Raw genomic sequence first — 144,179 nt, forward strand, 5'->3', positions numbered from 1 at the left:
AAAAATGAATTGCAAATTTCAAGCAACAGTCAGATGTTTGGAAAAGCTCCTCTTGGATATGGGAATTCTGAAAAAAATTTCATTAAAATTTTTTTTGCAAATATTTTTTAACTTCATATTCTCAGATGGAATTTTGTAGAACTCTGTTCCCTGTGATGAAAAACACTGAGAGAACAGAGTTTTATTTATATTACTAATTCTTTCAACACTGTTCTTTAGGGAAGAGTACCAGTTGAGTTGACCTACCTGAGTGACTAGCAGCCGTTTAAAATATAGAGGGCTGAATGAAGGTTGTAGAGGCCTGATTCAGATCACGTCCACTGAGCAGGGAACTACATATAGTGCAAAAACTCTGAGAACCCCTGGACCCTGCATAGGGGTTCTCCGTGGTGGCGGGTGGGGGCTTTCCCCAAATGTTGACTGCTCCCTGCAGCCGGACTGACTTGCTCAGTTCCAACTTGGCCCCAGGACCTTGGCAGAAAACCTGATCTTCCCTGACATGTGGTTGGTACCAAGCCTCAGCCAAGAATGTGCTCTGCTGGGAAGGGCATTCATCACTTGTACTGTTCAACACGAAATTCGAAGACCTTCTGTGCCAGGAGGAAGAAGATGAGAGATAAACCCCTCATATGTACCAATCTAAGCCCAAGTTATGAGAGTGAAGAGCAGCTTAAGAACTGAATGAATTTGCTTGAAACAGTCAGATGAGTTGAAAATTGACAAGATCCCAGTCCCCAACAAGCCTACAGTGGCCGGTGAATTGCAGGGCACCCATTCATTCAAGATGCCAAGGAAAATAACGAAGCCCCAAAGGCCTTTCAGAGAAGCAATTAAATGACATCTGATGCAAAAATACATTTCTAGCCCTGCTCTTTAGGTGAGAAATCGCTCATGTTAAGGGTTTTTCCCCCCTTCTCCTATAGCTTCAGAAAGAGAGATTACTTAAACATATTTTGTATATTCCATACTGCTTTACTTGGAATGATGCCAAACATTTTATTTTTCATCACAACTACATATTTTTTGATGTTATTAGAGGGCCACAAATATATGCCCTCCTTTTTCTCTTCAACCTCCCCCCCTTTTTCTGTCTCCTTCTAGCCCTTCCTTTGAATAATCGTAGAAAATTCAAAACAGTGACCTGGCCTGAGCTTACTCCCTAGGTCTCTGTTTCTGATTTTCTTCCATTCCTGCTCCCCCATATGTAAGAATTACAACAGAAATTCTATGCCTGCCGGCTAATGGGATGACCGATAAATCCGGGCAAATTGATTATGTAAATACATATATATTTAAATCCTCTGCTTCTTTGTTTTACTAGGAGATGAATGACAGGAGTTTAGGGAGTCTGTCTTTCAAGTTGTTTGTGAAGAACAAAAATAAGTTTCATAAGGAATGTCAACGTTTCCATTTAAGCACTTCCAGGCAACTCTTTCAAGAGCACATCATATTTATCTACTGTGTTTAGAGACTGGTTCCCTTTTGGCTTTATCCTATCTTATTGTGTATAATTTTATACATATATATATAATATATATATATATATATAATATATATCTATATATAATAATTGGAGGTACTAGAGATTGAACCCAGGACCTCGTGCATGCTAAGCATGAACTCTACCACTAAGCTGAACCCTCCCCTCTTGTTTAGTTTTTATCAGCACAGCTTCTTTCTCTCTTCAGTCTCACCTCACAGTTATCTCCTCTTATCCACCTTCCTCTGTGAAGAGAATCTGGCTTTTGATAAAACCAACTGATATCCACAATCACAAAGATTTGCTAATTTCTGCATCCCATTGCAGTTCCTAGAGACCGGTTCCCAAAGAGAGTATCATTATTTTAGAGTCTCTCAGCTTTCTTTCTTTTTTTTTAAATTGAGTTATAGTCATTTTACAATGTTGTGTCAAACTCCAGTGTAGAGTACAATTTTTCAGTTATACATGAACATACATATATTCATTGTTACATTTTTTTTCGCTGTGAGCTACCATAATAGAGTCTCTCAGCTTTCAATAGCTTTCTTCTCAAATGAAGATAAAACTGAAAAAACCAGAACATATCAATCATATACTTCTTGATATTTCTTAATTTTAGGTGATTTTTCATCTTATGAAAAATTCCATTCCCTCAAGGTATAGTGATGCCTGCACCGTGTCACATAAACACAGTTTGCTTTTGAGGATTATCATGCCCAGCACAGGGTGAATATTTACAGCTATGTCCCTTTCAAAGTCACCCATTCGAAGCTGGTAACTAATTTTAGCCTTGAGTCTCCTAAGAGGTTTCTTTCGAAGCTGTCAGTTTACAGGTATGGGGCATTAAAATACTTTTGCAAAGAGAGGCAAAGTGGTTATAGAGGCATACTTCTGGATTTTCTATGTTCTTTCTCGGATTTGGACAAAATCCAATTTAAAAAAAAATGCCCACGTTACAAAGTGTGCTTTGCCAACATGAATGATTCTTGACAATCTGAAAAAACAGAGTTCATGGTATGTCTTTTTTCTGTGGATTTTTAATGGTCTTCCCCTATTTTCTTTTTACTACCGCAGTCAAAATACAAAGAGAGAAAATTGTGTGTGTGTGTGTGTGTGTGAGAGAGAGAGAGAGAGAAAGGTGGGGTGACAAGGAGGGGAGGGCACCCCTGGGGGAAGAGGGTGGATCCTGCCTTGCTGTGGCTTCTGCTTTTCTCAGAGAACTTCAGAGAGCGATGACTATAATATACCAGCTCTAAATGAACAACATATGACTCTTATTTTTGCCTCCCGTCCCCTCCCCCCTCCAACGGGTTTCCTATGTGTAGTTCAAGTGTCTGATAGACCCTTGCTAGGAGAACTGCCTTAATCGCTTTAACAAGCAGTGAGATTTTGCTTTTCTAAGAGGCGAGCACCTGAACCTGAGGTCCTGCATGGGCTCTGCCAAATGCTGCTGTCTCCGAGCCATCGTGACAGCTCGTCTGGGTTTCATCAGCTCCCTGGGGCTGCATTTCACCAGGCCCCTTTGCCAAGGCCTCCCCGGCAGCGTCAACAAGTGTTGTACCTCCTGCAGAAACAGCCCTCAAGTTTCATCACGGTGATGCTAAAAAATATTCTCCAGCTTCAGCAATGACCTAGTTCATGCAAGGGCAGGGGAAAAAAAAATGCCCTTCTTCCAGAACTTCCCCAGGCACGGAATTTTCCCTCTTAGGAAGATAGGAACTTTGCTGGAAACAGACCCAGCTGTGCTTTGAAAAACTTTGGAAAAGACCCTGAACCCTGTAACTCCTCTGAATCCCCAGTTCCGGGACCAGGGACACCCCACCAATGCCTCACACACTGCCTGGGGAGCCCACAGCCGAGCCAGCCCTCCTATCACGTTTCCTGGACAAAAAGTGTTGAAAAGTAAGTATCGAGACTTTGGTTATTACATATGGAATGGCTGTGCTTTAAAGATGTAGTGGTTTACATTTTCTGCAATAGGGAACAAAGCAGATTGTTTCCTTGTGAACTAGAAGAAAGAAACAAGTCGGGTCTCTAGAGTGCATTTGTGTGGAAAGGGTTTTAAAGTGTCCAAATTCTCCTTTTTTAATTTAGGTCCATTCTGAGCCCTTTAGAGAAACTATTATTGTTGGTTTTTTTTTTAATGTCAGTTTGTTTATTTTGGCTTGACAATAATTTTAAAAGAGTCCCTCAAATCATGGCTATCTCAATAATTAGGAAAAAAACTAAACATACAGGATGACTCAGAGTGGATTTGTGAGGGTTTTTCAAAGTAAAGTCACAAGAAAACCTAAGGTAACGACCCAGGTAACTCAGGCCCAGGTGCTTTTGCTTGAAATATTTGAGCATTTTAGTCAAAAGTTATTCCTTTTACTTGGATTATCTGGATGATCGAAAATCTCCACTTTCCGAGCGGACACAGCAGGATCTTTTCTGACAACAGGAATGAAAGTTGCTAAAAAGCTATCTGGCATTTCAAGATGGCTGATGCATTCACTGAGCCGTTAAAAGGGATTTTCTTTCCTTTTTTAAAACTGTAGTCAGAACACTTAACCTGAGCTCTACTGTGTTAATACATTTTTAAGCATATAGTACAGTATTGCTAACTATAGGTATGACATTGTACTTGAGTAGTTAGATGTTAAAAAAAAATTTAAGGCAAAAAGTCAACCCCCAAGAGATTGATAAAATAGCACCACCCTCACGTTACATTTTGATGGACGCATCCAGACTTTGAAACGACTGATTAAGGGTGTCAGTTACAGACATCTGGCAATCATTTAAAAATAGATGAAAGCAAGAGGAGCATTTAGAGCTGCTTCTCTCTGATTATTTCCCTTCCACAATCGTTCCTTAAGTAAAGGTAGCCTTCATTTTTGAAGATGAGTTAACTGGGAATGGTAAGGGATGTTTTATAGCAGCATGCCAACTAAGAGTAAATCGAATGAGCTTCTGTGCTGTGAGGCTTCTGAACTGAAACCCACGATGTTGTGAGCTACCGTCTGAATGGACAAATTGACAGATCTTGTATTCAAAGGCACTGATGGTCAAGAAGCATGATCAGTTCTTGTAAATCCTGATGTAAAACAAACCAAATGTATTTTACCTCCCAAACTGCATCATCCCTTGAAGTTTTTGCAAAACGTTCAATCACAGTTTGGGGAAGATTTTTAGGTAGGGTAGAATTCCTATTTTCATCACCTGCAAAGACATCCCCCTGCCCAGTTTAATTCATTTTTAATCACCCCCCTGCACACTTACGTGTCGATATCAGTCTCTGCAAGGAGGATGGTCAGGTGTCCTAATCCGGGCAGAGGTGGGGGGAGCAGGGTGGAGTCCAGGAGTAAGAACCAGGCTCTGGAGGCAGATTTGGACCCAGGTCCTGACTCTAGCACAGTTTCTAGCCAGTCTGAACTCCAGTGTCCTCACCTGCAAAATGAAGATCAGAACATCCACTTTGACAGGATTGATGGGGAAATTAGATGAGTAAACATGCCTAAAAGTATCAGTCGCATGGTAGTTTCTCTACAAAAGCCAGTTCCTCCTCTTGGTTAATTAAAAAGCTTCTCTCTCGCTCTCTCTCTTTTTTTTTCCCTCTAAAATTTCAGATGCTTTCATAACAAACTACTAAAGTAAAGGGGAGAGTAATAGCCCAATGGTAGAAAGCGTGCTTTGCATGCACAAGGTCCTAGGTTCTATCCCCAGTACCCCCGTTAAAAAAAGAGAAAGTAATACAGACTACACACTTTTGACACAGTGCAATGATTAAACAAAATTTACAGAAAATCAGATATTTTGAAGCAAATTCTATGTTTGAAAATGTTTGAGAGCCAAAGAAAAAAGATTATTATATTTTAGAATGCATCTGCAGTAAATAAGAAAAACTGTTTTTGCCTGAAAATGGTTGATGGTGAATTTATTATCTAAAAAGCAAAGTAGAGATCTATCAACATCATCTAAGGATGCTTTTTAGTACATATCAGTACCATATTTAAATAGTTTTCGTGAATCTATGGGAATGGAAGGTAAAGGTTAATCTATGCATACAAGATGATATCTATGATTGTTATGAAAATTTAGGCACAGACTCCTCTTTCCTTAAAGATTATAGTTGAGTCTTGCATTAATTCCCTTTGTGCTTAGACAATAGGCATTGTAAGTTGAGGGGGCTCTGAGTGGGGGCGAGAATGCTCAAAAATGAGCTCACCATATGGGTGGCTGAGCAGAGATGATACCTGGGTGGGTCATTTTAGGAGCCACGGCTGAAATTTCAAAGTCATTGATGAAGGTTAGTAACAAACAGGGTACTCGCCTGTTTTGAGGTGAGGATGCCACAGGCATGGAGGGATAGGGCGGACAAGAATCACAAGCAGGGCTCATGGGACAGTTCCAAAGACCTGTATCAACATCTTTATTATTGCCCCTAACGTCTTTATTGAGATACCCTACAACTTCTGTCCAGGGACCTCAGAGTATCTGGATAAAGTCTCTGAGTTACTGACAGGTTTGCAAGGAGCCTTGTTAGTCTGGGCTTAATTCTGCCAAAAAGGACATCTGGAAATTCAGAAATGTAAAGAAACTTGGGAGAAAGTGATCATGTCATCTTAGGGTTGGCAAAGATGAAAAAACAAACGCCAACACTACATGAGAGAAAACACATGAAAAGGTTTGGAGCCCTCACTGAGGTTTCTGCCAATGCACACCCACCTGGCACACCCTCCTGTCCACAAGGAGACTCTGGACATCAGGTCAAAGAGATGGACACAGGTTGAAGAGATGTCAGTTTTGGATAGTTCACTTCTGAATACATAGCACCTACCCCTCCCAGGGCCATCTCCTCCATGATTGCTCCCAGCACGCTTGGGGCTCCCCAGCTCACCTTGACCTTCACTTGGTTTTCAATCTTGCTCTTAGAAAGCCAAGCCTATTCGCTCTTCAGTAGTTTAAGACCTTCCCCTAGTCCAGTGGTTCTCAGACTTCAAAGTGCAACAGAATCTAGAGAGCTTATTAAAACACAGGTTCCTGGGTCCTACCCTCAGAGTTTCTGATTCTGAAGGTCCCAAGAATTTGCATTTCTGACAAGTTCCCAGGTGATGCTGATGGTGTGGTCCAGGGACCAGCACGCTGAGAACCAACGCTTTAGCCATTTCGTTAGCCTGTAATTTCCGAAGAAAACCTATTTGCACTTGTTCCTTTCAAAACAAAACTTGCCTACTTCTCAAGAGATGCAGAAGGCCCAGCCACAATATGCAACGGCTGTGGAGAACACAAATGATAAAGCCGCCAGGAGTTTTAGCCTGCAGAGGAGCCTGCTTGGGATACTGAGTGTGGGGAGGCCACACCGAGGTGAGCGGTCCGTTATTTGGGAAGGGGCTGCCTTTCCAGCTAAGGCTATCAGGGGAGGCTTTAAGGACAAGTTAGCACTGGAACTGGGGTTTGAAACTGGTGGGATTTGAACACAGAGAGATGGAAGGTGGTCTTTCCCTGTAAAGGAAACAACAACAAAAACAAAACATGGAAGGCAGAAAGAGACAGGATGACAATGGAAATCATACATTCGTTTGGCTAGGTTAGGTTTGCTACAGTTGTCTCCAGAACTTTCTCAGAGAAGCATTCTTTGATTAAGCCATCTAATCTTCAAGCCTTTACTTTTGTCTGTAACTTGTTGAAGGCACGTCCGACATAGAGATGCGGAACGGAGGACTAATGGGAGGAAGTTCAGACACCATGGAGGGGAAGGTATGCTTCCTAGAAGTAACAATCAAAAATCAACTCAAAGTAGCTTAAACAATAGTGGAGACTTCTTGCTCCCGCAACTAAAAAAGTGGGTCCCAAAGTTTGATCAGGACCCCAGCTCTGGTCTCTACATTTCTGGAGACCCTGCTTCTTTTGTGTGCTTTGGTTTCAACTTCACGCAGGCTTTCTCAGTCTCAAATGGTATCACCCTCTCCCAGGGTCCGCGCTTTCTTTTTCCAGGTTAGAGGACTGGGTGAAAGAATTAAGCTTTGCACTGATTGGATCACCACTGAACTACTTTCTGCAGAAAGCCGAGTGCTGATTGGCTTAGACCTTGGTGACTGAACCAATCACCGAGCAAGAGTACTTGATCAGTTTAGACCAATCAGAGCCTACAGAGCAGGAAGGGCACGGTCCAGCCCTCCCATCACCAGATTTGAGTGATAGCAGAGGCATGGGATGGAGGTAAGAAGATAAGCAAAATCGCCACTTTGGAAGGTTTTGGATATTTTGGAGAAAGACATGGTATGTCTCTTCCCTCAGTCATAAGTTGAGCAATGGACAGTATTCATACTCGGGTATTTAGGATGGGCTTGCTTTAAACTTCAGTCCAGACAAGTTAAAATATTCTTCCACAGAGTAGTCCTGCCTTTGAATGGAATGAACCATGGGGTATGATGCTTCTTAACTCTAAGGCACGCCTTATTTAAAAAAAAATAGATAAAGAAATAGATTTTAAAAAGTTTTTCAGAAAACAAAGCAAGTGGAGGCAAAAATTAAGTTTTCTCCTAAGACTCTCTGACTGACTGGGTTGAAGGATGTTGGTAGGAGGTGGCTGAGGTGAGAACAACACACCACAGCGCCGTGTGCCCCGTCCCCACATGGCTGGCTTTCTTTGAGAGGTTCACTGAGAGGTGGTTGGTTCGTAATAAATCCAGGCTCAGTTCATTACACCCAGGGCAGTGTTATTCTCGCCTATTACAGGGCAGGGAGTGGGACAGAAGAGAAACTAATATTTCCCGGGTCCTCCCCTACCCTGGCAGATGCCTGAAGTTCCACAGGGTGTCACCTCTATGTCAATTAAAAGTAAACAGTCTCCAAAGAGAGATAACTCGGAGTTGCTCTGGGGTTTCTGTTGCAGGGAAGGTGAGCCTGAGGACACAGCAGGGAGCCTGAGAGGATGTGGAGGATGAACCAGAGAGAGGGTTCCTTCACCATGCGTGTTCTTGGTGATGACCTTGATGATAATATACCTAGACTGGCCACAACAGTCAGTTCACCCATTCAGCTCCAAACCAAAGTGATTTTAACCAATTAATGCACCGAGGTTGGTCTCATCACAACATTGTCATGCTCTATGTGTTTACAGCATCATAATCTTCCCTCTCTTCCCTGTCTTGACTGTGAGGGAGGAGGACAAGGAGAAGAAAGGCAGAGGAATGTATCCATTCACCATAATAAGTTGAAAATCAGAATCAAGAAACCTGGTAGGCAACATATATAAATTTTAAATATCTAAAAGGCTATGCAGAGATAATCAGTGTTCTCAAATAGCATCCCCTCCAGATTACCAGTGTTTTGGGTATTTCTAGAATTATTATGTGTGCAAATAAGCATACTACAATACATAATCTTTCTTTTTTGTTTATGTAAGTGATAGCATACTCTACACTGTCTTCTATACTTAATATCATTCAACAGTCTATCTTAGATTATTCTATATCAGTGCATATAGAACTGCCTTATTCTTTTATAACATTCATTGCCGTTAAAAATTAAAAATTCCATTGTGTAGATATACTGTAACCATGTACTATTAATAGACATTTAGGTTGCTTTCAATCTTTTGCTCTCACAAGCAACATTGCAATGAATACTAGGTGCTTATTCGTTTGTTTCCTTCTTCTATGTTAAAAATTAAGTGTAATGAGGCATATTTTGCATATTGTATAATGGTCAATGACGTTTTTAGTTAAATTTATCAAGTTGCACAACCATTGCCATAGATCAGTTTTAAAACATTTTTCTCCTCTGCCAAAGATCCCTCATGTACATTTATCGTATTCTCCCCACTGCCTGCAACTCAGCAACCACAAACTGACTTTTGGTCACTATAGCTTCCTTTGGACATTTTATATAAATAGAATCATACATGGTCTCTTGTTTATGATCCATAGTATTCTATCATATGACTATATCTCATTTTGTCTATATTCACTAGTTGTATGTTTAGGTTGTTTCCAATGGACACTTAGGTTATTTCCAATTTTTGATTATTATGAGTAATCCTGCTAAGAGTATGTGCAAGTCTTTGTGTGGACATATGTTTTCGTTTCTCTTAAGCAGATACCTAGGAATGGAATTTCTGGGTCTTTTGGTAAATTTATGTTTAACTTTTTAAGAAACTGCCAAGCTGTTTCCAAAGCATCTGTACCATTTTACATTCCCATCAGCCACGTTTGAGGGTTGTTTTTTTCCATATCCTCGCCCACATTTGACTCTCTGTTTTATAATAGCCATCCTAGTGGGTGTGAAATGCTATCTCATTGTGGTTTTAATTTGCATTTCCCTAATGACTAGTGATGTTGAGCATCTTTTCATGGGCTTTTTTTTTTTTTTTGCCTCGATTTCTCACATACAACCCTAAAATCATCCCCAAGAAAGAGCACAACCCTTAAGCTCCAAAAAATCTGGACTCAAATCCCACCCCTGCCACTTGCAGGCAGTGAGGAATTAGGTTTGTTACACCAGCTCTTTAAAGTCACCTTAAGCTTCCAAGTCATTATCTTCCAAGTGATAGTTTGACTGTGAGGATTACATAAGATGATGTTTTTGAAGTGCCCAGCCTGGGGACTGACACGTAGCAGGCACCCCAAACATGTTCATTGTTTCTCCCTGCTCCCCCACCCCAATTTCCAGGACCTATCTTGGAGAAAGGAGCTTTTCCCTAACATGGGACTGGGTATTAAGTGACAGTGGGTGTGGCACCCAAATCTGGAGTGACTGATGGCAAATTCAGGAACCCAACTGCCATTGGATCAGGCTGGATAATCAGGACTAATTCCTCCTGTCCCCGGTGAGAAGGCACTGACAGCTGGCTTCCCTGTCAGCTCCAGGGAGCGCCAGTTACCCGTTATCTGTCTGTGGGCTCAGAGCTCTTCCCTGACCCCTTCAGCTGACAGCAGCTTTCCTGCCGACAGCAGCCACGCCACCGGCTTATCTGTGTGGTGCAGATTAGCCAAAGTCAAACTTGGCATCAGTCGAGGGCTTTAAATCTTCAAAGAATTCTCCCATTACCTCTTACTTATTCTCCACTAATTTGAGAGGAAGGTATTTTTGTAATTTTGCTGATGTTAAACCGAAAGCTCTAGATAGCAGCTCACACTTATGGAGTGCTTGCTATGCTATTCCAGAGAGCTTTGTCTGTACTTAGTTTTCCTAGCAACCAGATGAAGTAGATACGGCTCTTCTCTGTTTTACAGATAAAAAAATACTGAGGCAGAGAGAAGTTAAGCTAGTACTTGGCAGAGCTGAGATTCTGAACGCAGGAATCCAGGTCTTTCATCACCGCATCCTTCTCCTGGTCTGTTAAGGGTCCTGCCCATCTTGGAGTATCTATCAAAATGAAGTATGTAAATGTTCTTAGCCAACAATTCCATTTTTTGGTATTCAGCCTAGAGAACCACTTACGTGCCCAAGGAAGAATGTACTAGTATGTTTTTTGAGGAACATTTGTAAGTCTGAAAAATTCCAGCCATGCAATTCATCATCAATACAGGAATAGCCAGATTAAACACGGTATTGCCATTTTATGGGATCCTGATATCATCAAGCATTTAAAAAAAATAATATGGTCCATTATGAGTTGGATTGACATAGTAAGACTGCCAAAACTTGATAAGTAAGGTAAGCCAACTGCATGGCAAGTATGTACAATTTAATGATGTACATACAACAAAATTATATATATCTATTTAGAGGACTATATGCATAAAATGCCAGGAAGGATAGCAAACCCTTCCTCTTGGGAAAGTACTGAGATGGAGGGATAGTGTGCGGGAAAGACTTCATCTTTCTGTATATTTTAAAGAATACCAATGTATGCATTTGAGACTCTGTATGATTAAAGGTAGACAAAATTTTTAAAAAGAAAGCAACTTGGCCTGGACCACACAGCTAAAAAAGAGAACAGAAACGAAAACATGCAAAACTTGTGTTCATTCCAGCTGACAGGTTGTTGCTCCAAAGCTGTCCATGAACCTCACTGTGGCCCCTCTGCTGATTTCAGGAATTCACTGGTTATCCATCTCTAGCAGAGAATGATAAATCTGTCTTCAAGGGTTCTCACCTTTGGAGAAGCGATGAAACATGAACCACAGCCTGACTTAACTGTCCTTTCCCTTATAGTCAGTGCCCTGTGGCTGGGATATGTGATGACTGAACAGACTGCATGAGTCAAATAATGTGTTTGTCAGTGTTGTAACCTGTGGGACTTTGCTGTCAGGGAGCTGTCACCTGGGGAGGAGTCAGAGATGGCACATAAGTTCTTGATATCACCCCCAACTCTTGACAGCTTGATTTGTCCTTTCTTCCTTCTCCAGCCACAGCAGTGGCCCCTGGGAACAGGAATGGGAGGAGTCATGTCTTGTGAAATACAGGGAGAAATTTTTAGACATTAATTGGTGTATCACTTAAAAAAAAATCATTGTGGTAACCCACAGCAGAAAAGGAAATTGATGACACAAACAAAGTCTTTCCTTAAAGTCTACCGATTACCATCTTGAAAACCAATTTTGTCACAGATCCTTGCGAGGCCATTTACATAACATTATTCTCATTCTTAGAACATTATCATTCTCTTCCTTTACTGATGAGGAAACATGCTCAATGCCTCAACCAGGTAAATGGCAGGACGTAGATTTGTCCCTGGCAGGTAACAAGTCCTGGATTTAGTCTTCAGTAGGGGTTACCTCCTGGTGAGGAGAGTTTTCCAGCCATGAGATCCTCTCCCTTGCCCTCTTGTACCTCCCACCTCCTCACCGCCTTATTCTGGGTATGTCTCCTAGGTATGTGGACAGCTAAGGTAGTACCCCTCTGCACCAACAGCTGCTCCTAAGAAGGGTTGCAGATGGACCATAAAAAGGACTAAAGTACACATGTTACTATATGGATGAACCTTGTAAAATTATCTGAGTGAAAGAAGCCAGTCCCAAAGGACCACAGATCATTTGACTGTACTTATAAGAAATGTCCAGAATAGGCAAATCCATAGAGACAGAAAGTAGATTAGTCGTTGACAAGGGTTATGTGTGTAGGGGTGTGTGCGCGCACGTGCGTGTGTTGGGGGCAGGGGGATGGGAAGATGAGGAGGTAAAAGATAAGGAGTGTGGGATTCTTGGTGGGTAATGAGAATGTTCTTAAATTCATTGTAGTGATGGCTGCCTAACTTGGATTATGTTGAAAGCCATCAAACGGTAGACCTTAAATAGATGAATTGTGTGCTCTGTGAATTAGATCTCATTAAAGCTGTTGAATCAAAAGTGTTACAGATACATCTGCATCCCTGCTGGTGAATGAGTCAGCTGAGCTAGTGTTTCCAACTTGAAGCTATACTTAAGAAAAAATTAGTGCTAACATTTACTGAACACTTAACTTGTGTTCTGAGGATTGTACTAAGTGGTTTACAGGCAATAACTCATTTAATCTGTGTACACAACTATTATGCCTCCATTTTACAGATAAGGAAACAGGCACAGAGAGGTTGTGACCTACTTGTTGAGCTAGTGAGGGTTAGAGCCAGAATTTGAACACAGAGTACCTGGCTCTAGAGCTGTCAGCCACTGATTCTATGTTGCCTCTCAAAAGTGACAAAGGGAAAGGTTAGGACGAGAATTTCTGACTCCCAGTCCACTGCTTCTCGTGGATGACTCTAGCTACATGCCACGTCCAAATCAATATACTAATTGGAGATACAAAATATGTTAAGTTGCACAGTCCTCATCTTTGAGAAATTTACCACTCCAGAAATAAATACACAAAATATATTTCCGTGGAGGATGATTCTAAATGGAAGAATTTAGATCTCTCTCTAAATTTCTACTGCTTGGACAGAGTGAGATGTTATTTCCAAGCTTGGAGCTTCTCCAGGGAGAGGTTTGGCAGCGTGGTGCTGGTGCTTGTATGCCATGGACAGAGTGGAGAGGGTCCTCTGGGCTCAGACAGACCTGTGGTCTTAGGGCTGCCACAAGGTGTGCGTGGAGAGGCTCTGGGGCTGCCTTGCACACTAAAGGTGTCAGCCTGTGCGGCCACAATGGGGCCCCCAAGGCAGTGACCCCTGGAGCTGTGTGATCTTGAACGTGGCTGGACCTCTCTGAGTCTCAGCTGCCTTGTCTGTAAGATGTAGATGGTCTTACTGACCTTTTCGGTCATTGAAGGAGATGAAGTGAAATAACATACCTGGTGACTCACCAAGTGTTCGTGCCTACTTGTACTCATGAATATGTGCTTGCTCAAAGATGCCAGCTCACTCACTGGCCTCCCGGGGCACCTGCCTGGTGCTCGGAAGGAGTGTCATTTCCCAGTTTCACCTGGAGAAATACCTCCCATCCGGTGATTCCTTTGCGTTTAATTAACTCCTTTGTGGGGAGGCACATGTGCACATGCTTTTTGAGTCCATTCGGAAAAGACTGTGAAGAGAGAAGAAAGAGAAAGGAGGTGGCACTTGCATCCTGCAGTTTTCCCTTTCAGCCTGGGCTCTAGCTGCCCTGCCGTCCACTAGGACTAGTGGTTCAAACTGGGGCTGCCCTCCCTGGGGGCCCTGGCATCATCTGCAGAGTTCAGATTAACACCCCTTGAGGGAGGGGTGCTACTGACATCTAGTGAGTCGAAGCCAGGGGTGCTGATAAACACCCTTCAACGCCCAGGACAGCACCCACCCCCGCCAACACAACAGACTTTCCTGCCCGAAAGTCATCTGCGGCCGCAGGACTTCCAACCCGCCCGCCAGCCCGAGTGCCCACACCCAGCCTCCTGCAGGCCTGGGGAGCAGCACCAGCTCCTTCTGTCCCTAAGGGCCACTCGTGGGGTGGTGGGGTTTCTCGAATTCCTCAGAGAAGTCCCAGGAACAAATGGTGATGTCAGGGATTTTTATTTTTCAGGTTCCTGTGGCATGAAAGGATGACAGACTCAGGAGGGCCCCGGGGGCGCACACTTTGCTTTTTATCTACGCTGCTTTCCCAGAAAGTTCCCGAGAAGTCAGACGCCGTGCTTCGCTGCATGATATCGGGTAACCATCACTAGCTCATCCCTCTCTGAAATTCCCCTGCAGACCAGGTGTTTTGGCTCACAAAGGCATTGTTAAACATCATCTGGGAAAATTACCTGGGAAGTTAGTTCTGAGTAACGGACTAAGCAACAAAATCCTCTATGATTTTATTCCTGGAAGAGTCTTTGAGTAACTTCCTAGACACGTATTTTAGTGATCTTCACGTCACATTGTGATTCTTGGTTAGGAAACTCCGACACTGGTTCTTTTCCCAGATAATTCACTCTTAGTTTCCTGTGGCGCACGGGAATGGCGCGAATAACTTCACTTCAGGCCGTTTGCTGAACTCCTCTCCATCCCTGTGGACTGCCATCTCCAGCCTGGCTCAGTTCGCCTCCCCACGGCTTCCCTTCCTCAGCTATGCTAGTCAGCAGTGAAACGGTTAAAACCAAGACAAACACATCCAGTGGAGGGAAAGCAGGAGGCTGGAATTTCCCCTGACTGGAGAATAAGTTAACCCAGAGCTCATCCAGAGCTGGTACCCAGTGTGACAAAAAGGATTTATTATTAAAAGGAAATAGAAGCAAAGGAATTGGGTGGGGAAATGGTATCTTGTACCTTGTGGGTTCTTTTCTTTCTTGAATTATGCCTATCCTTGGAAACAGGGAGGCACTGGTGGTCTTTCCTGAGGGCAGACGGAAAACTCCTTCCTCCCAGATCCCCTTTTCTAAGTCCAGAGAGGAGAAGAGTCAGCATCTGAAACGGCTGCATTTCCTCAGCAGGAGTCACAGTAAAATCTCGGCTTCGGTCTGGATGCTGGGCGGGTAGGACTGTGCACCCAGCCTCTCCAAGCCCAGAGCAGAGCACCCCCTCTTTCTCAGTGTTTGTCCAGAGCTGTCCAGATAGAGGGACAGGCTCAAGTCTACTCCTGAGACTTCCCAGAGTAGCCCCATGTCTCCCTAGGAGGCCCCGATGTAAACGTGGCCACGGGTCCCCACACACATTAGCCAGATACTTGTGAAACGTTCTGGAGGTGGCTCTCAACATGCGACCTGCAGGTAGGCTTGAAAAACAAGGCTGGGATTTTCGGGTCAGGTTTCCAGCAAGTAGAGGGAGAAAAGAGAGCCACCCACAAGGTGCAAGATACCACTTCCCTGTGCAAGCCTCGTTTGGGGCTGATTATTCAGCTCTGTACCGCACTAAGGGAAAAAACCAGTCAGCCATTGAGAAACCAGCGGATTCAGTCAGCCCTGATCAGTCTGAAGTGAAGAAATTGGAGCCCGAGCTCAGAATGAGTTCCCCAGCCCCAGCCCTTGCTGTGATCGCTTCAATGAAAATCAAGAACGCACCAAAAAGGAGCAGTTAAAAGCTTCCTGAGAGGGAATCTGATAAAACTGACCGAAAGGGGAACACGAGTCTGCTAAGAACAGACAGAAATGAAATGTGATCAGCGGCTTCCTTGGTTTTTCAGGGAAGCTCATTTTTGGTGGTTTAGTCATTTGTCTGAAAGAGACTCAGCCGAGCGGCTGCTGCCAGAGATGGGTCCCTGCACGCAGGTCTGTCTGCTTCTGGTGCCAGGGACTGACCCTGCGGGTGCCTACCTGGAGGAGGAAAGAGGTAGCCCAGCTGGGAGACCCAAAATTAGATGAGACATAGGGAGGAAGGGAGAGGGGCTCTAAGCATCCTCGGGTCCTGTCTGTGGTACAGGTCTTACTGACTTTTTCTTGTTACCTCCCCGACTTTTCTATTTTTTTTTTTTAGCTTTCCCCCTTCTAACTAGCCTTAGAAGAACCTGGAATTTTTCCTCTGATTGGTCTCTGGGGTTGCTCAACAAAAACCTTACGATAAGACAGAAACGTAAGAATGTTCCTGAGATGGATTCAGGATTATGTATTGCTTCCAAATACTGGATTTTCCTCCTGTATAGATGGCAAATTTTGATAAATTGTCTATGACATGGAAGTCAGGGAGAAAGCTCACTGGCACACACTGGAAACTGCCCTGCCCTGCCTGTCCCTAGGGGAAAAAGTCCCAAGGAGCGAGTGGAATTCCTGGGGGTTTTACCAGATTAGCCCATTGACATTACATCCGGTTAACCATCAATCACCAGGGGAGGGTGAACCCCTTCTGAGGGAGAAAGCGAAGGTCAGTTTCTGTGACGACACCAGTCACATGTGCACAGTACCAGCCTGAGAAAGCTCCATTCTAGATCTTTGATCCTCAGGAAGATGATGGCTTTTAGCTCATCTATTTCATTCCTCCCTCTTTTGTATCATAACATACACTCAACTCTGAGCACCGTTAAAGTGCAATTCTCAAAAACGTAAAGTGACTCCCATACAAATATGAAAATGAACATTTCAAAGATTATATTCAATTCTTTGAGTAAAGAGAGAGCCAGAAAGTATTAAGACATGGTCAAAGAACATTTGAGGAACTGGGTGTTTATAGGCAACTGAATAAAGAATGTTAGGATAATATTGCTGAGTTAGGTAGAACATTGGTTAATGTCCTTTAGGGCAATAAACTATGATTTATGGCGTTACCTTGTCTGCTAGACAGAGATGATTTGTATCTCTAGTGAATAAAAATCTCCAAGTTTACATGTAACTTCACTAAGTCTGGGAATTTTAATCAGTAGTGATCACTGATGAAACAAAGTCCATTCCCTTAGAAAACTCTTAGGTGGACCTTTGCCCCCATGTGACACTGGAAGAAGACACCATCCACATTTTTGCCCTATTTATAACTTCCAGATAATTTTTCTTAACAGCTTCTTGAGATGAGGAACAGCATTTTTCATTTTGTGTGCCCCCCACCCACCGCATCACAGCAGCATCTTAGGCACATAATAGGCTTACTGAGTGATGCATTTTTATCAATGAGAGTAAGTTTTTTCAGTTCTCCAGCTGACATATCCATGATGTTTATCCCTATTGTTTATCACCCATTCCTATTCATAGCTTTATGGGTTTTTTTTCTAAAAGTACTTCACGTAACACGAACATTCGTATTTATTTGTCATCAGGTCAGCCCGAGCCAGAGGTAACTTGGTATAAGAATGGTCAAACCATAGATGAGTGTGGCATTGCTTCCAGTCATGAATTCGCCAAGAATCAATACACTCATGTATTACATCTCTCTTGGTAAGTGGATGTGCCTTTGTGGACTGTTTCCTGAGACCCCTATGTCCTGTCCTATGCTGGTTCCCATGAGGTCAGGCCACAAGATTGGCTCACGTTTGCTTTTGGAGTCTTAACATTAGGTGCTGTTGGCAGTCGTCAGCCCAGGCATCCAGCAGTGACTCTGCTGAGCTCTGCCTGGTAACTTACCAGACTCCTCATTTGCTGCCATGGATGGAATTACAACTCTATCTAGAATTTTACTCAAGGTGGCCCAGCCACTCTCATTCATTAAGTGAGCTTTTTATTTAATCACGTTCTCTCTGGCAAGTTAAGAAGGATGATAGGGAACATCTGTCGGGTTCCCACATTCCTTGTGTAGGAACGGAGGACAGAAGTGATTGACCCTGATCCACAGCAAACGTGATGGTGTTAATGCCGGAAACCATACCTTCTGGCTTTATTTGAGGAAGCGGACAGTCCAGGACAACGCTTTCTCATTCTCTTCCGTTCCCCTAAGAACTGTGTGTTTGGATGAAATCAGGATGCTCTGTACGTGAAGCAGAGGAAATGAGAACTACTGTGGTTGAAGCGGGGTGGTGGGGTGGGGAGTCTGTGCTCTTGGTCCCCAACACTGCTAAATTGGCCTGCATGTCCCTTACAGTGGCTCTGAGGAGACTGGAGTCTGCAGAGCATGGTGTGAAAATGACTGGTAGGCATGGGTGCCTGTCGATAGCCTTGGATCCGAGAATAAATTAAGATTTCTATTTGAATTTTAGCTCTGCCATTTTCTGACTCTGTGACCTTGGCTGGTTATTTTACCTCTCCAAACTAGATTTCTTCATCTGTAAAAGGGAGGCTGAGTGAATTAAATGATTTAATGCTTGTAAAAGGCTTGTTACATACAGTAGTTGCTCAATAAAAGCTTTCTTATCTCCTCCTCTATGCTCTTGTTTCAATGAAAGACCAGAGGTCATGGTACCATGATGAAATGCTTAACCCAACTGGCTTACAGCGAGTCTAACCTGATACTCAAGACATCTGTTTATTCATTCATTGCTTAATTTTTAAATGATGCTCATCAAGCAGCTACTATATGGCAGGCATGTTGCTTAATGCCAGGGGCAGAGTGAACAACACAAACATTGTCTACACCCTTATAAAACCCCAAGTCCAACGAGGAAGATAAGTGGTGAAGAAATCACTCCATTCCTCCCCTCGCACTCCAGTATACTGGGAGGCAACCCAACTGCTGTGGCTGCCCCTCAGCCAAGGGTTGGACTTCCTGCCTCTTCAATCTAGTTTTGCCCAGGCCTGCCCCACTCTCCTCTTTACCCCATTCAGCTTCGAAACTACCTTGACGGCTCACAGGCAATGCTAGTTGCCCATGGATCTGTCCAGCCTCAAACATTCTCATCTCCTTTGCATAGGCATGCCTTTGGGTGCTTATTTACTGCTCAGGATTGATGACTGTTCAGTAGACTGTGGGCCTCCTAGAGGCAGGAACCCTCTCTGTTATCACATTAATCCATGCATCTACTTATGTATGTATGTATGTATGTATATATCTATCTGTCTCTCTATACCATATGTATATTTCTTGTTGTGGTTCTTAGTTTGCTCAGATCAGCATTGGCAAACTTTTTCTATAAAGGCCACATAGTAAATGTTTTAGGCTTTAAAGTCCTCGGTCACAACTACTCAACTCTGCCATCATTGTGCAAAAGCCGTCGTAGACCCCATCCCCCTCCAAAAAAGGATAGTTATGTCCCAATAAAACAAACTTTGTTTATAGAAACAGCTGGGGGCCAGATTTGGCCTGTGGACTGTATTTTGCCAACCCCTGGTCCAGATGTTAAGATCCTTGAGGATCTACACCCTATTTCTTTGTATGTTTTCCACTCTTACCTTTGTCCCTCTAAGCACTCCATACATATTTCTGTTTAAATTTTTTATTGAAGTATAGTTGATTTACAATGTTGTGATAGTTTCAGGTGTACAGCATAGTGATTCAGTTGTACATATATGTAGATATATGTATTCTTTTTCATATTCTTTTTCATTACAGGTTATTATAAGATATTGAATATAGTTCCCTGTGCTATACAGTAGGACTTTGTTGTTTATCTGTTTTATGTATAGTAGTTTGTATCTGTTCATCCCAAACTCCTAATTTATTCCCTTCCCCTTTCCCCTTTGATAACCATGTTTGCTTTCTATGTCTGTGAGTATGTTTCTGTTTTGTAAATAAGTTTACTTGTATCATTTTTTTAGATTCCACATGTAAATAATATCATGATAATCGTCTTTTTCTGACATACTTCAAGGAGTATGATAATCTCTAGTTCCACCCATGTTGCTGCAAATGGTATTATTTTATTCTTCTTTTCATAACTGAGTAATATTCCATTGTATACATATACCACATCTTTTTTGTCCAGTCATCTATCAGTGGACACTTAGGTTGCTTCATGTCTTGGCTATTGTAAATAGTGCTGCAGTAAACACTGGGGTGCACGTATCTTTTCAAATTAGAGTTTTCTCTGGATATATACCCAGGAGTGGGATTGGTGGATCCTCTGGTAACTCTTTTGTTAGTTTTAAAGGAATCTCCTTATTGTTTTCCATAGTGGCTGCACCAGATTACATTCCCACCAACAGTCAATACGTATTTCTTGATTGATTAATTTGGGTCTCACACTAAGCTAAAATATTATACTCACTTTTAAGCCAGAAGAGAAGCTTAATGTGTATTCTTTTACTTTTGGAATACCATTTAGGAACTGAGTTTGCTAGTGTTATTTGTTGTGTATACAGGACCAGGGATATAGGCAACACCGACATTTGTAGGGAGTTAAGGGAAGGCCATGATGAAGCCCCAGGGGCAGGCGGGCAGGTTAGAACAGGAGAGGCACAACACAGGGAAGGGAAACTTAGGAAGGGACCTAGTGCTGTGAAAGGAGCAGAGGGTCCTCCTTCTCTGCTCTGAAGTCCAGCTGGGCAGTGGTTTACTGTAAAAATGAAAGATTTAATGTGTCAGAATGCACTCTTTCCAAGTTCCTGGCCTGTCATTTTGAGAAGTAGCCCATCTACTGGCAAAAGCATTCAGTCCTAACTCAAGGAGTAGTGGTAGGGCAATATAATAGTAGGTGTGGCTGCATTCTTCCCTGCTACATCGGGTATTAATAGTCCTTAAAAGTTCTGACTTTCTACACTGGTGGTTCTGAGCTGTCGCGGCCCATTAGCATTACCTGCGGAGCTTTTAGAACCCACTCACATTTGTCCTTCCCCTGTGACAAATTCAGTCTGAAGCCCAGGTGATTCCCAAGTGTTGTCCAAGATGAAAGATGCTTTATGTTCTAGATCATTCATCTGCAAAGTAGTTTGACTTCTGCCTGTATATTAAGTGCTAGTTAGGAACATAAATGGTATTTTGTGCAAATGTCTTTCTAAGATTAAATGTTAGTTGTCAGCTACTATATCAGTGTTGAATTTTCTGGCCATCATCAATGCACCAAAACTATTAGCTCATAGTTCCCCAAAGAAAAGTATTTTACTTTACCTGCCTGAATTGAGTCTTTCAGCCATTAAATCTGAGTTCTTAGATATTTGAAATCTCCTGATTCTGTGTTTCCCAAGGGCTTTCCCTGGCTCAGGAAATCTGATTTCAGGTGTGCTTTGAGGCCAAGAGCCCTGCCGCCATGTTAATCAACCTCCTGATCCTCCCTCTTTCCTCCACCCGGGAGCGCCTCTTCCCCCATCCTTCCTGCCTTCTCCTCCTCATACCACTCTTATCTTGTGAAACTCCGCCTTTTGGGCAGACAAGGCTGCTTGGAGAGATTGATGGGTGCTCTTGTGACCTTTACCTTACCACAGGTCAGGTGTGCTTGGCAGACAAAAGACACGGGGAAAGCCAAGAACGCGCTCTGACGGAGGGAGACAGCAGTAGTAACAGTCTGGTTTGCACTGTAGCGTGAGAACAATTTTTTTTTTCCCCCAAAAGACGTAGGGGTTAGGGGGTGGGGAATGCAAATCAATGTTTTCTACCTCATAGTGAAAACAAGTTTCCAGGACGTGTATACAAACAGGGACCTGTGGTCTCTTTTGAACACAATTTAAAGACAGGCAGCAAAGTAACAGGTAAAAATCTGTCCGGAAACCCACCCCTAGAGAGAGACACTCCTCTCCACAGCAAGGAGGCCTCTTTTGAAGGTCACAGTCATGTCCAGTGGTACTGAGAGTGAGCCCCAGATTACAAGTGAGGCAGGAGTGGGGGGAGGGTGGACAGGGCAGGAGCACCTGGGTGAGAGGGAGGGGAAGCCGCCCCGCCTGCTCTCTGGTCCACTCACCTGGGTGTGGGCTGGGCTGGAAGCAGACCCTGCAGAGGGCCTGATGGGGACCATGGCCAGGGAGCTCCACAGTCACTACAAGCCACGTGTGTACAAGTTGAGTAGGGCCCCCCAAATTCCTGTTCACCTGGCACCTCAGAATATGACCTTCTTTGGAAATAGTGTCTTTGCAGGTGTAATTATTTAAGATGAGATCAAACTAGACTAATAGGGGCCCTGAGTGGTGTCCTGATACATAGAGGAAACAGAGACGCAGACACCACTCCCCCCTCATTCTCTGGGTCAAAGCAAGTCCCAGGGCCAGACCAGATTCAAGAGGCAGGAAGACAGGTGCCACCTCTTGAAGAGTGGACTAGGAATGTCACTCTGCAACAGGGTGGATGTAACTGGATGAGAGGAGTTAGTGGCCACGTTCTGTAGTCCACTGTCCCCTTCATCATTTCAAATAAGCGTTGCTTCTTGTTAGCTGTGTGGCCTTGAGCAAGGCAATTGACTTCACTGAGCTTCAGTTTCTTTATACAAATGTTGGGGATGATGTGGTGAGATGATTCATGCAAAATGAGCAGCAAAAGTGTGCAGGTAAGTGCCCAGATATTACCAGTCCCTGAAAGCACTGTGTTCCCAGAATTACTCTGAATGAATAACTCCATCCTAGCTTATAATACCGGGGGTATTTAGCGCCCGGGAATTTTATATGAAGAATTTGAAAAGTGTTAGTGGAGAATTTTCAAAGACAAGAAGAAAATGGATATTTAACAGGAGAGCTGTACCCAGACACAGGGTTGAAGCCATTTTTGTCATATTTGCTTATACTCAAAACCCAATTCACAGACACAGAAAACAAATTTATGGTTACCAAGGGGCGGTGGGGGAAGAGGGGAGGGAAGAACAAATTGGGAGTTTGGAATTGACTGACACAAACTACCATGTACAGGATAGATAGACCACAGGGTCCTCCTGTATAGCGCAAGAAGTTATATTCAATGGCTTTTAGTAACCTGTAATGAAAAAGAATATGTATGTAGATGTACAACTGAATCACTATGCTGTACACCAGAAACAAATACAACATTGTAAATGAAGTATACTTCAATTTTAAAAAATGGGGAGAAAAAGAAACCCTGTTTGCATGGTTTGTAGAAGGTGGGATCTGTGACTTTAGTGAAGTCTCACACTTCTCAATTATTCCTCCCATCTAGATGGACAGACAGACCCCCAGGAGCCGTGAGACACTGTTATATTCCCGAAGCCACTCTGCTTTGTAGTGGGCAGGGTGTTGTTCGTAAGTGCTTGTTGTCTGAGCCAGAGGGACCCTCAGCCTTTGTCCATACCCAGGGGAATCCATATTCTTTCCAAATATCTAAAGAAAACATGAGTTCTTGGTCATGAATGAGGCTGGGCAAATGAGTATAAGTGAATCACTTAAAAATATAAATACCTCAAGGCACACATCCTGCTAAAGGTGGAAGTATCACCACCAACTTCACTTACAAAGGACAAGGGATTATATCCACCATTGAAAGCAAGGAGTTGAAACCAGGTTGTCTGGATTTAAATCCCAGATCTACCTCGTACAAGCTGTATCATCTTGGGCAAGTTACTTAACCTCTCTGGGCCTTAGTTTCCTCATCTGCAAAATGAGGATAAAGACAGTACCTGCTTTATAGGGTTGATGGAGGGACTAAATCAACAAGTGCAAAAATTTAGAAGACTCTATAAATAACAGTCACTTTGTGCAGTTTGCACATGTTCCCTGTGCTGAACTATAATTTTGAAACTGATTAAAAAGAAGACAGTTTAGAGGTAAGAATGGTAGCTTCGTTTGGCAGCATTTTTCTTCTCTGTTGTTTCCTTCTTGGAGGATAAAATATAATTAACGTGTTTGATCAAGGAATCATGGGGTAGAAATAAAGATGACTGAGTCTTGTCTTGGCTGAGAGAGAAAAGTCACTTCATCCAAGGTTGGAAAGCATTTTGTGAGCTTCACGTTCCTGTGAGCTTAAGTAGGTGTCACAAGTCTTCAGGATGACTGGTAGACCTTCCCGGCACCAGACAGGCCTCTGCGTTCCCAGCTGGGCGGGCCCCTGCGGCATTCTTCTTGAATGAATTCAGCAGGGGTGCATCGTGGCCATTCCTTAGACCACGCCTGGAACATTTCTTGAATGAGTCCCAAGGGTCTGTTGAGAGACACCCATTTGGTCCCCGGGGTGATGCCCTGTGCACGCCGATAATTTTCTGTCCGTCGTCACTTTCCGATTTTGACTTTGGTAGGTGAGTGTCTCAGTGGAGTGAGTGGTGACGGGCGGGGCATGGGATGCTCAGCTTTTCCTGTGTGCTCACTCATCCTTTCCTGGGAGTCGGACTTGGGCTGTTGTGCCCACCACAGTGCTGACTCTCAGCGCAAATCCATGCTAGTCTGGGGGCAGGTGACAGGTCAGTCCTAGAGCCCTGCCCCCCACCCCAGTGGTGGGACAGCCAGAGAAAGGTGCACTGGCCACTGGAAATTGGACAGGTGCTGAATGTCCCTGGAAAGGCCATTCTTACAGCGGACCAGTGACAGGGAAGTTCTTGGGCCACCTGGGGTTCAGTCTTACTTTGTCATCACAGAATCACAGAAATGGGCTGATGCTTCTGAGGATTGAAAAATGGCGACTCTGGCTGATGTAGAAATCCCAGCCTCCACGCAAGTGATCACCTGACTGACTCCCTCATTAGAGGCAAACGTCATAGAGAAGTCACTTGACAAAGGCGGGTGCCTAGTTAGGGAGCTGGAACTGAATCAGGCCTTGTGAGGCCTGTGAGGGGTTTTCCTCCAGCCCCGAGGGGAGGTGCTGGGGGGACGGAACTGAGAACAAGGTTCGGTTGGGAACGTGTGTCTGTCCTGACAAGCCCTGTTTTCCCCCAACCGAAGGCCTCCAGTGAAATTTACCTCCACCTTTGCCCCATCAGGCCTGGAAACCTCCCTGCCCACCTCCCTCCACCCCTACTCTGTCTGAGAGTCAGAGAGCTGGAAGCCACTCCAAGACCGTGTCACTGAAAATGGATTTTGGACTAGGGGCGGCCCCCGTGGCCCCCGGGAGCTTGTCAGAGTGTGGGAATCCCAGCCCCAACCCTGGCTTGGCAATCAGATTCTGCATTTTAACGCGATCTCTGTGATCCGTGTGCACGTTAATGCAGGAGGAGCCCTGCTCTAAGAATTATCCTGCTCTGGGCTCTGTATTACGCCTGGGGAACTCTTGAAAAATACGGATGCTCAGGTCCCCCTCCCAAGAAATGCTGATTTAATTGGTCAAGTGCCGTTGATCTAATCCAATTCCTTTACTTAAGAGATCACCCAAGACCCAGAATGATCATGGGACCCATCCGAGTGTCTAACAGCTGGTTAGGAGCAAAGCTAGGATCACCCGAGATCATACCCCCAGGGCCCCCGGCTCCCCTTATGTCACTCACCGCAGCTCCTTTTGCTGGGGCCGTCCTCCAAAACCAAGTCACGAACACACATGCTGGAGTATAACTCAAAGAGGTGAGCGTGAGGGCTTCCTTGAAAAATCACAATTCATGGAAGGCCTCCTCTATGCCAGGGGCTGTTCAAGACCCTGTTGTTTGTTTTGGGTTGTTTTTTCATTTTCCAAAAGGACTAGTTTTATTTAAACAGAGTTGTAATCGCTTCAGTGGCAGGAGGAGTAAGAGAGGTTCCTTTTTCAGTCCCAGGGCCCCCATAATGCTGGTCTGTTGTTACCAGACACACTGGCAAGTAGCATCCTTTGGTAAGTTCACGGCAGTGGTTAGTCTCTCCCTGCTGGAGTAACAAGGTTTAGCGTCAATCTCTGCTTTTCTAAGAATCTTGAATTTAGGATTTCCAACTGTAACTACTCCAACTTCTATTTCTGAAGGTTTGAAATCAACTGATAGAGCAGTAGACAGGCATGTAATCGCAGTTTCCACTGTCTATTCAAATGTCCGGTCAAATTGCTTCTTTGTGGTTTTTTTTCCCCTAGGAAGCCAGTTGACTCTGTTTAACTCCTGCTGCAGTGGCTTTAAACCCAAAGTAGCAGCAGCCCAGTCAAGTCCTCGATCTTGTGGACGAGGGGTGAGAGGTGGAGTCACACGTTAGACCCACAAACCAGTACAGGGCCTGGTGGCAAAGAGGGGAAGGAGGGCAGGGCTCTCTGATGCGGTGCTGGCAGCAGGGGTGAGATGGGGAGGAGTGGGAGAGGGAAGGGATTGGCACCTGGGGAAGAGCTTTCTCATCGGACGGAGTAGCCAGGGCAGAAGGGAGCCCTGAGGTGGGAGCATGCGAGGGCCCTGGGGCTGGAGAGGGTCGAGGGAGGGCGCTGTCGTGGAAGATGAATCCCAGAGACAAGACTGTTGGGTCTTGGAGGCCACAAGCTGTGAGTCCTTTGGATCCTACTTTGAAGGAGATGCAGGCATGCAGGAGGGTTTCTAAACAGAGCGATGATTTTTTTCTGGCGTGGTTTTAAAAGGATGCTGCTGGCTGCTGGGTTGTGAATGTTATGCCTATAGAGGAGACAGGGCACAGTGGAGGTAATTCAGACAAGAGATGAAGGGTCCCAGTCCACGGTGCTTCTGGAAGGTGGCAGGAAGCCGTCAGGTTCTGGATCCGTCTGACAGTCCTGGGTATATTGCTCTTGGACTGGATGCTGGAGGGGCGTGGAGGATGGACTCCAAGATGTGTGGCCTGAGCAGTTGGTAGAATGGATTTGCAGTTTGTTTTGAGACGAGAAGCAGGTTTGGATGGGAAAATCAAGGTTTGTTTTGGAGCATGCTCGGTGTTTAAATAAATGAACAGTATTAGTCCTTCAGGATTCTAAGCTAACTTGTTTCTATGAAAGAGCTCAGGGTCCCCTGAGCCAGCATCCAGCAGTGCCTTGTTCTCTGCCTGCTCTCAAGATGCCATGTCTTTCATAGATGGATTTACAGTTTAATCTACGAGTCTTTCTAGTGTCACAATGTCCCTTGAGGTTTCTGGAGACATTCTGGGACACTTGGTGGCCTCTTGGGTGGGGCGGGTAAGGATTCCTTCCAGCCACCCCTGAGTTTTCCTTTGATAAGCGAGGGGGTCAGGCGTCTGTACACTAAGCCTGTTGGCAGTAAGGCAGTAAGGCCATGGGATGTTTTCCTTTCTGAAATCAATTTGCTCATTTCTTGTGCAGAGAACGTCTGGTTGGTCTGCATTTGGTCCCAGAGGCTCAAAACGCTGTCAAAAGCAGCACTTTTCTGCCAAACGAGAGCCAGGAAATCACTCCGGGTACGTGCCCAGGTGCCCAGGCCGAGAGCCCTCCTCCACCATCCACTCGGTACAGGAGCTGATGCTCTTTTATCTCAGCACTTTCTGAGTGCTAACTTCCCATTGCAATCACCTGGGAGCCTTAAAAAACACCAGTGGCAAAGCCCTTCGCCCTGAGATGCGGTTTAATTGTTCTGTTTTGTTTTGGTTTTGGTGGGGCCCTGGTACTGATAGCTTCCCCCTCTTTTAAAGAGACTTTATTTTTTAGAGCAGTGTTAAGTTCACAGCGAAATGGAGCAGAAAGCAGTTTCTATATATAACCGCCTCCTGACCCTAACACAGACTCTCCCACTATCTACATACCCCGCCAGAAATGGTTGGGACATGTGTTACAACCAATGAGCCTCCACTGACATGTCATTACCCCTCGAAGTCCATGGTTTACATCAGGGCTCACTCTCAGCGTTGTATGTCCTGTGGGTTTGGAGAAACATATAATGAGATCTATCCATCAATACAGTATTATACTGAATTGTTTCACTGCCCTAAAAATCTTCTGGCTCTGATTTACCGCAGCACGGATGGACCTAGAGATTGTCATACCAAGTGAAGTAAGTCAGAGACAAATACCATATGTCACTTGTATGTAGAACCTTAAAAAAATGACATAAATGAACTTATTTACAAAACAGAAATGGATTCACAGACATAGAAAACAAACTTACGGTTACTGGACGGGGGGAAATGTCGGGCAGGAGGGGTAAATTAGGAGTTTGGGATTTGTAGATACTAACTCCTATACATAAACTAGATCAACAGCAAGGTCCTGCTTACAGCACAGGGAACTATACCCAATACCTTGTAATAACCTATAATGATAAAGAACATGAAAAAGAATATATATATGTATAACTGAATCACTATGCTGTACACCAGAGACACACATAACATTGTAAATCAACTGCACTTTAATAAAAAATAAATCTTCTGGCAGTGTGGTATTTCTAAAAAGTACTCCAAGTGATTCTACGGTCCAGCTGGGGCTAAGAACTCTGAGTGCTCAGTGTGTGTCAGGTGCTGCTTTAAGCACTTGATGGAATTAACTCCCAGAGTCCTCCTGTCACACTCTGGTGTAGGTACAGGTGTTGTCCTGAGCCATTCACTGGCCTGTCCGATATCACACAGTGGATGGATGGGCAGTGGGTGAACCCAGGCAGGCTCGCCGCCAAGTCTGTCCCTTGACCACTGCATGCTGTGCTGGCTTTGTAATCTGCCTCTCTGATCTGCTCAGAAGTGGAAAAGGATTGAAGAGGAAAAGTCAGATTTCCTGGGCAGTTCACCCCCACGCCGTGCTCCTGAGCAGAAGTCTGTGCTCATTTCTTTGCTGTCCCTTACATACAACCTGCTCATTCCAGCTCTGAGACATCTGCCCGGAATGCCCTCCCCTGCTCCCTATCCAGCCAAAGTAATCCTTCCCTCTAGTCTCCGGTTCCGTGCTCCTGGCTCCATTCCCTGAAGATCCAGGCCACCTTGACTTGACCTCTCCTCTCCTATCTCCATCCACCAGATGTGCTCACTGCCTCAACGGTGCCTTTTGGAATACGATGACAGTAGAGTTTGCAGATTGCACACCGCTCCCTATTTAATCCCTGAAAGTCTTATCTCTTGGTCGCTCCCCCAGGGAAGGAAATAAATCTTATACCGGCAATTTTTTGGGTCTCCTTTTTCAAGTCCCACGCAGTGTGCAGGTATGTATAGGTCCAACAGGACGTGTGGGAGAATGGGGTGCTTCTACTTAACCAGAGGCCTCAGGAGAGCGGGAACCCCGCGTCTCACCCTAGTGCTCTGTGCAGATGTGGTGAGGAGCTTCCAGAATGATTTCTGCTCCTCCCTCAATGACTGCTCTGATCTGCTTCCATGAATTGGAGCCTGAGGTCCAAACTCTTCAGTCGGGGATGGAAAATCTTTCTCGATCTGGGCCCTGCCCGCCTCCTGGTGGGTGACTGTTCCTCACCCCCACCCCGTGGCCTGGGTCAGCCTCACTTTCTGCCTGTGGTTTGGTGTAATAGTAATCGCATCCCTCCCCACTCTCTCAAGCATCCTGTTTCAACAGTGAGTCGTGCTGTTGCCTCACCTCTCAGCCCACCACTCCCCCAGGTTCCAAAGAAACCTGGTTTACTGTTTTCTGTGAGGGCCTGAGCTTTCCTGCCTCTTCTCCCCACCGGCTTTTCCTTCTGCTGGGAGTGACCAGCCCCTTCCCCAACCTCAGGCATGTACCATCTTTCCTGCCCAAATCCTACCATGTATTTCCCAGGCCTGCTTCAGGTTTTAAGTTCCCAGGAAACCTGCCCTCATTATCTTGCACCCCTCACCCCGCCTGCCCCTCAATCTGTATAATTGGTCAGACTTTTAATGGCGCTTAGCCCGTCCTGTCCTTCATCGGAGCTGCTTGTATGGACACCTCGTTTCCCTCACTGGCTGGGGAGCTCCCGAGGGAGGGACTGGGAATTTAACATCTTTATCTTCTACACAGCAGCTCACACATTGCCATACATTTATCATTTTTTTTCAGCTGTCTAACTTAAGACGGTCGCACCTTATTTGGACCTCAGTTCCAATGTCTGTGAAATAAACCATCTCTGCACCAGTCAGGGTCTAACTGGGAAGACAGAAACCGTTTACAAGCTTTCAGTGCAGGGTTGCACAGGTGACTGAGCCAAATGGGGCACACTGAGGTCACCCAGAGATTAGCATCCGCAGGAAGCCACCATCTCCCACGCTGCAGAGACCAAGGCAGGAAGCAGGACCATTAGTCCCGGGTAGACCTGACCTGTGGGACCTGGAGCCACAGGGGAGGTGGAGGCTGCTGGAAATGCCACCTGAGGCTGGCTTCTTCTGTCTTCCCAGCCCTCTTTTGGTCAAATGCAGCAGGAAGCCGGTGGTCCTGGGAGTCAGGGAGACTCAGCCTCCAGCGGCCAGCCCTGGGATAGAGGGCAGACCAGGGGGAGGGGGCAGAGTAAGGGAGGGCAGTTGGGCCCCCCGAGCAGCACAGCCCGAAGGCCCCTTTCAGCTCTCCAGACGTGTGGTTCGATGTCTCTGTTGGATAAATAACTGAATGAACTGGTACATGTAAGGAATCTCTTCTTCAGTTTTGAAATGTGTCTAGCTGCTTGTGGAAAAATATCAAGAAAGTCTGTACTTCTCTAGTATTAGAATTCTTCCATCTCTGAAACAAACATAGCTTTGGGGCATGAGAAAGCCCCAGCCTTATGCCTTTGGTTATTCTGAATAATTCAATGAATAAAATTGACAGCAACAGCAGCTAGGCAAGTCATAAAATACAGACACTTAGTGTCAGGACATAGTATGACCTTCACCTGGTGCTAGGATTGTGGAAGGGACAGGCATGTCATCACACAAGTATTTACTGAACGGAGTCTCTCCCCCGCCTGCTGCATGGGCAGGCGAGGCTCAGGGAGGGAGAGGGAGACACTACAGTGTGTTCCCAGGTCTTGTTCTCTTCTCACGAACATGGAATACATATTAGAGAAATGTTGGGAATCCAGAGAGGATTCCAGATCTTACCTGTAGCCAATAATTTCAGCTTCTTCTCCTTTAAAAGTATATCCGTTTTGATAGGTCTATTGCACTGGTGGCTAAAGAAAAAAAAAATGATTCCATGTCTTCTTTTTGTACTTGTTACATTCTGTTCCCCAACCCTTTATCCTCATATTCTTATTTTATAGGGTTACTAGTCCCGTGGATACTTGCCCTGTACTCTTAATTCTCATTCATATTTATAACACTTGTCCCCAAGGCACAAAACCATCCTAAATTGGTGGGATCCCGAAGACCTTCTAGAATCAACATCACTCCCTGCCCCCACTCCCCTGGCCCCTCAACATTGATGGAAACCAGCCTCCTCCTTCCTAAAGTGAAATCACATAGACTCATGCATTGAGCATCAGATCAGCATCTTTAGCGGGTGGAACCCAGGCATACGTCTTCTTTCTCTTTGTGTATCAGGAAATTGAGGCCCAAAGAGACCGAGTCATCTGCCTAAGAGACCATATAAATGACTGTACTGAGCAAAACAGTCAGCCCTCCATGCCCCTGCCCCTCTTCCAGAGTCCAGCAGCACTTGTCTGCCAGGCGTTGTGCTGTGAGAGGATGCTGAGAGTGTTTTAAAGCTTCCCTAGGTGAAGAGCTTTAATCAGCAGTTCTCACAGTTGGTCATCCTTGGACCCCTGGGGGCCCCTAAAACTCTTTCAGAGGGTCTGCTAGGTCAAAACTATTATCACAAAGATGCTGAAACATTATTTGCCTCTTCAGTGTCTTGACATGTGCACTGATGGTAAAAAGCAATGGGTGGGAAAACTGAGGATGGTCTTAGTATGAATCAAGACAAGTGGTCCCAAACTCTGCTAGTTGTCATAGAATTCTTCACTGCCATACAGTCACAATTAAAAACTAACCAAACCCCCACAATCTTACTGCATAATGTCTTTGATGCATCAGTAAAAATTGTTAATTTTAGTAAGTCCTGACAACTCAGGACTTTTACTACCCTCTGTAATAAAGTGGGAAATATGCCTAGCGCACCTCAGGTGGATTTCCTTGAGATGATGGGTCATCTTGAGGAAAAGCACCTGTCTGATTGCTGAAGCTGCAAGCTGAGCTAGTCACGTTCTTTCATGGAGTACAGTCTTTATTTGAAAGAACAATGGGCAAACGATGGGTATTTGGCAAATATTTTCCAATATAAATGAACGAATTTCCAAATATAAATGAACAAATTTTCCTGCCACTTCAAGGAAAAGTAAAAGTATCTGTTGCCAGTGGTAAAAATCCAAGCTTTTTCAAAAGGTACAAAATTCCATTATAAAACAGATAAGTCCTGGATGTGCAATATACAGCATGGTAACTATAGTTAACAATACTGTGTTTTTTATTTGTAAGTTACTGAGAGAGTAGATCTTAAACGTTTTCATCACAAGGGGAAAAAAAACTGAATTATGTATGGTGATGGATGTTAACTAGACTTATTGTGGTGATCACTTTGCAACATACACAAATACCGAATTATTACTTTATATATCTGAGACTAATATAATTTTATATGTCAATTATACCAGTAAAGAAAAAAATCCGAGCTTCATTGCAGTCCCTTCTCTGAACTAGGGACTTCCAGTTTCTTCAAATGTTCTTTCTGCCTCTTTCTCTCCTCTCCTTCTAGGACTCTCATTGTGCAAATGTTGTAAGCTTGGTGGTGTCCCATGGGACTCTATTCAGTTTTACCCATTCTTTTGTCTTTCTATTCCTAAGACTGGGTATTCTCAGTCTCAGCTGATCATCTTCTAGTTCATTGATTCTTTCCTCTACCTGCTCGCATCTGTTGTTGAGCCCTCTAGTGAGTTTTTCACTTCAGTTATTGTACTTTTCAACTTTAGAATTTCTATTTGGTTCTAGTTTATAATTTCTATACCTTTATTGAGACCTGGTTCTCTTACTTTCCTTTAGTTCTTTAAATGGTCTTAAAATAGCTAATTTAAAGTCTTCATCTAGCAAGTCTAGGGACAGTTTCTATTGACTGCTTGTTTTCCCCCTGTATGTGGGCCACATTTTATTCTTTCTTTGTGTGTCTCATAGTTTTGGTTTCTATGTGTGTGAAAATGGAACATTTTAAACACTATAATGTGACAACTATGGAAACCAGATTCTCCCCCATTCCCTGGGCTTGTTGTTGCTTGCTTGTTTAGTGACTTTTCTGAACTTATTCTTTAAAATCTGTATCCCTGTTGTTTGTGGCCACTGAAGTCTCTGCTCCCAGTTACCTTGGTTGATAACGAATGGTCATACAGAGATTTCCGTAGATGCCGATACCCAATAAGTCTCCTGTTTTCTTTGGTGGGCTCTGTGCACATGTTGGGGGGTGGGGTGCCTTCAGCACTCAGCAGACAGTTGGCAAATCTGCTTTAGCCTTCACTTCCTGCTGGTGCAGAGTTTTAAGTTCAGTTAGAGGTGAGAACTTAGTGTCTTCTCAGGTCTTTCCTGAGCACGTGGACTGCCCTGGACACACTCTCAGTCTTACACATGAGCATGGCTTCCTAGATCCCCAGAAATAGGTTGCAGCTTTTCGGTGCCCTCTGTGGACGTGTCATTCCTCAGCTTTCCCTTTTAATCTTTTTGGTTAGCCTATTGTTTGCTTCAGTTGTTTGCTGCTGCCTCTGACTATTGCCTCTGAATTTTTTAATTTTATGAATGCTGTCAGGGAAAACATTGTTCACATTGGGTGGGTTCTGAATCAGGTCACCTAAAGGCAGTCTTGTGAGTAGGGTCTTCCAGGAAACCACTGGACAGGTCAGATAATGATGGTTCCTTGGGAATGGGGCTTTGAAGTTGCTCCAACCCTATTCTGCCCTCTCCAGTGGCTGCCAGGCTACTGATTTTCACTATGACTGTGGTCTCTTGGTTCACAAGACAACCGTGGAGTTGGGGTGGGGAGAGGACTAGGGCAAATTAAAATGCAAAGAAACCCCTCGCTCTTCTTATTGAGATTCAGCCATTTTTCTTGAATAAATGCTACCTAGATTGCCTTTGAGTTCTGAAAAAGTTGATTCAGACCAGTTTTGCCAGTGTTCTTGTTGCTTTTGTAAAGACAACTTCCAGAGGTCCTTATTTTTGCATTTTTGCTGATTCCCTCCATCTTCTACTTCTACCATGAATTTAGCACAGAATTGACTTACGTTGTCATGATAAATTAATATTTATATTATTTCCTTAATTCAAAATTTAGAGGACTTGTATCCTCCATTATAAGCTTGATAGTTTCCCAATACTTCAAAATTGTTTTGATAAGATCAGTAGTAATATTAATGAATGTCATTTTAAAAAATATTGTATATTGAACCATATTGATATTTGGAAGATCTCATGAACTAAGTTTTTCCAAATGCCCAATACATGATGTTACAAAACCATACATGGGCAAAAGATACAAGTAAAATGCAACATTGACCAATGGATTTTATGGAACAAGTATGAAAACTTCATTGATATGGTTTCAGATTCCACATTGAAGCTAATCTCTGAGTAGTATCAAAGAGATCACATGTGATCATATAAAAAGACCTTTAAAATACTCCTTCCTTTCCCAACTACATACCTGTGTGAGGCCATATTTTCCCCACATACTTCAACCCAAGCAATATATTACATCACATTGTATACAGAAACAGATACAAAAATCCAGCTCTCTTCCATTAAGCCACAAGCTGTATGAAAAAGAAAAAGTAAAGTAATCCCACTCTTCCAATTTTACTTTGTTCTGGAAAAATATAGGTATTTTTCATAAAAATATTTTATTTATGCCAGTATATAATGAGTTAAATTTTATTTTTGGAGGAATAAATGAATGTTTTATATTTTTCTTAGTTTTAATTTAAATATGATGAACACTGATGTATATAACCCCCATAAACAAAAGTTCTTTGAGTCCTCAGTTATTTTTGAGGCTTTAAAGGGGTTCTGCCCCCAAAGTGTTTGTGAACCTCTTTTAGACCAATCCAGGGTGTTCAAGTACAGAAGAAGCCCCAAGTACTTAGTGTCATAGCATCCCTTTTTCTCTGATACAGAAATGATTAACTTAGAAAGAGCCTAGGGTATTCAGGCAAGATTTTCACAGCAAAGTGGAAGGATGCTGATGCTCCTTCAGCCTAAAGGAGAGGTGTGCAAGGAGAGACTGCAATTAGTTGTTCAGGGAGTTTCTGCCGGGATGGTTTTGCATTCCTGTCAAATCACTGTGGGGCACTCAGGTCACTCTGCCAGCATCTTGCAAAGATGCTACACCCCAAACTTATATTCATATCATTTCCGTGGTTCCCAAGAAAGTCCCTTTTCGAACTTCCTTTGCCTTTCTGGACTGCATCATACAACTTGGCAGAGAACTGACATACAACATTGAGAAATTTATAATATCTGCCTCTGGAGATTTTTAGTCCTTTTAGGGCTGGACATGATGCCTCCCCCATCTCCTTGAGTCACCTTCAGCTCTTCCCATCGTATTAGTACAACTCTTGTCAGTTGACCCATCAGGATGAAAACTTAGGACAGAAATGCTTTATTTGCCAATATGATCTCTTCCTACACCCTGTCACTTCTGTTCCCAAAAGTTTACTTCCTAACAGGGTACCCCGAGCCAGACAGCAGTCAGAAGCTCTGGTTTCCTATCCTAGCTCCGCCACTTGTTGACCTCGTCAGTTTGGGGAAAGGACTCGTCTGAGCCCCAGTTTTGCATACAGGGAGCAGCTGGCATGCTGTTTAATAGAGGAGGTGTTCAACAAAGGCTGAGTTCCTTGCTCGATTTTCTCCACCTCCTTGTGAGGATGCTTAGAGATAATTATCTGGGACGTGCCAACCGCAAACCATAAATCTCTCAAAGGCATTCATTAGCCAATGAGAAGTTAATTATACTTAATCCAGCTCCCTTTCCTCCCTAGTGTCCTCGGGAGGACTTGGAAATCTTATATCAGCTAGAACACATGTTCCCCCAAATCCCATATTACTAAACACATTCCCCTATCTTATAATTTAGTCATTCAGAAGTTAAATATACCTAGTCCATTATTTACTCCATAGTTTTCTAAAATTTGTTTTGTTTTCCCTCTTCAATTCTTGAGAATCCTCTCTGTTCCCTCCTTTGTCTCTTTATTACCTTGTCCTTTGTGCCTCTTGGGTTTGGTTTCTTCTCTTCCTTTCTCTTCTTGCACACAAGTCATAGTGACTTCAGGGTGGCTGGTTTGTTCAGCAGAGGGACCATGACCTGGATAAATCAGAAAATCAGAGTTACGTGGGATTTTCCAGTAGCCCATGGTGCTGTTTTATGTCCCTTGTAAGCTGTTAACTGAGGCCAAATCTCCAAGATCTAATCAGAAAGAGGCATAAAGGGAGTGACATGAGCAATAAGAAACTCAAGCAAAGGTCACGTCCTCTCCACACCTCCCTCAGCTTTAACTAAAGAGACCTAAGCTAATTCATGACGATGAGGGTGAGGATGTCTCCGAGGGTGGGCCAAGGACGATTTGTAGCAGACTGTGTTTGGGAACTTTAAAAGCAAATTCTTAGGCCCTTTAACCGCAGATTCTGATTCAAGAATTTTGAATGGAGTTTCTTGATTCTTCTCCATAATTCTTGGGAAACAGAGGCAACCTGGTCTTAGCACTGCTTCATTTTTTTAAAAAATTGAATTGTATTTGACATACTACATTGTGTAAGTTGAAGGTGTACAGTATATTGATTTGACACATGTATATTGCAGTAAGACTGTCCTATCAGCCTTAGCTAATACCTTGATCACATCACGTAATAATAATTTTAGCACTTCCACATCCTTATAGAGGACATGTGGCATAAAGTTTCTGCTTTGCAAAGTCCCTTCACATTGATTTTGTCATTTGAACCTTGTGAAACAGACAGGAGCAGGTACTGTTTCCCCCAGAAAGTTGCCCTAAATGTTAGTCTCCCTGTGCTGTTGGCCAAGGCAAATCCACGTATCAGCTGTGGGTCCGGCTTGGCCAGCCTCCACCACACCTACCAATTACCAACAAAACAAGGTATTAATGAAATTGGAATTAGTCTATGATTTCTGAAAATGAGGTCTACATGAGCGGGCACCCAACGATTGAGGGCTTACGAGCACATATGAGCTCAGCAAGCAAAGAGGTCCGTGCGGTAAGGAAGAGAGAGGATCAGGAAGACTGTGTCCCGTTGCTGTGAGCATCTAATGCTAACCCTCCTGGGTTAGATATTTGTGTACCTTTTACACACATCAGTCAGTAAAGATCTGAGCAGCCTCTTTAAGTCTGAGTTAGACCCTCAGCTCCTGCCTTCTGTAAGATCCTTTTTTTTTCCCTTGATGGAGGTACTGGGGATTGAACCCAGGACCTCGTGCATGCTGAGCATGAGCGCTACCACTGAGCTATTACCCTTCCCCACAACTCCCACCTTCTGAAAATGGTTGACTTCTGAGCTGTATGATACACAGAGTGAGATCAGCAGTGCTACAACCACAGTGGGGTCAAATGAGATAAGTAAGAGTGCAAATCATGAAGCAAGGATAACAAGACTTTATTGGGACTGTAGACCCTGGAGCAGGGTCCAAGTGGGAAAGGTCAGCAAAGCAGGTCAGGCTCCAGGCACTGTGTGGCTCCAGTCAATAAAGAGAGGGGCGGCAGAGCACCGTCTCTCCTGGAGTAGGGAGAGCAGGCTTGGCGTGATCCAGGATTCAGTTTCTTCCCTGCTGGGCCAAAGCCGAACACTTGGCTTGGTCTTGGTTAGGCTGGCATGTGGGTGTGGGCTTCCAGCCAGAGGGATTCAAGGCTGTGGTTTAAACTTTATAGTCATGTTAAATTACAGAGGAAACTGCACCGTTCTTCATACACATAATCCTGGTATGGTATCTTTACAGCCTCCTGGCAGGAACCATGCCTTCTTAGCATGGTCTAAAAAATGGGAGTCATTGATCATGCTTTTCCACTATAGGACTTGGAATACTTCAGTTATTTGTGTGCAGTGCCTCACTCCAGAAAATAATGCTTTTTCAAATTCCCATAACATAAAAAGTGACTTAAAATAAAAGGAGAGAAGAAGAAGCTAGAATATAAAATGTTTTCCCATTCATCTAAGTAACTCTCAGCATTTTCAGTTTGGGGTAAGATTGTGGAAAGTCTGAAGGGAGAATGCTGAGCATCCTGGCCAGTTGTCTCTGACCACAAACCCCTTCCCAGGGAGACCACAGGTTTCCCTGAGCACAGTAAAAGCATAGACATTTTCTGTATGTGTCACGATGTAAGAAAACACAGGCATGCCCATCCAAATGCGGCAAACTTACCTGTGTCTGCTCTTCATCCTAGCTGTACCCAGAATGACGCTGCTGTTTATCAAATATCTGCTAAAAACTGTTTTGGGATGATCTGCTGTTCTGCTTCCATTGAAGTTGAGTGCTCGTCGGAGAATCTACAACTCCCTCCTAACCCGAAAGGTGAAGGAGTCACAGGTTGGACACATGAAACAGAGACATATGAGCAGGAGAGCACAAATCAAACTGATGAGAAAGAGCATCCTTATAAGGAAGAAGAAAGTATTGCCTCGGGCACTCCCATGCCCGCTGACTCCCCCTCCTCCATGTTCAACGGTTTGTGCTCATTGCAGTCATTGGCCAATGATGACATAGGTGCATCCAGTTCTGAAAATCCCTTGGATGTTAAAGACGCGAGGCAAACTGCAGAGGCTTGTGATCCAAATAAAACAGAGGAAACTGCAGATGGGTGGCTTTTTCCTAAGTCAAGTCATATTCCCGATAAACAAGATGTGTTTTGCCACGGGACAGTGCATTCCAAAGTATCAAGGTTAATGGATGGTGCCTTAGACAATGATGGCCCTAAGGATGAAGCCTTAAACTCTAGTCACCAAAATCCCCAAACCCAGAAGTACATCAGCTTCAGCGTCCCACTGACGGAGGCCACGCCCTCCGCTTCCCCAGGTGACAGGGCCACCATCCGCAAGCCAGTCAGCCCACCGGTTTCCAGCACCGACTCTGACAGTGATTATGAACTTTGCCCAGAGATAACCCTAACCTACACCGAGGCATTTTCAGATGATGACCTGGAGTATCTGGAATGTTCCGATGTTATGACAGATTACTCTAATGCCGTTTGGCAAAGGAACCTACAGGGGACTGGGCATGTTTTTTTATTAGAAAGCGATGACGAAGACGTGGAATTCAGTGAGTGTGGCCTGGGTGGGTGTGAGCATCTCCTCAGTGAAATGGGTTGTGGGCCTCGGGTGTCGGGTAACACCCGGCCTATGGATGCCACCGCTGGCCTCTGCGGTTATCACTCACCACCCCAAGAAGTGGGGGTGAGGAGCAGCCGAGCCTGCACACACAGTGCCTCACCCCTGCAAACAGGGATGACTCTGATTCTGGGACCTCACCAGGATGGGACGGCGACGGTGACCGACCAGGGCAGATATAAACCTCCCTCTGCTCCGGAGGCTGCTGAAAATGGTTATCCAGGAATTCAGGGAGAAACCAGAGACAACTGCCACGCAGGAGAGGAATTCTCCGGTGACAATCTGCTAAACGTGGACAAAGCAGTGACAGGGAGAGAGAGGGAGCGCTCATCGGGTGAGTTAGGAAAATCAGGGATGAACCAGTGTTTGGAGACCGTGGCCGAGAGAACAGCAGAGGGGAAAGACTTACTGAGCAGGAGGGGCTCAGAGAAATCTGCCAGGGTGAGGCGACCAGGGATCAAGGGGAAACCCAGGAAGCTGAGCCCCAGCCTGGGAGAGAGTGCAACAGAAGCCCCTCCTCATTGCCTCTATCCCAAAGGACTTGTTAAGCACACACTAACCCCAAGTGATAAAAGAGACAGCTCCTGTGCCAGAGCAGAGGCTGCTGCCCTGAATCCCCAGATCCATGCAGAAGGATGTGTTCTTCCAACCCAAGCAGAGCAAGAAGCAAAACCCCTGCAGACTCCACCAGGCTCACTCTCCAAACGAGGGAAGTTGGACTTCCAGGCAGAAGGGGTGTGGGTTAAAAAAGTGTTTGAAACAAGCCAGGTTCCAGGCTACAGTGATCATCCTCAGGTAAGACTTCTCTTTTTAAAAATTACAAGCTAAAGTGTGTGTGTGTGTGTGTGTGTGTGTGTATTTCCTTTTACTTCACACTCACAATTGCTGTACCACAGTGTACATCAAAATAATTCTCCCAAAACCATCAGGGTACTTGTGAATGACAGGGGCTGCTGCTGGGAAGGAAATCTGGATTTGAAAAAAGGCCCAGATAAACCCTAAGCCATCCTAATTATAGCAAAAGACAGATAGAAGTAAGAGGCACTAATGGGATACTGGACAGCTGGAAAAAGAAATCTGATATTTTGTCTACTGCATGTGTTTTACCAGGCAATGTCACTATTCAGAAAGTTTTTCAAGCAAATGTTTTGGGTGTAGCCTTTAAAAAAAAATCAAAACATGCTTTTTAGTAATTTGGGGGGCACTTTGAAAACTGATAAATGCTGTCTTTAATCAGAATTGATAGTACAAATGGAAGATCTAAGTGTCTACAAGATTTGCAGAATTCACTTAATGATGCTAGGCAAAATAGACAAAGTAGATTTTGCTGTGCTCAAAAATCACAGTAGATTGTTGAATGAATTTCTGTTTTATTTTCTTTTTCTTAGACTACAAAGTATAAAAAAAACTGCAGGAAGTAAAACAAAAACTTTTACTCTATTTCTGATTTGGGGATATATTTGAAAGAGATGGAATTAAATTAGTGGGACTAATTAATATATAAAAGACATTACGCTTGGTATATGAATTTATTGTATTTTTAATTTTAAAGGGTTCCAAATGGGCTTAGAACTGATGCTGTACTGTGGCCAAGATTTGAGTTTTGTAATGCCTAAGGACAGTTATTTATCAAGTATTTTTACTATGCCTCTGTTCTCCCTTGTTTTTGTAGAAGACTAGACGTACTCCAAAGAAAGTAAAATATTCCCCAGTGCATTCAAAGGTACTGAACTCCCTCTGTGAAAAAGTGAAAACTTAATACATTGCTTTCTAAAGATCCAGTCATAAAACAGCCAATCTAAAAAGCTCGAGATATGAGGTAGCTTTTTCCTGACCAAACTGGAAAAATTCCACTGGCCAAATTAGCCACATCAAGGCCACATTTCTACTTTACTTTTTAAGCAGGAGAGCCAGCTTCGTCCTATTTGGTTGCTTCACACACCAGTGAGTGACCACAGATTCATGCCCAGAATAAGTTTATGGAGGTGGTTTGGCCAAATAGTAGTAGACAATTAAGTTATGGTGTTAAATTTTCCATGTCAGTAAACATAGCAGTTCTTTTTCTACTCATAAAATGTTCTTCCTGGCTTAGCCAAGTGCCTTTTTACAGTTGTTTATCCATGTTGAGCATTTCATGGGGCAAATTACTTTAATTATTAAAGGTTGTGGGTTAGGTGGGGAGTGGGGTGCAAAGTGGCCTAAAAAAAGTTAGTGGAGGGGAGGGGGCTATTGACAATGTTAGTTTCAGACCCACCACTGTGGGAGGCAATTTCTAGCTCCCTCAACTGCCCCAAATTGAGAGGTGCTAAAGGAAGGAGCCCCCTTTGTCATCCTCAGCTGCACCTTAAACTAAAGTCTGAGATGGAGGGCCCTGGGGCCCAACAAGCTCACTTGTTTCCTGGCAATGCAGCGAAGTAAAACGGGCCATCTCTGGGACCAAGCTTGTCTGTCTTGCACCCACTCTTTCTCTATCAAAGTCACTAAGGGACCTCCTGCTTACACACTCACACCTTCATGGGTGCACACCCACCTCGCCAGCTATCAGCTCAAGGCTCGATCTGTGTTTAGACAGAGGCAGTTATCTCAGGACCATGAACGTGACTTTTTAAAAAGCTCGCATTCTGCAGGTAGAGTGGGGACCATTTCTCACTTTGCTATTCTCAGTAGCAGAACTGACCTCTCACTCAAGGGACATCAGTAGAAGCTGTATATTCAAGAACAGTTCTGTGCAGCCCACAGATGGAAATAGGATCTCTGTATCTGTGGCATTTATTGACCCTTGAGTAAAGCAGGAACATTTTGCCACAGGGTTAGTGGCATAGTGTGTGCACATTCTTAAACCCATGCAAAAAGTTACTCTCTAATGTAGGTGCCTGTGTTTCTTACACACGTACACAACATAGCCAAATTTACAGCAGATGGGTAAATATCATTGCAAATGTGACTCAAAAGCATTAGGGGGTCATTGGAACCATATCAAATTTTTAATAATACTGCTGAAAAAAAAAAAACCAAGATTGGTGAATCTTTCCATAATGAAGTCAAAGTCAAAAGACATTTAAAATATTTATTCTCAGACATCTGAGGCTTGGGAACTTAAAATTGGAAATGGTTAAAAAATCCTTGGTTGGGGGGGTAATATTGATAAATTTGCCCACTCTTGCCTCTTGCCTGATTCACTTACCTTTAAGGTGACCAGCAGGAGAAGCAGTGACCAGCATCTTATCTTTTACTGTTTGATCTTCATCTGTGTATTGCTTTTAGCTTTCTGAGAAAAGCTCCATTACCTCTAACCCTGCGTTGTAAGAGCAAGGCTAACATGTAGCCTGAACTATCTCCAGGAGTCCTTGCTTCCTGTCTTCCTTTCCCAGTCCTCTAAGGCCATCTTGTTCTGCTTTGTCTTGAAATAGTGCTTACCCAGGCTAGGATTGGAAAGCCCCCAATTTCTCTACATTTATGGAGGATTCCCAAATTAATCCCAGGTTGGGAGTGGAAAACAGAGAGGGTACCCCAGGCTAACTTGAATCATCTTCAAGTGTCACACCGCCAATCCTTCTCCTTGGTTCTCATCTCGCTTTCTTGATCCAACTCAGAGGCGAAGCCTGCCAGTCTGCCCATCTTAAGTTTCCCTGAAGCCATGCTGGCGTAAGATCATCCTCACTCTTAAATCAGAAGTTCTGTGTCTGTCCCTCTGCACAGCTGCCCTGCTTCGCCCCAGAGAGATTTGCGTTTCTCTTTGGGTTCCTGAGCTCTCAAGTGTACAGTGTGGAAATATATTCTTAGATTCTGATAGTTAAGAATCGTCCTGACTGCGAATCAGCACTAGGCAGAGAAGGTGAGCTCCATGGTGACAGGGGGTTTGGTCACTGTGTTTTATTCACTGATATGTCCCAAGTCCTTGGAAGAGCACTGGCCACATAAGAGGCACTCAGTAATTGAACAAGTAAGTAGCCACTCGGCACTGAATTCCAAGTATAGGCAGGTATGAGTCTAGTAATCACTGGTCTCAACTGCTTTATGGCCTCATTGTCATAAGTCCTTTCCTTGGTCTCCTTCATACCAACTTTCCACTAGGAAATTGCCTCCCATTGCTCTTCTGGCCCTGGGAATGGATTGGTTTGTGCTGAGCCATCCACACCTTGCACTTGGCTTCCCTTGTGAATGCTGGTGATTCACATACAACCTTGACCTTATCAGCGCCTTATCAGCTCTCATAAATTGCTAACTAGATCCAGAAACATCTAACCACTTCCCCCTTAACATTCAGGACCTGTTTTCTTATTGCTTCTGTCTACGCCTGGGAGGCAAAGCAGACATACTCATGGATTTCCGTATCTGGAAAATGAAGCATTTTCTCAAACAGGGTGTGTTTCTCCCATCCTCTTCTCTGGAATGCCTTCACTTGGCTTGTTGCTACTCAGCTCACCTGAGCCTTTAAGGCCAAGGTGCAGGGTCCTTCAGATTGCACTCCCCTTGAAGTGCTTTCCTCATCCCTAACCATGATTTCTCCTTCTGGAGGAACAGCATTCGTGTCTGCTTTCTTTGTATAACACGGTGGGCTCTGGACCGGAGTTTGGTTCCTGCCCTATTGCTTTCTGAGGCTGCGCCCTGGGAAAAATTACCTATGTTCTCCCAGCCCCAGTTTCCTCTTCTACAACAGAAATAATAAAAATAACCACCACCACCACCTCACAGAGTGTTGTGCGGATTAAAGTCTTCCATGTAAAGAGCTCAGCACAGTACCTATTATGCAGTTAACATTTAATAAGTATTATCATTTTTTGGTTTATTTACCTTCTTAATACATATATCTCTTCTCATATTAAAGACTGGCTACAAGAGGTTTTAGACTTTTTTAATTGAAAATGTTGATGAGATAATTGTACATGTGCATATAGTTGTAAGAAGTAAGTCAGAGAGATCACTGTACACGTTGCCCAGTTTGCTAACATTTGGCAAAACTATAGTATAATCTTCACAACCAAGACATTGACATTGATACATCTACTGATCTTATGCAGATTCTCCCAATTTCACTTGTACTTGTACGTGTGTGTGTGTATTAAGAAATGTGTCGCCTGTGTAGGCTTGTGTGATAAATGTGGTAGGAAACTTCATGTCAATCTGAGTTCAGCCTAGTAGCTAGGCAGGCGGTGTCATAATACGGTCTATGGCAGCTTGAAATGTGTATGGCCACCCAGTGACAGGCAGGGCACATTGTAGGTCTCCAGTAAATTTCTTTTAAAGCATAGGCAAATGCAAGCAGAAAATCTAAACCTTCTTGCAATATAGTTTTTGTGTATGGGACATATCCTGAGATTTGAATTCATTTGCATAATAAAATGCTAACACTGACGCAGGAAGGCGGATAAGCTAGCTCTCTGCCGATGATGGAAAGGGCAGAAATTTATAATCACTCATCTCTCAGCACGTGTATGTCGCACCTCTTGTCAGCAACATTCCATGGCTGACCCAGGGAGTAACACAAACATTTGTTTTGTTTTTAATCACAAAGCCCACTGAGCTGCTTCTGCCAAAAGCCATTACCATCCTGGACCTGCGAGACCGTTGACTGCTCGGGCTTAGGGCAGTCATTGTGCTCAGTCGGTGTTGAAAAATCAGTGGAAGTTCATCAGTACCTCCAGCCTTGCTCCTCGCAGTGTGGTCTGCAGACCAGCTTGTCAAAATGCAGAAGCTCAAGACCCGCCCCAGTCTTGCTGAATCAGAATCTGCAATTTTAACCCAGTTCCTCGGAGATACATATGCACACTGACGTTCCCAAAGTCCTGGTCTGCAAGAGGAGCTCTTTCCCAGGTTAGAAAAGACCCTAGGGCAGTCATCTCAATCTAGCTGCACCTGGGACCTTAAACCATTCTGATGCCTGAGTACCCCCCTTCTCCACATTCTGATGTAGCTTGGTTTGCCGTGTGGCTTGGGCATTGAGGGTTTTAAAAGCTCCCAGATCTGCAGTACCTCCTTGAGAATCTTAGCTGTGCTTTAGAACCATCCCTGGTATTTTCTAAATATACGGGTGACTAACCCCCCTCCCTTTTCTGAGGTCCAGATTTTGGTGGGTCTAAGGCTTTTGGGGAGTGGGATGCAGATGTTGACCTGGGGGCTCCAGGTCCCAGCCTGGCAGAGCAGGGCTGCACAGAGCTAAAGCTTGTACCCCTCATGGGATTCTGGAGTGCCTGGCCCCTGATTTCCCGCAATCTTAGCTGAGGAAAAAAGTGCCAGATGATTCAAAACTACTTTTTAAATAGAGGCCACACATAAGTTGTTTCTGCTTTGGTGCAGTGTCTGTACTATCTCACGTTCTGCAAAAGCACACGCTTAAAAATGTCACATTTGCTGGGGAAAATAGTATTCCCCACAGGTTACTTCATAAACAAGCCATTTAAAACTAGACAAAAGCAAAAAATGTACCAGGAAGCTCCTCGGGCCGTGCAGGGAGGTGGCTCAGGTGGGCCCGTGGCCGCCGTGGCAGAGATGAAACACAAGATCACTGACTGGGGCTGCTGGTAGCCCGTCTGCTAGAGCAGCTGGAGGGGCTTGACATGAAGACCGACCTGCATCTCTGTGGGGCTGTGTGTGAAGCTGGGCCTGGGAGGCGCATCCTGCCTTCAGACAGATACCCTTGCCTGGGGTGCGCCTCTTAGGAGGGAGGAATGCGGAGTTTTAAATTTTATCAAAGTAAAACCGGAGAGGGTCCCTGCTGCCCAGGCAAAAGCTGAGTTAAATGCTATTCCCTTTCCTGCTGGAGATGCTATGAATCAGCCAGCTATTCAGGGCCCCTTTGCCTCGGAAAAGTCTCCCGTGAACCAATGCAGCATCTACATTATCCTGACGTCACCCCTGTTGACTGATCTAATGGGGCTACCTCATAGCACAGACACCCCTCCCCCAGGAGGCAGGAAGACCCCCCAACTTCTGCTCAGGTGTTCCGGGTCCTCAGGGCACCTCATCAGAGTGAGGGCCCGGATTCCTTACACTGAAGTCACCTGCTAAGATGTGTGTGTAAAAATACAGATCTCTTACACACTACTACATATAAAATAAACAACAAGGACTTACTGAATAGCACAGGGAACTATATTCAGTTTCTTGTAATAACATATAATGGAAAGGCATCGGAAAAAAAAATACATGTATATGTATAACTGAATTACTGTGCTGTACACCTGAAACTAATGTCCACTTCAATAAGAAACAAAATTTTAAAAGATAAAAATACAGATCTCTGACCCATAAAAGTCTTTTACCCCAGACTTGTATCTGCACCTTCAATGAGCTTCTCTCGGTGATTCTCACGAGCAGTAGAATTTAAGTGGAGTCTTAATTAGACCAAGACCTAGAGTGAATGCAACTGGAGGTGTTCCTGTAAAGAGCCACAGGATTTTGGGAACAACAGGAAGTTGAGAGCTTGTCAAGTGTTACCCTTTCACCCTAAGAGGAAGAAAACCTTGTGATTTCTATTTTTCTCTGCTTTCTAGTTGGCTTGCTCTAAATGCAGCTTGTACTTCACCTGTCCGACCACTGAAATAAATACAGATCCTGATTTATTGTAACTAATCCAAAACAGGTGCGCCATCTACAGCTGAGTTTTATTTTCAGGAGTAATTCGGTGACAAGAATTTGGGTGTCAGCAGTAGAGGCTGGTGAGGGTCCTTTGGCTGCGAGGGTCAGTTTTAGTCCCTGTAGCAAATCTCTCATCACTGCTGTGGGTAGGAGCTGAGTGCCAGAGACGTGCCTTACTTGTCTTTTTTTTCACTGTGACTGAAAATGGACTTGCTTCACTGAAATGGGATGGAAAAAATATTGTGCTAACCAACCTTATAGCAATACAAATGATAAAGCTGTGGTAGTCAAAACAGTATGGTGACAGCCCCAGATAGATAAATAGATAAACCAGACTGAGTAGAGAGTACAGAATCAGACCCAGGAGTATATTAGAATTTGATTTATGATAGAAATAGCCTGTCAAATTTCAGGGAAGAAACAAAATCTTCAATGTGGACACATTTCCCCATCCATATAGGGGACAAAAAATAAGACCAGTGTCTTACAGTGGACCTCAAACTCCAGCTGGATCTCTAAGTGTAATATAAAAAACCGAAATTATAAACTACTGGAAAAAATATTGGAAACTATGACCTTGAAAGACTCAAGATCTTCTTGGGATGCAAAACAACAACAACGAAAATCTTGAGAGTTTTGATTACATCAAACCAAATTTTTATGTTGCAAAAAATACCATGAATGAAATTAAATGAAATTGACACGCTGGGAAAATATGTAGAACATATGTAATAGACAAAGGTTAATTACTAACGCATATGAAGAACAAACAGATACGAAAACTACCCTTAACAGCTGAATGAAAAGGGTAAAGGTAAATAATTATGAAGTTCATAGACGAGGGAATGTAAATGGTTACTAAACCTATGAGAAGATGTAAAACCTTATAATTAGGAAAAATATAAATTTAAAAAATATACCATTTTCACTGAGAAAGAAGGCCAAGATCAAGGGGTCAGCAGAGCTGTTTTTCCTCGGGTGTGTGTCTCTCCTTGGCTTGTGGTGGCCACCTTGTCACTGGGCATTTGCGTGGCCATCTCTCTGTAGGTGCATGTGTCTGAGGTCTTTGTCCTAATCTCCTCTTATAATGACACCAGTCATGCTGGATTCAGGGCCTCCCTAATGACCTTATTTTACCTTGTTCACCTCTTAAAAGTCTCTGTCTCCAAATACAGTCACGCTGTGGGGTACTGGGCTTAGGGGTGGGGGTGGGGGCATCATTCAGCCTTTAACAAATAGTTCATAAATCTCTCACTGACCATCTTTTGGGCATAGGTCACTGAGAATTGGGGTCTGGAAAGTCAGCATTTAACTACCTCAAAACTCAGGATGGGGAAATCTCACAATTCTGGAAAAGCCAACATGCCCCCATTTCTTCTCCCTATGGAATGAGGGTGTCAGGATGCTGGCTGAGGGGCCACCGCAGCAGATCGCCCAGGTCCAGAGAGTGCTGGGCAGAACAATGGCCCCCAAAGATTAAGCCCATGCCCTAGTCCCCAGTACCTATGACTGTGTTACCTGACATGGCAAAAGGGACTTCAAAGATGTAACTTAAAGGTTTTGAGATAGGAAACTACGCTGGATTTGCCAGGGGTCTAAATGTAATCGTAAAGGTTGTTCTAAGTGAAAGAGGGAGGAAGGAGAGTCAGAGGGAGATTGGAAGATGCTGTGCTGCTGGCTTTGAAGATGGAGGAAGGGGCCATGAGTGGAGGAATGCTGACAGCCTCTGGAAGCTGGAAAAGGCAAGGGGTTTCTCCTCTGGAGCTTCCAGAAGGAATGCAGCCCTGCTGATACCTCGATTTTAGTCCAGTGAGATCTACGATGGACTTCTGGCTTCCAGAACTGTCAGATAATAAATTTGCATCATTTTCAGTGACTATGTTTGCAGTTAATTCATTAGAGCAGCCACAAGAAACTAATAGAGACAGAAAGGATAATTTTAAAACAAATTTAAAGCAAGTCAGGATAGCCTTCTTCAGGCTTTTACTTTAGACACCAGAGAATGCGCCCATTCGTGACACAGACTTTGTAAATTCCAGTTGTCATTGGCTTAGGAAATCTGACATGGAAGAGAAAACAAGAAAAGTGGCAATTCTGCCTAGAATGGGGCCAGCTTTATCTAAAGTAAGGATATTTTGAAACTCAGGAAGCCTCCGAGAGAAAGGGCAGAGTCATGACTCCACAGCTACTCCTCTCTAGAGCCCCGGGTGCCTTTCAGGACTCTGCCTGGAATGTCTCCATGTCTGCACTGGTGTCCGGAGGCGCTGCTGGCCTGAGAATGCCTGTGAAGTGGCTGGACTGCAGGAGGAAGTGTTCTGGGAAGGTCATGCCCAGCCCTAGCCTTCTGACCTCAGGGCAGTCAAAGGGGCTGAGATGGTGCAGAGGAGGCTGGGGCCCACGGAGCAGCCTCCAGTGCAGGGTTTCTCAAACTCCATGCTGCTGACATTTGGGCTGGATGATTCTTTGTTACGGGCAGCTGTCTTGTGTGTTGTACGATGTTCAGCAGCATCTCTGGCCAGTAGCCACCTCTCCCCCTCATCCCTACCCCAGTTAGCACCAAGAATGTCTCCAGACGTTGGCAAATGTCCCCGGGGGTTGCAGCAAAAATCATCCCATGTTGATTACCTCTGGCTAAATTCTGTACCCTCACTAGTGACAGCTGGGGAAAAAGTTGTTATTTCATCTAAATCAGCACTGTCCAATGGAAATTTCATGTGCAAGCCACATATGGAACTTTGTGTAAGTATGTTCATAAGCTGTGCCACCACGGCCAGTATTTAATTCCAGAGTATTTCCATCATCCCCCGAAGATGACTGTTAATCATATACATTAACAGCCGTTCCCTATTCTCTCTGCGCTCTCCCTTGGCAAGCCCTAATTTCTGTCTCTGTAGATTTGTCTATTCTGGACATTTCATATACAGGCATATCTCGTTTTATTACTTTTCACTTTATTGTGCTTTGCAGATACTGCTTTTTTTTTGCTGATTGAAGGTTTGTGGCAACCCCACGTTGAGCAAGTCTATTAGCACAATTTTTCCAACAGCATTTGCTCACTTCGTGTCTCTGTATCACATATTAGTAATTCTTGCCATATTTCAAACTTTTTCATTATTTTTATATATGTTATGGTGATCTAGGATACGGACCTTTCTTGTTACTACTACAACTCACTGATGACTCAGATGATGGCTAGCATTTTTTAGCAATACATTATTTTTTTAACAGAGATACATGCATTTTTTAGATGTAATGTTATTGCACACTTAATAGACTACAGTATAATGTAAAACATAGCTTTTATGTACACCGAGAAGCCAAAAAATCCGTGTTACTCACTTTATCGTTATTTTTGCTTTATTGCGGTGGTCTGGAACCAAACCTGTGACATCTCTTAAGTCTGCGTGTAATTGGAGTCATATAATTTATGGGGTTTTTGTCTGCCTTTTTACTTAGCATAATATTCTCAAGAGTCATCCATGTACAAGCAGCTGTCAATACATCATTCCTTTTCAAGGCTGAAGGATATTACATTGTATGGATACACCACACTTATTTTTGTCCATTTGTCAGTTAATAGGCATTTTGGCTGTGTCCACTTTGTAGCTATTTTGGGTAATGCCACTATGAACATTTATGTACAAGTTTTTGTGGGGACATATGTTTTCAATTCTCCTGGGTAAACACCTCGGAGTGGAATTTCCCGGTGACTCTATGTCTAACCTTTTGAAGAAGCCACCATGCTGTTTTTCAAAGCAGCTGCATCACTTTACATTCCTGCCAGCAGTGTATGAGGGCAAGCCAGGTATATAATTTTAATATATTTTGGAAGCCACATTTTTTTAAGTGGCAATTTATTTTTATTTATTTTATTTAATTTGGGGGTGGTGGTGGTGGTAATTCAGCTTATTTATTTATTTATTTATTTATTTATTTTTTAATGGCAGTCCTGGGGATTGAACCCAGGACCTCGTGCATGCTAAGCATACACTCTACCACTGAGCTAGACCCTCTCTCTTTGAAAGCCATATTTTTTTTTAAAGTTCAAAAGTTCAGATGAAATAAACCTTAATATTGTATTTTATTACCTCAGTTTAACCAAATATTATTTCAACATGCAATCTATATAAGCTACTGATGAGATATTATACTTCTTTTTTTGCTATTGAGTCTTCAAAATCTGGTGTGTAATTTTACACTTAGAGCATTATCTCAATTTGGACGCTAACTAGTTCATTGAAAATACTTGGTTGATATTAAGATTTCATGAAATTAGCAGTTGAAAGAGTAGATTCACATACTCAAATTGTTCTGAACCTACTTAAATTTTTTCCTAACGGAATCACTCGTGTCATGTAAAAAATTTACATGTAAATTAATTAAAATTAAACAAAAATGTAAATTCAGTTCCTTAGTTGCACCACACACATTTCAAGCACTCACTAGCCATATATGGCTAAAGCTTTCTGGATTGGGCAGCCCAGCTCTAAGTTATTTCTATTGTGATGGTGATTTTTAAAAAGCATAATGCTCCAGGCCTCAAGCTTGGTTTTGTTTTCTCTTCTACAGCTGATCCAGTGACAGGCTATAATTTTCTCTCTCTTTTTAAAAAGAATAGACTTTCTCTTTTAGAGCAGCTTTAGGTTCACAGCAAAACTGGGCAGAAGGTACAGAGATTTTCCATTTACCCCCCACCCCTCCCCAACTATTAACATTCTCCACCAGAGTGATGCATTTGTTACAATTGATGAACCAACACTGAACATCATTAATACCCAAAGTCCATGATTCACATTACGGCTCACTCTTGGTGTACATTCAGTGGGTTGGTTTTTTTTTTTTAACTTTATTTATTTTACAATACCATATTTTTAAAATTGAAGTTATAGCTGATGTACAGTATTACATGGTACAGGTATATAATACAGTGATTCACAATTTTCAAAGGTTACACTGCACTTATAGTTATTATAAAATATTGGCCCTGTTCCCCATGTTGCACAGTACCTCCTTGTATCTTCTTTTATATCTGAACGTTTGTACCTCTTAATCCACCACCTCCATCTTGCCCCTCCCCTTCCCTTCCCACTGCTAACCACTAGTTCCTTCTCTACATCTGTGAGTCCGTTTCTTTTCTGTTGTAGTAACTAGTTTGTAGTATTTTTTTAGATTCCTCATGTGATACAGGATTTGTCTTTCTCTGTCTGACTTATTTCACTTAGCATTACGTAATGTACAACGACACGTACCCACCATCGCAGTACGTAATGCTATTTGAAAGGAAAGGGCTGCTTCCTGTGTGTTACGCACTCCTAGCTGAGGTCTACCGGTTTGGAACACGTGGCAAACAGCAGCAGCTGTCCCCCTGCAAGCCCCTCCAGCCTCCCACCCGCACCCTGTGCAGACCTTATTTCTCATGACAAGCTCTAACGGAGGCAGCCCCCACCACTGCCAGGGCCTCCGTGTCCCAGTTGGCATCCTGGCAGCCCTGCGGCTTGTTGGGCCGGCTCCACGGTGTCTCTTGTATCATTTTAAAAAACAACATGCCACCCTGCCCCCAATCCATCTATCGGGTTGCTGTCAAGCTACAGGACAAAAGAGGACGCATTCCGGCCACACTGGAGGTCACAGGTTCTTGGACTGGGGAAAGCCGATGTGGAATAGAAAGCTGGGGAGTGGGAGGGGAGTGGCTTTTCCCTTAGAAGTGTTTTTGTCCTGAGTTTTTATCGTGAGACGTCTAAGGGGTTCCTGTCTGAAGTTGGAGAAACAGCATCGCCGTCTCCCCAGAGGCAGGGAGTCTACCTCCCAGTCCTCCTGCAGGTCACCTGTCGAGCTGGTCTGTCTGACAGCAGCTTCTCGGGCCGCAGGTCTGGGGAGGGCCCTGGGATCCTGCATATCTAACAAACCCTGAGGGATTTCCAGCGACCGCAGTAACTGCAGGCTTTTCCCGGGGTAGCGCTCAAAGTGCTTTCCACCGTTCCCATCCACGGCCCTCCTCCACACTCCGCCGGCCCACAGCCTGAAATAGCCGACGTTTATTGAGTGAAAGTATGTGCCCCGGGCTGTGCTAAGGCTTCAGTGCTTTGCTCATTTAATTATCTCAACAATCCAAGGAGATAAATCCCGCTGGTGTCTGGGCTCTGGGTCAGGATGAGGTGCAGCCTGGCTTTGAACAGAGCCTGCCTGACTCCAGTCCCTTGGCCCTAATCACGACATTACACGGCTTCCTATTTCCATTTTAGGTCTGAGTTCCTTAACTCCCTTTAGAACTAAAATAAGCTCTGATAACGGTGGTTGCCTCTGGGGACGGGGGATCGAGTGTCTGGATGGCAACAGTAGGAGGGACACTTTTCTGTCGCTCTAGACCCTTTCACTATACACCTTGTGAATTTGGTACCATGCATGTATTAACTATTAAAATAAATTAATGAATAGTTAAAAAAAAAGTTTAAAAGCCTATGGGTTTCCTAGTTAGAACCATATACCAGTAGCTGGGCCAGTATCAGACCAGTTCTTAAGGCAATGAGATGTTTTCCTCCAAATTGGGCATTTGGCATCATGGCTGAGACAGTGAGGGTTCTTTAGAATCTGGCCATATCTTTCCCATCCTCCAGGAATGTTCAGAACAAGGCTGGCTTCCACTCCCTCCAGTTGATAACTCACAGAACACGTACCACCTGGCTGGTGAGGGCTTTTCCAGAGCTGGTAGACTCTATAGGAAGAATTCAGCAAGTAGATAATATTGGTAAAAATGGTGCTTTTCTAAGTAAAAAATATGTAAGGATTCCTTTCCTTCAGACAACTTGGCGTGGGTCTGAATCGCACAGTGCTTATCTCTTTGCTTTTGTGACATCACCCGTTAACGGAGAGGAGAAAAGAAATGATGTTAACCAGACACTGGTTGGACTCAGCTGGCGTGGGTACCACATGTGATGCAAACCTCAGTGCTGGCCGGCTAACCTAAGCTGGCTGCCCTGCTCCTGAAAATGTGAATTTTAACATATACTTTTAAGAAATTCAGGTTAATTACTTTTGAATCCACAGAGTAAATCTAATTGCTAAAAAGAGGCTCTGACCTAACCAGTTTTGACTGAATGGATAAATTTTCCAGGGTAATTACCCATAATTGGAGTGCCGATAGCAGAGCGCTGATTTGGCTCAGTGGGACATATTAGGGGAAGGAAAGGTCCATTTGGGCTGGAACCTGGTATATATCGATGAGAATGTTAGGAAGGTTGGTGTTGGAGCCTGTGGGGGCGCTTATCCTTGGCCTAAGGAGTGGGAAGAAACCCAGCTAAGTGAGCTAAGTGCTGGGCAAACAACAGAATGTTCCAGCTGTGCTCAGAGTATCTTTGGACCCCTCCACCTGCCCCGTCCCCATCCCCAAAGCGCCACACAAGTCTAAAATGTGCTTGCTTCACACGTATATACAACAGCCACATGGTCCTCACCCTGTCCCTCCATCTCTCTTCCTGTCACTAACAGAACGGATAGAGGTGTGTGTGCACAACAAAACCCAGGGTCCTCACAAAAGAAGGCTGCTGGAATAAAACCCAGCCCGACCCTTGGGTGGAAGGAAGCTAACTCTACCATTTGCAGAAATCAAGGTGTAAGCAAGGCTGATTCCTCCTGGAGGCTCTCTGTGAGGGAGAAGCCATTCCATGCCTCTCTTCTGGCTTCCGGTGGATGCTGGCCACTCTTGTAGCTGCATCCCTCCAGTCTCTGCCTACATGGTCACATGGTGTTTTCCCTGTGTCTCTGTGTCCAAAGACACCAGTCATTGGGTTAGGGCCCATTTTAGTGCAGTGTGATTTCATTTTACCTGCAAAGACTTTGTTTTCAAATAAGGTCACACACATAGGTGCCAGGGGTTAGGACTTGAATATATCTTTTTGGGGGACACAATTTCACCCACAACCCACTCCATCCTTCAGCTGCCATTGTAGCCCAGGCTTCATCATTTTATCTGGACCATTGTAATAGGTCTCTTTCTAGACTCCTTGGGCCAGTGTCTTTCTCTTCTAAGACAGTCACCACATGTTACTACAACAATCCTTTGAAACCTAATCTGGTAATATTCTCTTGTTTAAACAATGACAACATCACTGTCCTGGCTCCTGTCAAACTGGGATGTACCCCCCTGCTGTAGGAGTAAATTTGTGCCATATGCAGGGGTCTCTAGAACCAGGCTGTGGCTCTTTCCAGTGTCTCCCTGCTCCCGCTCTTCACTTTCTGTATATCTCACATCCTAGCCATTTCCAGATAGCTGGGTGCCTGTCTGCCCCAGTGCCTTTGTACCTGTCATTTTCTCCACCTTCTCTCCTTGTAGAACATCTGCTGACCTCCTTAACCTTGTCTACGTCCTTACACAGAATGCACGTTCTAGGAGGACAGAATCTTAGGCTGGTAATGTTCTTTCCCAGGCAGCTAGGATGAGACCTGGCACACAGAGAGTTCAATGACTATATTTGAATAACGGAATGAAAGAATGAATAAATGTAAATAAATGCATTGGCAGCAGATTCTGGATATTTCCCTGCTACACTTATCCCTTCCCCTTTCCCTGATGGAAAATTAATCTCTCCCATATTTTATTCCTAATCTCTCTTCTAGCATTTACTATATATGTTAGCTGTTTGCCCAACTGGGCTGTTAGTCTCTGAGCTGTGTGGAGACAGACCCTGGGTCTAATTCATCTGTGGATGCCCAGAAAAAACACTGACTGTCAATATTATTCATTGAACTGAATTAAATCTAGTTAGGCAAGACAGAAACATGAAAAATCATATTCCCCCACCCCCTCCAATTTACTGTCTCCACTGTATATGCAGAGCTGAGGGTGGGGGCGGGGCAGGAGGTAAAATTGCAAATTCTGTAAGTTTCCCTTTCTGCTGATGCTTGAAAAATTATCTTTCTGAGTCAGCACAGGTATTTTGATACTGCCTTGAGATTTTGGGCAATTTTTTTTTAAGTGATGGTTTAAAAACAAGTGCTTTCACATTTACCATCAAACTGATGACATTGGGTAGGAAAATAACCATCATGAAAACCGTTTACCCCCTTCGTCTTTTAAATTTCTGATTCAGGGTCTAAATCGGACAACAAACAGAGGACTCCCTGGTCACTGCCTCTCTATCACAGAGGGGAGAGCACGCAGCTCGGGCACGGGCAGGTCCCTCCAAGAACATTCTGATGTGGATTATGGGGTCTGGAGGCTGGACTCTAGGACGCCAGCCTTCGGGAGAGTGAAATGGTGGGTAATCATCAGTCAAGTCCATTTCACCTGCCTTCACTAATCAAGGTCGTTCTAATTGTTGCCACAAAAGACTTGCACGTCCTCGCCTGCAGCCTGGTTACGCATGCGCAGAACGATTCCCTCACCTTTTCCTCGTTTCCCGTCACCGTCACCACTCCCCCCACGCTCCCCGTGCCCCGGACCGCCCTGCTCTGAAACCATAAATAGCCCTCGCCTCCGGGAAGAGGCGCCAAAGCTTGTTCTGTGGTCTCTCTGCTGGGCTGTCCCTCGGAGAGCCCCTCTCTTTGCTGCTAAATCTCGGGGTCTGGCGCTTTGGCTACTGGGCTTTGGGCACAAGCGGAGCAGGGACGAGGGACAGGCTCTCTGTGACACTGAGTTTCACCTTCCGGACGGGCTTTGCTTTCACCTCGGAAGCAAGCCTCTCCCTAGCTGTCCTGTGGCTCGAACATCACTCTGAAGCCCTCTCTTCTCCCAGTCCAGGGGCAGAGCTCTGCTGCTGGGAGTTGATGGCAAACTGGAGGCTGTGGGGAGGCAGGGCCGGGGAGGGGGGGGCTGGGAAAAGTGGGTGGTTGTGGGGGGTTGACAGGCTTCCCCTCAGGCTTCTACCTCTGGAGCCTCAGAATGTGAGGCAGGAGGGTCTGTGCAGATGTCAGCAGCTGAGGTCAAAGGACAAGGAAAGGTTCTTCCTAGAGCCTCGGGGGGAGCGCGGCTCTGGGGGCGCCCTGGTTCCACACTTCTGCCTCTAGAGCTAGGAACGTGCTCTCAAGTCACCCAGCTTGTGATAATTTTCTGAAGTTCTAGGAAAAAGCCCTAATTTCTAATAGTGTGTAGAGGGAATTACCAGAAAAAAACTTTCCCCCTATTTCTGTCTACCACGATTCTGGCCTCTAAAACTAAGAATGTGCTCTCAAGTCACCCAGCTCGTGATCATTTGTTCCTGAAGTCCTAGGGAAAAGCCCTAATTTCTAACGCTGTGTAAAGGGAATTACCAGGGGGAAAAAAAAACTTCTATTTCTGTCTTTTTTCCCCTATTTCTGTCTTTTTCTCCCTATTTCTGTCTCTTCCAAAGCAGCTCGGGACTCACAGGTGGCCTGGGGAAGAGGGGGAGATGGTGGTCAGGTTGTAATGAGGACAGCAAACAGGAAAAGAAGCAGGTGTTTTCATTTAAGCAGAAGAATAATCTTCAAAGTGGGGCTTGGAGGAGGAGTTGTCTGAGTTCCTTACTAGATTGGAGCCTTATCTCTGCAAAGGTGTGAGGGGCGGACAAGGGCACCCAGCCCTCAGATGCTGGGACAGACATGCTGACAGTCAGGCACTAGTGGGGCTCGGGACCCCAACCTCACTTCTCCTGACTTCGGGGCTGTGTTAGAACACGCTGAGGGAAACCGTGAGGACGGGAGCTGTTTTCCCTGCTTCCCACCTGGGGCCTGGCCAGCCCCCCGCCCATCGGCCAGCACAGGTGACTCAGACACCAGCTTGCGGAGGAGCAGGGTCAGAGGGAGCAGAACTAAGGGCCTGCGTGCTCCCCGAAGGACTGTCCGAGTTACCGGTCAGGGGCTGCGCAGTGAGAGGGAGCGCTTCCCCACTCACCCTCCCACACCCTACATGTGGTCGGGGAGATGGAGCAGTGCCAGAGGGAGAAAAGTAAAGGGACTGGCTTTACTCACACGTACAAGTAGTTAGAAGTGTGAATCCACAAACCACCTTAAGTACAAGTACCAGCTCAGTACTTCTTGCCTTCTTAGCTCAAATCACTGCATTGAATTCCAGACACTTCCTTTTCATAAGTCTTTCCCCCAACAACCTTAGCTTTGCAAAAGCTTCTCTGCGAACCATCCATTTTCTTTCCATCTACAAGGGAAAGCTGATTTTTGGCTCCAACAGAAAAGGTGCCTGAATTTCTAATCTTGCCCCTCCCGCCTCCCCTGCCTTTGATTCCCTTCCTCTTGAAAGTACGGCTGTTTAAACTTCTCAGTTGCAAGTAGTAACTTTACAACTGCCCCCTGGTGAACTGGACACACCCACTTTCGATACCTAGTGCCCTCTGTCTTCTAGATAGCTGCTGATGTCTTCTGGGGGATATATATTTGGAACCTTGTTTGCTCATGGTTAAAACAGAGGCGCTTCTTTCTATTCAGAACAGATGGTTTCCATTTAATTCTAAAGATTGAGGCCAACACAGCACATCACCATTAGCGGTGAAGAATCAGTTTAGTAGAATTTCCTATTAGCCAAAACGCAGGACCCTCGGGGAATTTATCAGGTAGAAGATCTAGTACCTCGACAGAGTAAGAGCCAGATTCTGAAGGGACAGACCCTTCCTGCCTCTATCGGCAAAGGGACGAGGGTCCAAGAACAGACTGGTTGGATGTTTTACTCATTTGACCTCTTCTGAATGCCCACTGTGTGCCTTGTACCCCGTTGAATAAGACAAATCCCCTCCCTCGTGAATCCCACTGTCTCATGAAAGGAAACATCCTCCTGCTAAACAAAGCTGTCTCTGAGGACTGTACTCTCTTGGGAGATATTTCCTGTTTAACCAGAAGCCAACCCTGAGGACATAAAGCTGTCCTGCTACTGACTTGAAGAAACAGCATGTCAGGGACTTTCAAGCCCCAAGCCTGCATTTTCTCCTCCTTTTTTTGTAATGACCACCTGACACAGGCAACCTTACCTATATTTATGTTCAGATTTTCCAGGTGCCAAATACCGTCACCCCTGTATGCTTTGAAGCCTCGCTGAATAGGCAAGTAGTAGCGTAGTAACCATGACAAGTATTTCCTGTTTCTAAAGTTCGCAAGAACTTGCTCTGTCCCACGTATCGTCAGTGCAGTAGGGTAGTCGCTACTACCTTGGTTTTGATTTTGCTCACAAATTCTAGAAACTGTAAAAAGATTGATTTGAAAACACTCTCCTAGAACCTGACTAAGGTTTAATCTGCCCCCCACCTCCGCCCTTATTATCCAGTTGGAAATCTGCTGAGAAGCTTCCGTCTGTGGGAGGAAAAGAGTACCATGCCCCTCGCCCCGCAGCTCAGGACCCACAGCTGGGATTCATCCCGAGGCCTCGGGGACCTTGAGGAGGGAAATCAAAGGGCTCAGGAGGGTCTGGAAGCCCTGGAAATTACATGCAAAATTGGCAGAGGTGGGGAACAAGACTTTCCAGGTAGAAGCCATAACTTTCCTCAACCCCAAAAAGGATGAGCAAAACTTTGAGGCTGACAGCTACTGTTCCTCCCTTGTGTGGCCGTGATGGTTTTCGTTGATGTGGGCTGTGAGCTTCCAGAACTCGGGGCCCATATGCTGACACAGGGCAGCACAGCCTACAGAAAAGATGGGGCACTGACCACATAGAGGAGCTAGACAGGAGCTGGGAATCAGAGCACGTGACCCACGGTGACCCGTTCTCCAGCCCACTCTTCCCTGGTCCTCTCTGGGCCCCCACTGGCTCATCCTGAGTCAGTCTACCTCTGTGTCCTTTCCCCTAACAAGTCTCATAGTTCAAAGAGGCAGATCTTAGAAGCCTTAGGAGTCAAAGGAAAACCCAGTTCCAAATGAAAGGTGAGGTTTAAGCCTTACTTCAATGTTTGTGGTGTTTCCACAGCAGCAGGTCCCAGAACACTGACGCTAACAAGGTGGGGGGTGGGGGTGGGAGGGAAATCCTCTCCAACCCTCTCACTTTACTGTGGTAGAAACAGCGTCAGATCTGACTCTTCTAGAGCCGTTTCCCAGGTCGCAGCAGATCCAGGACCAACACCTGGGTCTCAATCCGTCCCTCTGCTCTTTCCCGCCAGTCTGTTCAGGACACAGCAAAAAACCTGAAGGGTATTCAGAAATGCTTGGCGGCATTCAAGAAAAATCCCTGATCTCCCCAATTCCACTTTTCTGATGTTTTGCATGTATGGAAACCAGAGCTCCCTCTCCTCTCCCAGCAAACTCACTCTCGGATGCAGGGAAACAAAGATACACGCAGGAAAGGAAGACAGCTTCCTTTCCGGGCCATCAGACTTGGGAGTTTGCCACGAAATGGTCTTCTCAGGTGTTAGAATAGCTGGTATTTCTCCCTAACATTACACAACCCAAAGTCCCAAAGGCATACACTTCAATGCCATTTTGCAAACATTAACCGTATTAACGTATGTGAAGCACTTAGAGCAGCGCCTGCCGGGTGTTAGGGGCTACACAGGGCTTAGAGATTATCCGTAGCAGTGCTGGTACTTACCTCACCTGGGACGGACACACACACACACACACACACACAGACACACACACGCTCCTGGCTTGTGCTCCAGGACTCTGGCTCGTGCTATGTTACCAGGCGAAGATTGCACTGAATGCAGAGGGAGCCCCTTAGCCCTAGGAAAGGGCATTTGCCATGGAAACCCAATCTTCTCCCAAGAAATCAAATTTGGTTTTTACAAACCCCATGACTTTCCCATGAAATCAGGACAGTATTGTAACGCCAGCTGGCTGAAGATTGTCTCCCAGGAGGGCCTGGGATGAGGAAGGGGCTGGTCACATGACAAAGGTGTTCCGGACTGGGGATTTTAGATAAGTGTCCTCTTTATTCTGTTCTTTGAACATTCAGAGCCTTAAGTGAAGCTCCTTTCTGGGCATCCCGGCAACTCCTAAAAATAAACTCAAGTTCTTGAAATATTCCAGTTTGCCTTTAAGCTTTCTTTGGCTGGAGACCGGGCTATTTTCAGTTTTGCCACCCCAGGTGGTATGGATTTGATCTATCTAGTGACAAATGACCAAATGACTCTGTGCCCCAGAGTGAGGGCTCAGCAGATATTTAGGAAAGGTTAGCCATGGGTGAGGCTGCAGCCAGCCCAGGACGGTCGGCATCCCGTTTAGAGATTCCTGGAACCACAGGGGGAAACTGATGAGGTGCAGACAACCGTTGAAGGACATGGTACTATCTGAACCTAATCCAGATAAGGGAGAAAGAATATTCAAAGAACACTGAAAAAAGGAACAGGAGTTAAAGCTGTCCCACGAGAGGACATGGCGGGCACGTGGCAGTAACGCCCGGCTGAACTCTGCTGGCCCTTGGGTGGTCGAATGTGGCCTCCTCTTTGATCCATCTTCTCACATTTCCCCATCCTCCCAGCCCCCGTCTACCTCAAGTTCACCTTGCCCTAGGCCCTATTGATCCCTTGGCATTTTGACCAGCTCCTGAGCACCCTGTCCGGGAGCCACACCCCGTGCCCTTTGTGACACTGTCCTTCAAGCTAATCCCTGCCTGAAGCTGCCCGGTGCCTCCCAAAGGGCTCCAGGCAAACCACCCATGCCTGTTCTTCACCCCCAGCCATATTCTCTCCTCTTGTCTCCATTAGGAAAGCTTTTAGCTGCAGTTAACAGAACAACCAAGCACTATCAGCCTCAAACATAAGGACCTCTGTTATTCACGTCCCAAGAAGTCTGGGGTAGGAGGTCTCAGTGTTGTTCCGATGGCTTGAGGATGCTTGCCAGCTCCCACGCCTGTCCTTTCTGCTCCACCAGCCATAGTGTGTTGGCTTCTCATTCTCAGGCTGGTTGCTTCATGCCTGGAAGGTGATGGTTGCACAGGCATCACATCTTCACAGGAAGAAGGAAGTGGGTAGGTAAGGTACCCACCATGTCTGTACTTTGTAAAGAAAGCAAAGCTTCCCCGGAAGTTCCGTAGTGAAATTCCCCTTACATCTCACTAGCCAGAACGGACCCCTTGGCCCCTTCTGTGCAGGAGGCTGGGAGGGAATGTGGTTTTTATGCCTCTTTAGTTGGAGGTGGCAAAGGAGAAGGGGGTTTGGGGATGACATTGAGTTAGTCAACCAGCAGCTCTACCACGTCTGCCTTCATCAGTAGGGAAAGTTCCTGAGACTGCACTGAAATGTCCAAGAATTATCTAAAGAATTGATATGAATAACCTCTGGGTTTTGCACTGCAGGGGTCTCATCCATTGAGTGGAGGAGGAGGACTTGGTGTTGACCTCCCTTCCACTCCTGGAGCAGCCCTGTTTGTTCGATTCCATCCACTTGGCCGTTAGCACAGTGTGTCAAGAATTGCTGTTTCTTTTCCACGTACATCTTGTCTCTTCTGCTGGATTATAAGCTACCTGAGAAGAGGGATCTTCTCTCACACCACTTTCTATTGTTAGATACTCAGACTGGTGTCATGCATTTGGTGGCATCCGGGACACTCCCACTAATGATTTGGATTACCCTGAAGATCGTAGGGTGGGTGAAGAGGCCACGCACCTTCCATGGATCCATGGGAGACACACTTAAGAGGCAGAATTTGGAAAAGCCAACAGATAGAAACAATGTGTAGAATCAGGGGTGTGTTGGATAGGGATGGGGTTTGGAGACCTCTATGTAAGCAGACTGTAAATTTTCAAGCCTAAAGCTGCTTTCGAAAACAGGCTTGCAAGTGTTACCAAGTCTGGTCCACCCTCCCCCTTGTTGGATTCATTCATATGTTGTTTATTCACTCAGCGCTATTACTTGAGTCCCTACTATATGCTAAGGTTCTGAAAATTCAAAGAGTAACACAGCCCTGCCCTTAGAGCTTGGGAGGAAGCTGATAAATGGTCATGTTAAGGAGTAAGGGCCATTTAGTCTTATCCCCAAAGTGGCTTGGGAGCTCAGAAGTTCTGGGTTTAAAGTAGGGGGTATTCCCAGCCCTTGGGTGGGGTTCAGCTTTAACTTTTATTAGAAAACCTGAATTAAAGGGCTTTAAAGTCAGACAGACTTGGCTTTAAGCCCTTGTTCTGCCATTGACCGTGGGGCCCTGGGGAGATTCTAACCTGGGGCACGAGGGACCTCACACTGCCAGTTCTCGGTTTATGCCTCTCAGTTCCAATGCGCCTTCAGAGCATGCTTAGCGATCACAAAATTTCAGTCATCACTTTTCCCTTAAAGCAAGCGCGATGTGAAGGCTTCTCAGTGTGGGGGGGTGCAGGAGCGAAGAGGACTCCTGTCACTTCCAGTGCTGGTTGAGGGGACATGGGTGTGTGGTCCTCCTGTGGCCTTGCAGCCTTGGCCTAGTGACCGCCTTCCTGCGGCCTCTACTCAGACCACAGCTCCGCGCAGCCAGCCCGCTCAGAGGGCCTCCTGCCTGCGCCCACATCCAACCCCTCCACACGCCTCTGTGTGGCCTGTGGGTTTCTGTCTGGTTGGACCCAGGCTACTGACCTCATCAGTAAAGCGGCAATGATGGCATTAAGATTCCAGATCTTTACCAATTAAACGAGAAAGTGACAGAAAGCCCTAAGTGAACGGCTCTGCTCATCACAGTTGCCCCGTCTTCTTCCTTAGCCACTGCTTTCTTTTCATAGAGAACAAGGGCAACGAATGTCAGTGAGGGCATTTGACAGGATCACGTTGACATGTGTGTAGTTAGCCTTAGAGGAGGAGACAGAGGGTCAGAGAGGCCCAAGAGTTTACTCGGGGTCATGCATGCAATCTGGGACTGAACTAAAGCCAGGTGGCCGGTCTGAGTCCACACAGCATGCTGAGTTTCTTGCTAGAGCCCTCAAGGCCCCTCCTCACCTGGATGAGAACAACTTTCCTGCGTAACAAAACCACCTGGGTCTCACCACTCACTCCACGATGAGAAGAGCTCACAGCAGGAGAATCGCTGGCTGGAGCGCTTTCACAATGACTTCAGAGATCTCCCCCTGAAAGACAGGTCTGACTCACTTGAAAGGTGTGAGCCTGTGGTTTCCCTTTGAGTTTGGCCTCCGAGGAGCCTGCCCTTGGAACCCGTGCCATGAGCTTCAAGTATGTCCTGGGCAGTTATAGGCTCCACTCTGAAGATCCCATTGCCTAAGTCTCGTTTTATGGAATTTTACATCAGCAGTGGACCGACTTGTATGGCTTGTTGCTTGCACCTAAATTCCGAAAGGCCAGCAGTCTGTCACTGTCCCTGGTGCTTCCTCAGTCCTTAGAACAGAGCACGGTCTCTAGAACTTGCTCAGTAAATACTTGACAAGTGGATGAATTTCACGTGGTCAAGGCTTCTCCATATTTACATGTGGGCCTTCACTAGGCTATTTAAAGTGGGATTTTACTTCAGAAGCAAGAGAGGGGAGGAGTTGCGTATATATATGACTGTCTTGTAAATCAAGGCATGATACCATGGCTGTATCTTCTAATAACCAAACCACCGTAATAATCAAAGCTTATTTGTCTTGTCTCATCCTCTCCAAGTGTTAGTCGTTAAGCTAACAGCCTCTGATATGCTAGTAAGGGGTGGGTAACATCCCAGTAACTAACAGTGACTTTAACTAAGGCCCTTGGGAAAAACTGTGCAGTGCCTGGCAGAGAATTCTACACATAGCAGCTACCCCATAAATGTCTGTTGGCACCGACTGATGTTGTGATGGCAAGATCTTAAAATAAAGGGCTGACGTAGGTAGTGGAAATTCAGGCAGGGGAGGAAGGCTCAGGAGAGGGTCGTGGTGGTTTTGATCTGACAATCTCCCTGCACACCTCAAATCATGACCAGAAAACTACCCACACTTTCTAGGCTCAATAGTTCAGCACATTTGTGCTATGTAGCTCATTATACAAAATCTGAACCAAGCTAGCAAATGAACGTTCTCTATGTGTGATGGATATTGGGGTATAGAGGTGAAACCAGGGACACACTAAACACCTGGACACTTTAAAAACCTTATTTCTCAAATCTTTGTTTTCCCTTTTTAATATGGTGGGGTAAAAGAGTGCTTTTTGGAAACACCGAGATGTGAACATGGCTCTTAAGATCGAGTTGTCCCAAAGGCCAGGAGCAGATGAAGACCCAAATGCTTTCAAACTCAGAGGTTTGATGGGTGAAGCCGGGTAGATGTGACTTGTTTCCTGGTTCTTTGAGCATGTGCTAGGTGCTAACCACTCCAACGGGCCTTGAGGACAACACAGAACGGGAGTTCCCTGCAGGTGGCATCTGCCTGCATTGTGTCCATCACCTGGGCTACCCACTAACACAGTGGAGGGTATTCAGCCAATATCTGACTTGAAGTATGGTCCCAGCACTCATGGAGTGCATAGCACAGGATATTATACTAAACTTCTTGTTCAGTTAGCACTCATGCCAATAAAATCTGAGTTAAATGAACACCCGGGGAGATTTAAGGAGAAAATGGGAGGTGAATCACTGGCACAACGCAGAGAGGTGTGGTCGCGCAGGTGTCTTGTGTGCTGCTGGCGGTGTGTAAGGAGCTGACCGATCTCACACGGGATTGACGGGAATGAGCCTTAGGGCTCTGGAGCTGCACTGGGCCCAGGAACCTTCCGGCTCCACCTCCCCGGCTCTCTCTCGGGGAGAGAGACTGTCCTCCCCTCTTCAAGCCCAGTCATCGATTCCGGCTCATTTGAATGGGCTGCTTCAAGGCAGGAGTCCTGGGGGGCAAAGGTGGAGTTGCTTGCCAAAAACTGGCAGCAATTCTTTTCTCCTTGGCTGGGCGTAATCTTGATATTTTTGAAATAAAAAATTTGAGCTAAAAGTTTAAAGATGCAAGAATTTAGTCAAGGAGTTTGCTTCCTTGAATGATATCCAACCCCACAAAACAGTGAGATAGCACCATGACGGGCTCAGTCCTCACAGTGTGAGACTTATTCCTCCTTCCCTCACTTTGTCTCTCTCCCTGTCTCTTTCTCTCTTCCCCAAACCTTAAACCATCCTGAACCCTCGACTTCTTGTGGACATGGTTTGCCTGCCACAGGGCATCTGGGGGGAGGCGGTCCAAGATTTTAACCTTCCTGGGCAGAAGTGATTGGCAGCGTTGACGGCCAATCATAACCCTGTTACTTTGAGGCACACTCAAAGGTCCTGCCTCTCTGTTCTTCAGTGACATAATGAACCAGCAAGCTGGCCTCCTTGGGGGACAAAGACTGGGATACTTTACAAGCACTGTGTATTTCATTTGTTTATGATCACGTGAGGTTTCCTTCTGGAAAGATTCACACAAACTCTTGCGACTTTGATCAAAAAAGTTAACAAGCAATTTATTTCCTGAGAGAAAAATCACTAAATGATTATCAGGATGCTTTTTGCTTATAATGGGGAATTTGATCAAGGATCTCCCTGGAACACACAGTTACTTAAATTTGCATTTCTTTAGGCAGTCTCTTAATAGCTAGAGGGTTTGGGGATTAATGGTTAGATTTTGATCATTCCTGCTACACTTGTTGTCTGATATTAATAGTCATCGAGGATTAACGCCCTTGGGATTGCAGTTATGCCCTATTGTGGGCTCTCCCAGGAACAATTCTATTAATATGACTCTTCGTCTTCTAGGTGCGAGGTCAGGAAACGGTCAGGGAGCAAGTCTTCCTCAGCCGGACGCCAGCTTTCTCGGAGTCTGCACTTACTGGGACCACAACAGACTCCTCCTGCATCTTAGGAATCAATAAGGAAAATGCATCACTGGCCCAATGCCTGGCGGTAGAAAGAGGTACCCAAGGCCCACAGCACAGAGAAAGTCAACATAGAGAAGACAAGACACCTAGACGTTCCTCGGGAGACCGAGGACGTGAGCTGAGCATCCCAGAAGCCAGGACCGAAAACACGCCCCTCTGTGCGCTGTCAAAGCACCTCCCCTCAGAGAACAGGGCTGACCGCGGGGATCCCCAGGCTTTCTCAGTTGCCACCCCTGACCTCGCACATACCGTCCCCACGCTGGAAACTGTGTCTGATGGGCCAAGGGGCAGAGCAGCAGCCTGTGTGCTACAGCGTCTTGAAGCAGGTGACTATGAAACATGTGATACCGTGGGTTCTCCTGTTGGAGCCCCAGTTGGTAAATATTTGCCTCAAGAAATTTGCTCCATGGACTTAGAGCTGGCAGGTCAAAGCCAAGGATCTGATTTATGTTCTCCCGACGACAAGACACTGGATGTTCTTTTTCAAACACGTGGTTCTGAGCCGCCGCCGTCCACATGTGAAGGCAGCGATGACAGACACTCGGCCACATCCCCTCTTTTTATCAGTACTTTCACCTGGGACATTTCACAAAAAGCCAGTAAACGTGCCACCGGGGAAAATCTAGTCAAGGGGGAGAATTCCACCTCCACATTGACCTCCACAGTAGGGGCTGGCCAGGGGAGGCTGAGCCCCAGGAACTCAGAGGGGCTTGAGGAAAGACAGACTCGATCTTCTGAGAATGACTCTCACGTACGGTTTAAAGAAGGCAGTGACGAGAGCTCCAGTACCAGTGCCCCAGACACCGCAGACGCACCTGCCAGCCATAACTCAATAGCGAAGCTTCCGCAGGAGAAGCCAACAACACCAACTGCTAATCTTGACCATTTGGAGGTCATCGGGGAGAGAGGGGACACCTCAACTTTTCCCACTGCCACTAGAGTCCACTGCACCAAACACCTCCCTGTTTCAATCGCCGGGAACAGCCATGCAGATGGCTCTGAGGAGAGTTCACCTTGGGCACCAGTTGAAAGTATTTCCCAGCTTCCCTCCAGTGTACAATTGGGTCGTATTTTAAACAGTTCCACACTCGAATCGTCAAAAGAGCTGCCTTGTGTGGCTCCCAGTGGGCCAGGGGTCCGTGTCCACGTCCCTCAGCTCCCAGAGGGAGAGAGTTTCTGTAGTTCCCTGCTGCAGGTGGATGACCAGTCTGGCAGGAGGAGCCAGACCTGGGACAGAGCAGACCCTAGGAGTCTTGGGGAGAATTTACAAGAAAAAGGAAGTGAAACAACACAGAGGCTCCAGCAGGAGAGCCAGCCCCACCAGGGTTCTGCTAAAGATAATTTCCAAGAAAGCTTGCCCACGACATCTGTGCAAGGGGAAATAAACCTGGTCCCCTCGCACCACTCATCAGCCAATTCCAGGGAGGAAAGAGGGCAGAGCTTGGGTTTGGAGACCAGTGTGTCTGTGGTGGCTGAATCCACCGTGAAAGATGACAGCCTGGCTCTGAGCAGTGTTCCACCTCTCTCTGATAGCCTTCTGGAGGCATCTAAAAAGAGTGTCCCAGGATACTGGGAAGCAGGTAAAAAGCTGAAGATTATAACTCTAGAGGCATCGATTTCAGAGACGTGGCCACCAAGACAACTGACAGATGCCAAGTGCAAGGAATCGGAAGGTGGTCTTATGATTCCTGATGGGGCCTGGGCTGTATCTGACGTTGTGAAGGCAGATGCTGCTGTGCCTAAACTGGATTCCTCTGAAACAGCGTCGGCCTGCAGTCCCCGGGCTGAGTCTGTCCCGGCCCTTGCTAATAACAGAGGAATCCATGAAAGCAGAGACCGAGCGAGCAGTGCATGGTGGAGTAGTCTGTCTTCCCAGTATCTGAGCCAACCCAGACTTCTGGAGTCTTCTGTGGATCCGGTAGATGAAAAGGAATTATGTGTCACAGACTTGTTCTCAGGGACTTCTAAAACTGGAAGGAAGGAAAGTGTTAATATGAGTCAAAACCAACGCAAGCTGGATGGCCCTGCCTTCCTTAAACAGTCCCTGACCTGCCCTAAAATCTTAGAGTCATCTGTAGATCCCGTCAGCGAAACAGGGGTGATGGAGTGGATGAGGGCAGAAACACCAGGGCCTTCCAAATCCACACTGAGGGGCATGAGAGTGCAGAGTCAACTGAATGATGGAAACTTGGGCCAGAGGGTGGAAGTCCAGCCTGCCACCTTGCAAGTTCCGTGCCCCCAGCAAGGTGGGGAAACCATTCCAAGTGAAAACAGCGTCAGCCAGAGCCCAGAGGACCGTGGAAGAGGGGAGGCAGACCAAGGTCGACATGACGGGGCACGGGTGGGCATGCAGTCTGCCATCTTGCAAGTCCCGGGTCCTGGCAAAGGTCGGGCAACAATTCCAAGCGCACGCGGCAGGAGCCAAAACCAAGTCAGTGAGGAGCACTTAGGGGAGGCTGAACAAAGTGCAAACCACAAAGCAGAGTTCCTTTCCCCCACGTTACCTCTTTCTAGCCATCTTGCAGCAATGACTCCCGCATCCGTTGGAGTTGCTACTCACAGCTCCACAGGTCAAAGGCACGACACCCCTGAGAATGAAGTAGTGGAGCCCAGAAACCAGCAACACACATTTTCTGGCTCGAAGGAAAGGGGAGCTACTGACACTGAGCATGGGAAGTATTTGCCCCCTGTTGGCGGTCTTCCTCAGGGGTCTTTTACTCCATCCCCTGAAGGAAGCATCACAGACTCTTCCAGAAGCCACAAAACTGAGGGACAAAAAGTAGAGGCGCCCCCAGCTGGGGAAGCCAAGCCCACAAGCACACCCGGCTCCCCGGCAGAGACGTCGACGTTCACTTCTGGAGAATGTGCATCAGAGAAGGTTCCTGAGATGCTGCAGGACCCCAGACAACAGGGCTGCACCCTGGGCCGCGGGAAGAAGTCGAGGGAGGAGACCAGCCACAGGGCGTCCCAGGCTGGCGGCTTCCCCAGGGCAACCCCAGCAGTGACCAGGTCAGAGGAGGCGGAGAAGAAGCGGGAAGCCCCAGGAAGTGCACATCTGGCTGAGGGAGTGAGGAAGAAAATTCTCTCCAGGGTTGCCGCCCTGAGGCTGAGGTTGGAAGAGAAGGAAAATATCAGAAAGAACTCTGTCCTTAAAGGGAGTCCTAAACCTGAGACATCGGTATCTCACACCAGCGAGCAAAAGGACCCCCAAAGGCCACCTTGCAAAAGTGAAGGAAGAGGTGAGGCCCTGTTGCTTTCTATCATTGTTGACGTTTGGGTTTATTGACCTGACGTCCAGTTCCTTTGTCCTCCGAGTCCTTTGCAAGGAAGGTGAATGTCCACTGTGGGCGTCGATGCTGTGACCGTGATGACACAGCCAGGCATGTGGGCCCTTGGATCTCAAACTTGAGCAGCCTCAGGACCACCTGGGGGACTTGTTAAATCACAGGTTGCTGGGCCCCACCCCAGAGTTTCTGATGCAGGAGAAAGTGCATTTCTAACAAGTTCCCAGGTGATCTGCTGGGAGGACCACTGATCCAGGCTGCTTGTGGTCTGGTCTAACTGAGGGGGCACGATGACGATGCCTTTCTGTTTAGTTATCCTTCAAAAAATATTTTACAAAAGAAACAAGCATTAATCAGTGTAGCTAATTAGTATAACAGCTACTTAACACATGCTAAGCAGGACTTATGGAAAGTTAGGTACAACTTGGGAGTCTCCTCTTAATCCTTTTTTCATTAAACATGGCTTGATTGAGCATTGGGGCTTCTTCCAAAGTTGAGTATAAAATCTCTTTCCAACTCACCCTCCTCTCTATTTGAGTCCGAAGTCCCCCCGAGCTCTCTGCTCTGGGTTTCAGAGCCCTGGTTAACCGCAGTCACTTCTGCTTTGCTTGGGGAGTCGCATCAACTCCAAACTCCATCCCAAAACCTGGATTTTAGCCTCTTATTTCCAAGCTCTTTCTCTCCCCACGAAATCTGGTAGCATCCAGAAAGGACGGCAGTGAAGTCACGCACATGCATGTGCTGGGGCCGAGCGCTGCACCCTCCCTCACCTGGGGGGAGAGTTTCTCCTCCTACCTGGGTCCTCAGACTTGGAGACCCAGGCTCCTTATCCCCCATCGGCAGGAAATCAGCCCCAGTCCCGGCTGCAGGGAGGCTGAAACACAAACCTGCCTTCTGCAGAGGTTGGAGGTCTCCCCCCGGGTTTCTAATATGTTTTAAAACGCTTAGAGAATGAAGCAGTGTTTTAAAAGATCTCTAAAGTGGGTTTGGCCCAGAGGGAAACAGTCTATCTGGGATTCTTGTCTGTTACGATGGGATAAAGACCATGCGGGTGACCACGTGCTGTCGGAGGGTTTGGTCTCCGGAGATGCTCGGCCTCTCCAGACAGTGGGGGGCTGCAGCCACAGAAGCACAGCCTTCAGGAGCAGAGGTGTGGTGGGCAGGGGTGGTGGTCTGGCACCAGAGACCTGGTGGGGCAGGAATTAGCGTATGGGTTTGGGGTCGGGGGTGGGAAGTGCAGTGTTAGGGGGTGACTTGGATAATTCAGAGAGAAATACAACAAACCGAAGGAGGAACCTTTGTATTTTTGGCTCTGACATTCAATGCTTAGTACAACCAAAGCTTTACATCCACCAGAGGATGTCTCTCCCCTTGGCCAGAAAGTACACAGAAGAGAAGCCTAGCTTCGCTCCCTCCTCATTTCCCTCTTTCACCTGCGTTTCTCCCTCCATCCCACACTAACAAGGGGCCTTCCAAAAGCCCCGAGGCCCGTTGTCTGAGCCAGCTTACCGTCTCTCCAAGAGCCTCATTTAGTTCTGCCTATTTTATGCTGTTCCCTAAATCTTCCCTCGCTGCCCCCCCCCCCGCCCTGATTTTCTGTCTTCAGAACTTACAATGGGTTGTGGATGGGGCTGGTAGCCTTAGGGACATTAGGTACCTGCAAATCACCCATGAAGGGCCCTCGAGGAAATATGTCCCAGGTGGGAAGGTGGGCTTGGTCAAGACTAGGCTGGAACCCCAAGCACGGGTAGCTGAGCAGGGAAAAGTGACATTGATGGCAAAACCCATAGTGCTTGGTGTACTTTTATTTCTCCCGTAATATTGTTAGGACCCTTGGCTACGCTCTAGTTGTATTTATTACTCAAGTGGCCCGTTACTATTTCCTGGAAGAAAATAAGCTTTTAAATATGCGTTCTCTTACCTAAGCGTTTGTTGTCGCTGTGAAGATTTCACAGTCACGGAATTTGAGACAACAAAGCTTCGGTATTGATGACTTTCAGCTTGGCTGAAAGTAGCGTCTTGTTACCAAAGCTGTGTGACTATGAAACTTGCTCTGGAACGGACCCAGGCCACGTTTCCAGTAACCTCATTACTTGAATTATTCTAACCACTTGGCCGGGTCAGCCATCCTCCTCTGGTCTATGCTGCCACCCAGTGGCTTCCCTGGGTAATTATTTGTCTGGTCAGCCAAGCTGCCATCCTTGATTTTTAAAAAGCAATATTCAAAAAACTCAGCCTGGCCCCTGGGAATTGTTCCTTTATTGCTCCTATTCCATTCAAGCAGACAGTTCTCGCTTGCTAATGAAACTATCAGGCCTCACTGAGATCCATTAGGATATCTCCAGCAAAGACAGTTGTGATCGGGGGAAAGATGGATGAATATTCTTCAAAGTAACTTACTGTTGAGTTGCTGTTTACACTTGGGGCTTAACCACGTTATTTGGCTAGTCCAGATTTCGTTCCACTCCCTAATACCCAGCACTGATTTTTTTTTTTTTGACCTGGATCAAAAGCATCTTTTTTGTCCCAGGTCCTACAGACTAGGTAACTACATCCCTGTCCCTCCCATAAAAGTCAAGTTGTTTTGCTTTGTGCATTACAGACCTCAAAGAATTTAATAAAAAGTGAGGGTTTTCTATTAGAACTTTTTCGCTTTCTAACTGTTTGAGCAACTGATATCTCCCCTCAGACTCAACTTCCTCATCCATAAATGGAGGGTAGGATCACCCCTGTCTCTTAGGATTGCTGTGAGAATTCAGTGTGATAAAATGAGAAAGTCTTTTGCCCACTGTAAAGCTCTTTGCAACCATGACAACAACACTGACCTACGCATTTCTCGATTCCAGCTCCAGTATTACTGAGAAAGATCCAAGCCGAGACGTTCCCTGACCACTCTGGAAATATAAAATTAAGCTGCCAATTTGCAGAGATTCACGAAGATTCTACTGTCTGGTGGACAAAAGATTCAAAGTCGATAGCCCAAGTGCAGAGAAGGTGCGCTCTCCGCCCCGGTTACTTGCCATTGGGTTTCAACCTGGTTGTTCCGTATTTCACAACGTAGTTCTAAAAGAAAATTAAATTATATAGGAAGTAAAAGGAAAATCGAAGCAGAAACTGCACACCCAGAGTATCCAAGAGTAAGAAGTGGAAGGACAGGGGTCTGGACAGGGAAGGCAGCGGAGGGCTTTTGCCCCGCCTCTGCCACCAAGTTTGGTGGCCTTAGGAAGTCATGAACCTTTCATTACATTTAAAATCGGGGGAACCTATCCAATCTCGTGTGAGGTTCTGTGGTCCCAAGATTAAAGAGCCCTGCTCTGGATGCCTGTGAATTTTGCTGAATTTTCTGTTTCATAAATTCTCATTAACTTGATAAAAACACAAAGCTGAGAAGGGAAATCAAAGTGAAAGAACAATCCGTGAGGTTACAGACGAGTAGCATCCATCCGGGGTGGCAAGCCGCCGTCTCTTACAATGGGCAAACCACTGGCTGGCAGTAGGAAGGACCTCTCCACCCAGACCGGAGGGTGCACAGGGGGTGTTGTCAAGCCCCACCCCTGCTCCCTGGGGCTGGTGGACAAGGGGATCTTTGGAGAAGTCCCCAGATTAGATGCTCTTTCCCTCCAGCCAATGATCTCGGCGGTGTTAACTCTGATCACACTTGTGGCACTAACTTCTGCTCTTGTCTCTCCAGCTAAGCTCCTCTCCGGTTCAGCCCTTTCTTCATTTGGCTATTCCTTCCCCTAAAAGCAAAAAGATGCGTCCCTTGCAGGGTAACAGGATGTGAAACTGAGCTTTTTCTTTGATTCAAAAAGGTGCGAGACCACTTCTTTTCACTTCCCACAGTTTACATTGGTGTTTTCTGTTTGTCCATCTCCTCCCAGGCTGGAAGACCCTCAAGGGCAGAAACTGCCTCTTTTCCATCACCAAATCCCCTAGTACTGGGCATGCACCAGCTGACTGACACTGATGGCTCATGACCGCTCCCCAGACTAGACCCTTGTGTCAGGCTTCACGTGCCTGGGGTCATTTCCTCCTCACCACACGTCTAGGAGGCAATCTTGCTCTTTCCTCCTGCCCAGACAAGGAAACTGAGGGTGAGAGAGAGCGGGGAACTTGCCGAGCTCAGCTCAGGATCTGAATCCAGGTCTTTCTGACTCCTTAGCGATCCCTCCTGGAAGGCCGTGGGTGGAGTTAATAGGCCAAGACAGAAAAAAGGCCTCCAAGGTTGTGTGCCAAGCATCAGGGTTTCAGGGCTGGAGGGAACTTGTCTTGGGACAATTCTAGGTCAGCTGCCAGCCTTTCTGGCCAATCTCGACTGCCCCTTTCAGGGACAGAATTACTGTGTTGACCAGCAGGCACTAGGAAAGGACATTACATCGGCCCTTCTTGTGACCCGCTCTGTTTGACAGCCCATCCAGGAAATCATCCCCTTATAACGGGGCTTGTTCACATCCACTTTCAACCATACACTCAGGATGTGCTCAGAGGCCCCGTCAACAGAGAAAGTATTATGATTTAGTGAGTTTTGTTTTAAGCCACTGGTACATTCCAGAAGAGGCATGTGTAAATTAGAGACTTGAAGTCTATTGAAAAGCTAACCAGTAATGAACACTTCTGTTAAATATGCAATGAGATGAACACACCACATGGATTTTTTTGGTTGAATTGAGAAATGAACCAAACCTGAAACATACGCTGAGCACACACAACCTCAGAGAACATTTAACAACTCATTACTTAGAGCAAAACTAGAATGACATTTGAGTATTGGCTGCAAAGTAAATCTTCTGTTTGAGACTTTGGAGTAAAGACTGTGGCTTTAACTCTTAATTCCAATTATCTCAGATGTGAGGGCAGGAGGCACGAATCACTTGGGGAGGCAGCTTAACGGGGTCAGGATGAGGGTTCCAGAGTCAGGCGATCTTGGTCTAAGACCTGAGTCTCCCCTAATCAGCTGTGTCCCCTTAGGCCATTTGCTTAATCTCGCAAGGTCTGTTTCCTCTTCCGTGAACTGGAAATAGTAATAGTGCTTCTCATTAGATTGCTCCAAGAATGACATGGGAGAGAACTTTTAAGTGATTAACACGATGCCTGCCACATACCAAGTGCTCAATACATACACATCAGTTTTCATCATCTTCATTATTGTCATCACCACCACCCATTGTTCTACTTTATAGCACAGTGCTTGGAACTTAATGTTGGGTGGGCAGATGGATGGATGGATGGATGGTATCTGTGAGGGCAACATGCTATTGAAAAGAGCTGTCAGCTGTGAGCCCTTGTATACAGCCAGGACCCCCTTTCTCATGTCTCTTACTGTGTCTGTATTTAGATTTGGGTTTGGAATTCTCTGGTTTCCTTCAAGCACAGGACACCTGGCTTTGGTAACATAATTGAGGTGAATTCTGAGCAGAAATGTTAATGATGGCCCCTAGAATTCACACTTCCAGTTCTTTGCTCCACAAATGGCAGTCAAACCTCCCAAATGGTTCCGTGGATCAGTTCTGTATATTGGAGACAGGATGTTAAGCCAAACCTGTGCTGATCCACCCCCTGCAGATAAGTTATTGGAACAGCCGATCGCAGCCGTGTCCTCTAGCCCGCCCGTGGGCCGACATCACCAGGGTGGGAAGTGCTAGTTTCTAAGAAAAATGGCAACTTCGGAATGATGACACCCATGCTTGTGTCTCCCACTGCAGTGCAGGAGACAACTCCGCTGTGTCCTTGGCCATCCTTCAAGCGGGTCAGAAGGACCAGGGCCTCTATTATTGCTGCATTAAGAACAGTTACGGGAAAGTGACTGCTGAATTTAACCTCACCGCGGAAGGTAAAGCAGTGATAGCCCCCAGCCCCTGCCGGTCAGAACGTTCGCTTGTACTGAAGGCCTTCTCTTCTTTCATCTTCTAGTTCTCCAACAACTTTCAAATCACTCGGATATTAAAGGTATGCTAACCTGAGCTGCATGTCATCGGAAACGGGTGCTTCTTAAAGCTTGAAAGAGCTTCTGGAGACAATGGGGGTTGAAGCTGTGTTCCCACTGATGCTTCCAGCCGAGTTGGAGAGATCTCAGGAGTCACTGGGAAATGAGGGACAACTCATGAGCTATTTCAACCTGAGTGCAAGGCCTATTAAGTGCATTAGTGTTCACATATTCAGAAGTGAATTATTGTGAAAGAGATCAGACTGTAATAGTGCATTTGTTGGGACCATGTTGGGGTTAGGCTGAATGCAAGTCTGATGCTTAATGGAAAAACCCTGTCTGCTTGGGTTCTTCAGCCTCTGGTTCTCACACAGCGTGCTTTGTGTCTTCGAGTTACTTTTCAGCTGGACTAGCTGAGCAGATTCCTAAAGAGTCAGGTGTCCAGGAGAATAAGTCCATTCACTTACATCTTGAATGAGAGCTGGATTTCTGTGCTTTCCGTTGGCACTTGTGCTCTCCAGGTGTAGCAACAATCTAACAGCTGCTCCGGAGCAGTCAGCTGCCCCTGGCCCACCCACCAAGTCCATGCTTGTCATGTGTTTCCTCTTAGGGAAACTTACCCGTCCCCACACACGTGCCCACCCCCACCCAGTGGTCTGCCGGCAAATTTTTAACAACTTGCCTGGAGGGTGGGGAGGCCCCGATTTGTACAGTTTTCCAATTTCTGTCGTGCAAAGACTCACACCATGGCCAATTTTAAACTACCTGTGCTGATTTTTAAGGCAAACAAGCCAGAAATCGTTGGTTGTCTGTACTCTTACTTTCAAGATGCAGTAACATCCAGTAATGAAAGCTGAGGAGCTGGGATCTTGACTTACAAGTGATCTAGCAAATACTGTGGTATTTATCCAAAACAACAAACTTAGACACTCCTTGCAAACCATTCAAATGCTATATGCCTGTCTTGAATGTGTCGTGTACTGTGAAGTAATCTTAAATCCTTCCCCATTTCCCTGTTCCCTCTGAAGTCTAAATTTGCAAAAGAATGTCCTTCCTTAAGTCAGAAAAAATGACCTTCAGAAGTCTGTCCCATCTTAGCACTGATCGGGCTTCACATCCCGGATACTTGCTATAACCTCATTAATTTCAGTGTGCAGGGACTCATTTCTCAAGGTTCTTACCAGTCAGGGATGATCCCCTAGTGGGGATAAGGTACTGGTCATCACTGTTGTAGACCTGTGACTCCCACCTTTGGGTTGGGGTCTAGACCCTGAAATCATCACCTTCTCCCAGCTGCTGCTCTGTGTGACTGGGGTCCAGTTTCAGTGGCTCCCCAGGCTTCTATACCGGTCCTCTCCCTCTCCTTGTACTTACAGATGGAGAAGCTTCAAATGACTGCTTTATTGCCTCTTTTTATTTGGGGCAGTCTCTCTCACTAGACGCATCATTAATCTAATTCTCTAGAAGAGGAACAAACAACATTTTAAAAGTTGATCTCTAAAAAAAAACTGATAAAACCAAGCTCACAGGAAAGCCCCAAATGAATGAGGATTCAAATCAAGCTCGCACAACCTGATAGAACTTTTCTTTTTGAAAGCCTTGTGTGCTAAGGTGCATTTTTCTCGCATTGTTTCATCCTGGTTAAGTGGACATCTCTGGAAATTATGGACAGGATTATTAATGATGGAGTCCACGCTTACCATGTATTTTTTTCTTAGGGAAAATTACACACACACACATCCCCCCACGCCCATCCTCATAGAGTAAGGTACAAAAACTTCCTCCTCCTAAGCGTAGTCTGCGATAGCTTTTGTCTTGAACTTCAAGGTACTCAAACTTATTACTTCTAAGAATAATTGCATTTTAGAAATTTTGGGGTTTTGGGGAAGGAAAACAATGTGGTAAATACAGCTCATACTGGGCTCTGTTATAGACATACAATTATTTAAGTGGGATTGGAGGCAAAATTGTTTAATTATGTAACTAGAACTGAGAAGGTTTGGGTTGTATGAAAACATTCCTTCTACATTATCTAACTTAAATTTAAATTATACTCTTTATAAACTCTTTTTTTCTGGTTCTGTTGCTTAGGATGAAGTCTGTGATATGTCTCCTTGAGATTTATTTGGGGAAATGATCCATTTGCCTGTTTTCCGATTCTTCCACCCCAGTTCTCTCTAAAAACCCAAAATGGTTTACTCCACTTCAGCTTCTGCCATCCTCTGTGAAAACTCTTGGAGCATCTTTCCAAATACTCTTTCCACTGGCACCTTCACCCATGTTTTCCATCTGAAAAATCTCCCTGCCCTCTTCCTTTCTCTCTGACAGTAAGTAGGTCTAGACACTCATTAATACCCTTTAGAATAGTTTCCTTCTCCTTTATTCTCTTAATTGCCACCATTGGTCATAGACTGCTCTTAAAACATGATCTGAAAATATTTTTTTATTTTGTTTGTTTGTTGTTTTTGTGGGGAAAGTGATTAGGTTTATTTATTTTTTAATGGAGATAATGGGGATTGAACCCGGGACCTCATGCACGCTAAGCAAGCACTCTACCAATTGAGCTATACCCTCCCCCGAAAATATTTTTAAAAGAAAAATGTTTCTCTAAACATTCTAAATAGAAATGTGAAGCGGGATTTTCACGCAATCCATGATGTCTTTTAAACATTCAGAAAGATGACTTTTCATCAACTTGTGGAGTGGAAGGTTGTCGGAGCCAGCCGACAATCGATCAGGTCCAGAAACCTGTGCTGCAGGACTGAGAAAAGGAAAGACGTAACAAAAAGACAGCAAGACAAGACTAAAAGGTGGGGTTGAGAGGGTCTCACTCTAGCCCGCAAGACGCTAGGTCAAGAGTGGACCTCGAGTTTATTTCAGGCGGTTCTTTTATATGATTTTAACCCATTAGCTCATACATTCCTGCACGTAGGCAAAGGCCTAACCTCGTGACTCGTATACATTCAACTCAGGTGATTGTTCTCTAAAAGAATCACTGATTTGTGTGCCGATTGTATCTCTCCCTCTGAAGGTCCTTTGGGACTTAATAGCTCAAAGATGTTTCCTCAGGCATTAGCGCACCTGGTGCATTCTTTAGTAAAAGAGGTGGCGGGACAGAGATTGTTCTAACTCAATTGACCTTTGAGCCGGGCGTCCCGCACTGTGGGAGTTTAGGCCCATCCTTTGTGCTCGGCAGCCTCAATCTCAGAGCCTGGCGCCCTGCACTTTGGGGTTTTACGCCCAAGTTTTGTGCTCGGCAGCCCTCCGTCATGAGCGGCTCCCCGCAGAAGGTGTTTTTCAAAAATACTTCATTGAAAGCCATCTTGCTTTCTTCTCAGCCAGTCAGAAGTCTGGCTTGGTCATCTCTAGCTGAAAATGGGAACTTCTGACTGAATCCATTGTCATTTGAAACATTTCAACTTCTCTTTAGAGGGAGTTTTTACTTTTGTTTTGGTTTTTGCCCACCTATTTCTTATCTCCCACAGGCATTCTCAGGGAGGCAGTATCACCCCCAGGAGGGCAAAACTGATCTTGGGGAGGCAAAAGAAACCGTTCTGCTTGTGTATTAAGCACAGCTAGACCACAGTACGTAACCAGACATACAGTACATCTGTGGTGTTAGAATTTTAGGGGGAGCAATTAGGGGGGAAAAGGCTAGAAAGAATCCTTGCAGGGAGCAGTAATAAAAAAAAAATGGGAAGCATCGATCTGGCAGATCTTATCCTTGGTTCTTCCTCTCTCCTGCGCTTCTCCATCCTTTCAACTTGCCTTTAGTTACCTTGTGTGGTTCTGCCTATATTTTCCAGATCTGTCCACAGTTCTCCTGGTCTTCCCAGTTTTGCTCCAACCAATCTTCTATCTCATCCCGTCCCCTGAGGCTTCACACTGGTCTTCCTCCAGCCCCCTCAGTGACCCATTTCCCACATCTTCCCCTTGAGCTATGCCTCTGCTGGGAGTTCAGGGTGGCTGCCCCTCCTAGATTCTATAAATCAACCTTGTCATTGTCCATATGTGCGAATGTTCGTTAGCCAAGGAGTGGGGTTGGGGGATGTTCTGTCCAACTAAAGTTGTGCTGTTTCAGGCTATGAAGAGATTGAATTCAGCCAGCTCATCTTCAGAGAAGACTTCCTCAATGACAGCTACTTTGGGGGTCGCCTGCATGGTCAGATCGCCACAGAGGAGCTGCACTTTGGAGAAGGGGTCCACCGAAAAGCCTTCCGCAGCAAAGTGATGCAGGGCCTCATGCCGGTCTTCCAGCCCGGCCACGCCTGTGTGCTTAAGGTGCACAATGCCGTCGCCTACGGGACCAGAAACAATGATGAGCTCATCCAGAGGAACTACAAGCTCGCAGCCCAGGTGGGTCCACCTACCCTAAAGGTGTTGCCTGGGGTGTGAGATGGACCCATGAAACCTGACTCAGAACTGGGAGTGTCTCCAAGAAGGTGTTTTCCTTCCTTTCGGGTGTGTTGTGAGAGAGCCTAGTTAAGGCTGAGTGCTGGAAATCTCATCTCCCTTCTGAGTGCTTTATTGGCCTCATGCCCGCTAGTTGGGCTTGGCCTTTGTTCGGAATCCTACCTAGGCTGGGGTCACTTCTGTTCCTAGGGTGCCTTAGCAGATCCCCGGGGGTCTGAATCTCCTTTGACACAGGATGAAATTAGAGCGGGGGTGCTAAGCTGCCCTGGATGCCAGGGTTCCCAGCAATCCCCAAGGAAGCTAAAATGAGAAGTCGCTCCTGGAATCTGGTTTATTTAGGGAAGAGCAAGGAGTGGAGGTACACTCAAAAGGGTCAGCATTTGTCCTGTTTCCTGCCTCTGAATTAGGTTCAATGTCCGCCCATAAGCTATGAGGGGAGTCCCTAAGTTCCCTCCTTTCTGTGTTATTGAACCTGAGTTGCCCTTTTGGCAAGAGGGATGGGGAGGGGCGCATGAGCTTCTCCTGTTGCCTCCCTTTCCCCCTGGTCTGTGAATTTCACTCTTGATGGCAGTGCTGGCCGAGCTTTCAGGAGGGCTGGTTGCACTCTTTCACAAGCTGGGTATCATTTAAAAATTACCTATGAAATGAGCAGGCTAGACTGAGAGAGGGCTGGAGGGGGTGGGGGCTCTCAGGCACTACCTAGCCATGCTTATCTCAGAGGTGGCAGTGTCCTACGGGACTCGGTGCTCATGAAGACAGCCCCTCTTCTCCGAGCATAGGATTTTTACAAGTTGTACACTGCTTTCTCTTTCAAATCCATTCCTCTCTTTTTCTTTCACTGAGTGTTTCTTCCATCTCAAATGCCACCTGGCCCAGTTGTGGAAAAATCCCCCATCATCCAGACTCCCACTGGGAAAGGCCCTACAGAGTGGAAAGCAGAATCCAGTTTGCTTTCCCTAAGCCAGCAGTCTTGGTGAGGTGTTCACTACTTACAACTCAAGTTTTACACGTTTGAAGAAGAGCTTCAGATGGGAGAGCTCACGGGGAAGCCCAGCAGCCCCCACGCTTTATCTGACATCCTGCCCAGGGGACAGTCCTCCCAGCTCAGGGGTGAGCTTCAGCCATGGGGGTTCTAGAAATTTTATAGTTCAGGGAAACTTGGCCCCAGAGACCACTGGGCCTTTGGATGGTTTCTTCAGGTCTCAGAGCCCCTCTGTGAGTGGCTAGCACTAGATTACATTCACTGTTGGCTTCTGTGCCCCCCAACCAAGAGATGGGTTTGGGAATCCATTGGCTCGACCTATGTTGGGCGATCTGATAAGTTTTGCTGGGCAGCGCTCTCTGAATCTCCTCTAATCTCCGGCCTTTCCCATGTGTTTGGGTGGTGCAGGAATGCTATGTGCAGAACACCGCCAGACACTATGCTGAGATCTATGCTGCTGAAGCACGGCCTCTGGAGGGCTTTGGAGAAGTGCCAGAGTAAGTGCAGTGCCCTCTTGTGTGCCCACCTCTGACTTGATGGGGACTTGGGGGCCCTGGGGGGGTGAGAGGGACCGGTAGGACACAACCTTTCAACTGGTCTGTCTGTAAGCTCCAGGAGAGCACACATGGCTATCCTGTTCTTTACTGAGTCACCAGAGGCTTACAGAAAAATACTTGATAAATATTCTTTAAATGTATGTGTGTATGGGTGGATTAGTTCAAAATCAATATACCATGTTAAACAGAAAAGGATGTATCTACTCTTATGGATGTTACATTGTCTAAATTATATACAAATATAAGCAAACAGGAGAATATCACAAAGCGATCAGTCCTATGATGACAATAAATATGGTGCTGCCTCAGGGAAGAGTGAACAGGGGTGATCAGGAATACAGGAACCATGTACCCGCTTTCTAGGACCCTACGGAGGTAAACTACACTGATCACTTTTATCCACTCATTGACTCTGTTGGCCCAAGCAAACTTGGGGATGTCTGGAGCTCATGTTTGCTGATCTGTTTATCTAGTTGATCATAAGTGGGGAGAGCAAGGACTGCACCAGGGCACAGTGGAAATTTCAGGCAGAGCAGACACTTGTCAGTAGAAACTGGGAAAGAGAAGAAATTCTTTGTCTGCACTGCCTGTTAACTCGCAAAATGGGAAGAACCTCCCCCCCCGAGGTGTTGTGTTGGGCAGACCACATGTAAAGTCTGGTGCCTGCTGCTCTTTTCCAAGAAATGCTTAACATGTTTAGTACACAAACATTTCTCAGCAGCTTTGAGAAAAGCAAACATCATGCAAAAAAAAAAAAAAAACCCACAACCAAAAAAAACCCCACTTTTAACTACTTTTCTGTAAAATACACTGAGGCTGCCATTTGGACTGAGCTGTCATGAGCTTCCCCCCCCCGACCCCCTGCTCACATGCTTTCCCAGCCCCCTTCCCGGCCTCTGTCCTCTTTAGTTCCTGGTGGGGGGGAAGAGTAGGGTCAACCTGGGAATCAGTCCGCTGGGCGTGGAACCACAGCGCCTCGGGCAGGCACACCCAGGTTTGTGTGTGGTTGACTCGTGCACAACATGGGGGCCTTTCTGAGGAAAAGCACACAGAATTATGAAGGATCGGTCCAGGGACATGGAAAGGGTCTGTGCAGGTGAGGGACACAGGAGCTTCATTAGTGTCCCGGCAAATCTGCCACCGCCCTGGAGGTAGACAAGGACGTCCTGATATCCAGACACTGTCCCCTTCCTTCCCATGGGAGAACTTGTGACTCACGAATGAGAGGAGGAGATAGAGGGGTGAGGATCCTCCAGAGGGCACCTGTGCCAGATTTCCATGTTCCTTGAACCAAAGTTAGGACTCTGCACTGGGAACATTTCTGAAAGGCCTGTACACTTGAAACCATGTTAGAAAAGATGAAAGGAAGTTGGGTTTTAAAGCAGTGGGTGTGAACGTGTCTGTAGGGGTGGGGACAATTGAGATGCTCTGTCAGCCTCTAGATGCTGGGATGCAGGGAGGCCCAGCGGGGACCATGGGCCACAGAGATGTGAAAGGAGGGAGGCGGAACAATGGAGGGGGTGTCAGCATTTTTCCCCCAGAAGGAAGAGGCCAGTGAAGGGAAAGGGCTCCCAAGCAGCCTGGGAAGGGAAGGCTCCCCACGGATCCCTGCACATCCAGAGGGTGGGCTGTGGTCTGTGCACCCACCCCATCTTCATTTCCAGACCCTGAAGTAAGCCCCAAAGTTTCCTTTTATGGAGCATGTGGGGTCTGGAAGAGACGAGTCTTCACACTCTTGCAGCTTCTGGCTTTGAATTCGTGACTGTCAATGGCGTTAGCGTTGGATGTAGGAAGGGCACCTCTGGGCAGAGACAAGGCCTAGTTAACGTGAATAATGGCCCACCCTTGTTTCTGCTGTTTGAGGGCTCCGGAATGAATGAGAACCCGGGTGAACTGCACTCTTTGGCTCTGCTGCAGGGTCAGTGGCCAGCTGTCCTCAGGGCATCCTCAGGAGGCAACCTTGACAATGACAAAGCACGTCAGCGGGAGGTTGGGCGACCCTGGCTGATCTCTGGGGGTCCTGGGCAGGGCCCACCACCCCAAATGAGCCCGTCAGCTATCTGGCTGATGTTTGAGATTTCTTTAAAACAAGACACAAACTTCCATCCTAAAAGTAGAAAGCAGGCTTAAAAAGACTCCCAGCATGATTTGCGGTCAGAGATGTGGGTGTTGGAAGACATCAAGTGGTCTAGCCTACTAGGACATTATTCTGGTCCAGGTTTCTACTCCTGAGAGGTTATCCTTCTGCATCTGAAATGGGATGGAGGAGGGAGTTGTGCCTTTCACACTTTTTTTCACGGAAGTAAATGGTAGAGAAGGGTAAATGTGCATCCTTCACCGGCTCTGGGGGCTTAGTCCAAAGTAACCTGCCTGCAGAGTTGCTTCTTTAAAATACATTTTGTATCTTAAAAATTCACTTGAATTTTGCATTCTTCTCTCCCTGTGTGCACTGGGGAAACCTGTTTATATTACAGTCTTTGACTCAAGGTGACCTGTGTGCGTAGCCCCCAGCAGAACTCCCAGGAGAAGGCAGGACGTGGGTGGAGAAGCTGTATGCTCTCAGATGCTCAGGGAGAACCGCCCAGCTCGGTGGCTCTGCCTGGTGTGTGAGCGCAGACCCGCCCAAGGGCCCCCAGCTCTAGCCCCCCTTCCACAGAAGGAGATGAGCCTTAAGTCTCGACCCACTGGGAGAGGGGACCTACCAACCCAAGTCCCCCGGGGGAGAGACGTGATGGTAGCACCTTTGACAGTATTGTTGAAGGGAGGCTGAGACCACTGGCCCTCCTGCCCGCATGCCTTCCTAAGCTTGGATTTGGTCACCGAGTTTCACAGGCTTGTTCTACATGTTCACTTTGAGATCCCACCTCAAAATCTGTGCCGCTCTGAGGCCTTCTCACTGCAGGGCTCTCTGCGACATCTTACTAGGAACTGCCACCAGCTACCCTCCCCCCCAGGTGACCACTGGATGCAGGTGACCACCACACCATCACCTTTTTTGCCTTAGACCCTTCCAGAAGCCTACTTTTTGATCCTTTTAAATATATTGCCAGTGCGCAGGGGCCTGCACTAGGGACTTACACCTATTAGTTTATCCATCTGACAAACATTTCGTATTAAAAGTATGTCTTAAATGAACAAACATCAAAAATTAGCATCTCACCTTTCCTCAGGCCTGCCATCATTGTTTCCACTTTAAGCCCTTGAAGGTGATCAGAATTAACTAGGTGATCTCCTCTTGAGCTGTTTATAAGCTTGTAAGAGCAGATCCCCTGTCTCCTCTCCCCTACTTTATTTCATACAGCACAGAGCATGATACGTTTCCTTGTCTCTTTCACTTAAATGTAAGACCCCTGAGAGCAGATCTCCTTTGTTCTCTGGAACAGTATCTAGAAGAGCTTCTGACACATGGAAGCCACTGAATGAATATTTGGCTGAGTGGAAGGATGGATGGATGGAAGAGTGGATGGATAGATGGATTGTAGTCACCTGACCAGCTGGTCATTGAGATGTAACTATAATGAAGACATTCATTTCTACATGAGCAAGTAAACTCCAGCCCAAGGAGGACTTTCTGACCAAATCTAGGAACAAATAAACACACCTTTTCATCCACTGAGTAATCACCAGGGGGGATTTTTAGTCTAAGTCTAATGGGACCCAGGGATTTATTCTGCTATTCTGGGTGAAGACGGAGTGCCCCCAAAGCCTTTATCTCCATCTGAGAACACGATACGTGTCCATGTTCTCTTCCTTTCCAGGATCATTCCCATTTTTCTTATCCATCGACCTAAGAACAATATCCCATATGCAACAGTGGAGGAAGAGCTGATTGGAGAGTTTGTGAAGTATTCCATCAGAGATGGGAAGGAAATAAACTTCTTGAGAAGGGAATCAGAGGCTGGTCAGAAATGCTGCACCTTCCAGCACTGGGTCTACCAGAAAACAAGCGGGTGTCTCCTGGTCACAGACATGCAGGGTGAGGAGAGCAGCTTGCCTTGGGCTCCAGGGATGCTCTGCGCCTGGGATGTTTGTGGGGATGGGGAGGGGAGGGGAGATGGGAGGGAGCGGTCTGCTGGGCTGTATACACCTTCACCAGCAGAAAGTGTTACTGACATCTTGGAAACAAGGTGTGACCAGGGAGCCCAGAGTGGCCAACTGCTGGAGTGACAGTACATTTCAACAACAGCAGGTAATCAAAAACTGGCTTTTTATATCCATGTCAGGTACAAATTCAGAAGTCTATATGAAAACTAAGATGTACCAAAAGAGAAATTAAGAATTCATTCTTAGGTGGAAGGGTCTTTCAGTCACTCTACATTTCAAGCTCCCCGGGTGAACTGACAGCATGTTTTCAATTTATCGACACATTGTGGAGGAGTACATTTGTATGAAGTGGAGACGTCATAATTGGGTTTCCCACAGAGACAGCCCTGAGACAAGCTGCAGCCTGGGGCTTCCCCAAGACCACCCTCCAGCTCATTAATTTCCTGGGAGGACTCACAGAACTCCAAAAAAGCCATTATGTTCATGGTCATGGTTTGCTACAGTGAAAGGATATAGACTCAGATCAGCAAAGGGAGGGAGGCACATGGGGAGGGGACCAGGTGGGGACGTCCAGCTGTCCTCTCCTGCTGGAGCCATGGGGACAGTGCTTACTTCCCCACTCACCGATGTGGGGCCATATGCATGGGGGACTGCCAGCCAGGAGAGCTCACCCCAGCCTTGGTGTTCAGCAACTTTGCTAGGGACCCATCACGTAGGCATGACTGATTCCCTGTGAGATTGACTTCAGTCTCTAGCCTCTTTGAGGTCAAGCTGACATCCCATGGCCCAGGCACCAGGTAGACAAGCGCACTTTTATCAGAGCTTAGCAGTTACCTCTCAAAAGCTGGACAAAAGCAATCCTCTGTTTAGGCAAAGTTAATCTTCATTGCATGTGAATATTCAAGTGCAAATATTTGGGAGGGGATCCCAGGAAATGCTGGTAGGAGAGTGAGGAAGTGTGACAGGGGAGGGAAAGTAAGTCGATAAGGTACCTTTATAATATACCCAGTTACCACTATGTATTACTGGAGCTCATTGCCTGCTGAGGAAACTCTGGGAGGCTGGGCAGAACACACATCTCAGAATTATGCCACAGAGTGAAGGAGCAAGTGTATTTATATACCAACTCCCTTTAGTTTCCAGCAGAAGGCTGCTCCTGATGGGGGTGTTAGCTCCCCTGCACTTCACACCTGCACGTGGGCAAGCCATGCTGAGCAAAGCAGGCTCCTGTGATCAGAGAAAGTTCTCAGGCAGAGATGCATTTGTTGGCAGCTGGAGGTAAAGCATCTGCTACTGAGGTTTTCCTATTCCTTCTCAAATAATAATGCTGTTGAGAGAAGCCTAAACTATAATTGTGTACCTGCCGGTGTCAGACATTGTCACGGACAAGGACCCCAAGCTCTGTCTACAGCACAGTGGTGAGGAGCCAGACTGCCTGTGGGTTCTCTTCCCTGTGCCTCTGCTTCCTAGCTGTTAGCCTCGGGCAAATCACTGACCTCTCTGGGCCTCAGTACTTCCCACCAGGGGTTGCTGTCAGGATTAAATGAGATAGTCAAACATTTAGTGCAGCATTGATGTAAGTGTTCCCTATCTTTAAAACTTTCCATTTTGAAATAACCGTAAACACAAGAAGTTGCAAAAATGGACAGAGGTTCCATTTACTCTTCACCCAGCTTCACCTAACGATAACCTCTTACCTCCTCACAGCACGTTATCAAAACCAGGAGGGTCACCCCGGCAGAATAGAATGAACGAGACCCTACCTGGATTTCACGTTTCTGTGTGCACTCATTTCTTCCTATTTCTGTGTAATCTTCATAATAACCCTGCAAAATGGATGTTTTGATCCCCATTTTACAGATGAGAAAACAGAGGCTTGGAGACAATGATAAAATAGTCTCCTGTCACTCGGCCAGCTAAGAAGAGGCCTCCAAGACTCCAACACACTATTTCTGACTCTGAACCCCAGGGTCTTTCCACTAAACCTCAAACTTACAAGCATCTCTAGATGTCAAAGGCTCCTGGGAGGAGCTCCTTTAAGGTCAGCTGGGAAGTGCAATGTTACAGTCCTGCACGTGGGACTGGGCTGGAGGAAGCTTTATCCCCTCACTTTCTGAAGAGGCTTTGCTAACACACACACATAAATATGGTCTTAACAGACAGCTCTCTATTCTAATTGGACTGTCTCTACAACTGTTGAGATTTTCCCGTCTTTTCTCCTTTGAAGTTAATTTTGCATTAGATGTAGTTCTCCTGCTGAAAAGCAACACCCCGGGGCTTCATGCAAGGCTAGAGTTGCTCCCAGGCACTAGTGAACAGCTGTAGAGGAACGTTCTGTCTCCCTGTAAGTGACTTGCGGGGTTTCAGATGTTGGCAGCGTGTTTCATGATGGCGTTTATTCTCTGCCGTGCCCGGGAAAAATCTGATAGCGTCACTGTAGCACAAGACAACGCAGCCACTCTCTAAACAGTCCCCACGGTTTATAATTTTACCGAGGCCCTGGAAGTAGGATTTTCAAATCCCAAACAAGCCCCAAGCTCAACCATCCCTGTCTCAGACTCTTAAGTTCTTCTCTCCCTGGTTGCCTTCATTTGTTGATGGGACCGTGGCGAGTCCTAAGACGAAACCCTAAGTCCTAGGTTTGTGGGGTGAAAGCTGGGCCTGTGATCTGGCCCTGAGGTCTGCACACTGGTGACACCGCCAAGGTTCCTAAGAAGCAGCCCCACAAATTACCCAAAAACTCGAATTCCAGAGAACAAACTTGTTGTCTTCTTCTGGCCTTCCACCAGAAACAACCTGTAGACTGCTACCCCCAGCCCAGTTTAATAGCTGCACGCTATGCTTTAAATGATTATCCTCTAGAGACCCTTAATAACCTCGGTTGAATTGCTGGCAAATTATTAAGCGGAGAGAGAAAATCATATTCTACTTTTCCACACGTCAGTGACAACTGGTAATTGTGAGACTCGAGGAAAAGAAACTCAAGCTCAAGGACGTTTTGCCAAATGACGTCTTACGGTTGGACTTCCGTGCAGCTTAGAGCTGTAATTTTGAAATACAACTTTCCATGAAACAGTGCGTCCAGAGGGGGCTTTTGCAATTCAGGTTTTTTTGTTTTTGTGAAAGCAGTTCCTACCATAAAAACTACATGAAGTATTTCCACGTATGTTCTAGTTGTTAGCAGCTTTGAAAGAATGAGATGAAGTGGTTGCCAGCTGTGAAAGGGGCTTTTAAAATGCTTGCTGGCTCACCCAGAGGGCCGTGTGGAGTGTGGCAGAGAAGCCAGGTGAGCCAGCCTCGACAGCAGCACGGCCTGTGTTTTTGCCGCATTCTGGGTGGACGTGGCTGAATCAGAGCATTAACCCTTTGGCTTTTCTGAGCCTCAAAGAACAAGGCTCAGCGGTGGAGACCTTTGGGACTAGATTGCCATCAGACCTGACCCATAAGAGTTGGCATTTGCCAGGAAAGCCGTTTCCTTTGTCCCCAGCCCAGGCTGGCTTCTGGGCTGCGGGCCCCTCAGCAAGCAGGTCACTTGCTGGCCATGGGGATACAGTGACCATGGCCTGGCCTGGGTGGTGCAAGAGAAGAGGAGGGAAGACCCAGGTGGCCCAGCACCATGGACCCTGTGCCCTTGTGAAAGGCCTGTCACTAGGCTGCATGGGTGAGATTAGGCGGAGGGCCACGGGGTTGGCGCCAGTGGCTCCAGCCAGCACCCCGCAGAGGCAGGAAGAGAATGGGTCTGGCAAGGAGACTCTGGAAAGGCCAGAGGCCACCCACCCCTGGGGCATCAGAGGATTGCCTTCCAGACCCAGGTGAGAGCAGGCAGACTCTTCCGCAGGTGGTGGTGGCAGTCTTGCCCCTCCCCTCCTTGCAAGACTATAGTGCTTTCCATTTTCTTTGAATTCCTGGTTCCCCAGCCACTCTCCCAAGAGCTCCTGCAGGGAGGGCAGAAGCATACAGACACCCCCTCCCCCGCCGCGTGCTTGGGATCCTACCAGGGACGCCTGTGGCTCTTTACTGAACCGGGCTGGGAGGCTCAGGCAGCTGTTTTGTAGATGCTGCTCCCCACCCCCGTCCCACCCAACCCTTCCCAACTTCCAGTGGCTTAACGGAGAAGGGGTCAGGATAAGTATCAAAGGATTAGACCGCGGGAGACACGCATCGACACCTCCAGGCCAACGTTAAAGTCTACGTATGACTCAGGAGTGTTTCCCTGGGTCTAAAGCCAACCCAGAAAATCTTCAATTCTGAATCAGAAAGCTCTGTCTAAGGAAATGGGAAATCCTGTGTCTGGAGGCTGCCCTTGAACTAAACACGTGCCATCCTGAACTCTCTCGCTGTTGAGCTTGGCCATCCCCGCCCACACCCACTCCACCTTCTGTTGTGCAGGGGTTTCGACTTCCCGTGAAGAACAAGGAACAGACCTAAGCCCCAACCAGGGCATCACTGGGGAGAGAGCTCATGGGACAAGTGACGGGCCTCGGAGTCATTCATAGAGGGCTGGCCTCCTGCCTCCACCAGCAGGGGTGGGCCAGGCAGGCAAAGGGCATCACTTCCCTTCCCAGAGGGCCCCCAAGTCCCCTGAAGGGCTGCGTCAGAGCCCTGCCTTCCCCATCATAGTCCCATAAAGCTGGATGCACGTCTGGAAGCCTGTCAGCGTCTGCTGATGGGAACAAGGAGGGAAGCGGGTGCTCATGCAGGAAGGGAGGTGGTGCTGGGGCTGTCACTCTCTCCCGTGAACAGATGGCCCGCCCTTTTTGAGGAGCCCGGTGTAACACAGATCCCGTCTTTGCTCTCTTCTTATAGGTGTAGGAATGAAGTTAACTGACGTTGGCATAGCAACACTGGCTAAAGGGTGAGTAGAAAAAAAGAGTGTATCATTCAACTCTGGGTTTCCAAACACCTCCCGGGCAGATGCTGGCAGGCTGATGCTGGCAGAGGAGACCTCTTGTCCTAACTGTGGATGACAGATGTTCTTGGGAGGAATTCAGTTCACGTCTCTCTTACCTAAAATATTTATGGACTTTGTTCTCCCCGGCGAAACGTTTGTTTCCTAACTTTGAAACAAGTCAGAACTCTGTATACACATTTCAAGATTAATTACTAACAGGAGTGCCATGGTGGGGGAAATGCCAGCATAAAGATCCCATTTTTCTGCATTTAATATCTTCACTACTAGAAACATCTTTAAAATACACTTGCAACTGAGGGCAGTGAATTCAGTCTGCACACTTTGATGTGTTTTCCCCGTACTTTTCAACAAAAAGTATTTTGGGCAGCTTCCAGACTTCCATGGTGAAGATTACAGGAGCAAATGGCTACAGGAGAGCTGTGATTTAGCGACTTTTTTGTGTGTGCTGTTAATGGTTTTGTTTTCCTAATTTAGCATAGGGTGTTGCTTTGCTCACTGTGGAGTGTGCCTAAGGGGCACTAAGATAACATTGTACTGGGGGATCTCGTTAACATCCTGTCCCTTTTGGCTGCTCTGCTTGACCACCAGTGAGGAGAAAGCAGGCTGTTTGTGATTCTTGGTGAAAATAAAGTTCTAGTTGGAGCTACCGTGCCTTCGCCCCTTGCTCCTGTTCCCGTGTGCAGGGACCGTTCGTAAGGAAGAAGAGATGAGGGGGCAAGTGACTTTTAGAAGGAATGGCTTGTGTTTTGAAATGTAGATTTGAGTACGGAGGTTTCTCAAAGAACTAAAAATAGAACCACCATATGACCCAGCAATTCCACTCCTGAGTATATATCTGGAAAAAAAATGGGAATTCAAAGAGATACCTGCACCCATGTTCATAGCAGTATTATTTACAATTGCCAAGATACGGAAAGCAACCTAAGTGTCCAACGGATGAATGGACAAAGCTGTGGGTGTGTGTGTGGGTGTGTGTATACACACACAACACAATAGAATACTACTTAGCCATAAAAGAATGAAATTTTGCCATTTGCAGCAACAGGGATGGACTTGGAGGGCGTTATGCTAAGTGAAATAAGTCAGATAAAGACAAATATTGTATGATACTGATTATGTGAAATCTGAAAAATACAACACACTAGTGAATACAACAAAGAAGCAGGCTCATAGATACAGAGTAAAAACCAGCGGGGAAGGGGGAGGGCGACTAAGAGATACAAACCAGGAGGTATGGAATGAGCTACAGGGATGTATGGCACAACACAAGGAATCTAGCCAGTGTAGTAACTGTACATAGAGTATCACCTTTAAAACTTGTGAATCACTACATTATACACCTGTAACTTATTGTACATCAACTATATGTCAATTAAAAAAGAAGTAGGTTTTATTACTGTCCAGATTTGAAAGCAACAGATCAGGAGACAACTGTGCTAAGGAGACAGCTGTTGCTCAGTTCTCAAGAGGAGGGGGCAGGCCAGGCCCTGGGGGGCTCCATGGGGGAAGCACCAGGGTCAGTCAGGAGGCAGAAGGAGAGAAGAGAAAACACAGACAAGAGGTTTTTTGTGGATTTCAGGGGAAGGAATGGGTGGGGCAGGGGGGTAAACAGGCTTGGAATTGACTTAACTTGAACTATCCCAGCAGGTTCTTGGGTGTAAGGGCCGTCTGAAGTCATCTGGCACCTGCCCTGGGGTGTCTAGGGAGGTGAATGGTGGCCCAGAGTGTGAGACCCCAGTAGAGGAAGCAGTGGGCACGGGCTGTGGATTGGTTAGTTGCCCTGTGAGAGGCACTCTAGAAGGCCAACCACTGTTTCTCTTAACTTTCATGTTAATCAGTCTGACTCGTGAAGTTCTCACCAACTACACGAATGCTTCTAATTTGGTTTTAGAAGTAGGATGCGGTTTGAATGTTCCTCTTCTCAAAATCTGCTCAGGATAGCACAGCTTTGTGTCGGAACTGTCTCTGTACTCCATCCCCGCGGCTGAGCTGAGCCCTAAATGTTGAATGGGTCAGGGCGTTGGGACCTGGCCTTGGGCTTGTGAAGAGAACAGGTCAGGAGAGGAGAACAGGGGCTTCAGAGACTTGGGTTCAGATCCTGGTCCTGCCACTTGCTTCTGATTCTCTTTGTGGTAGCCTTGCTTCTTGTCATAGGAATGTGTCTGGCCCACGTGATGGGAAGGCGATGGTACATCTTGGTTTGCCCAGCACAGCACCATGTCATGCCTGCCATCCCAGCATTCTGCCTAGCTAGTCATTTGTCCAGGAAAAGTTTCCCCGTTTCAAAAATAAATTAGACAATGCCTCTCTTTGCAAAGGGATTTTCCTAGACCCCAGAAGAATTGCCCAAGTTAAAATTTTCCTTCACAGGCTCCTTATTCCTTGCAGGACACTGCAGATTTGGGCATCATCCAGACCTGGTCTGAATGCTGGCTTCTTATCTTACCAGCTCTGAGGACACGAGACTCAGTTCTCGAAGCCCCTGATCTATAGCATGAGGACGGGGGGTTGTCTGGAGGATTCTCCTGGTTCGTCTACCTCCAGTCCCTGAAGCTCAGTCTGTGCTTAATTAATCTTGGTTTCCTTTGCCCCTGATGCCTCAACCCGACAACAGAGTAGGCAAATTCCATACCATTATTTGAAACCGCTTTCTACCAAAACGAAGCAGAAACCTGTCCAAGAAGTTTCAAACACTGAGATGAGCTAAAGAGTGTGATTATTGAGGACATCTTTTAAAAGCCTCCTAACAGCTGCCAGGAAACCTAGACCATATTTTTTTTCCTCCTAATTTAAAAAGAAATCCAATCCCTTTGGTTTTGTTCTCAGCTTTAATGTGACTTCTCTGGCCTGGGACAGCTGCCCAGCCCCCATTAGAGCCGATAGCTGGAGCCCAGAGCAAAATGTTGTCTGTAAAGGGTTGCTCACTGCCTCCCTCCCGAGGAGTGGTCAGGGAGGAGCAGGGAGGAGAGAAGGGAATCCCGAAGCATCTGAGAGATATTACGGATACTGGATCATCTTGTCCATTTTTAAAACTTTTACTTAAACTTCTTAAGCCACAATTTCTTTCCCTAAAGAAATGTTTCTTAGCACAGTTTGAAAAGCTGAAAGAGGAAATTTTCCTGAACGGACAAGGGGAAACTTGGAGACCCCGAGGACGTGTGTCCATCCGACCTTACTTCCCAGTGGAGGAGGAGGTTCAGGGAAAGGAGGCAGCCTGCTCACGGGCTACATGGAGTAAGGCGCCCTGAGGAACAGGGGGCAAAGTTCTCCATCGACAGCCAAAGCTGCAGACTGGAGCCCAGTCAATGGGAGAGACTTGGAAAGGGTTCAGACTGCAAAGGCAGCTTGCAAACAGGTAGAGAAGTCCAGTGGGAAGCCATCGTGAGCAGGGGAAGGAAAGGCTGGGGTGCCTGGCACATGCCAGAGGGCTTCCGAGAGCAGGAGAGGAGCTTGGTGGCTAAGCACTGATCGGGCGCACTCTTGATTCTCAGCAAGCGCCCTGCGTGGGCTTCATTCATCCACACTGGAAAGGGAGAGTCGCTTGCTCTCCAGTGGCCTGTAGAACGGGTGCTCCTGTCCTAGGAAGCAGGGCTCTGTGTGGGCGGCGTTACACGTGTTCTTTTAACGGCACTAGAAAGAACGCCAGGCGTAGGGGGAGAAACAGGAGGCAAATCTGACTTTAATAATTATCAAGAATGCAGTTAAAACAGAAAGAAAGAAATCTCCCAAATTTAAGGTCCACTCTTTCTTGGCCAGCACTGATCAGGACCTTTTGCAGGAAGAGGAGGCGTTGGGTCATTTAAAGAAAATACTCCCTTATCTCAACCTCAACCATATGTTTGGCTGCAGACACCCCAGTAAATGGCTTGTTCTCTTGTTTAGTGAAGTTAGAAGGTATGATACTATTTTTAAGGGTAAATCATTTCTGATCTTAGAAAATAGGGGACTGTCACGACTTATTCATTTTAATGCAACTTTACCCGGGAGTATGATCTTAAAATTTAAGGTAAACAAACCAAAATCAGTGTAAGCCAACACCTGGGTGGGGAGTAGAGCTGCACATGTCACAGCGGGTCCTGCAAACACACGCCTGTCCCCAGCCAGCAGTTGAGTTTCTGGGGAGATAACGAGACTGCAGTTTAGCCACCAGAGGGCGCCAGAGCCACTACTCTCATCCACTCTACTCTCCCGAAAAAACCCATTTTGTGTTGGTGGATTGAAGAAAAACCAAAGTACTCTGAGCAGTAAGCATTGGACCTAAATAGGACAGATAGGAATAGCCACAGAGGTCCCCCCACCCTGTGGCCGCCAGCCTTGCAGCTCTACTTTTGGAAGAAAAGAGGGCGGGGGTGTAGGGTGCATGGCATGTGTCAGGCACCCCTGACCTGGAACCCAAATTCAGGAGACCCCAGACAGAATCACAAACGGCTTGTTCCCCACTAAGAGGGGCAGATGTGACGGGATAAGAGCCCATATCAACGCAGGCTTGGGGAAGGACAACTGCCTTAAGAAAGCAGTCCTGTGAGCCATGAGACAAGGAACATGAACACAGATGCCCATGTGCAGTCAGCGGAGTTCCAGAAGGCCCCCCGCCCTGCCAAGGGCAGCTCACTGGGGAGGGCTGTGTGCTGAGGGCAGAGGGACGACAGCCGCCTGGGGGCTTAACCCAGTCACAATTCCGAGACACCACCACACCTGGAGAGGAGGGACTGAAGCACACGTGGGATGGAATCAAGAAACACACCCGTAGGCTTGTGTGTGCACGTTTGCATGTACGGGGTGTGCACACGCTGTGTGTGGTGACTCCAGGCAGACTATTCAACGCAATGCATGAATCTGCCAGGAGGGGAGGAAGCAAGGGGATTTGGCGCAGAACTTCCTGACACCCTAAGTGCTTTGTGCATCAGGCCTGTGTCGCTTGGACCCCACCCCAGACTTCCTGAATCCAAACCAGCACTTTAACAAGGCCCCTGGGTCATCTGTGTGCACCACTCCCAACCAAGGTCAGGACTGGGCCTTCCATCAGATCTGACAATTGCTGGTCCAGATGACCTCGCATCCCACCAGGGAGAGCTTAGGCACGAAGGAAACGCAGGCAGACAGGCAATTTCAGCTGTTTTCGTGGTCTCCTACGGGAGAGGATAGAGATGTAAAGATGACATGGTTGGCAGTGGAATTTTTTTTCCCACCCTGCTAGATTCAACATCTGTCTTAGGCTGACTGTTTCTTCAACGAGGGATCTTGGTTTTTAAAACGGAGTCATTCTTCACAAGACCGTGGACTGTGGGCTTCTGGGTGGAGGGGTGGGGAAGGGCAGGCTGGATTCGTAACAAACGTGTCAGGATGGAGCTGCTCGCTGAGGCTTTAGAGATGAAAGTAACCTTTCATGCCCTTAACAGCTTAAAACCCAGCTTGCATTTCCTAGGGGCAAGTCCACAAATCTCAACTCATTCATTTCAGGTTTGTTGACCTTTATGATTTCTGCCAGCAAAAGGAGGTGGCAAATTTCTTGAATCATATTAGCTACAGATTCAGTGCGATACCAGTATTACAGACTTTGGGTTGGTTTTTTTTTGTTTTTTTTTTGTTTTTTTTTGCCAGTTGGATGTTGGCCCTCCTAAACACAGAACTCGCTCATGCCCAGCAGGACTGGCTTCCTAGATGGACAGCCTGTGCAGCCGAACAAGGACCCACACTCAGATGGGCCCTGGGCTTCGTTTACTGCATGTTCCGCTAAAAGTCTTAATTATCACGGAACCCAGGTTTTTGATTTGGCACAGGGCCCTGCAAATTATATCGATGGTCTCGTGTGCCATGCACACCCCTGCCTCTCCTCTGTACCTGGCTAATCCCATACCCTCAGTCTCAGCTTCAACATCCGGTCCACAGGAAGCCCCCATCAGCTGCACCACGCCAGGCCAATGTGAATTGAATGTCATCCACTGTGTGTCATGCACTGATCTAGGTTGTTTCTGTGGATTTTCTCATTTCATCGTCTTTTTTTTTTTTTTGAGTTATAGTCAGTTTACAATGTTGTGTCAATTTCCAGCGTGGAGCACAATTTTTCAGTTATACATGAACATACATACATTCATTGTCGCATTCTTTTTTGCTGTGAGCTACCACAAGATCGTGTATATATTTCCCTGTGCTATGCAGTATAATCTTGTTTATCTATTCTACATATGCCTGTCAGTATCTACAAATTTCGAACTCCCAGTCTGTCCCTTCCTAGCCCCCCGCCCCTTGGCAAACACAAGTTTGTATTCTATGTCTGTCTCATTTCGTCATCTTGACAATGCCTTCCACCAGCTCTCTTGTTGGATCTTGAGGGGATTTGGGGTCCTGGGGACTTGTCCATTCAAGGAGGACAGTAACCTACCATGATTGAGATGTGAAAACACAGTCATTTACAATTTGAATATGAAATGTCCCAACCAAAAGGAACAGCCCCTGAGGCCACTCCTGGGCCGGTCAGCATGGTTCCTTCTGCAGCCTGCCAGAGACAGAGGCCAGATGCTTCTCCTCGGGGGAGAGAAGGTGCAGTGGCACAGGAGAGAGCCCTCCGGTAGGAGGAAGACGGGGCAGCTTGCTAGTCTTGTCTCTCACACCCACTTGCCTTATTGTCCTAGGCTGGCCCATGACCTCTCAGCCTAAATTCCTTTAGTAAGTTGGAAGGGTCTAAACTTGATCACTTTTTCCAGCCCCGAAGTTCTAAACTTCTTTATTCAGAACCTTTGGGTGGGATGCAGTGGCTTTCAGATCACCAAGAGATCTCATTTTATCACGAAGGTCCAGCACTAGACACTAAGGGGGAAAAAAAAAAAGCTATAAAATGCTGACATAGCAAAACTGCCAGCACCTAGAACACCTGTCTTATCTTAGTCTCTGATCTTTGCTGTGCACACTGGCTGGACTTTGCCGTTCCTTAATTGCACAGGTTTTGTCTTTTCTCTCCATAGTCTTGTCAACCACTTGGCGACCCTTGCCTAAAGCAGGAATAAATACATGTTCCACGTGCTGTTAGTTTCCCCTTTGATTTGTTTCTTTTAACATCGGTGAAGAGTCCTGTTTCTAAAGATTGTTTTCCTCCACCCAAACTCACAGGTACAGAGGATTTAAAGGCAACTGTTCCATGACCTTCATTGATCAGTTTAAAGCGCTACACCAGTGTAACAAGTATTGTAAAATGCTGGGGCTGAAGTCGCTTCAAAACAACCAGAAACAGAAGAAGCCGAGCGTCGGGAAGAGCAAAATTCAGCCCAGCTCCACAACCGTGAAGAAGACGGCGCCCGGGACCCCAGCCAACAAGAAAACCTAACGACTCCTATTGACTAACAGTCAGTGGCTGGCGGCATGCGGTCTTGTGGGAAATCTGGGAACACCCCAGAGGGAACACAGCCTGCAGAGCGACCCAGAGCTGCCTCCCAGCTGCCTCCCAAGCTGCCACCTGCTGGCTTCCCAGAGATGATTTTAGAGCAGGATTTGCGACCCGACCCACGGAGAGACTGAATCAATTGTCGTCTCAAGGATGTCTTTGTACCGTTAGCATTTGTACCGACCTCAGATTAGGTGTCTGTATTTGCACATGGCTGTCTTGTCAAGGACTGCGGGCTGAGCAGGGTCTGTCCACAGCCCACGTCCTCCCCGCCTCCATTCCTGACCTCGGGATTTCTAGGCACAACCGGCTGCTCTACCAACAGAGGGGGTGAATTCCTTCCCTGGGTCAGGCGCGCTCGAGTGGATTATGCTGTTGTGGCTGGAGGGGGCTCCCAAAATGTCAGGCAGTTTCCCATCACTCTTCACACATCCCGCTGTAACATTCTGTTTAATTAAATTCATGTTTAGACAAAAGCTGTTAAGATGCACATATTAGCACAGACATTTAGACTTTGTGCCGTATTTCACATTCCCCCAGGAGGAGTAATAGTTCCTGATACATTTACCAGAGCACAAAATAGTTGCCTCTGTGTTTTCCGCCCGTTCTTACAGCACAGCTTGGGTTTGGTCCACTTCTCTTTCTAAATCTGAGCTCCCTAAACCCAGGGCTGCCCCCTCGAGGGATCACTCTGGAAGGTGCGTGCAAATCCTGGCGGGAGCACAGGCGCTCACAGCGTCCCGGCCCCTCCCTCTCATTCATGGGGGTCTCCTCCCCACCAGCCTGGGTCCTGCCCAGCTGTGGAGCAGAGTGGCCACAGCAGTTCGCACTGGGCAAGAGGAAGCGGTGCAAAGACAGTTCAGGGACCGTCTCCCTCACCCCAGACTGAGAATGTCTCAAGCCCCACCAGTGTTGTTATTGTCTAATTAAGACTCTTTAGAGCAGTTTTAGGGGTACAGAAAAACGAGTGGAAAGTATAGAGAGGTCCCATATGGCCCCTCACCCCGACTCTGTTATTTCCCCCTCATCATTAGCATCTTACCCATGTGATGCTTTTGTTACAGCTGAGGAGCACCCTAGGACATCAGGATTCATGGACGTCCACAGCTTGCACCAGGGCTCACTCTGTGCTACTCTCTGGGTTTTGACACACATAGGACACGTACCCACCATGACATCTCACAGAGTCGTTTCACTGCCCCCGAAAAATCCCCTGTGCTCCACCGATTCCTCCGTCCTTCCCCTGAGATCCAACTCTTAGTAGCCACTGGCTGTCTCCCTAGTTTTGCTTTTTCTAGAATGTCACACAGTAGGAGCCCTATTGGAGGTAGCCTTCTCAGAAAGCTGGTGGTTTCAGATGATGCAGGTGCACTCCCAGACCGCATCTGGGAGGAGGCGTCTCACTGGAAGTGCGCACGACCCCCCTGGGATCTTGTTAAAAACAAAACAAAATGCAGGCTCCAATTCGGTCGGTGTGGGGTGGGGCCTGAGACTCTGCATTTCCAACATGCTCCCAGGGGATCTGCGTGGTGGCCCGGGGACCACACTTAGGAGGGGCGTGTAGACCACAGGCAGGAGGGTCCTGAAGTGTTGAGGAAGTGAGGAGGACTAGAGTTCAAGCAGCGGTCGGCCGGGGAAGCACCCAGCTCCTTGGATCCTGACCTGGGAGGCGGAAGGGGGACACCGTAGCGCCGGCGGTGCCAGGTGATGGCTGTGCCCAGCTCTGCAGGGCAGCGGGCTTCCACAGGAGATCCCGGCTGCTTCTCCTCCAAAATACACCCTCCTCAGGCACGAGGTTTAGACAGAAAGGAGAGCATAGATGGGATTTTTGTTTTAAAAAGGGATTTGAAAGAGAAACCTTCAGCTAGTCACAGAGCATCTTTTTGGAAGATCTACCATCTCCATTTTTCTTCTAAAGGGACCCCCCCCCCCCGGCTGCAGCTTACAAAATGCTCACTTTCCGGCGAGGCAGCCTGTAGCCTGCCTCCCCGGCACAGGCCCTGCAGCTGCATTTGGCAGTGGCGCTCTCTGAAGTTCCATGATAACAAAAAGGCACGAGCACACTTTGATTGAAATCAGTGTACATCCATCAGCGTGGGTGTGACCAAAGCCCCTTTCAACAGATCAGGGAACGTTCTCTGGTGATCATTTGTAATTATAAAAACAATATCAACACAGGTGTTCAAAAATTTTAAAAATTACAGAAAAGTGCAAAATGAAAAGTCAAAGTCACCCTGTAACCCTAGCTCTAGCTGGCTTTGAATTTGGATTTGGAGAGACAGTGGAAGGGAAAGGAGTTTCCATTTGGCATTTTGCAGTCAGCCCGGGGGTGGCGTGGCTGGAGCTCTCCCCTTCTCCTTTCAAGGCTGTTTAGACTTCTCTTCAAGGGGCCCTTACTGTTTCCCATAATCTGATTTCATCTGTTTAGAAATACTTGGAGGACCGGAGACAGCAGGTGTGCCCACGGGGGACTTGCCTCCACCAATGCAGCCAGGGATGGCCTTGGTGGGGCTGAGTGGCCATCTATCTGGCCACCCCCACCCTGACCGTCTGTTCTGAGATGAATTGCAGGCTTCCTCGCGTCGTCAAATACCTGGGTGGGTGGGTGGGTGGGTGGGTGGGTGTGCTGTGAGCTCTTATACCGAGGAGTTGTTCTCAAAAATGCCCACACCCATTGTCACTGTTTTCTTTCTTTCTTTTTTTAAGTGGAGATACTGGGGACTGGACCCAGGACCTCGTCCTTGCTAAGCACGTGCTCTACCGCTGAGCTGCACCCTCCTCCTCCTCCGGCCCCCTTGCCATTGTTTGTGCTTAGTTTCCACCACGTCCAGTTTCTTCGGTTTTTCCCATTTGCCTACGTGAGGTGTTAGGTCTATAAACACAACAAACGCTCAACCCAGGGCTGAGCTGGGATGGCCTGGTGGGTCCAGCTGGGGACTTTGTGCCCGGTGCCTGTGGGATGGTCATCTGTGTGTGAGCATCTGTTTCTTAAAGGGCTCGGCAGTGGGGCTCTGTGACGGGCAGCTGACAAAAATAAACGAACACCTCATTAAATGGGCTTGTTTTCAACAGCAGGTTCATCGCTAATGAGGATGGCAAAGAGATGATGACTTCCTGCCAGGGGCATCGTGTTCTGGAGAGGTCTGGAGGTGGATGCATGGCTGGCTGGCCTGTGTGAATATTTCATGTTCTCTTGTACCAGCGCCTCCCCAGCCGTGCTTCGGATAAGCCCCATAGTAGCAAAGGGTTTCAAAAGATTCTTATTAAATAGGTCACCAAAAGGAGTAACAATTACTTTCTAATCATAAAGTGCTCTCTTTTCTAAATACACACCATTTTGTGTGTGTGTCGCGTGTGTTTTCAACGGCACGCAGATAGGAGGAGCCGGCTCAGCCTGGGCCTGGCTCGCTTCCTTCGTACACGCTCTGCTCCGCTGGCCCACGTGTGCAAAAGTGAACGGACTGGCGTTTCTCCCCCGTTTAGATCTGCAGGTGCCACTTGCGCTTAAGTAGCTCTAAAAAATCAGAGACACACAAACCTCTTCTGCCTTCCAGCAAAGGGTGCGTTTTCCAGCTCTTTGCTGTAGCAGCTCTGGATCCTCGAGAGCCGGCTCGTTCCGAAGCTTGTTCTGTGAAAGCCGAAAGGCAAGCTGGGCACCAGGTTATCTGTGTGGTCGTGTGAGCACAGACGTCAACTTCATGATGCAATGAACAAATATTTAACGTACCAATTGTACCACTAGACCAAGAATGTTTTAAATTCTAATTTTCATGAGGCCCACATGGACCCAGGTAGAAATCATCTCAGAGGCTCTTTTCAAAAGTCACATGTTCGTGATCGGATATGGCAGTCAGTACTGGAAGCGGTTCTGATGGGATATCTCACCTCCAGCTCATGGCTTTCTCTTTCTCCATCTACGTCTACAGCGATACGTTGCCCACGGTGCTTTCCTTGGAGCCCGTGCTCATTTCCTGGGGCGCCGGAACAAAGAACCACAAGCCGCGGGGCTTAAAAAACAGAAATTGTCTTGCAGTCCTGGAGGCTGGAAATCCTAGATCGAGGGGCTGGCAGCTCCCTCTGGGCTCTGGGGAAGTCTCTGTGCTGCCTGCTCCCTGCCTCCACCCTCCCGCGGCATGACCCCATGTCCTAAATGAGCAAATGGTCCCCAGTGCTCTCTGACCACAGATTTAAAATCCCGCCACCACCCTGTGGGCCTCGTCACTGTCCCTCCTGGATCGCCCGCTGCTTGCTCACCGGCTTGTAATACGCTACGTGGTGGACTGATTTCTGTTTAGTGTTTCTCTCCCCAATTAGAGTGTAAACTCGTGACAGAGCTTTATCTCTGTCAGAGATAAAGCCAAAATCTTTTGTTTACTGATGTATCCCTAACCCCTAGAAGTGCCTGGAACCTGGCAGATACTAAAAATAATCTACAACTGTAAATTATATCAACGGCAATGAAAAATACAGTTTAAGAGGAAAATAAGAAATCATGTCATATGGTGGATTTGTGTGGAATACATTTTTTTTCAGGGTTCCGTTTTTAAGTCATTTCAAAATGTTTTATTGGTCCCGTGCTGTACAGCCTCTCTATGAAGGGGGCTAGGCAAAGCTTTAATAATTTTGCTGCACGTCTCTTAAAAAAAATCTTCATTTTTGAGCATCAAGGAGAAGTCACTGCCTTAAAAAAAGAAAAAAAGAAAAAAACCATCCAGGAATTGCTGACAAGCCATCTGCACATCTCTCTGCTGTTTTTAGATAAGCACGGCTTTGATCAACATCCCTTCCAACCTCCAGTTCCTCTTTCATCCTCCTCCTTTCTGAAAGAGGTGAATTTTGAGCAGGGCATAAAAGGAAGCGATAGATGAACAGTGAAGAAAGGAAGGTAGCCCCGTGGGGAGACTCTCAAGAGCCAGTGTTCAGAGGCAGGCGGAGGAAGGACCATCCCCGGATGACAACCAGTGAGCCAGCCTGGGAACACGAGCTTTCCGCTGACTAGGGAGGAGAGAGGAGCAAGCTGGGATGTGATGGAGGCAAGGTCTCTGCTGGTTGGTCAGAGATCGGCTTGTTTTTGTGGCTTCATAAGGCGCTAGAGGCTTAGCACGGATACAGCTCGAGCAGCTAGAATATGGAGAGTGTGGTGCTGCCCGGGAAGGAGGCAGGCTGGAGGAGCAGAGAGCAGGGCGCCTTACCACGTGAGGCATCTCTGGGACTGCACATGGGGGGAAGGCACCGAGAAACCAGAAAGGCACTGTGTCTAAAGGGCTCGGAAGCAAGTCATGGGCAGCCCAGAGTGACCCAGAGATGGAAGGGAGACACAAGAGCAAGGCAGAAGACAAGCTAGGTTCACTCCAGCATCTGGAAACGTCCTCCTCGAAGTAGCTCTCCCCCAGGGCTCTGCCAGGCAGATGCCAACCCTGCACACAGGTCACCTCCGCCCAGAAGGAGAGCAGGAAGGGTAGCAACTGGCTGAGGTGGGAAAATCTCGGCCATCTCTGTCGGGCAGAGGAATTTCAGGAGAGGCAGCCGCTGTTTGCAGAGAGCCCAGCTGTTTCTCAGAATCAACAGACCACAGAAAAGTTCGCCCCTGATAATTGATTCACTCAGCACGGCTGCGGCTTCCCAGGAGGGCATCCTGATTTGTCATCATTTATGTCTGTATCCACACATCTCACTAACGGTGCCTAGTGACATGGTCTTGAGGATCGATGTGGTCTTTACTATTGTTTCCACATCTGCGTTACCGGAAACCAATAAATCAACCCCTCACCACAGTGACTGGGGATTTAAATTAGATGCGGTCCTGCGCCCATGAATCATTTTCCCTGCCCTCCCTCCCAGGGATGACCTTGAGATAAGGACCAAAAAAGGGCTTTTACCCCAGAGGATGTAGTGAGCTGAATGGAATGGCCCTCTACCATCATCATTTCACCTCCAGGGTGCCAATCCCCTGGGCAGCCACTTTACAGAGCACGCGGAGTCCTGAAACCCCCAATCAAGCAAAATTCTCTTCCATCAAGCCCTATTTTAGCACCCCACCTCCTGCCCACTTTGCTGGGGTCGTGCTGTCACTACCCTCAAGCTGGCCTCCCATGTCTCAGGCCTCAGTGCCTTGGGCATGTTTACTGAGACACCCTGCTGAATGGGTCTCTCCATGAGTCAACATGGAATTTTTCAGGGTGCTTATGACATGTTTGATCAAATAAGTTTAGTCTGTTCTATTTTCATCCTTTTATCTTTATTGCATAACAGCTCAAGAGAGTTGCCACAGTGTGTATAAATATATGTGTATATGTATACCACTAATCCTAAATGCATAGCCTGTGAGTGGGCGATTCAAAGGTCACTCTGCTTTGTCCCGAAGTCGTGAGTTAATCACTTCTCTCATTTGGTATAGAGCTAGCTGGGTGCTGCCCTGACTACGGGACACTCCTCATACTTAGCCTGTGTTGGGGTCGGGATGCTGGGGGCTCCACCACTCTCCAGAGCCCAGACTTCACCTTCCATACCCCCACTGCCGCTCTGGGGGCCCTCCCCTCTCTCTGAGAAAGGAGTTATTGTCAGAGCTGTTGAAAGGGAGGGGTGGGTCCATTTGCAGCGCTTGGGAAGGGGCGCAGCCAGTCTCAGGTTGGGATAGGCGCCTGGACACTCCAGGGGCCTGAGCAGGCAGCTGTCCTGGAACAGTCACTCCACAGTGACCAATAGACAGCTCATGGGAATGCCTAAAATTGTAGCAAACTCAGTATTGTTGGCTGAGCCTCCAGGTGGCGCCCTCCCCAGGCCCAGTCCACCCAGCACCCCCAGGCCGACAGGCTCCACATCCTATTCTTTTCCACCATGCTCCACGCTGCTCCCAGCCCCCCTCCTACCTGGGTGGGAAGAGAAAACGATGTCTTGTTTTACCTTTGGATTCTGAAAAGCCGGTTTGGGGAAAAAGAATTAAAAACCGTATTGTACTTTTATTTCACCTTCCCCCCCACTCTTATTAGAACAATCCACTTTTCCTGAAGGTTACATCATATCTCTGCCTACCCACCACCAGAACAGCCCCTATAAGGGAGGAGAGAAAAAAAGAAAACCTTCTTCCATCCATTCTTTCTGCCCAATATTCAATCCCCCTTCTTCTTTACAAACAGAGCCCAACTTTGTTCAAGTGGTAAAATGCTTAGTTAAAACACTGCATTTCCCAGACGCCCTTCCCATGGAGGGACAGTCCTTGGTCACAGTTCTGCCCAGTGAGATCCAAGCAGAAGTCTCTGGGTGGGGCTTCCAGGAATGCTCTTTAAAGAGGATTGAGTTAGAAAGCAACTGCCCTTTTTGCTCTTTGTCCTTTAAATTTTTCCTCCCTGGAACATGAACTTGATGGCTGGAGCTCTAGTGATCATGTTGAAACCATGAGGGCAGAATAGAGTGATCGATCACCCAGAAGGACCCCCATGGCTAAAAACACCTTGAAGGTGCTGCCCCGGCCCCAGGTTCTTTACCTCCTCATTTTTTTATTAAAGGAGAGAGAAAAAGAAAGCTTAATTTTTGTCTAAAGCATGGCTTCAATTTGATACATTTATTGTTGTTTCTGATTAAAAATAAAGTTATCAAAGTCATTCAAAATAGAGCATCACGCTAAAACCTTCTTTTGCTGCCGTGGGGCTCAATTTTGGCTGTGCATTCTTGTCACCTAGTGTGCTTTGAAAATGTGCCTGGGTCCCCCTCAGAGATCTTTAAGTAATTGGTCTGGGCCACAGCCTTAGGCGATGGGGCTTTTAAAGCTCTCAGGGTGATTCTAATGTGCAGCCAAGGCTGAGAAAACTCTGCTCTGCTCGTTTCCACAGCGAGAGTAATTGGTTGATTATCTCAGCTGTTGTCTCATTAAACACTAACGGGCAGCCCGGTGGACCAGGTCTGCGGCGCGGTGGTCCATCAGCAGCAGCTGGAAGTGATAGTTAAACACAGGGTGCTGGCTCTACCCCTAGAGTGTCCACTCTAACAGGTCTGGGCTGGGACAGAGGTTCTGCATTTCTAATAAGTTCCCAGGGCCGTTGATGCTGCAGTGAGGGACCACAGCCATAAATGGGGTGTGTCTTGTGTCCCCAGGTCCTTCCTTTTATGTCCTTTTCCCTACCACCCCTTTGGGCCCCAGGTGCGTTGGTTTGCTCTCCTTTTCATGCTCTACTGAAAAAGCAGAACAAAAGAATTCCCTCTTAAGGACTTTTAAGCAATAGCACCCTGGAAGCTTGTGCTAGAACTCTTCCCTCCTCTGTCTAAAGAACCTCTACTTGTCTTTCAAGTTTCTACTCAGAGGTCACCTCCTCCAGGAAGTCTTCCGTCAAGCCCCCAAATCTGTGCCCTCAGAGACCCAGGTACTTCTGTCTCCTTGCACTTGGGTGCAGTTGCTTCACTGAATCTCTGTTCTCCTAAGACAGAAATATGCTCTCTCTCTGCTTGGGACCCAGTACATGGCAGGTCCTCAGTAAGTGTCTTCCTGCAGGAAGGAAGGAGGTGGCTTCAGGCAGGTTGGTTCTCTGCTCAAGGAGAGGATGAGCTGGGGCTGGTCCCAGCTGAAGCCAATGCAGGCAGAAGACTGTTGTGTCTGTTGTGTCTGGAAGACTTCCCTCCCACGCTCACCCCTGCCCTCTCTTGACCCCCAGAGAGCCCTCCCTCCACAAGCTTAGGTCCTGTCCCTCCTCACATTCTCCAACTTTATGCCTAACTCTTTCCTCACCCTCCAAACACACTTTGCTTTGTGGGACATTTGGTGTTATTGGCTTAGCAAGATTTGTCTGGCCAGGACCCCAAGCCTCCTGTCATTTCTACCTCTTGTTCTGAAGTTCCCAGTCAAGGAGTCGTTCCTTAGAAGACTGCTCAACTGGGGTGCAGTTTTGCCCCCCAGGGGATATTTGGCAACACCTGGAGATGTTTTTGGTTGTCATAACCAGGAGGAAGCTGCTGACATCCAGTGGGTAGAGGCCAGGATGCTGCTGAACACCCTATGCACTCAGGAGGGCTGCAGCCACGAAGGATGCTCTGGCCCAGAATGTCAGTAGCACTGAGGCTGCAAGACCCTGAGGGCAGCCTTCCCTTCCAAGGCCTCACTGAGAGTGGAGAGGACACTCTGCCCTTTGCCCAGCACTGCTTGGGGGGGGGTGGTTACTGTTAGACCCACCCCATGGATCTTTTGTGTTACAGACTAAGGTTTCTCCAGGGCCCCAAAGTCTGAGAATCCTCAAGACGGTGGTGGTGGTGGTGATGATAGTCAGTCTGAGCTGAGGCCTGAGGTGCACGGGGAGCTGAGCGGAGCTGGCACCTCCCTCTCTGCCTCAGAAAGAGGGGGCCAGCAGCTGTCTGCAGAAGAGCTTCTTGGAAGGATTCCCCTCCTGGAAAGGAAAATCCTCTCAAAGTGAAGAAATGGCAGAGACCAAGTGTTCCCCTGCAAGCTCCTCTTAGAAAGGACTGTGCCTGGGGGCCCTCGAGCACCCCCCATCAGGAAGCCCCCACAGCTGGGCGGCCTCTGCTCAGTTACTCTGGGAAGGGCGCAGGGGTCCTGGGCAGGAGACGAACCCCGCAGCCCAGATACTGGGATGTGTCCGCCAGGCCTCCGGCTCACGGAGCAGCGCACTGAAGCCATTCCCCTGGAACCTGGCCGGCGGCTCTTCCCAGAAGACTTTCTCTGATCCACAAGGAGATGTGTGGGGCTCAGCCGAGCACATCTCACTGCCTGGAAGAAAGTAGCCTTTGTGGAGTAGCCACTGGGGGGCCCACGAGCCTCAGAGGAGCCTGCTGGTTTGTTTACAAGGTTTTAGAATGTGGCAGAAGGCAGGAGCCTTCCAGAGATGCAAAGAGAACATCCCAGTGCAACCAGCTGAGTACTAAGAACTGAAGCGTCAATCACAAGATATTAGAGAGTGGAGGGCACCCCGCAGACTAGAGAGCTTGGTATATGTTTAGGCAAATGGATTGCTGTTACTTAAAATCAGAGCTCCTCAGGCTTCTGAGGGTTGGATGACAGCTCTGGACCCTCACCCTACAAAAGTGCGTTTGTATATAAAATGTCATTGTCAGTTTCAGGAGGTTGATGGATCACCCCAATTCCACCCCTGGACTCAGGATTTACTGCATCCATCCTTAGGACAAGAGAAATGGCAGCATCTCAGGCTGGCATCTGGCGTGAGCTCTCCACAGAGCAGATGTTCAGATGATTAAAGACAAGGTGTTTGGCAGGAAAAGAGGCCAATGGATAACAGAAACGGGCAGCCACATAATTGTAACAGGACAGATATTGGCCAAAATGAAATACTGATTAGCAATTATATGGTCCAGTGAGTGGGGACATGTCCCTGGAGACATGCATACAATTCTTGGCTTTACCAACGCTTTATGCATCTAACAAATAGTTACCACCACGTGATTGGCACTGTTTTGCGAGCTGGGGATACAGCAAGGTCTCCGTCCTCACGTGCCTGACCTTCTAGTGTGGATGTGCAAAATAAGAAAATAAGTGATGTCAAGGGGTGAAGAATGCTACAGTGGGCGGGGGGAAGGCTTCACTGAAAAGACAACTTTGAATACATGTAAGAATGAGGTGAAGGGGCAAGGTATGCATATATCTGGGAGAAAGGCTCTCGATAGAGGGAAGGACAAGTGCAAAGGTCCTGAGGCAGGAGCCTACTTGGCATGTTTGAAGATCAGCAAGCTGGTGGGCATGGTGTGGAGTGAGCAGGGGGAGGAGCAGGAGGAGACGAGGTCTGTCTGAGAGGGATGTAGGGGATCCTTGGGTTTTGTCCCCTGTAAGATGGGAAGCCACTGAAGGACCTTGAACAGGATCTTGAACAGTGTTCTACTTCAGGTTTTAAAAATGATTTGGCTTCCAACAGAGAAAGTGAATAGGCATTATCAACACTCTCATGATAGTAACAGTCGTTCTCTTGCTTATCTAGACTTCCTTGGTCTTGATTGTAGGGTCAGCAAACTTTTCCAATAAATGGCCAGATAGTAGATATTTTAGGCTTTGCAGGCCCAGAGGAGTTATGGCCTCTGTCATAACTTCTCCACTCTGCCTTTGGAGCTTGAAAAGAGCCATCAACAATATGGAAGTGAATGAACCTGCTCTGTTCCAGGTGATCAGCCGTCCCAACGTACCTGGGACACAGAGGGGTTTTCCAGGATCCAAGACTTTCAGTGCTCAACTGAACAAATGGGGATGGTTGGTGAATTCTAATAAAACTTTGTGGACACAGAAATTTGAACATATATATTTCACATGTCATGAAATAAATTTCTTTTGATTTTTCCCCCCAATAATTTAAACATGCAAAAACCATGCTGAGTTCACCCCAAAACAGGTGGCAGCCTAGATTCGACCCACAGGCTGTAGGGGATCATGATTTGTAGCCACTTTCTTTGGGACAAATATAGGGCCCTTTCTGTGTTTTATGCAGCCCGGCCACTCACTGTAATTGCAAAGGGTTGGATCCGAGACAGCCTGAGCTTGTGCAGAGACATAGGAGAGACCAGAAAAATCTCAGGCACAGGTGGTTAGGGCGCAGGGGAGAGGAATGTTAAATTCAGTAGCTGCACATCCCAACGGTGGGCGGGAATCTCACTTCTTTGTATCCAGCTGCAATTGGAAACTAAGTGGGAAACAGGACAGGCTGTACTGCACCGAGGACAGGCAGCCTTCAGAAATAAGGACTTTAATTAGCCCTTGACTGGGCTAAATGTGCCAGAAAAGTGAAAAGAAAGACACTTGTTCTCTGGGTAGAACCAGATTAGTTCTTCTCAGCTGTATTTAATGGGTCAACAGACACCCAATAGAACGATCTCTTCCACTCCTCTCCCCCCCCCCGTCAAGCCTTTGAAAACTTACTTTATCAAAATTAAGGCTAGATTCTGCTGCCAGGGGAAACGCTTAATGAATCAATTTGGAATACTCAGATAACAAACCCGAAATCCTTTTGAACCACCGAGGTTACGATATGCAGGGGCACAACCTACCTGTAGGGGGCAGTATCCCAAGAAGAGAGTGGCCCCACGTTCAGTGGGCTCGGAATGGGGAGGATGCTCCTTCAGCCCAAGCTGGAGATCAAAGCACTGGCTTTTCCTCGGTTCCAGAATGGGACGGGGTCGTGGGGTGGGGAGTCCCAGCTGAACAATATGTGAAAGGCATTTTACCTGGTTCCTTGGAGAAATTAAAATTCTTCACATGTGCACTACAAACACACATACACAAGCCCACACGCACACAAGCCCACACGCACACCTGCCCCTGCCCGGGCCACCTGCCCAGTAGCACAACGTGCTTCTTTTATTTAAAACGTGATCTTTTTTGTGTGTGGATGTTTGGCTGTATTTTTGAGAGGGGAGCGCCCATGAGATAAATCCCAGGCTCACAGCTCCACTGCTCTCTAGAGGGAATGGCTGGGGAATGCTCTGGAAACTTGAAGGAACCTCCACCTCTGTCAAGGTGAAACCTTCTACACGTCACTTGCCAAGGTCAGGATGTCTGCCTGAAGCACCGGATTGCCGTCTCTTACTCTTACTCATTCCTTTCTCTCTCACCCCAGATGGCGCGTTTCTTCCTTTCCGCCCCCGCGGTATCCCACATCTACTTCAAAGAATCTGCAGCTCAGCTCTGCTCTTACTCATCCGCCTGCGTCCTCCCTGGACTCCCTGGGGAGAGTGTCTTCTTTCTGCATTCTCAGTGACTAGCCTAACGCCTGACACATAGTAGGGACGCACGTTTGAATGTTGGCTGAGTGAATGAGTCTGACTCATCTTTGCAACCCAGGCTCAGAGTTTAAATATTCTAAGTCCGTGATCAATTTGCATCACATAAATCTTTTTCAGAACACACATGGTGACCTCCTTTCTAAATCAGAACAGACCCTCTGGAATGAACCTTCAGTCACCATCTACATTTTTGTGAACTTGTCTGTGGTTTGAAACCCTTCCTTTTCCTTCAGCAAGCTTGGATATTAAACAGAAATGTATTTAAATTAATTAGTTTAAATATCAAAGAGAAGAATGAAGGTGCCCCCATCCTACCTCCTCACAGGCCCTGGGGGCTCCTGCCATGGTGCGCACCCACCTGCCATGCATGCATCCAACAGCTTCCCTGAGACTGTCCCAGGGGAGGGGAGACGCAGGGGCAGCGAGGCGCTCACCGGGTAGACTTTCTACGATCCGGAAAGAGGCAGCAGTGGAGGAAAGAGCCTAATGCTGGGGTGCTGTGACATGAACCCAGCCTGCATCATACAGGAACCAGCCCACATCCTACCCAGCCCTCGTGAGAAGTAAAACCTCCTCATACACAAAACTGAAACGTTTTCTAACCCATCCCCTGACTCCTCCCACGCCCCTCAGCAGATCTCATGGTGGCAAGAGGCCGAACAAAAGCTGCCGGGTCTTCGCACAGCAGCACTCCCGCCCCACTCAACGAAACGCCCTTTATCCATAAGCTGGTAGCAACTGAATCGTCAGAATAAACAAAAGTGATTATTTTCCCAACAGTAACGAAAAAGTTGATAATGTCAAAGATTCAGTGTTTCTTCTGACCAGAAATGAAGGGCGTGATTAAAGTCTTTGAGCGCCTGCCCTGTGTATGGTTCTGTGGTGCCATCTGGTACCCTGGGGCCTAAATGTCTTTGTTCAGGGGATCATCCAACTCCTGGATTGAGAGCAGCTTGGGGAAGGGACCTGGCCTCCTCCTTTGGGTCCCCAGAGCCCAGAGCAGTACCAGGCGCCAAGTTACCTCACGTCCTGGGTCTGTCCAGCAAACGTGGATGATGCAGGGAAGGGGGAACCACACACACAGACCCACCCACCAAAGTCTAGATTACTCAACTAGGGCGTGTCCCCGCGAAACCTGAAGGAGAGCGCTCTCAGACAAATAAAAGGGAAGGGGACTTTATAGGGCACCTAGTCACTCTCTCAGCAAGTGCTACTAACTTCTTTTTGTGTCTACTCCTGGCGGGTGAGACTCACAGGACACCCCTGGGATGAAGTGGCGAGCCCTGGGTCCACGTCGGCCACAGGCTAACTGGACGGCCTTGGGCATGTTCCTTAACCTTTCTGGGCATCAATTTCCTTATCGAAACAAAGAGGAAATTGGTTTTTCAGTTCTAATAATCTATTGCTTTCTGACTGAAGGAAGTCTGCCAAGCAGAAAATACAGATTTAGAGGCATTCAGAAAAGCTGAGTAGAATAGTCATCGACATGCGGTAACTGCTCTGCCAGGTCACAGCACCTCTTCTGGGGCTGGATGGAGCCCTGGACAAGCCCTGAGTGGCAACTGTCACATTCAAGGTACATATTGTTCTAAGATGAAAGGGTTCGTAGGTCCTCACTGGCACAGGTCACAGAGCAGAGCAAAGCCTGTCTCTCGGGGAAGAAAACATCTTAATGTGGCCACCTGGGTTCTCTGCTGCCTCCCAGCTTGAGCGTGATTTTAACAGTCCTTCCAGTGGACCCTTTCATCTTGCAAACTACTTTCAGAGTCAGTAAGTGTCCCCAGGAATGCTTACTGCAGACAACCAGCAGTAATCATCCCAGAGGGAGTCGGAGAGATGAAAGATGGGCTGGCGAAGGATGCCGTGATTAGAGACCAGAGTTGCAGGACTGGATTAGCCGTGGCTTTGCCATGTGTGTGCTTTTGAGATCAGCAGAAGGAACGGGTCCTCAAGCTTGAATGCACAATGGACCCAGACAGGGCTCATAATAAGCTCTTCTGTGAGCCAGCCTAGTAGAAAAGATGCAGAATGCCCTTTTTTTAGGCTCTGTTTAATTCCATCTGAACAAAATCTCAGGGCGAGTGGGAATGAGGAGGAGGAATGGGTGAGAACATCCTTGAATTCTCGCTGAGCCTGGTCATGGTTCGGAGCCTGAAGGCTCTGGGTCAACCAGGGCCTGGGCACTAAGTTGGCTGGTCCGCGCCTGAATAGCTTGGCCACCCACTTCCAAATCCCCAGACTACTGCTGAGATGTTCCTCCCCTTCCTGTTCACTTCACGATGACAGCGTTTTGCAGTATTTGGTCTTCTCTGCACTGTGAACACTCACAGGGAAGGATTATCCTACGACTCACCTCTCTCCCACTCTCCGGGCTTGCCCTCCGAATCCCTTGGCAAAGTTACGGGGTGCTGAGGATGTTGACCCAATCGTGGTGATTAACCCAACTTCTAACAGCCTCAGTCATGAAGCATGAGGCTTTGTGGAACAACCAGCCAAGGAAGGGTACGGGGAAAGGCTAGAATCTCAGAGTTAGGAGACCCATATTCAGCTGTGGATGCATGACCAGATGATTCAGAACCACTCTTGGTGTCAGGTTGCTGCCTGTGGGAGGAGCCCCAGTTCTGGCCTCTTTGTCCTGTGGTGTCCAGATCAAATGAAATATTGTGCCTGGCGGGGGGTAATTTGTATAAGAGCAGAGCACCCCCATCCACTCTCCTTCAGTTCACGCACGCTCTCTAGAACAACACAAAAAAGGAATGTCTGTGTCTTGATTATTTCAGGGGGTCTGGTTCTCCTCTTGAGAGTGGGTGATGTCAGGAGGGAGGAGATGGGAGTGGAAGAGGATGCAGGGCAGGCAGGGGTGGGTCTCCTCTTCTCTGGAGAGAAGCTTTTCAGGACTTTTGCCGTGTGTCATAGGGGTGTGGTCTGAACGCACGTGGCGCTTTCCAGCAAGGGGCTTGGAATTCTTTTGCAAAGTTTTGCTCATTTGGTTCCCCAGTAAATGTAACTGGAACAATTTAAATGGACCCAGACAGAATGCGAACCTGTGAACGCCCATTTCTGGAAATGTCAGACACATTTCATGCAAAGGTGTCCCCAGCGCCTAGGGTAGTGCTTGGCACAGGGCAGCCACTCAGTACGTATTTACTTGATAAATGAGTGGTTGAGTGAGTTGGTCTCTGGTGGCTGCTCCAACCCTTTCAGTCTGATTAAACACATGCTAGTTCATTAAGCCAAGTCACAGGAGAGAAGTCTTAGCCCTGCATAAACAGAACCTGCCTCTTAACTTGAAAAACCTCTCAGAGAAAGAATGTGTCTCAAGCCAAACCACCCAGCTGGTCCTAGTGCCCCAGAAGCTGCACAGATTTTAGATGTTCAGATTTGCTAAGGCAGCTCGCGCATAGTTCAGGTGTGGTTTCCTGATGGAAGTTCGTTGAAACATAAGCACCTAACATAAAAATTCAGCCATCAGCCTGGTAACTGATTAAAATCAGTAGAAATCAAACATGTTCTAGAATTTCTGAAAGGTCAGTTAGGCCACGTACAAGTTTATTACAGAGTTGTCTTTTTATGATGAAAAGGGGAAGACCCACATACCTTATTGATTTTGACCTATAAGCATACGGTTTACAAAAACCTAGATTTAACCCGGTTTTAGTTTTCCACATCTAGCACTTTCCTAACTATTCATTTCAACTCAATAAGCGTGGGTTGAACAATTACCACGTGCCCAGCCTTGTGCCGGGTGCTCTGGGGGGCCCTGCAATCTTTTTTTTTGACTCAGGAAAATAAGAAAATCCATCATCAGCTAAATCATTTAACATCAGCATGTGAGAGGCAAAGTTCAGATGACAGACTGGTTACGAGCACAAAAGGACCAGAATTTCCTCGGTGATTACACGTGACTGGGAGCCCTGCTATAAGAGGAACCCCATTGCCCATACCAAACAGATGCCAAGGCATGCAGTGAGCAGAAGGATTGCCTAACAGTAGCTATTTAGTGTGATAATGGCGTTTGATAGTTTGGCCACAAACACCATTGTCACACTCCACAGCTCTGCTAAGGAAACTCTGTAGCCGTGACAGTGTTAATTTCACCTGCACGTTGCATCAGAGCCACTGACCATCATCAGAGAACCTCGCCAGCTCCATACAGAGACCTGAGCAAAGAAAAGAGGGGTAATGGGTCGGGCGCATCTTAAGAAACAGAAAGAAATAAAGGTGTCAGATTTCTGTGTTCTCGAACGACCGAGCTAATAAAGGGACCCGTTGCCTTGTGTTCTGCCACCACCCACAAAGGCCTCCCCACAAGAGGAAGGAAGACTTCCTTTGGAAATGGAAGGGAAACCTATTTGCATCAATTTTCTAAAAGGGCTGGGAGAGAAAGAATCCCTAGAGGGAATTGATTTTAGGAAACAAATACTGAGTGGAAGACCACATCATCAGCCGTAATGGCATGACTGGATTAATGGATCCCCCTCAACGCTCCTCACCCCATAGCCCAATCCATCATCAGAAATATTCTGCAGTCTAAGAAAAACTACTTTGCATGGGGACTTAGCATTTAGATGTGCTGTGATCTGCTCTTAGCAACAGCTATTGGATACAGAGGCATCCAAAGGTGCTCACATTTTAAATCTTATTCACCACGGAGGGTTTCTACCATAGTAGTGGGTGGGAGAGGATTGGAAGGAAGGAGAAGAGGAAAATGGAAAGAGAGAGGAACTACTCCATCTTTTTTTGGTTGTTGTTAATACTCCTTTTCTAGCCAAAGGGAGCCGCCTGCAAATGAATTCCTTCTGGTTTAGTTGATTGCCTGTTAACGATGGTTTCTGACTGATACACGAACTGCCCACAACGGAGCATGAGAGGAAATAAAGCATTTTATCTAATCCTTTCTTTCCCCTTAAATACTAGAAATGGAGAGGGATGGAGGCCAGTTTACTCTTTCCCCAGGATAACGAAGTTAACATTTGACCAGAGCCTTGCTTTGGCCATAAGATTGGCCCATTCTTAACAACTTGAAAATGAACCTTTCTGCAGGCTTTTTTTTTTTTCTTCAGTGAAAATGCTCCTTATTCACATGCAGGCCATGAAGCGACCCTCTTCATCCTGGACAGTGCTGCTGTTAGCTTACCACGAAAGCCACTCAGCTCCCATGGGATTGGAGTGTTGCTCTCTGCTTTTTTTTCCTTTCCATTTTTATCAAGATATATAACATTCATTTTAGGTGTACAACATCAGCTTTTTTCTTTTCTTTTCTTTTCTTTTTCACTGTGCTGCTTTGCTCGCCTTCCTACAAAGTGACTGACCTCCTTTGGTTCCCGTCCATGACCCCAGCTTGCGTTGACAGTGTGCAAGGCTGCAGAAAAGTGCCTCTTGGCCCCGTTAGATGTGCTGTCTTCAGGGAGAACTCTTCGCCTGGGCTTTGCCACGACCCACACTGAATACCAACTCCAGAGCCCCAGCTGGCCCCCCTGACTCCAGCAAACCCTGAGCACTCTGGGCGCAGCAGCGGGAAACATAGTCGTGTGATGAGCTGTCTCTGGGTCCTCCTTCCCTACAGCTCCTCCCAGCGACTTAGCCAGGCTCCTTGGCTTTGTCTTTGCCTGAGGGATGTAGAGCAGGAAGCCCCACTTCCTGTCACCCAAAGGATGCTGAGAGGCTCTGGAAATCTCTTAGCTCAGCTGGAAAGAAATCAACGGGAGATGAACAATTCACTAGTGACAAAGGTCCTGGCAGGATAGGTATGGAGAGGAGAGCTCGCTATCGGGCAAGCCCTTGAGCCCAATTCACTCCTCAGAACCTCCTACAGTGTCTGAGCCCCCTCTGTTCTCCAGGTGGGCCCTGCACACTTCAGGCTTTCAACAATCTGCAAAAGACAGAGGAGGGAAGGAAGAGTAAACAGGCAAAAGCAGAAAAAGAAAGGAAGATGTGAGTGTGTTAATGGTAAATCTTACCAAACTCCTCCCCCAAATAAACCTCTATTTGTTTGGTCCCAGAAATTCATGGCAAGGAAAAAAAGTCCTTGAATTTGGAGAAAAGATTTTCTTTTGAACCTATCTGTAGAAAGGTTTACCTGTAAGGTTGTCCACAGAGGCATTGCTGGTAATAGTGAAAACTGCAGACAACTTAAATGTCCAATGATTGGACAAGTGTGACACACATCCTAGCCATTTAAGGTGATGTTGTAGAAAAATGGTGGCTGACTCGGAAAGAGAGTCAACAGATGTTACCGCGTGAGGAAGGAGTTTACAAAACAAGACACACTATACGAGCCCCTTCTGTGAAAAATGGCATATATGCCTGGGGCAAAACACCAACGCTTAACCACTGAGTAGTGGAATTACGGTTTTGTTTTTCTTCTCATTTTGATTCTCTGCATTTATTAATTTCTACAACTAATGTAATGTTTTTGTAATGAGAAAAGTAATTAGAATGTAAACATTTTTAAGCAGCCTTTTTTGGGTGTGGATTTCCTAATAAAAATTCCTTCTTGCAAAACACTCTTCTGAAATTGGGAGGTTAGAAGTCACTCTAATCCTTCTCTGCTTGTCAGCAAGCTTGACAAGTCTGCGCTGTGCTGAGAGATGGGCTGCAGGCCACTTCCCTAGCCGATTATTAGCGAAATACTTTATTATGCAGTACTATTATTTTATGGTATTATTGCATCAATCAAGAAACACATTTGAGTGCCTATTATGTTCTTGGCCTCGTGAACAATTAAAAAATATAGCAGCCATCATCTTTTATTACTTCTTTGATTATTTCTGCAGGTGTGATTAAAACTCTGTCAATCTGCAAAGCAGTTAAAACAGGCAGGCAGAATGTTTTCATTTTTTTTTCAAATGCCATCCAATAATATATCACTAACAACAAGAAAAAATTAGAAGTGGTCATTGCCGGGACCATCTTGGATATATTTTTTTCAATTTACATAATCACTTCTCTTTCCGGAAGTTTAAAAAACCTTTAATATTTTCAAGTTTAACAACTGAACTTAAATGGCACCAGTTAATAAGAAACAAAAGTTTATAAGCTGGCTGGGAAATAATTACACCTGTTATGCCCTGTAGGGGGAAGAAAATTCATGTTGATCAACTCTACTTCAATTAAAAACAAAAATTTTAAAAATCATGCTTCAGGCAAAGAGGTTAGCTATTAATCTAGGGTGAGGGGTCCAAACGCCAGGAGTTCTGTACAGCTAGAAAAGGTCTTGGAGGACTCCTGTTTAATTTCTCTCCTCTGATCTCATGCAAAGAAGTCTCCCACCATTTCAGTGCCTTACTTCCTGAGATTCCTAAATGCCTGTTGATTTAAAATGAAATTTCTGTGCAGTATCCCAGGCTCCCTCCTCTCCCCTTCCCAACCCGGACAGAATCTCAAAACATTTCTAGCTGCTATGGTCCACTCAGAACACAGTTTTCCCACTGAGCATGTGGGTATGAAAAACAGGGGAGAATGAATTTGTCCCCCCCCCTTTTTTAAAGTCAAGGATTTCTGTTCATAAATGCGGGCTGGGCAGGAAGAGGGAGTTCATTAAGGAGGAAGCCTTTGCAAAGCCTAACCCTCCAGCGAATTCACCATCTTGTAAGTATCTGTGTGCATAACAGCTCCTTGGGAGAGGTCTTACATTCACAAGTACCAAGAATTTCACAAAACACCCTATGCTTTCCCAGGTCTGGTCTGGGTTCCAGTAGCTTGTCTTTGCTTTCACTTTCGCTTCCCAGGGTCTGAGAACATTCTAGGGCCAACTGCAGAGGACTGAGAAGAGAGTGCTTTAGGAATCATGAGGTGGCACTTTGCTGCAAACCTAACCCTTCAGCACTTAAAAGATTCTTAAAAAGCAAATGAGAAATGGAGGTGCTTTTTCTTAATTCCAAATCCACATTTCCTGTCATTTCAAATAGATGTGTTAAAGCATCAATTTGATTCTTGTAGGCTATTACAGTCTGGAAGACAAAGGAAGTCAGTAGCATATGCTTTAGTCTTGTCATTTTGAAAGCACATGGAAATTTTAAAATAGAATGTTCTCAATAGGGAGCAAGGAAGCATTTCTTTTCTCATTGAAATCCACCTAGAAGGGGACATCTGGAAAACTTACTTATGCATTTATTATACACAATGACACCAGCCAGAGGGGAACAGGGGCTCATTGGGCAAATTCTCAGCCAAGCTGGGGTCTCAGCAGACTCTTTTCCAAGAGAATTGCTGAGGCTTGGGGATTCCTAGGAAACAGGTTCATTTCTGTGCAGGTGTCCAGCTATTTTCAGTGCTGTCAAGGGAACAATAAAAGTTGGACAGAGGAACAATCTGACGGTGGCATTTTTGAAGTAGAACAGGACAGACTGAGCCTTGTGGGGGTGCCTGCCCTGAGACGTGGGGAAGGGAAGGATTCCTGGTGGGATAAACCTAATGCCGGTTGCCCTACTAGTGGAGTCTTGTTAGAAGGCCTTGGTGTTATTGTTACATCGGACCATTGTAAAACAAGAAATGACTTTAAATGCTGCCACTCCAAGGCCAGAAATAAAAGTTCATGCCTTTGCCAGGCCCTAACTCCTCCAAGCCTTAGCCTTTCCCTCCACTGGGGAGAGAAGAACCTTTAGGAAAGTCTCCAGATTTCTCAGGCTTTCTGAAGAAAGAGAATAGTCATGGGAAAGTCAAATGTATGTGTAAGTAACACTTCACATTTGCTCAGGTGCTGTGTGGGGTCTTTTTATCCGCCTGGATTGCAGCTCACCCCTACTTCTCAAAGTCAGTGGCTCCCCCCAACAGAACAGCCTGATTGACCCCTGGGAGTTGGAAGGTGCTAGAATGGGGTGGGGGGCACTTACCTTCCAGTCTGCTGGTGTCTTCTCTCAGCCCAGAGCCCCTGCTCTGCCAGTGGGATGGTGCCTCCCACCCCACTTCTGCTGGTGGTGTGGGGGTGGCCGTGGGCGCCAGCCCTGCGCTTCTGTGGGTTTTAGGCCTTTCCCCTCTCCCTTTATGGGATCCAGGGTTTTAAAGTAAACAGTTCTTTCTCTTTCTGATAAGTCACATTAAAGTATCGATTTGGTGGGAGGGAGGGCACGACCCGAGCCCTTAGTCATCACCACCTTTGGCCAAGCACACTAAGCAAGACCGGACGGCCTGTGTCCCCACAACGGACACAGCACTCCCCTCAGAGACCCAGGTTTAACGGCGTTTAACTCTTTCCTTTCAGGAAGACTGCAGGTTATTCCATTGCCACCTCCTCAGATTTCTAGTCCCAGAAAAGTCACCTGGTCGTAAGAACCTATTACATATATCTTTGGTCCATCCTACTTAGAGGCCTTGATCAATATCTGGAAGCCAGTTTCACTCTTGAACTCATCGTTTCTGACGTAGTTACGATCTACTTATTTGTTCACACCAACAATAACTTATTAAGCTCCTCCTTATCTGCTCAGTTCTGGTGAACAAGATGAACCGAATTTATATTCTGGTTTAAAGAGAAAAAAGACACACACAAAAGCAACGACATCAACCATCGGAGGCTGCCCCTGGCCCTAACCGGAGTCTGTCAGCTGCTGTTATTTTTAACGTTTCTGGTCGTTTCTTTTCCTCCTCTATCCTTTCGCTTTCTTACGCTTTGAGTGGAAGCTGTTTTTTAGCTTCTCTAGTAATAGATGCCGTCTGAAGTGAGGTCTGGGTATCCTGGGCAAAGCTCACGATCCTCTGAGGAGACGAGGCAGCCTCAGCTGGCGGGTGTACTGTCACTTTGCCCTCACCTGACTGACTGTTAGTTCGCATATGACTTTTCAGGTGAAAGGCGAAGGGAAAGCACAATATGCTGTGGTTTTTCTTCTTCTTTCCTAAGAACTGATCTCAAGAAACGAGCCCCAAGGGTTGCTTCTTTCGGGTCCAGCTTCTCCTCCCTTCCCTCCAACCACCTGAGGTCACACTGTGAATTCACCCCCAGAAAAGACCAGGGTGTTCCCGAAGGGGCTGGGGGATCGGCCTCAGCCTTCTGAAGGCGGGCGTATTTGTGTGGTAAAAACCCCAAAGTTCATCCTGAAATGGGAAGAACGCTGGAGTGGGCCCCAGGCTCCGGGCCGCCCGCCCGGGCGGGTCAATGACTGTGTCAACGTGACGCCTCACTGGCACCGCCGGGGGTAGCTTGTTCTGTACTCTTAAAGCTGCTCCTCCTGGTGGCAGCAACCATATTTCTTTTCAGAATTACTGTTGGTTTTTCACCTTTAGAGTAAAACAGAATCCGCAGCCCCCAGTGTAGATATTTTTTCGCACAGCAGGGCAAGCCCCTCCCACCCCCAGGCCTCACCGGGTGAACACCGGGTCCCTCTCCTCCACTTCCCCTGGTTTCTGAAATTTGGTGCTTCTTTGCCGAGATGGCTTTCCTTTCTTTGAAAAACCATGTTGAAGATAAATGTTCAACTTTCAGATGATTTCTGTTAAATTCCCAGCCATAGTACTTGTAAGGAGTTTGAATTTCAAAGAAAGACTAAATCTCGTCCTATTTGTAACTCTTAACAAAATTCTCCCAGCAAATCACATAACCCATACCTCAGCTGCTTTAAAATGACCTTTTTCTTTTTTTTTTTTAAGTCATAAGTGATACATTCTTTTAAGATAAGATAGATTTGAATCCTGCAAGGTTGAAGTTCAGCTTGCAATGTCTGAAATCCCTAATGTTTGTACTCAGATACAGGCTTCAAAATGGGGCTTTGCAAACAGTGAAAAACAGAGTCAGGTAACTTTCCACTGGTTGCTGCTGGAAGCAGGTCCCGCCCACTGTGGGTGACTGACTTTGTGGTTTTCTCCTCTTCCTGGCATGAGCTGCAGGCTTTCTGAAATGGGGGGCGGGGGGGTTGTCAGTTCTTATGAAGAGTGCCAAACTTTTGCCAGGAGGGAGGCTGAAGTATGGGGACTGAGAATCCTGGTCTCATTCAAGATCCTTTGCCGTTCAAATTTTTGCCTTTGAGAAAGACCTTCAGTGTTTCCAAGCCTTTAGTTTCTTCTCTGTGTAGCAAAGCTGAGGACACTAGCTTGTCATTTGCTCTGAAACCTTAGGTGAAACAGGAGATGAATTCGTTTTTATTAATGAATAGAGAGAAACAGATGGATGTAGAGAAATAATCAAGGTCGTGAGCTGTGTGGACTAATCAGGTACTGGACTAGTAAAGAAAAGAGACCAAATGAGTGGAAGTCACCATGTGAGGGGAAGGGCTGTGTACACAGGGCCTGGCGGGATGTGGAACTGCCACTGCCTCAGCTTGGCCCTCGAGAGAATCAAAACCACTCTCAAACCAACGTCCCAATCAGGACGCAAGTGAACACACAGAATGTTGACAGTGAGTCCTGGTTTCATCATTGTGGTTGCACACAGGACACCTTCTCCCACTGAAGGTCCTGCTCTTATGGGTGGAAACGGGCTCGGAACACCGGGGAGGGTCATCACAAGAAGGAATGGTACCCACTCCTGGAGGCAGCTGCATACCAGTTGCAGACATTAGAGTTCTTTTCCCCCCCAAACACTTCAGCTCGTAGCCCCAAGGAACAAGAGCATTCTGCTTAACCTGAGTACCATTATCAGAGCTAAATTAACAGTAATTCCCTAAGAGCATCTAATATTTAGCTCATTTTCAAATTTCCTAATTCTCTCCAAAATCTCTTTTAGAGCCATTTTTCTTTCTTTTTTTTTCCTCTTTTTAAAAACTACGATCCAGTCAAGATTAGCTTTGATTAACCTTGGCCTTCCCTTTGGTTCTTTTCCTAGGTTTTTAAATGACAAAATTAATCTAGGTGCTCTCTAGCACTCTGTCAAAATGCTGTTTCCATCCTAGTTTTTCCAAAGCTTGGCCCCTCCTCTGGGACTTCTGATGACAGAAGGTCTAGAATGCAGGCCCTTTAAACCTTCCGCCTGGCTTCCCCTCTCCCCATGGCCTTCCGCTCTGAAGATAAGCAAATACGCTCGAGTAACTCTTCCTTTACCATCCAACAACAATCTCCAACGTGTCCTCATTCAGTCATTCACTCAAGAAATGTTTGTCGAAAGCCACGGTGTCCCTGGCACTATTCTAGACACTGGGTGTGCAGCAGCAACACCCAGCCAGCCGACCAACCAAACCAGACTGAATGCCTTCCGCCGCGGAGGGACATCCAGAAGGAGGCGAGCCATAGACAAAACAAAGGAAGTGTGAGATTCGCCGAAGGACTCAAGTTAAAATAGTGAGAGGCAGGGCTCCACTGTTGGAGCAGAGAGCAGAAGGAGGTTAAAGACTGAACCATGAGGAAGAGCATTGCCAGGCAGAGAGAACTACGTGCTCAAGGGTGTCTCAAAACAGGAAGAAGGCCAGTGTAGACGGAGTCGGGGGGTGGGGCTGAGGGGAGAGTTAGATGAGGTTGCGTGGCCTGGTACCCGGACTCATTTGGTATTTAGAGATCCAGTGTGTGCATGGCTGAGCACTGCCCCCAGTAGGCGGAAAATAAACGCCTCATTTAAATTACGTTTATTACAGTAAAGAGGAGATGAGTTGAAATTGGAATAATTATTCAGGGATCAGTTCCACCTCAAGTTCATTTCATAATTAATTCAATCTAAGAATTTTTCAAACATAATACGTTCAGATTTTCGAGCTGTTAAAATGTATGGGGAAATTGGGTGTTTTAAAAATCAGTGAAATACCAGTCATTTGAATATCTTTAACTCTCTGCCTGCCCCCTTTATATTCGACAGTGTTCTCACACAGTGTAGTTATTGACCCCGGAGCTAAACTGCCTGGATTCAGACCCCAGCCCTCCCACTTAACGAGCTGTGTGATCTTGAGAGAGGTACTTAACCTCTCTGTGCCTCAGTTGTCTTATTTATGAATTTGTGTTAATGTAGCCCCAGTTTCATCAGGTCATTGCAGGGACTAAGTAAGTAATATACATAAAGTGCTTAGAACAGTGCCTGGCACACGATAAACACTGCTAAATGGTGTTGTTATTAAATCCTTACAACATCTTTGATTATTCTTGTTTCAGTTTTAAAATAAGGAAATAGCTCAAAGACACAGGTCAAGGCTGGGCTTTGAAGGTCACTTTTCCAGGGTCATTCTACTGCTCACTGCAGCTCCCCTACCTGAGAAGCTGGGTTCCAACCCCCATGACTTTTTCCAAAAGTATCTCCAAACTCTGGGCGCTATGACAAACTCTTTAGAGTCACACTGATTCTGACCTGGTCCATGATCTTTGTCCAGATGTTCTGTCATGTTTGACAAACCACTAACTGGTTACCTTGAGTATATCTGCTCCAGAGAGCATGAGGGTGTGGAGGGACACAGCAGGCCTCACACAGGGTCCCTGAGATGGATCTCAGCAGCCGAAAAGCCCTGAGCCCCCTTTCCTGAGAAGGAGAAGGCAGGGGTGCCTCGTGACTAGGGAGTCCTTCCTACAAGAAGACCCAACACCCAGGCCAAGTGTGGAGTCCCAGACCACAGATCCTCAGTGAGTCATACAGATGGGAGTCAAGGGTCAAAGCAGGTGTCTCAGGCTGAACCCCAGCCAGCCTTCCATGGGAGGGAGCTTCACAAAGCCTGGTTCTGGGCTTGGGCCACGCCCTGTGATCCAGGAGCACAGGTCCAGGCTGAGGACCCACTGTGGCCCAGGGGACAACAATAGTAATGTGGGATAACTCTTTGATAGCTACTTGGTGCCTGGGTAGGAAGGGGAGAGGAGGCAGGCCCAAGGAGCATCAGTCCTAAAGGCATCCTAATTTCAGAGATGCTAAAACATGAGGGGGAAAGGTATGTCTTAAGAGACAAAATATTTTTGCAAAACAACTGCATAATACATTCGCAACGTGTATTTTTTCATTCGATATTCTGTTCTCAACGTGCTTCAAGGAATATCTGTATCAGCACTTAAAAATAACTTTGGATTCCATTTTATTTCATTGTGTTCTGCTGACTGAATTTATTATTCACCAAAACTCTATTTTGAAGTAAGTTGGGTGCTTTTTTTCAGAATTATTAATAACGATGCAAAGACCACCTTTAAAGATAATTGCTCACATCTTTTGTAGTTTTTAAAAGGCTTTGATACATATTGCATCATTAACTTTTTAGTTTGCTACCAAGAAAACTGGGCACAAGTACTCCTTGCCTATGAGACCTGAAGGGTTACAAGGTGACCTTCCTCGTTTCTGCATCGGGAAGTCGCTGCTGCAACTCAGCCAGTATCCTCAGACCAAGAATATCACAAATCGTCTTGTAGGTATCAGTGAACTGTCTGTCCTCGATTAGAACTGTCAGATTTAGCAAATAAAAACACAGGACAGCCAGTTAAATTTTAACTTCAAATAAACACAATTTTTGGTTAAGTATGTCCCATGCAATATTTTGGGGCATACTTAGACTAAAAATTAGTCATTGTTTATCTGAATTGCGCCTATAACTAGGGATGCTGTATTTTATGTGGCAACCCTATGCGAATGGATCCCAGGAGTCTGCAGGAGCCTGTGCTAACACACTGACCCGGCTCAGCTCTCTTTGGAGGTTGCAGGTCAGCTTCCTTAGAGTTACTTCATTCCTTGAGCACATGATTATTTTAATAAGGGATGCGTTTAAGCTTAGCTCTTCCATTACGTGAAAGGTGATGTCGACCAGGTAGGGCAGGGAGAACTGGGGAAGGACCAGTAGACTCAGCGTCCTAAGACAAGAGATTTGCAACCCAGCTTAGCCTTCCTAGCTGGGTTACCTTCTTCTCCCAGAGCATCCATTTTTCTTCTTAAAAATACCAGGAAACAATATCATGACTCTCCTTGGTGTTGCTGCATGAAACAGCAATGGACTGGTTCACATTAAAGTTTCCCCAATTCTGAACATTATAAGCTAAAAATCATGGAGGCAAGTCCCACAAAGCCAGAGTTTTAGAAATACAGAATTTTCTGAGGTTTGTGCTGCTACGATCTCCTCTGACAGTCAGCTAGCTGTGTATCTCACCCCATCCATCCCCTCCCTACTCTCCACAGAAAGCTCCACCGCCAGCCATCAGAAAAATCCCAACTATCTTAGGAATGGTTTAGCTGAAGGTGCTGCACGTAGAAGACCAGAGACAATTACGGAAGTCATTTTCTCCAAAAGCTTTAGGAAAAGCATTCAAATAGATTCTTGTGTTTTAAGAGCAGGATTTTAATTAGACCGGGGTTTAAGGGATGTCTTCTTCAACCCAGGCTATGTAAAGGGCATTTGAAAGTAATCAATAACCCACATTACAGTTTGGAACTAGGGGGGGGAAATCAATTGATTGAACCTCAAGTATATTGGCAATTTTGGCTGAATTTGTAAGAAGAGGAAAATCTCAGCTAGGCCTGTCAGAAGGAAGATCAGCCCTCAGTACTTTGTTAAACTGTGATGTCTAAAGGGGTTGTGGGGCAATGGACACTAGGGTGACTCTTTAGGACTCATGGTAGCGATTGTCAAGCTCTTTAAAAATGTATATAATTTTGGGCCAGGCAATGCATTCTTCAGCAGCACACAAAGCCTGAAGTCAAGAATTTCTAACATTAGATGATTAAAATAATGCACTCAAAACAGAGAAAAAAACCCAGGGGAAAAATCTTAGCAATCCAGACCACAGTCACATTTCTTCAGTTTACAGACCATTCATAGAAATCAAGATTGAATAATTCAAGATGGAAATCAGGAAAAGAAAGGATCTGAACATGAAATGTATAGAAAAATAACACAAATATCGAATTTACAGAAAAATGAACACAAAAATGACCATGAAAACATGGTTAACTTCACTCATCATTATAGAAATCTAGATGAGAGATGAATTCTCAGGGAGTACCTGGGTTAAAATTAAAAAGCTGGTCAATATCCAGTATTGGTCATGCTGAGGGCAATCTGTCATTCTCAACTGCTGTTGCCAGAAGTGTTAATGGTCTACTTTTTAAAGGTCTACTATTAAAATTTGAAGCACATCCCTCTTGGTGCAGTAATTCTATTACTGGGAATTTATTGTATCGGTATATTTGCAAAAGAACATTAAGACACATATATAAAAATATTCATTGCAGCATTGTTTATAAGATTAAAAACTGAAAAACAAATATCTGTATGGTAGACTAGTTAAGTAAACAATACAGCCATATAATGTAATATTGTGCAAGCATTTAAGCAGAAAAAGAAAAAAGCCAGGAATTGGGGTAAGGATGATGATTTATCCCATGCCTCCCAAATCCAAAATATATCAGAATATATTTGGTTTAAGTAAAAGTATAGAAATAAATAACTTTGGTACATTTGTATGGATTTGGTGGTCATAGCATAATTTCTCTTCCTTGAAGGGACATAAAGAACACAATTGATGGTGGTTCCTCTGGGGAGTGGGGTAGAGGGATCTGCATTTTGGGTTTTACCTTGCTTGGAGGTGTGATCAGAAGCAGAGCTCCAAGGCCGCTGGACCTGGTAGCAGATGCAGGAAGGCAGGGCCTCTCATCCAGAAGCTGAGAACAGGTGCGGCGAGACATCAAAGGACTAGGATTTCCGTACAGACACCGGCCAGCTGGCTTGACAGGAGTGGTCCTGGTGAAGCTGCAAGCACCAGCAGAAGTGACCTCCAACTGGAAGCTTTGACCCTTGGCAGCCCGAGGACCAGTCAGGGTTGGAGTTAGGGGAGCTTTAACTCGATCCTGGAAGGGAGTCACTCAGCTCTGAGTGCTTGCAGTGTAGGTGTCTGGGGCTGGTATAATGAGGGGGCTCCGTCTCGTAGGGGATCTTGAAGAGTTTCCTCCAGGAAGCCATGCTTGGTCTGAGCTCTGAAGGAGGGAGAGGAATTGTCTAGGCAAAGAGGTGGGGATGGAAAGGCACCAGGTAGAGGGAACAGCATGTGTGAAGGTGAGAGATGGGGAAGGAAGGTGAGCCCATGTGGCTGAAGCAGATACAGAGTGGGAGAAGGCATACGATGAGACCTCGAGGTAGGCAGGGTGCTGGCCTACCAAACTTGGGGGCAGAAGTCGAGGTTTCATCTTTAACCCAAGAGTGCTGGGGACGTATTGAAGACTGTTGCTTGTATCTGGACAGGACCACGTATTCAGCAGTGAGAAGAGGGGGATGGAGAAGGGTAAGAGAGTAAGTTAAGAGGCTTTGAAGTCCACGTGAGGGATGATCGTGGCCGGAGACCACAGAGCTGGTGCTAACGTTGGGTGGAAGCTTATGGGTGCCTCTTGTGATCTCTGCTTCCAAAGGACCACACCAGCTGGCACAACTTCCATTCTGAACTGCCTCACAATGTGGGGATGGGGACCAAAGTGAAAAAAGAAAAAAAGGAAAAGATCCACAGACCTGAACATGGGTCACGAGTGCTCCCGACTTTGTAAGACATGGGCCTGCTGCCCACATTCCCACCTGTGCACTGGGCCTCCCTCCACTCCCCAGAATCGAGTCCACAAAGAATGTTGCTTTTCGTGCATCTGCTGTAGACTTTTAGTCTTGACCTGCCACTAGAATGAGAACTGCAGTGCTCTGGGGGAATTGATTTACTTTCCAGATCCTGACTACATTGTTAGCCCCTCTTTTCAGCATCATTCTGACTTTTCATTAATCCTTAGTGACAGGACCGTCTCTTGGCAAAAATTGTGAATTAGGAGAACTCGAGGCCCCTCCTGTAGGCTGAAGACATGAGAGGCCTGAGAGGCCCACATGTCCACCAAGCCTTTGAATATATGTGGGCACCTTTGTGATGAATGAAATAAACATCGACTTCAGAGTTCTACTGAATTCAGTATGACTTCTGGTCATTCTGCAGCTTCTTAACCAATAGATCTTAAAAGTATAACCTATTATTGGGGGTGGGTTCTATGGATTTTTTTTTAAAGGGGTCATTATACTTAACTGCTAATCTGGGGCAAAGGATCTCACACAGCAGGCTGATGTGTTATTCATTCAAGAACTAGTTATGTGCCCATTCTAAGCCCTGGAGATACTCATGAATGAAATAAAAACCATCAAAAAATGTAGAATCTTGTGGGAGACTAGTAAACAGATATTGACTGGAATCATGCAGAAAAGCTGATTTTCAGTACAAGATAAACAGTTTGGTTGGAGATCAGTTGAGTTTTAGGACTTGGGGACATGATGCTAATTCTTCCTCAGGATTATACCTTTTGAAAGAGGAGCCTCTGGAGGGTAACCATTAACACGAAGGACTGAATTTCTACTGGTGGGATTTCAGGAAATCGTTTGGCAGAAAGCCATTTAAATAGCTTGACTGGAAGACATCATAACCATTGCTAAAATAATAAAACACTATTCAAACTAAATGTGCTAATAGCCAAGATTACCAATCTGTTAACCGCTTAAGGTCTGATATTGACTATAGGCTGTGCCTGTGTAGAGGACCTAGTTTTCATATATTTAAAAATGTATGCCTGAAAGTTGTATCTTGAATGCTACAAGAATGTCAAAATACTGCTGACCGGTTCTGGAAAGATGCTACTGTTCGCTGGCTATTAGCCAGTAGTTGGAATTCGAGCCTGATGTGCACAGCATGACATGGGAATGTCCAAAGATAATATTACCAATAATAGAAATAGAAGCCAAAATGTTTTTTTAAATGAAAGGAATTCGGGACCCAGCTAGCTGGTAAGAGATGGCATCTGGAGATGAACCATTGCCCGGAGCTCCTAGAGTAACTAACGCATGGAGTGGGCAGACCAGGGTGGTGAGCGGTTTAGAGGAGCCAATAACCAGGAGCTATTGGCCAATGGTTGAGGATGGGAGAAGAGGAGAAGTGGAGAAAATCGCAGCAACATGGGTGGACCTTGAGGGTCTTATGGGAAGGGAAATAAATCAGATGGAGAAAGACAAATTCCACGTGACGTCAGCCGCATGTGGAATATAAGAAACAAACAAACAAAATCCCAAACAAATGAACAAACCAAACAAAAACACACGGGACAGGTTAGTGACTTCCAGAGGGGACGGAGCAGGGTGGGGAGGACAAAATGGGTAAAGGGTCCTACTGGATGCTGATGGATGGAAACTAAATTTTTGGTGGTGAGCACGCAGCAGTGTATACAGAAGGAGAAATAACACTGTTTACATAAAACTTACATGATGTTAAAAACCAATCTACCTCAATTTTAAAAGACCTGTGCCCCATATTCTAGATACAGTCGTTTCTCCACCTCTCCACTTTTCCATTGGCTCTGATCCTTTTCTTATGTTTTTAAGGATATTTAATCACTAGCATCTTTTGTTGGAAGCTGCCTCTCATCCTCTTTAGAATTTGGTGATGCATGACTAGCAGATTTATTTTTATAGAGGTGACATGTGGTTTTTCCTTTGCTGGCATCAACACCCCCTTTCTCTATGGGAGTTACCACTCGGTAGCGATGTCCACCTCCTCGCTTTTTTTTTGTTGTTGTTGTTACTTACTTTTGCTAATGGATGGAAAGGCCCATTTAGTTGGGCCTTCTCTCTGCCTTCTCAGCCTAGGGGCAGGGGTTACCTCTGTCGGGTGCCCGCTGTGAACCATTCACAGAGGCCTTCAGTGGAAAGTAGGACCCCAGGGCCCATCCCCAAAGCAACCGTTGTTATGTTTCTTGCATAGACTACGAACACAGACACATAGGTGTATGTTAGAACCACCTTTAAAATACAAAATTGGGGCCATAATATTTAGGGTTCTGAACCTTGCTTTTTTGTTTCATAACACATCTTGGAGATCGCTTAGTGTCAGGACACAGAGCTTCTTTGCTCTCTTCTTGGCTGAGTCATAGATGTTGTGCAGGACTTTTCCCATGTTCCGGAATTGCAGCCAAGGGCCAAAGCTGTAAACCAGGTGTCCGGATGTTCCAAGGGGAACTCCCAACAGCCTCCCGGCACTTCCTCGGAGGGACCTCCCGTCCCTCCACACCTGCCCTGGTCTATGGGGGCGAACCCTGGGGCTGGGAGGAGGCAAGGGGTCAGCTTGTGGGGTGTGCGCTGCTTGTGGTGAGAAGTTATTTCCTTTCCCCGCAGTGTGTCCCACCCATCGCCCATTCCAGACCAAGTAGGTGGCTTCCCCAAGGCACACTCATGGCAGCAACCAGAAGGCGAGACTAGCCTGATGCTTGCCCAGCCCCAGGACCACCAGCCCATGTGAGGACCTGCCACAGAAGTACACAGAGAGCCGGATGGCTCAACATGCCCTCACACGGAAGCTGGGTGCCCCTGGGTGTAGGGTGCTATATCTGGGAAGAAGGGGAGGGCCCATCAGCTCAGTTCCTTAGACCTCAGCAGGTACCAAGAGGATCCACCTGAGTTTTTCCTGGACTTTAGGATCAGGCAGAGAGAAGGTGAAAGAGGGCAGGGCTCTGCAGTGCCCAGAAACGGGCTTGGGGGAAGGAACCCCCGATCTGGACCAACAGGAGAGAGGACACCCTTCCCTGGGAGGTCTCCAGTGACAGGGGACTTGGGGTGAGGCTGAACCCCATTCCTGAAAACCACACCTGGCACGCACTCAGAGACCACCAGGATCCCCACAGAACCCCTTCTCATTGTAGTGGAGACCAGGAACCCCTGCCACAGACTCGGGCCACCAGCAAATGAGAGGACTCACTCTGCCGCCTGCTTCTCCTCCTGCCCCCAAATCAGAAGAGGGAGGAGGAGGAGAGACGTTAGGACTAGGCCTCCAGCCCCTGGGGGTGGAAGGTGGGGGGTGTGAGTCATTAAAGAGGTTGGAGTTTTACAGAGAACTTCGCACATTTCAAAAATGGGAAGTTGCAAAGTCTGCCCAAGTTGGCATCCAGGGACAGTAAAGGGAGAGTATACACAGGCCAAGTGAAAGCAGGGATTTGGGGGCGGTGGGGGAGAGGAAGAAATGTTATGTTTATGCTCGATGGGCTGAGGTGTCTCAGTTCCTTCCAGTTCTGTGCATCCATCATCAGTATGCACCATAACTTGCTTAAAGAGTTCCCCAGATTCATTCATCTTTTGGGAGTTCAGACCATCCTGAGCCACACACGTCTGTGGTTTGAGTTAGTTTGTGGGTAAACTCTTCAGAGCGCATCTCCGGAATTTTCATGGTCTGAACACAGCCTCTGCCTCTTGAGGACCACTGTCCTGACTTAGCAAGCCCTTCTGGTCGCCAGAAGCCCCAGAGCCAGGCTGCTCCCTGGCGGGTGATCTGATCTTGGCTCAGCCTGGGACGTGGGGGGTGTTGCTTCCACCGTGTTCAGGATGGCTGGGGAAGGTGGAGTCCTCCACACGGGGCATGTCTTCCAACTGCCTTGCTCTTGTGCTTTTAGGGCCTTCCTCCTCCCTCCACATCTTTGAGGGCAGAAATTCTTCTGCTTGTTCCCTTTGAGGTGGTCCTGGCTCCTCTGTCCCCTGCTGCTTAGCGGCTTTACTGCTAAAGTGTGATGGTTGGGGGTGGCCTGGCCTTTGCTTGTGATATGGACCAGGGTTTGATTTAGAGAATGGGGGAGCTCTGAATTCACTGATTGTCCTGGGTGACACTACCTGAGAAGCCCCAGCAAAACCTGAATCATCTTGAGCACCTTAAAAAATAATCTGATGGCCATTTAGGAGAAGCAAATACAAGTCAGTTGCTTTCCAGAGCTTGGCTTACAGTGGCCCTGCCTGCGGCTGGGACAGCAGGTCACTGGGACAGGCTAGGCAGTGGGCTCCACCACCAGACACTCTTCCCTCTTTTGTTAGATCCTTGAATCTTTTTATGGCTGAGTAGTATTCCATTGTATGTATAGTCCACATCTTTTTTATCCAGTCATCTTCGGATGGACATTAAGGTTGCTTCTATGTCTTGGCTATTGTATATAGTGCTGCTATGAACATTGGGGTGCACATATCTTTTCAAATTAGAGGCATTTCCTCTAGATGTATGCCCAGGAATGGGATTGCTGGATCATTTGGTAATGCTACTTTTAGTGTTTAAAAGAATCTCCATACTGGTTTTTCCATAGTGGCTGCTCCAAACTACATTCCCACCAACAGTGTAGGACGGAGTCACTGTGCTGCACACCAGAAACTAACACAACTCTGTAAATCAACTATACTTCAATTTAAAAAAATACATACAAATCCTTGAATCGTGCTGCTGTTGCTAATAAACCAATGACCTGACCTGGTCCTGAGGCCCACTGAGCCCATCCGAGCACCCCCCGTGCTGAAGTTCATTCTGAAGCCCGCAGATATCCAGCAGCAGAGGCAGACAATTCCCAGTAACCTTTAGAAAACCCAGTTTCTAACCATGTGCGACAAAATAGATTTAATAGATGCAAAAGTCGTGCTTGAATATTTTTAGTCTTTCTTGTCGGTGTGTGAGTCATTTGGAATGACAGATTGCATTCAGGGGGAGGGCAAGGATCTTACCAGAACCCTATTCCTTTGCTAATTTATTTCATACCTTTGACTCCCGTGAACCCTCTCAGTGATTTTGCGGGAAGCTGCCAGCTGCTTTCTGACAGCACAGCACACACTTACCTGATCAATTAAACAGAACTGCAGCCGGGCCCATTGTGAGCTGCTGACTCAGATCCCTTTTTAGGGAAAAGCAATTCCCACGAGCCGGTCCCGCCATATTTGCAGTGCGCAAAATTCCAGTTGCTGTTCCAGCCCTTTGGTTTCTTTTCCTTCAAAGCTGCCTGTGGTGGGAAGTCGTTCTTTTTATGATAGTGGCCTTAGGCCCCGGAGGCTTTGGCTGGGAGGCTGCACTGGCCTCCTTTTTAAGCAGGTGACAGGTGAGGGAGGTGACAGTGGTGACAATGCTCAGACACCTCCACTCTCTTCCCTCTGCAGTCAGGAGAGAGGCTCCGAGGAGTCAAATCAGGTAGAATTGGGGCCCTTCCACTTCCAGCGCTGTGCTCTGAAGTCGTGCTTCTCAACCTTGGCTGCATAATTTGATTCATGGGGGAGATTTTTATGCTCCCAGTGTCTGGCGCTCAGCCCTAGAGATTCTGTTTTACATGGTGAGGGGTGATGCCACCCCTGATGCCATTTCTGAAGGGAAGAGGGAGAGGAAGGAGAAACCACAAAGGGAGCTTATGGGAGCCCCTCGTTATCGATTTATCCCCAGGGTCTAGATACGCTAGATAGTAAATAAAAGGCTGAATGGGTGACTGAGAATGTGAACTGGGGAGTTTTGCAGAAGAATGATGAGAGGCCAAATAGTGTGGTGGGAAAATCCAGCCAGCCGGGGGGTTGGGTGAGCGGGCTCTGATTTATCCCCTCCGTTTGCCACCTGGGTGCTTTGGGCAAGAAACCTCCCCTCTTTGAGCCTTTGTTTCCTCATCCATAAAGCAAGGGCGTTTGGAGCAAATGCTGTCTAATGCTCCTTATTTAAAAAAAATCCTCCGAGTAGTTGGTTGCTATGCCTACCCTGGGCTTTTGGCCACTTTTCTCGCTTCATGTGCAATTCCAGTGATTTCTGAATTGGCTTAAGCTAGAGAGCAGGTGTCCTTGAACAAGAACTCTGGGGCTATCTAAAAGAGGTTGCTTGGCGACAGTCTGTGCAGCAATGACAGACACCCAGTGCAAGAGGAAAGGCAGAATGTTCCAGAACATTCTCTGAGGCCCACGGAAGTTCCATGGTGGGTGGATGGGGGACAGAGGCACACACAAACCTGCAGCATTAGCTTTTTGATGTGAGCCTGTAGGCGTGTGTTAGAGGCATGGAAACTGAACCTGGCTTTCAGAGACTTAAATGTCAAAATTGACCTTTCCCCTGACCCAGCTCGGTCCAGCATTGCCCAACTCTCTCCAAATACTGCACAACGGCTGTTTGTGTGGACGTGAACCAAAGCTCTCTGTTGACTTTATTTCCAAACCCTGCCTTTTGGAATTGACACAAGAAGAGGGCAAACTGCTCACCAGGCTTGACCATCCGGTCAGCCCGCTCCAGCCCCCTGTCCCAGCTCTCTGGCTCCATCTCCTCAAACAGAAGCTATTGAAACAGATGTCAGTAACACAGATAAAAAGTAGAGCCACACGGGCCTTGAACCCCAGGTCCACAAGGCTTATTGCAAACTGGTCAGCTTCTCTCTGCGGCTTCCAGACCCCAGGGGCGAAAGACCAAAGCTCCCCTCCTTCCCTGAGACTGCCCGGTGCGTGGTCCGGCCCCCATGGGTGGGGGCACAGGGAATGGTCTGCACCTTCGGGGACGACTCTTCAGTGCTTCAAGTTGCCAGAGCCCCAGGTTTTTTTGTGGCTGAAGATGGAAGGAGGCTCTTGCTGGGGATGGATGCCCGAGTCAGTGTGAAGACAGCATGAGGTTAAAAGCACTGGCTCCAAAACCAGACCACCGGGTCTATATCCCTTAGAAGCTCTGTGACCTTGGATGAGTTGGATTTTTAAAAAATTTTTTATTGAAGTGTAGTTGATTTACAGTGTTAGTTTCAAGTGTACAGCAAAATGATTCAGTTATACATACGCATACATACATATATATTTTCTTAGATTCTTTTCCATTATATGTTATTTATAAGAAATTGACTATAGTTCCCTGTGATATACAGTAAATCCTTGTTGTTCATCTAATTTACATATAGTAGTGTGTGTCTGTTAATCCCCGGCCCCTAATTTATCCCTCCCCCTCTCTTTCCCCTTTGGTCATCACAGTTTGTTTTCTATGTTAGATGAGTTTTTTAAAAAGCCTCTCTGTACCTTGATTTCCCTACCTGCAAAATGGGAATAATAACATATTTACCTAGTTATTAGGAGGTTCATATGTATTCATAATTCTAAAGCAGCTTAAAACACTGCCTGGCACTGTTTTAAGTGTTTAAAATAAATCAGTGTTTCTCACACTCCAGCATGAATAAGAATCTCCAGAACTTACTTACATGGAATTTGCAGGGCTCCATTTTCCAAGAGGCTTTGGGTAAGAGCCCAGGGTCCTTGATTTTTATCGTGTGTCTGCAGGTGAGTCTGAGGCAGGTAGTCAGCACTGCCTGGTCCCTGCTGTGCTTGCATCTCCCACCCAGGCAGCAGGACCCTGCCTCCCTTGGGACTGGCTCTAGTTGCCCTGTGGGCTGCTTGAGTCTTTTCAGGTGGCTTGTCAACATCTGTATACATTACATACTGGTCAGTCTCAAGTCTAGTTACCATCCACCACCATACAGTTAATCCCCTTCACTCTTTTCATCCTCCCCCTGGCACCTTCCCTTCTGGTAAATACCAGTCTGATCTCTGTATCTATAAGGGTCTTTTTTGTTCATGTTTTAGATTTCACATATGAGTGGAAATCATAGGGTATTTCATTTAGCATAATATCCTCAATGTCCATCCGTCATGTTGTTACAAATAGTGAGATTTCATTTTTTATGGCTGAATAATATTCCATTGTATGTATACACCACATCTTTATCCAGTCATCTGTGGATGGGCACTTAGGTTACTTCCATATTTTGGCTATTGTAAATAATGCTGTAATGAACATCGAGGTGCAAATATTTTTTTCAAATTAGTGTTTGCAAATTCTCCAGATAAATACCCAGAGGTGGATAGGTGGATGATATGGTTGTTCTATTACTTTTTTGAAGAATCTCCATACTGTTTTCCATAGTGGCTGCTCCAATTTATAATCCCACAAATAGTGTATGAAGGTTCCCTTTGCTCCACATCCTCTCAACACTTTGTTTCTTGTCTTTTTGATAATAGCTATTCTAACAGATGTGATGTGCCTGTTGGCCATCTCTGTCTTCTTTGGAAAATGTTTATTCAGATCCTCTGTCCATTTTTTAATCAAGTTGTTTTTTGTTGCGTTGTATGAGTTCTTTATGTATTTTGGATATTAACTCTTTGTCAGATATATGATTTGCAAATATCTTCTCCCATTTACTAGGTTGCCTTTTTTGTTTTGGTGATGGTTTTCTTTGCTGTACAGAAGTTATTTATTTTGATGTAGTCCCATTTATTTATTTTTGCTTTTGTTTCTCTTGCCTGAGGAGACATATTGCTAAGGTCAATGTCAAAGAACATACTGCCTATGCTTTCTTCTAGAAGTTTTGTGGTTTCAGGTCTTACATTCAAGTCTGTAATCCATCTGGAGTTAATTTTTGTATATGGTTTAAGATAGACATCAAGTTTTATTCTTTTGCATGTGGTTGTGTAGTTTTCCCAACACCATTTACTGAAGAGAGTGGTCTTCAATGTATGTTCTTGCCTCCTTTGTTACGGGTTAATTGCCCATATAAGTGTGGGTTCCACTGCTTTTGCGCCGGTACCATACTGTGTTGATTCTTGTAGCTTTGCATTTTGAAACCAGGGAGTGAGTGTGATGCTTTTAGCTTTGTTGTTCTTTCTCAAGATTGCTTGGCTATTGGGGATCTAAATTTTATGTGCTTCCATACAGATTTTAGAATTATTTGCTCTAGTTCTGTGAATTATGCCATTGGAATTTTGATGGGGTTTTCTCTGAATCTGTAGATCTTTACCTGACTTTTTGACAGACCCTGACCTCTGGGCAGAGGCACAAGCCCTGATCTGCCACTTCAAATTCATGTTTTATAAATGTGGAGCAATTTCATTTGGGGCAAAAGCCTCAACTGATGGCAAAAATCTGACCTGAACCAACATGGGGCTGTGTATAGTCTTTAGTTTTTTCACTTGGTGTGAGTGTTCACATGCTTGGCTTTAGAAATATTAATGGGTTTGATGACAGCATGCTGCCCTAGCCTCTCCTGGCAGTGTTACATAATGTATGATATTTATAACATTGTACTTTCATAAAATGCAAAAAAAAATTCTGCATTCTGAAATACATCTGGCCCCAAGAGCCTTGGCTTGTGGCTCTGCAGCACATTTTGCTCCGATTATTGGCTTTCTCCTCTGTCATGCCACTAAATGAAAATCCTAAGGGCAAAGATTTCGAGTTTCATTTTGCACTCTCCGTGCCTAGCACATTGCTTGGTGCAGATAATGATTAATTGGTGTTTCTTGAATGAACAAATGCTTTCTTGTAGAGGGGAATGGACCTGTCTTTCCTACTCTCTCTGACATGCATTGTAGGGTTTGTAAAAGTAACTTCACATGGCTCTTTGGTTCCTCCTCCTTGGGACCAGACCTGCATTTGCGTCGGCTGCCTCTACACTGGGGTGAGCGGGACTTCAGAATATGTTTCAAACAGCTAGATTTTTCCACTCTCTGAGCAGCATTTTGAAAAAGAAGGAATATTTCTGGGGCACTGGAATATCTTAAACCCAGGAATTTTCCAGGATTGGGGAATAAATGGAAGACTTCACATCTGAGACCCTCTTTTTCTTCTCTTTCCCCAGGACAAAGCTCTACCCGAGCAATATCCACAGGGGAGTGTGCACTGCAGGACCCCCCACCCCCAGGCTTGATAAAGGCCAAAACTCCAGGGCAGGGAACTGGGAGAGACACCTCCAGACCCAACTGAGCTATTAGAAAAGGTGGGGGCGGGGGGCGGATGAAGAGATTCAGAAACAGAGATATGAGACAGTGAGCTCCCAGCGAGTTCCAGTCGCCAGGCCCTTGGGACGTTTCATGCCACCGTGAGGACAATCGCATTCTAGGTAAAGAGAAACGGGATGATTATTAGATAATTCAAGTCCGAATCTTACATTGGTCCAAACTGCCTATGAACACATGCCAAAGCTGCAAACTCAAACGTCTACACAGCCAGGCAGGTGGTAGGTGAAGTGAGCCAATGTGATACAATAGGGAGTGGAAGGGAGTGTGGCAAACTGGGAGGTGGGGGCCTCATCCAAAGAGGGCCACCCCTATTCAGCTCCTGCTGATTAATTCCAGGGCTTCTCATTTTTCAAGTGCCATTGGAAAACTTGATTTTTTTAGATGAAATGTTCCTGTATTAAAAATCCGAGGAAGGCCAAATAAATGTCATTGGCAATCAAGTTATGGCTCACCCATCTCCACTTTGCAACTTTTGTTTCCATCCATCCTGGGTGCCGTCCCCTCTTGAGACCTTAGGTTGGTCAGTTTGTGAGTTCCTGAAATTTTCTGGAATCATCCTGAGTGGTGACAATGCTGAGTGGGGGCTGTTATCCTCATCTGCAGCTTCTCACCCCCACACTGAGAGGCAGAGCAGAGACTCGCCTCCTCTGGGATCACCCCCTTTTCCAGACCCAGAGGCCCCTCACCGTGCCCTTGGCTGAGTAGCCCCTGGGAGTCATTTGCTCAGATCCTCTGCTTAGATGGCCAAGTGTGGCTCAGATGCCGGCAGGCCTCCAGGGAAACTGCCATCTCTTGAGAACTACACTGTTGCTGATGCTCTGAGGCTTGAAACCCCTGTCTGAAAGGATGAGAAGCAGAGTGAAAGGGGCACCGTGTTCATTTGCCATGTTTTAGGCGACAGGCAGAGTCGGCAGGCACCAAAGCACTCGGGTCAGGGCAGCCTCACATCTCTTAGCAGATCATTTTCTGTGTCCTTTGCTGACTGTCCCCTCTTTTCCTCTCTTGATCTCTCGCCAGAGGCCTTAAAAGATTTTCTCACAATCAACTGGGTCTTGGGTCCCTTGTCAGGGTCATGAGGTTGAGGAGGCCAGTGTTTGATTGTTCTTCAGGAATGAACTGAGGCAGCAAACAGTGAGGGTCCCCCAAACTGAAGCCCACTGACGACCGCCGAGCTCACTGGAACCAACAGACCGCCCCATTCCCCAGGGACCCAACCTGTTCCCTTTAATCCAGCTTTACTGAGCATCCAGGGTACACAGAGCGTGGACGTAACCTATGCTTTCAGGCTGCTCACGGTGACGCAGAGGAAGAAGACAGTTACACAAACAAGCACAGAAAGAGGCAAAGTGCTGTAGGTTCAGCGGAGGGGTGGAACTTCTTTGGGTGGGAAGGGGCCAGGAAAGGCTCCATGGGCGAGGTGACAGCTGAGGTGGACTCTGAATTTTAGGTGGATTTGGCCATGTGGGGGGTCACTCCTAGGAGAGAGATCAGCGTGAGCAAAGACAAGGTGGGAGGAACTTAAGGGGTCCCTGAGGGGAATGCTCTGAGGAAATATGGGGCAGGGAGGGAAACTGAGTCAGGGACCTGCCCACCAATGGTCTGGAGTGCCTGGCTCAGGAATTTTGATTTTCATGGGTTGACGCTGGCAGCCTTTGGAGGATTTCCGCAGGAGAAGGCAGTGACTCATGTGCGCTCTCCTCATAGCTGTGTGCAAACTGGATTGGGAACTGGGAGAGGCTAGAGTGGGTGGGCAGTCAGGAGGTTATCATGACTTGGGCAGAAGTTACTGAGGCAAGTGAGGTTGGGGGCTGGGGGACTGGAGGTCGCGTACGGATGCTGAGTGGTAAGGATGCGCCTGCTGTCCCCAGTCCCTCCCCCGCTTCTCCCTGAGACCTCTCTGGTCTGGCATTTGCCCCTGCGAGTCCACCAAAGCCGCCTGCTTTGAGATCCCCAGGGACGTTCCCATTGCCAATTCCAGGGGTCACTTCTCAGTCCTCAAATTGCAGAGCCGCCAGCAGTGTCTGACACGCGGTCTTCCTGCCTTCATGAACAAGCTGTCGTCTCCTGGTTCTCCTCCCACCTCTCCCACCATTCCTCCTTTCCTGCTGGTCTCACCTTCCAGTTGGCAATCCTCTCCTTCTCGGTCGCATAGCTTTAAATTCCACCGACCTGCTGATGGCGCTTAAGTTGGTATCTCCAGCCTGGACCCCTCCCTGAACTTCTGGGTTTAGCCTTGTACTTGACCTCTTCACTTGGATGTCGAGCAGATGACTCAGTGATAGTATCTTCTAACAGGGCCTTGACCTTGAACCCCAATCCTTTTTAGGGCCTTTGTGTTTACTGTTCCTCTGTCCCCACATGCTGTTCCCCAAGTAGCCACAAGACTCACTCCTTCACCATCTTGAGATTTTTATCCTGACCCATCCTGTCCAGATTTGCACCCTCCCATGCTATCTCCTTCCTCTGCTTGCTTGCTTTCCTTGGATTCATCAACATTTAATGTAAAATACATTTTACTTATGTTTGTCTGCCTTCTCTAGAATATATATTTCCTGATGGAAAGGATTTTCATTTTGTTTTTAATTGCTATATTCCTGGTCCCTAAAAGGGTGTGGTAGATGGTGGCCACTCACTGCATGTTTGTCAAATGAATGAGTGAATAGAAAACTGAACCCTGTCCCTCTTTGGACTTGGGGATCAAGGCCACGTGAAAGGTCAAAGATACAGTTTCCTGGAAGACACCAGGGCACAACTCCCAGAAGTTTAGAAACAAGAGGTCTGAGAGCAGTGTGGGTTTGGATTGGGATGCTTTGAGTTCAAGTGACTTGAGGAACAGCCTATGACAAAGTCCGGCAGGATTTTGGATATGAGGGTTGAGGGCTCTGGGAGAGGCTGGAAGCAGTGGTAGGTCTGGTAATTGCCCACATGAAGGTGTAATGACTTTAAGCCACAAGGGGAGTAGGGATGGAGGAGGGAGAGAGGGATGGAGGAGAGACGGAGAGAAAAACCAGGAGAGTGAGAATGTCATGGAAACCAAGATAGTTTCAAGAAAGAAGAAATGGATACACAGTGCTATATGTAAAACTGATGAACAACGAGGGCCTACTATGTAGCCTGGGGAAATATATTCAGTATCTTGTAATAACCTACAATGGAAAAGAATCTGAAACATATAGCATATAACTGAATCACTCTGTGAAGCTGAAACTAACATAATCAACTATACTTCGATTAAAAAAAAGAAATGGTGGACAACCCTGAACACTGCACAACGGCGAGGCGGATGAAGACTGTTAGGTGTGACCTCCTGGAGGGCAGCTCCCCTGTTGCCCAAATGCCCTAAATGGCCATGAGCACCAGGCGGGAGCACAAGGGGAAGTCGTGGGCACAGTGATCAGCCCGAGCTGTGCTGGTGGCCGGCTGACCGGAGCGCGGGACGGCTGGGAAAGGGAGGGAAGGAAAGCGGACACACCCGTTAGGAGGAGACTACAGCCTCCAGACCAACACGGAGTTGTCTGGAAGCGGACTTAAGGGCTGGTGGCTTCAACGCTCAACTTGTGGAGCAAGAAAATGACTGCCCATGGTCACTGGGGTCCTTAGGGTTGACAGGTATGACCGTTGCTCCCTCCGTGACACTGGCCGTGGGTATTTCCCAATGCCGTGGCTCTCTGGCTTCCACAGCTAATATTTGTCTCCTATCGATCTGGCTCCCAGCCTGTTACTTTTTAACTGGAGCCTGGGGGGGTCAAAGGCCTGACTTCTGTTTAAACGCTCACTAGGATGGGGAGGGCATGTCCCCCAATAACCTGGACTGATAAACAAGCAAGGATCTTCTAAGTAAACGTAGACTGCAGAGAAGGCAAGAGGGGGTGGGCCGGTGGCGGGGTGAGGTGGGGGGGTCGGAGAGGGTGTGAGAAGACCCCAGGGGCAGAGGAGCTCTTAGAATTTGTAAGAAAGCTGAATAACCAGAATTCAAAAGACAGAGCCCAAAACCAAACCTTCCACCGCAAATAATTTCAAACTTGTTAATATCTAAATCCTTTATCAAATAGAAACTTTTAAAAAGAATGTACATCCTTAGCGCCCCATCAAGTAGCTCCTGAAGGTAGAGAACCCAGCCCTCGGCCTCTAGGGCGCTTCAGCTCTGTTGAACTAGGGGATGTTTGTGTCGCCCTGGGATCTGGAAAATACGAGGCCCTTGCTTTTGCGGGTGGAGAGTGTTCTGTCCTGGGGTGGAGGTAGTGTGGCTCCGCGACGGGGGTGGGGCTCACCCTCAGAATAGGTTGTCTTTTCAGGTGGGTGTCCCTCATGCACACTGGATTTTGTGGCTTGAAGTGGGGCCTTTGCCCTCAAAAGCCCTCCTCTACCCAGTTTGTTGATACCTGAACAACATAACCTCCATCTTGATTTCCTGTTGGTTTAAGCCAAGCTTTACCTTCGGCGTTTGTTAAAATAAGAATCTTTCTAAATGGGGTCCTGCATTTAGTCTCATCAGTCGTGTCCATCTTAGTGTAAACAAGAGTCCTGGTCCGCCTCTCCGAGAGGAGGTTTCGTGGGGGGTGTGGAGGATGGACCAGAGTGGCTGAGGGGGGCTTTGGGCTGGACAGTGGGGGCTAATCCCTTCTTGGCAAGACTCCAACTCTCCCAGTCTGTTTCCTTGGGTGTAACTGAGGGTGGTAATATCTACCTCATCAGACTGGTGTGGGGATTTATATAGTAAGTAGTAGGAGGGAGTATTATCCTAAAAGGGTAAATTGAGGACTCCAGAAGCTTAGCAAATGGCAGCAAGCCACTATCCAAGGGGAAACTCATGCTGCAAAGAGATGCCAAAGGCTGCTCGTTCTTAAACTCCTTGCCCTTTCCTCTGGGCACCACTAAGTAATTCCCAGCCTCTCTGCAGCGAGGTGTGGCCATGTGACCAGCCAGGGCAAGGTGGGCAGCGGGGATGCTGACTGGCCCCAGTCCTGGCCCTCCTGCACAGTCTTGTAAGGGCTCTCTCCCTCTCTGCCTGGGGGCTGCAGGGGATCCTGCCCCAGGGGATGGATTGAGTCAGCGTTCAGGACCAGCCGCTCCACCTCTAAATCCTGGCGTTTTTCTGTCCAGATGAAGGCGCATGTGCTGGGCGGGAGGAGCGGGGGTAGGGTGACCCCCAATCCTCAGTTTCTGTGCTCAGCGTTTCAGGGCCCTCACTCTGGTTCAAGGGCTTCTCCTGCATTTTGAGGACTTGGGGAAACCCAGATGAAGTGGTGGGCTCTGGTCCCTGACGAGCAGAAAACAAAATTTCCCTTGGATGTTTGCCAAGATTTATTCCAAGCTGGGATGTGTTACTTGAGGTCAACTTAAGCTCTTGAAATCATCCTCTTGTCAAGGCCCCACCCGGAGATGAGAGGCCGCCCAGTATGCACCTAGCACCCCTCCGTGCTCTGGCCCTTCCCTCCCGCTGGGCCCCCTGCACTCTGCCCCACCCTGAGGGGTTTAGGGAACGAGACCAGCTTGATGTGCTTGCAGAATTCCCTTGAAAACCCAGGTTTTCTGCCCCGAGTGGGACGCTGAAGGGTCACACCCTGCTCCCGGGTCCAGCCCTGGCAGGGGTGACAAGTTGGAGGGTGGCTGGCTGCTCGGAGCTGGGCCATTAGTGCCCCTCCTGCCCTCATTTCTCTCCCGGGCTCAGTGAGGAGCAACCTCTCTGCTGCAGGCAAGCCGCCGGGGGTGGTGGTGGTGGTGGTGCTGGGGGTTGGGGTGAGAGGTTACTCAGTCCCCACGGACCAGTGGGTGTCCCCCAGGTCGAGACAGGGTCCTACAGTCCGCTCACGAAGGAGTCCATATTGTGTCTTAAAACTCACCATCAATTTGTTTTCCAGTCGGATTCAAGTCCTATACAAATTTAGAGATTCCACACCCTGAGTTCTCTGGAAACTCATTTTTGAGAAGTGTTGTCTCCCAGATGAGGGGCCACCAACCAAAGGGAATGGAAAGTGGCTTCTGCCCTCTCACATCCAGGGACCCCTGTGAGCATGCTTCCCCAGAGCCAACAAGGACCACAGGGATGCAAATTCCTGGGGACCCACACTCACCACCACTTTTACTGGGAGCTTTAGAATTTCTCAAGTGCCTAGATCACTCTTGGACTTCAGAGCAGGTTAAGAGCTTACTAACCGAACAACCGTGTAACCGATGTATGATGATTTACTCTCTGTATCTCATCATCCGTGTTTTTCTCTAAGAACATATTAAAGGTCAGAGCGGCTCTATCCACTGGTACCTCCCTTCTATG

General features: G+C 46.7%; 1 protein-coding gene across 1 annotated transcript; it reads left to right on the top strand.

Annotated features, from left to right (window-relative positions):
• Positions 1-3,250: 3,250 nt before the first annotated feature.
• Positions 3,251-97,738, top strand: ALPK2 (alpha kinase 2). The gene is made up of 13 exons (XM_006205742.4): positions 3,251-3,382; positions 14,374-14,501; positions 17,509-17,626; positions 38,110-39,844; positions 66,164-69,524; positions 72,416-72,563; positions 75,272-75,399; positions 75,480-75,515; positions 79,574-79,848; positions 81,296-81,384; positions 85,203-85,420; positions 90,295-90,343; positions 97,508-97,738. Exons 2-13 carry the CDS (start codon positions 14,393-14,395, stop codon positions 97,719-97,721), a joined length of 6,480 nt encoding a protein of 2,159 aa, XP_006205804.2. The 5' UTR covers positions 3,251-3,382; positions 14,374-14,392; the 3' UTR covers positions 97,722-97,738.
• Positions 97,739-144,179: the final 46,441 nt, after the last annotated feature.

Source organism: Vicugna pacos, chromosome 30 (genome assembly GCF_048564905.1).
Source record: "Vicugna pacos chromosome 30, VicPac4, whole genome shotgun sequence".
NCBI lineage: Eukaryota > Metazoa > Chordata > Mammalia > Artiodactyla > Camelidae > Vicugna > Vicugna pacos.

Excerpts from the sequence above, each read along its gene's own strand:
- ALPK2 (XM_006205742.4), top strand. The coding sequence starts at position 14,393 with ATGACAGACTCAGGAGGGCCCCGGGGGCGCACACTTTGCTTTTTATCT. Across the intron at positions 14,502-17,508 it reads GCTTCGCTGCATGATATCGG|GTCAGCCCGAGCCAGAGGTA; the intron begins GTAACCATCACT and ends ATTTGTCATCAG. Across the intron at positions 90,344-97,507 it reads ATAGCAACACTGGCTAAAGG|GTACAGAGGATTTAAAGGCA; the intron begins GTGAGTAGAAAA and ends CCAAACTCACAG.